The following is a 132885-nucleotide window of genomic DNA, read 5'->3' on the forward strand; positions in this document are numbered from 1 at the left end:
TAGAATAGAATAGAATAGAATAGAATAGAATAGAATAAGGAATAAGAATAGAATAAGGAATCAGGATAGAACAGAACAGAACAGAACAGAACAGAACAGAATAGAATAGAATAGAATAGAATAGAATAGAATAGAATAGAATAAGGAATAAGAATGGAATGGAATGGAATGGAATGGAATGGAATGGAATAGAATAGAATAGAATAGAATAGAATAGAATAGAATAGAATAGAATAGAATAGAATAAGGAATAAGAATAGAATAAGGAATAAGGAATAAGGATAGAACAGAACACAACAGAACAGAATAGAATAGAATAGAATAGAATAGAATAGAATAAGGAATAAGAATGGAATGGAATGGAATGGAATGGAATGGAATAGACTAGAATAGAATAAGGAATAAGAATAGAATAAGGAATAAGGATAGAACAGAACAGAACAGAACGGAACGGAACAGAACAGAACAGAACAGAACAGAACAGAATAGAATAGAATAGAATAGAATAGAATAGAATAGAATAGAATAGAATAACAGGGTTGGAAGGGACCTTGGAGGTCTTCTAGTCCAACCCTCTGCTTAGGGAGGAAACCCTACACCACTTCAGACAAATGGTTACCCAATCTCTTCTTAAAAACCTCCGGTATTGGAGCATTTGCAACTGGATCCCTTGATAGCCAGTTGTTGTGTTTTGTAGTTATGTGACACACTTTTCAATGGCTTTTGTCAGCAAAAGTGCTCATAGGAATGCATTGGCTCTCTTAATGACCACATCATTTGCTTAACAACCCCCCACAAAATTGGGTCTGTCACATGGGTGGCCTTGACTTAACAATCATCATGACTTACAACAGAAATTCAGGACTCTGTTATGATCATAAGTTGAGGATTGCTTGTAAGATAATTTGAACCTGGTCATTTGAACCCAGCTAAAAAACGTACTAAGTACAGATAGTCCTCGACTTACGGCTACAATTGAGCCCAAAATTTCTGTTGCTAAGCGAGGCGTTTGTGAACTGAGCTTTCACCCATTTGAAGACCTTTTGTTGTGGCTCCCGCCCCTGAACCTGGCCCCATGCCCAAAAGTGCCTTGGAGCCGAGCCTGCTGCCAGAAAGTGACTTGGAAAGTGAGGGGGAAGGGCTGTCAGGACTTACCTCGGGAACACCGGCTTCCCTGGCTCAGCTCCAGGAGCCAGAGGCAGGCCAGATGGAAGAGATAATGAGGCCTCCGTCCCCTGACTCTTTCCCCCCCAGGCCACGCCTCCAGACCCAGCTGATGGCAATCAGGTCTGGCTGGACCCTAGGTTTCGTAGGCAGGAGAGGCGGGAACAACAGAAGCAGGGGAGGGGCAGGCCTAGGAAGTGCTGAGTCATGGAGCCACACCCCACAGGATATAAAAGGCAGCAAGGGCTGGTGTGTCTCTTTGTATCAGGCAAATCCACTGATTGACTAGAGCTGAAGGTTGTGACTCACCAGCGTCTTGGCAGCAACTGAGGGCTCTTGGCAGACGCTGGCTCTTTTGCTGCCAGAGCTGATAAGAGCCAGCTAATTAAGCCATCGTTCGGACAGAGGCGAAGAGGACAGAACACCTCTCTTGCCTCAGTTGTTAAGTGAATCACTGCAGTTGATAAGTTAGCAAAGTGGCTGCTCAGCGAATCTGGCCTCCCTCTTGACTTGGCTTGGTCACAAAAGGAGATCACGTGACCTTGGCACCCTGCAACGGTCGTAAATATGAACCGGTTGCCAAGCATCTTAATTTTGATCACGGGGATGCTACAAAGACCGTAAGTGCGCAACTTGACGGTAAGTCATTTTTTTTCCAGTGCTGTCGTAACTCCGAGCGGTCACTAAATGAACGGTTGTAAGCCGAGGACTACCTGTATTGCTCCATCCTATCGCACACTGGCCTCTAAGGGAGGAAACCCCGCGGGACAGGTTTTCTTTCCTACTCTTCACCTTGACCTACCTTAAGACGGCAGAGCTACTGAGGGCTCTGCTCCAGTAAAGCTGTCCTTTCCTTTAATTGCAAATTTCACGCTTTCGTGAGTTTAACCCAGAGAGCTGGGAACCTGTGCTAAATGCCCAAGAAACGGAAAGCTGGATTGCAATAGAGTTAATCTCTTTAAGCCCCTCGATGACTCTGCGAGAGATACCGTTTTTTCAATCTGTCCTGACTCAGTGGTTGCAAATAAATTAGCGGGGTGGGAGCGGAGAGAAGAGGGGGCATTTGCTCCTAGAGAAAAGATGAAAATACAGATTTTTATTTATATATATATATATATTTTTAAAAAAAGAATTAGATTTGGGCATTGGAGATGGTAGAGCTAATAGGGAAAGAAGGGCTGCTTACGACTGGGTCGAGTCGGTAGCTCCTTCTGGTCTGACCCATCTGTCACTAAGGAAGGTCACTAAGGAAGGAATGGTTAAAGCTGTCTCCCTAGGGATGCACTGCAGTCCTCTGGAAAAGGGGTTTCGCCTATTATTGTGGGGTCTTTAATGCTCTCTGAGCTTGGTTGTTTCCTTGCAGGTGTTTCATGACCCAACTGGGTAACATCATCAATGCTAGAAGGGAGGGAGGAGGACCGTGGGGTCCTTTGTAATCTCTGAGCTTGGTTGTTTTCTTGCAGACGTTTCATGACCCAACTAGGTAACATCATCAGTGTTGGAAGGGAGGGAGGAGGAGGAGGACTATGGAGTCCTTGGTGCTCTCTGAGCTTGGTTGTTTTCTTGCAGAAGTTTCATGACCCAACTAGGTAACATCATCAGTGCTGGAAGGGAGTGACATTTGCTTTCTGTTTTTATAGTAGTGACTTGCCCTGTTTGTGTTGGCGGGAGTGCAGGTTTTTATTTTTATTTATTTTATTTTCATCAAGCATGTATTTGATGACAGATACAAGTGTAAACATAATTATAAATACATGAAAAGGATACGGATAAAAGAAAACATTAGGACAGGGACGGTATGCACGCTGGTGCGCTTATGCAGGCCCCTTACAGACCCTCTTAGGAATGGGGTGAGGTCAACAGTAGATAGTCTAAGGTTAAAGTTTTGGGGGTTTGGGGAAGAAACCACAGAGTCGGGTAGTGCATTCCAGGCACTGACCACTCTGTTGCTGAAGTCGTATTTTCTGCAGTCTAGTTTGGATCAGTTTACCATGAGTTTGTATCTGTTGTGTGCCCTTGTATTGTTGTGGTTGAAGCTGAAATATTCATTGGCTGTGTTCTGTTCCCCCCCCCCCCACCTCAGTCCAGGAGACATATGAACTGACTCAATTATGTATTTATTTATTTATTTTTATACTTTTATACTGCACCATCTCCCGTAGGACTCAGGGCGGTTCACAGGCATATTAAAAATACAACAATAATAAATAAGCAATTTAAAACCCAATTAAAACAAAATATTATAATCGCCAAATCACTAAAACGATAAAAAACCGGTTAAAACCCATTAAAATTGACTAAAATATTTTATTCTTAGGCTAGTTGTTGAAATAATAAAGTCGTATTAGCCAGCAATTTAGTCCACGGCAGCTATCAGATCTGGCAGCAAACCAGCGATCGTCTGCCAAGGTTTTCTTTATCTTCCCTGATGCCGGCGTCACAGAAGCTCATTACTGGAGCAACCAGGAAGTCAGGAACAAACAGCAATCCAGGCCAAATGCTCAGTCAAGTCAGCTCAAGTTTTCTCCAGTCAGTTTGTTTTGTCTGTCACGAAGTAGTAGAGCAGCCCCTCCTGCTTTTATACCCTGTGGGGTGTGGCTCCGTGACTCAGCACTCTCTAGGCCTGCCCACCCCTTCTTTTGTGGTTCCCGCCTCTCTTGTTTACGAAACCTGGGATCTAGCCAGGATTGATTGCCCACAGCTGGGTCTGGAAGCGTTGCCTGGGCGGGGGGAGATACAGGAGACAGAGGCCTCGTCACCTCCTCCACTTGGCCTGCCTCTGGCTCCTGGAGCTGAGCCAGAGAGGCCGGCCCTGCAGAGGGGAGCCCTGACAGCCCTTCCCCCTCACTCTCTGTATTACTTTCTGGCAGGGGGCCAGGCCTGGGGGGGGAGGGCTGGAGCCACAACAGGCTGCTAGGACATTGTAGCAAATGATTTTATGTACTAAGTTTAGATCAGACCGAAGATGGCGAAGTTCTAAATCGTCTAAACTCGATTAGGTTGTGGTCTACTGTTAGCTTGTTTGTCTGAGTTGATTTTTTTAAATTTGTATTTATATCCCACCCTTCTCCGAAGACTCAGGGCGGCTTACAATGTGTTAAGCAATAGTCTTCATCCATTTGTATATTATATACAAAGTCAACTTATTGCCCCCAATAATCTGGGTCCTCATTTTACCTACCTTATAAAGGATGGAAGGCTGAGTCAACCTTGGGCCTGGTGGGACTTGAACCTGCAGTAATTGCAAGCAGCTGTGTTAATAACAGACTGTCTTAGCAGTCTGAGCCACCAGAGGCTCTAACACTAAGCCAACAATCAACATGTAAACAATACCCCAGTACAAGAACTACCAACTCAATAGTGTTGAGAACTACCTGTATAAAGCAAGTGAAGGCCCCAAATGAACGTTGCATGATTCCAGAAAGTTAAACAGACAGGCCCAGGTTAATAGGGCCTCTGTGGCTCAGACTGCTGAGACAGTCTGTTATTAACACAGCTGCCTGCAATTACTGCAGGTTCTAGTCCCACCAGGCCCAAGGTTGACTCAGCCTTCCATCCTTTATAAGGTAGGTAAAATGAGGACCCAGATTGTTGGGGGCAATAAGTTGACTTTGTATATAAATATACAAATGGATGAAGACTATTGCTTGACACAGTGTAAGCCGCCCTGAGTCTTCGGAAAAGGGCGGGATATAAATGCAAATTAAAAAAAATAGTCAGACAGGAAAAAGCACAGGACATCCCTAGCCTGAAGGCTAGATTGGGAAGAGGTTGTAGAAAAAATGCTTTTAAAAGTAAAAAAAAAAAAAAGTTGGCTATGCCACTTAGACACATTATCAAGCCACGCCCACAGAACCGATAGTAACAAATTTTACATTTCGCCACTGGCAGACATATACGTGGATTGAAGAAAAATAAGAGCAGTGACCTTCAAAATAAATCAACACAGTTGTATTGCATGCATAGAATATGTTTATTTACATTTGATTTCTAATTTTCGATTGACCTCATATGAGCTGGACAGGGGGTTGTGGCCAGTGGTGGGATTCAGCCAGTTCGCACCTATTCGGGAGAACCGGTTATTAACTTTCTAAGCAGTTCGGAGAACCGGTTTGTTGGAAGAAATCTTATTTTGTTTTTTTCCACTTTACAGGGCTAATCCTGTAAGGAAGGCAGGAAGGAAGCATTCTGGTGTTTCTAGCCTTATCTTTATTGCCCTGCTTACAGAAACTGCCTCTCTGCTTAACCCTTGTTACATTGTAACTGCTAAGGCAAAGCGCCCATCGACCTGAGTGCCGTTGAGTTGGCCACACCCACACGGTCATATGACCACCAAGCCACGCCTACCCAGCTGGTCATTAGGGCAGAGAACCGGTTGTTAAATTATTTGAATCCCGCCACTGGTTGTGGCCACGGGGATTGTAAAATGCCCAGGTCTGGTGTAGCGTAACCTTTGAGGGACATCAGCTGTATTATGGAACATGCTTAACTGAGAGATCATTAGGAGAAGTATCTTTTTCACCTTACTCCTAAAATAGATGCAGTTTAATGTATTGTCAAATTATGAGAATTTGTCCGAAATGGTGTAGGGTTTCCTGCCTCGGCAGGGGGTTGGACTAGAAGACCTCCAAGGTCCCTTCCAACTCTGTTATTATTTATTTATTTATTTATTTTGTCACAACATCATACAAAAAGATTATATAGTATATACACATATAAACATATATAGGAAGAAGAAAAGAAAAACAATAGGACAGGAACGGTAGGCACGTTTGTGCGCTTATGCACGCCCCTTATGGTCCTCTTAGGAATGGGGTGAGGTCAATAGTAGAAAGTTTTTGGTTAAAGCTATTAGGATTATGGGAAGAGACCACAGAGTCAGGTAAAGTATTCCAAGCACTGATGATTCTGTTGCAGAAGTCATATTTTCTGCAATCTAGATTAAAGCGGTTTACATTAAGTTTAAATCTATTGGTTGCCCTTGTATTATTGCAATTAAAGCTGAAGTAGTCTTTGACAGGAAGGACATTACAATAGATGATTCTGTGAGTTAAACTTAGGTCTTGTCGAAGGCGACGGAGTTCCAAGTTTTCTAAGCCTAGGATTTCAAGTCTGGTGGGATAAGGTATTTTGTTGTTTTCAGAGGAATGGAGAACTCTTCTTGTAAAATATTTCTGGACACGTTCAATTGTATTGATGTCAGAGATGTGGTGAGGGTTCCAAACAGGTGAGCTGTATTCTAGAATTGGTCTAGCAAATGTTTTATATGCTCTGGTTAGTAGTGTGGTGTTTTTGGAAAAGAAGCTACGCAAAATTAGGTTTACAACTCTTAGAGCTTTTTTTGCTATGTAGTTGCAGTGGGCTTTGGACTTAGATCATTTGACATGAAAACTCCAAGGTCTTTAACGGGATGGGGGTCGTCTGTAAGGTAATGTCCATCTAGTATGTACTTAGTTTTAGAGTTCTTTTTTCCTATATGTAAGACTGAGCATTTGCCGGTTGAAATTTGGAGCTGCCAATTTTTAGACCAAGCGGTTAGATGGTCAAGGTCGTTTTGAATGATAGAAGTGTTGTCTGTGGTGTTAAATAGTTTGACATCGTCAGCAAAGAGAACACAATTACTTGAGATATGGTCACAAAGATCATTAATGTATAGAATAAAGAGTGTTGGTCCAAGGACGCTGCCTTGAGGAACTCCACTCTTGACAGGAACAGGATTTGATAAAGCATTGCCAATTTTGACCACTTGTTGTCTGTTAGACAGAAAAGCAGATATCCATTTGTGGAGGGGTCCTGAGATGCCATAGGATGTTAGTTTAAGGAGAAGTTTATCGTACTACTGAGTCAAAAGCTTTGCAGAAGTCTATGTAGATTGCATCTATTGATTTGCCTTGATCTAGATTTGAAGTCCATATGTTTTTGCAGTGGAGAAGTTGTAAGTTACATGATAACTTTTCCTGAAACCAAATTGTTTGTTGGAGAGTAGGTTGTTAGTTTCTAAGTGTGAGGTAATGGATTGATTGATGATAGATTCCATGACTTTGCAGGTGACGAGCAAAGGGAGATCGGTCTGTAGTTTTCGACTAAGCTGGGGTCTCCTTTTTGAAGATGGGGATGACTGTGGCTAGTGACCAAAGTTTGGGAAGAGAACTGGTAGTGAAAGCTTTATCAAAGATAATACTTAGGGGTTCAGCTATATTAATGGAAAGTTTTTTTAAGAAATATGCACATAGACCATCAGGTCCAATAGAAAGCGATGGTTTTAAGTTGTGAAGAGCTTTACCAACGTTGTCTTCTGTGAAATCTATATGAGTTAAATCATCATAGTCATTGCTGGTTCGTTTGTGGAATGTTGGATATGTGTTATCGGAGTTAACAAAAACTGAGCCAAAGAAAATGTTGAAGAGGTTTGCTTTGACTGTTTCGTCATTGCATTCTTTGTTGTTAGAATCTTTTAGTGGTGGGATGGATCTTGAATCTTTAAGTTTATTGTTGACAAAATTATAAAAGGCACGATTGGAATTTGTGCGTAGAAGGTTTTCTTCTTGCTTGGTGTGGTAATTTGTGCATTCAGTTTTTATTTGGTTGCATATGTTTCTGTAGCGGTTTCTGAAGTTTGTAACATAGCCTTTTTTGTTTCTTTTCCAGAGGATTTTTTGGATTGAAGCTTTTTTATTGATATGGGTAGTTTGTTTTTCTTGGACATGGTAGTCATTCGTGGTACATATAATTTAATGACTCTATTGATTTCAAGTAGGAAGACTCTATAGAGGTCATCAGCGGTTATGCAGGTTGCAAACAGATTTTGCCAGTTCAGAAATGAAAGATCGTTGTTTATAAGGTCGTAATTGGCTTTCTTGAAGTTGTAGTTGGGAGTTCTGGTGTTATGACGATTTAAGTATGGACGTATATTGAGACGAAAATCAATCATGCAGTGGTCACTGTTTGAAAAAGGTTCTTTAATTTGTAGTCCGTAAATTGAGTTTGGATTGTTGCAGAAGATGAGGTCAAGGCAGTTGTTGAGTCTTGTATTGTTAGTTACAAGTTGTTCAAGACCTAGGTTTGTAACAGCGTTGTATAGTGTAGTATGGATTGGGTCAGTTGAACATTCATTAGTTGTCCAGTTAATGAGAGGTAGATTTAAGTCACCCAGGAAGATAAGAGGGTATGGGCAAGAGGTAGTCCATGTTAGCATTGAGGTTAGCATATTTGCGTGGGTAATGTCATAGTCGGGGGCTCTGTAGCATAGTAAGAATCGAAGAGTAGTGTCAAGGGATAGGTCGCATACTATAGTTTCAGGAAGAGAGAGTTTATGTGCTACTTGGATATTTTTTAGATTCAGTGTCTTTTTGTAAAAGATAGCCACTCCACCACCTCTTCGGTTTTCCCGATCTGATCGATAGACTTATTTATTTTATTTATTTATTATTTAAATTTGTATACCGCCCTTCTCCCGAAGGACTCAGGGCGGTTCACAGCCAAGTAAAAAATGCACAATACATTATAGATACAATTAAAATACTAGTAAAAAACTTATTTAAATTGGCCACAATTAAAATTTGGAGATAAAACCCATTAAAAACCCATAACTTAAAAAACTAACCCAGTCCAGCGCAGATAAATAAGTAAGTTTTGAGCTTGATATTCTTTGTTTGAGATAATGGAGTCAGGAAGGGATGAATTCAGCCATGTTTCACAAACAAAAATGATATCAAATGTTATGTTATGAGCTCAACCTTTTTTTCCAGAAAGCAAAGGAAAAAAGCTGATGCGTTTTCCCATCTTACAATCAGTGACCGATCTGCTATAACCTAAAAGAATCAATCTATAGCCGGCAGCTGATTAACCAGTTCCTCCAGGTAAAAACCCAACAAGATAATGAAATACATAGTGCAAGCCGCCCTGAGTCTTCGGAGAAGGGCGGGATATAAATGCAAATAAAATAAATAAATAAATAAAAAATATATAAGTTTCTTCCTTCAAGCTGACCAGCAATTGTTTACAGGCAAGGCAAAGAAAGGCTGATAATTTTTCTGTTGATCTCCCTATAGGTACAGGGCAGTTGTGGGATTCAAATAATTTAACAACTGGTTCTTTGCCTTATGACCGGGTAGGTGGGTGTGGCCATGATGGGCGTGGCCAGGGGTGTGTGACAGGCAGCACTCGGCCTCCTGCACCCCCCCCGGGAGCAAAAATGGGCCGCGGGGGAGGGGACCACGCATGAGTGGTGGGTTTAAAAAATTTTTACTACCGGTTCTGTGGGTGTGGCTTGGTGGGTGTGGCATAGCTTGGTGGGCATGGCTTGGTGGGTGTGGCAGAGGAAGGATATAGTAAAATCTCCATTCCCACCCCACTTGGGGGGGAAGGATCCTGCAAAATCCCCATTTCCTCCCCACTCCAGGGGAAGGATCCTGCAAAATCCCCATTTCCTCCCAATCAGCTGGGACTCGGGAGGCAGAGACTAGATGAGACCGGGCCAGTCAGAATTTTTACTACCAGTTCTCCGAACTACTCAAAGTTTCCACTACCGGTTCTCCAGAAGCTGCTGAAACCCATCTCTGGGATGCACATACACCCGCACCCCATTTTCGGCCTAGTAGGCCTCCCTGCAATTACCTGGAAGCCAAAATGGGGTGTGTGGGGACTCCTGGAAGGGGCGGGGTGGGAAGGGGCTAGGCAGTAATTTAACTTAAAACCTATTTATTTTGTATGGCTGGACTGGACTGATTTTAAATTTTAAATTTTAATTGGATTTTGATGGGTTTTAAATTTCTGTACTTTTATGGGGTGTAATGTTATTTTAAATTTTCTGGCAAATTTGAATCAGTTTTTTAAGGGTTGTTTTAATTATTGTGTATGTTTTTGTTTGTATTTTATTTGCCTGTTCACCGCTCTGAGTCCTTCGGGAGAAGGGCGGTATATAAATTAAAATATTATTATTATTATTATTATTATTATTATTATTATTATTATTATTATTATTATTATTATTATTATTATTATTATTATTATTATTATTATTATTATTATTATTATCTGCCGGTTCGCCTGAACCGGCTGAATCCCACTACTGGTTCACGGTTGATCAAAAGATACGTATTAATCCTAGAACATCAAACAGGTCACCCTTCCTTTCCGCTAACAGGAACTTGATGAATAAAAAAAGCAAACAAAATTAAGCAAAGGGTGTAATGTTTCCATTTATAACCCTGATAATATGTATTTCATTCATTCCTAAAACATAAACAAGCTGAAGGCTGGGAAATTATTCTCTGAAGAATACCCTCTCCGGCTACTTAAGATTTTCTTTGGCTGAAGGATGGGGAGGAGGTCCATGGCCAGCTAAATTTTATATTTCCGAAAGAAACGCGTGGGTAGAATTAGACCGTGCTTGTTATTTCTTCATTCAAACACCCGTTGGGAGAGTTTTGTCTGTAACTCAGAACCAGCTCAAGCGTTGCGAGACGGCCTAAGTTAGATGTACGTAATTCTGCCAAAAAGGCAGTTAAGTGATTTCTGATTCTCCGGCCTTCGCACTTTGTTTACCATCTTTGCCTCACGGGGGAGTTGGTGAACTCAGACTCTCGCCAACTCTCTCTGACCTTGACAAGTAGGCTTCGTGGAAAAAAATATGGCGTGTTGCCTTGAGATACAATTTTGGAATTGTGTTTGACATCCCCGGGCCGCAAGGATCTATTTTCTTGTCATGTCACAATATGCAGTCTGCTTTTGAAAGAGCCGTATTGCCTTTCTATTTTACACTATTGCTGGGGCATTAAATTTCTCAGTAATTTAAGGACTACTTACTCTTTCAAAGTTTCCTTTGAATCTCCACGCTGCTCAGGTGAGGAGAGTTCAAAGAGAACCGACTGTGCTTAAAGGATTTGGAAAAGCAAGATAAAAGCTTCGGGGTGTGTAAAAAGTGTGGAAATGCTAAATCATCAAGCCTGACCTTTGATTTCCTTCACAGGCAAGCACCTATTATGCTGTTTCACTCTTTCCACCCAATCTGTTTTGTTGCTATCTTAAAACACCTTTCTCCCCCGCCCCACCCCACCCCACCCCACCCCCGGCTGCCTTTTGAAATTCTTCCCAGCACAGTGAGCTGTAGAATTTAAAATAAGAGTCAGGTATGAAGCTAAAAAAAGACAACGCAATCCTAAACTGCATTAATAGAGGGATACAGTCAAGATCAAGGAAGGTACTAATGCCGCTCTATAAAGCCTTAGTAAGACCACACCTAGAGTACCGCATCCAGTTTTGGTCACCACACTATAAAAAAGATGTTTAAGATGCTAGAAAGAGTGCAGAGAAAATCAGCAAAAATGATTAGGGGACTGGAGGCTAAAACATACTGTTCTGTCCCCCTCGCCTCCCTCCGAGCGATGGCTTAATTAGCCGGCACTATCAGCTCTGGCAGCAAACTAGCAAGCATCTGCCAAGTGTCTCTGTTATCTCCCTCGACACCGATGAGTCACCCAGGAACAAACAGTACTTCAGCTCTTAGTTAATCAGTTGATTTGCCTGCTACGAAGAGGCACAGCAGCTCTTGCTGCTTTTATATCCTGTGGGGTGTGGCTCCGTGACTCAACACTTCCTAGGCCTGCCCCACCCCTGCTTCTGTTGTTCCCACCTCTCCTGCCTACGAAACCGAGGGTCCAGCCAGGCCTGATTGCCATCAGCTGGGTCTGGAGGCGTGGCCTGGGGGGGAAAGAGTCAGGGGACGAAGGCCTCGTTATCTCTTCCACCTGGCCTGCCTCTGGCTCCTGGAGTTGAGCCAGGAAAGCCGGTGCTCCCGAGATAAGTCCTGATTGCCCTTCCTCCTCACTTTCCGAGTCACTTTCTGGCAGGGGGCCTGGCTCGGGGGGGCGCAGACGCAACACATACGAAGAATGGTTGCTGGAATTGAATATGTCTTGTCTTATGAAAAGAAGGACTAGGGGTGACATGATAGCAAGGTTCCAATATTTGAGTAGCTGCCACAGAGAGGATGGGGGGGGGGTCAAGCTATTTTCCAAAACACCCAAAGGCCAGACAAGGAATAATGGAGGGAAATTGAACAAGGAGAGATTCAATTTAGAAATGAGGAGGAACTTTCTGACAGTGAGAACAGTCAACCAATGGAGCAGAAGTTGCCTTCGGAAGTTGTGGGAGCTTCATCACTGGAGACTTCCAAGAAGAGACTGGACTGCCATCTGTCAGAAATGGTGGAGGGTTTCCTGCTTGAGCGGGGGGTGGGGTGGACTAGATGACCTACAAGGTCCCTTCCAACTCTGTTAATCCAATCTAATCTAATGAGTGAAAATTCTGGGAGGAGGGTTCATCCTGGCCAAGGCAAATGGCTTACATTTCCGCTTTTCTTTGGTAATAACTTCTACCTCTTCCAAGAACTGTCCTATAATTTCCTTCATCCCAGTCATCTGTAGTAACTTAACTCACTGTCTTCTCTCAGTCTTGCCAAACTTAATAACGTTTTCTCACCTATTACGAGCTCAATGTGAGCTTCTGGCTGCTGATCATCACCTCATGGTGATGATTTTTTTCTGGAGACATTTTCTGACAGTGAAAGCCATCAAGCAATGGAACAAAAGTTGCCTTCGGAAGTTGTGGGAGCTTCATCACCGGACGGAGGCTTTCAAGAACAGACTGGACGGCCATCTGTGAGAAATGGGGTAGGGTCTCCTGCTTGAGCATGGGGTTGGGCTAGATGACCTACATGGTCCCTTACAACTCTGTTATTCTTTGCAGGAACCTCTATGCATCTTCACTTCCAAGGTGGTCTTGTAGTGTTGGTGAAAGAGAACTCTCCAACCATCAAAACGATGGCACGCTTATTTATTTATTTATTTATTTATTTATTCCAATTTTTATACCGCCCTTCTCCCAAAGGACTCAGGGCGGTTTACAGCCAGATAAAACAACAAGTATAAAAATTAAAAACGAATTTAATACAAAATTGGCTGAAAACTATAAAACCAGTAAAACCCCCATTAAAACTATTAGGCCAGTCCTGCGCAATGGAATAAAAATGTCTTCAGCTCGTGCCGAAAGGTCCGGAGGTCAGAGAGTTGGTGTATTATTATTATTTATTATTATTATTTATTGAATTTCTAGACCGCCCTTCTCCCGAAGGACTCAGGGCGGTGTACAGCCAGGCTAAAAATATACACAATATACAATATTAAAAACTAAATTAAGAAACTTATTACACAATTTGGCCGAGAAATTAAAATAATTAAAATCTAAAAACCCCAATTTAAAATATAAATAGAATTTAAAATTTAAAAACTAAACAGTTTAAAAAGTTTAAGCTAGCTCCGCGCGAATAGACAAATATGTTTTCAATTCGCGGCGAAAGGTCCGAAGGTCAGGTATTTGGCGTAAACCAGGGGGAAGTTCATTCCAAAGAGTAGGAGCCCCCACAGAGAAGGATCTTCCCCTGGGGGCCGCCAGCCGACATTGTTTGGCGGATGGCACCCTGAGAAGTCCCTCTCTGTGAGAGTGTACAGGACGGTGGGAGGCATGAGGTAACAGCAGGCGGTCCCCTAAGTACCCAGGTCCCAAGCCATGGAGCACTTTAAAGGTGGTAACCAAAACCTTGAAATGCACCTGAAAGGCAGCAGGTAGCCAGTGCAGTCTGCGCAGGAGAGGTGTTACATGGGAGTTACGTGGAACTCCCTCTATCACCCTGGAGGCAGCTCGTTCCATAGGGCTGGAGCCTCCACAGAGAAGGCCCTCCCCCTGGGGGTCGCCAGTCGACATTGTCTGGCCGACGGCACCCTGAGGAGGCCCTCCCTATGGGAGCACACTGGTCGATGGGAGGCCACCGGTAGCAGCAGGCGGTCCCGTAAATAACCCGGTCCTATGCCATGGAGCGCTTTAAAGGTGATAACTAACACCTTGAATTGCACCCGGAAGACCACCAGAAGCCAGTGCAGCCTGCGCATGAGGGGTGTTATATGGGAGCCTCGAGTCGTTCCCTCTATCACCCCCGCGGCCGCATTCTGAACCAGTTGGAGCCTCCGGGTGCTCTTCAAGGGGAGCCCCATGTAGAGAGCATTGCAGTAGTCCAGGCAGGAAGTGACGAGGGCGTGAGTGACTGTGCAGAGGGAATCCCGATCCAAGAAGGGATGCAACTGGCGTATCAGGCGGACCTGATAAAAAGCTCCTCTGGCGACAGCCGTCATATGCTCTTCTAACGACAGCCGTGCATCCAGAAGGACGCCTAGATTGCGGACCTTCTCCGTGGGGGCCAATAACTCGCCACCCATTTCACGCTGAGAAAATGTGAAGCAAAATAGATAAGGAAGTGGCCTTGACTTCAGAAGGTTTCTGCTAGGCCTTCCAGAGTAGAAAAGAGCATAGAGACCTGTGAACTCCAGGGGCCGTGGTGGCTCAGGCTGTAAGAAGCCTGTTATTAAAACACAGCTGCCTGCAATAACTGCAGGTTCTAGTCCAGGGGTGTCCAAACTTGGTCCCTTTAAGAATTGTGGACTTCAACTCCCAGAGTCCCTCAGCCAGCAAAGCTTTGTAAATATACAAATAGAATGAGACTATTGCCTTACACACTGTAAAGCCGCCCTGAGTCTTCGGAGAAGGGCGGGATATAAATGTAAACAAAACAAAAAAAAAACCTTCAACTCTCAGAATTCCCCAGCCAGAACTCTTAAAGCTGCCAAGGTTTGGCAACCCTGGTATAAACCAAAAATTTTAAGTGATGGAGAGGAAATCGGTGGGAAGATATTACTAGCAAGGAAGAAGCAGATTGGCATGGTCTCTTCAGCACTACGGAGAGCTCCTGAGGAGGCATGCATTATTCTGACATTTCTCCATCAAGTCATCCTCCAAATGCGGAGACATAGATTCTCACAATTCCTAATCAGCATAAGCTTTGGAAAGAATTCTGGGCTGCTGAATTCACACAAGTGGGAAGCTGCATTATCTTGACAAGAATCAGAGCAATAAGATAATCTGTTGCTTTCCAGTCTTGGATCTACGATTTTCACGAATCTCAGCCAAGAAAGCCAATTCCCCCTGCAGGTCCGATACTAGAATAGAATACTTTAATTTGACCAATATGGTTAGACACGGTTCAGAAACTTTTCAGCCTACTTGAAAAACAACAGAGAAAAGAATAATGCTAAAAGTGTGAGATAATAAAAGAATAAATAATACTATAGCCGCATTCTATGGCTTAATAGCAACACCACTTAGACTTATACACCACAAAGAGTTCCTTACAGCCCTCTCTAAGCGGTTTGCAGAGTCAGCATCAAGGGTGAAATGCTCCCAGTTCAAACTGGATCGCCTGATCCGGTAGTGATGGCGGTGGGTGGTTCGGAGAACCGGTAACAAAAATCCCTCCCCCCCCCCCGCACCATGTCCAGCTGAGCTACGCGATCATCAGAGGCATTTTTTTTTTACTTTTAAAAGCATTTTTTCTTTGGCCGAAAAAATGCTTTTAACAGTTAAAAAAACCCCACCTCTGATGATTGTGTGGCTCAGCTGGGATTGTCAGAGGTTTTAAAAGCTGGGATTGTCAGGGGTTTTAAAAGCATTTTTTCAGCCGAAGAGGTTGTAAAAAAAATGCTTTTAAAAGGCTCCTCTGACAATCCCAGCTGAGTTGCCTGATCTTCAGAGGCTTTTCTTTTCTTTTAAAAGCAAAAAAAAATGCTCTTAAAAGAAAAGAAAAGCCTCTGACGATCAGGCAACTCAGCTGGGATTGTGAGAGCCTTTTAAAAGACCTTTTAAAAGTAAAAAAAAAAGTTGACGCTGCCCACCCAGTCACATTACTCCACCAAACACCAAGCCATGCCACAGAACCAGTAGTAGCAGATTTTACATTTCATCACTGGTCAGCATATAGCCCCCAACGTGGCTCCTCATTTTACCGACCTGTGAAGGAGGCTGAAGGGCTGAGTCAACCTTGAGCCAGTCAGGATTGAACTGCTGGCATAGGGCAGAATTAGCCTGCAATACTTCATTCTAATCACTGTGCTATTACTAAGTTCTGTCTAATATACATACATATTAGACAGAACTTAGTAGTCACCATGTTTTGTCAACTGCGAGTATCAGGTATTCAGCAGAGTCACGGCATGAAGGGGGGGAAAACTGTCCCTGTGTCTAGTTGTCTTGGCATACAATACTCTCTAGCCACAGGGGTCTCCAACCTTGGCAACTTTAAGACTTGTGGACTTCAACTGCCAGAGTTCCTCAGCCAGCTTTGCTTCATTAGAGTAGATGTCAGGGTAATCGGCTGTCGTTTGAAGATCATTTGACGGCCGTCTCGAGGGGGGCCTTCCACCAGGTTCGCCTGGTTCGGCAGTTGCGCCCCTTCCTTGATCGGGATGCCTTATGCACAGTCACTCATGCGCTCGTTACCTCTCGCTTGGATTACTGTAATGCTCTCTACATGGGGCTCCCCTTGAAGTGCGCTCGGAGGCTTCAGTTAGTCCAGAATGCAGCTGCGCGGGTTATAGAGGGAGCTACGCGTAGCTCCCATGTAACACCGCTCCTGCGCAGACTGCACTGGCTGCCTGTGGCCTTCCGGGTGCACTTTAAGGTGTTGGTTATGACCTTTAAATCGCTCCATGGCTTAGGTCCTGGGTACTTACGGGACCGCCTGCTGTTACCACACGCCTCCCACCGACCCGTACGCTCCCATAGAGAGGGACTTCTCAGGGTGCCGTCCGCCAAACAATGTCGGCTGGCGGCCCCCAGGGGAAGGGCCTTCTCTGTGGGGGCTCCCACACTCTGGAACGAGCTTCCCCCGGGTTTACGCCAAATACCTGACCTTCGGACATTTCGTCGCGAACTCAAGACTCATCTTTTTATCCGCGCGGGACTGGCTTAAATTGGGATTTTAATGTTAAATTTATTCATTTTAAACGGGGTTTTTTAGTATGGTAAATTTTAATCACTGGGCTAATTTAAATAAGTTTTTTAAATCGTATTTTAAACTTGTATATTGTATTGTCGGTTTTATTATGCCTGTACACCGCCCTGAGTCCTTCGGGAGAAGGGCGGTATAAAAATCAAATCAAATAAATAAAATAAATAAATAAATAATGACGATTTAAAGCTGACCAGCCCCTTTAAGACTGAGGATGAGTCAGCAGGGTTATTGCCCTTTAAGAAGCTACCTATATAAGGGAGGCCATTAGAGGGCGTCTCTCTTTCCTTGAGTATCTGCATTGTAGTTCTCCGTGTAGAGTTTTGAAGTAGCTGGATTGCTTGCCTGGTGCCTGTCTGTATATAGAAGTCTTGTATATAAACCACTGTTTGTGTTGTGACCCAGGCCCAAGTAGGTAGTAGGAAACTCAGTCAGTGTAAAAACAAACAAACTTTATTCAGTCAGCTGAGAATTACTTCATTCTCAGCGTAGTTCGACTAAATGAAAGCAAATTCCTCAGTCCTATCACCAACCTTGGTCCAATTAGGCAAATTGCCAAAGGCCTTTCTTGGCAAAAGTTCAGAAGATATGATACAAAATAAATGCAACAAGACAAAGCTATCAATGTTGTTTTCCGGCAAAGCTGAAACACCGTTGCTGGTCTTTTAAGCCTTATGGGAGGGGCCAATCATCTCTTGGCCCTACTCCCGAGTCGTCCTCTTTGCTTGAGCTGCTCTTGCCTTCTGGCAGCTCTTCTCATGCGTGCATTAGGAACAGGCTCCTTCAGTTCCTCTGCCTCACTACTGTCAGTTTCTGCAGGCTCTGGAGTCCTCACATTACTCCCTGATGGCCCTGGCCCCACCTCAGCCTCCGACGCAGAGCCCTCATCTGGGCCTTCCCCAGCCTCCAGGACTGGCCCATGTTCTTCTTCAGCCTCATCGCTGTCTGACTCAGTTGCCAGCTCCGCAGGCTGCTGGCAGACCACAACAGTTTGTAAGACAAACCTCTGTGTCCTGTATTTTGCTCCTGGGTTGTCTCAAAATAGTAGTCACGCTGTAAACACTCTGACATAGACATACCCAATTCCTGCAAACCATTCTTCCTATATTTTAACCTCCAATCCCCTAATCCTCTTTGTTGCTCTTCTCTGCATTCTTTCTAGAGCCTCAACATCTTCTTTATATCATGGTCACTACAACTGGATGCCATATTCCAAGTATGGCCTTATAAAGCTATACTAACCCTTTAGGTTACCCTGATACTGTCCTTTTGTTGGTGCAGCCTAGCGCTGCATGACAGATGGCATATCAATTTAATAAATAAGTAAGATTCTCTCGTTACAGAGGTGAAAAAGACTGAATCTAGAGGGTGTGGGGAGGGGAGGAATGGCAAACCCCCGAAATACAAAAGTCAGATAATGTTTAGGGGTTTAGATCAGGGGTCTCCAACCTTGACAACTTTAAGACTTGTGGACTTCAACTCCCAGAGTTCTTCAGCCACCTTGGCTGGCTGAGGAACTCTGGGAGTTGAAGTCCACAAGTCTTAAAGTTGTCAAGGTTGGAGACCTCTGGTTTAGATGATAATAATAATAATAATTATTATTATTATTTATTTATTTATTTATTTATTTAAATTTTTATACCGCCCTTCTCTCGAAGGACTCAGGGCGGTGTACAGCCAAAGATAAGAACAATAAAATATACAAAGTTAAAAATATCAATTTAAAATACATATTCAATAATGGCCGAATTAAAACCATCAATTGACCCAACCTAAAATAGCCCATATAAAATTTCAAAGAATTAAAATTTAAAATTTAAAAAATTTAAAAATCAGGCCAGTCCCGCTTGGATAAATAAGTAAGTTTTTAATAATAATAATAATAATAATAATAATAATAATAATAATAATAATAATAATAATAATAATAATAATAATAATAATAATAATATTTTAATTTGTATACCGCCCTTCTCCCGAAGGACTCAGGGCGGTTTACAGCCAAATAAAAACAACAGTCAATAAACACAATACAAATAAAACAATAACTAAAAAACTTATTCAAAATTTGGCCCAAATTTAAAATACAATTAAAACCCTAAAAAACCAATTAAAAATTAAAAACCCATAATAACATCTAAAAACTCTATGCCAGTCCTGCGCAGAAAAATAGATACGTCTTCAGCTCGCGGTGAAAGGTCCGAAGGTCAGGAAATTGTCGGAGTCCAGGGGGAAGTTCGTTCCATAGGGTTGGCGCCCCCGCAGAGAAGGCCCTTCCCCCTGGGGGCCGCCAGCCGACATTGCTTGGCTGATGGCACCCTAAGGAGTCCCTCTCTGTGAGAGTGCACGGGTCGGTGGGAGGCAAACGGTGGCAGTAGGCGGTCCTGTAAGTAACCCGGATGTTGAAAGACATGGGAATTTTGCTCTCAACATTTTCCACCCTGACTTATATTTCAGGGGGGGAAAAATACAGTGGCTGAACGAATTCTGTTGGTTCCCTTAATCCAGGGGTATCCAAACTGCGGCCCGCGGGTCATTTTTTATTGGCCCGCAGCAAATTCTGAAAGTATAATTTAATATGGGCCTTTTCGCGCTGCGAGGCTCGCGGCTCCTCCCCATGGGCGGGGAATAATGAAGGGAGGGGGCGGAGGAGGCGGTGAGCGGGAAAGAGGCTGCTGGCCGTGCCTGACCCCAGCAGTTCTAGCCTCGCCTTCCTCGGGCCACCTGGTGAGGCTCCTCGCGCCTCCACCCCTTGGGCAGGGAATAACGAAGGGAGTTTCAAGTTCATACCAAATACAAAACAAAAGCCAAGATCAGGGGTGTCCAAACTTGGTCTCTTTAAGACTTGTGGACTTCAATTCCTAGAGTTCCTCAGCCAGCTTTGACCACAAGTCTTAAGGGACCAAGTTTGGACACCCCTGGCCAAGATGAATGAATATGAAACATATTCATAAACTGTGCATAGGGACTACCCAGACGGCTGAAAAAAGTGATTTCTGACAGGTTCTCACACTTTTGACTGGTCCTCACACCTACAACTATCTTTACATTTTGCACCCTATCTTGTAACCGTGGTGAAGAGAAGCAGTTGTGAAATGAGTGATATGGTTGTTAAAAATGCTGCAATGGGCATAAATGTGAGGATGGTCATAAGTGTGAGGACTGGTCAAAAATTACTTTTTTTAGCCCTCTGAGTAGTTTCTATGCCCATAGCCACATCCACTCAGTCACATGAGCAGTTAGCCACACCCACCATTCACATGACCACCAAGCCACACCCCAAAATAAGCCACACCCAAAGAACTGGTACAAAAAAATCCCCCCCCCCCCCCGTGGCCCGGGCCTTTGCTTATTTTTCTGTATTTGGCCCTCACTCAAAAAACTTTGGACACCCCTGCTAATCAATTAAATATTATTGCAGCCTTATTTTCAAAGGCTGAGCAATGCGGTCTCTGAGGAAACATTCTTCGGCTAATTGAAAATTGAGAAGCTCCAGGCAAGCTGAAGCTGAGGCGAGAATGACAGGGGGAAGAGCGTAGAGAGGCCAATTCAATCTTCATATTAATAATACACCGAAACTTTAATGTAAAAGAAAAAGTAGTTGGTTTGGAAAAGAGACACATCCTTTCTCATTCCCGAATAAATTCACGTTAGGGGTTGAGCATTCAGATGATACCAGGCTCACTCTTTTCAGTTAGGAATGTGCAAATCTGAAAGTTCCAGGAATGGATTTTATTTTATATTTGAGAACATAAAACATAGGAAATAGGGCTGGGAGGGACCTTGGAGGTCTTCTAGTCCAACTCCTTGCTCAAGCAGGAGACCCTGTACCATTCTGGACGAATGGCTGTCCAGTCTCTTCTTTAAAATCTCCAGTTTTGGAGCACTCACAACTTGTTGTTCATCTGATTAATTGTTCTGTCAGAAAATTTCTCCTGATTTCTAGATTGGTTCTCTCCTTGATTAGTGTCCACCCATTGCTACCAGTTCGCTCACACGCGCGCACTTCCTTCACTCGCACATGCACCACATCTGCACATTCTATGCATATGCAGATCATATTTGACGACGTCCGGGTGGGTGGGCGGAGCCTCCCCCCACCGCTCCTGGTTCGCCCAAACCAGTATGAACCAGTAACAACCCACCACTGATACGATACGGTACTGTACTGTACTGTACTGTACTGTACTGTACTGTACTGTACTATACTATACTATACTATACTATACTACACTACATTACACTACACTATACTATACTACACTGTACTACACTATCCTACGATACTGTACCGTACTGTACTGTACCGTACCATACCATACCATACTATAAGGGATTATATATTATATAATTATATAGTATATGATTATTTTACATCTTTGGGAGGCTATTTTATACTACTAATATATTTTTTATTTATTTATTTTATTTATTATTTAAATTTTTATACCGCCCTTCTCCCGAAGGACTCAGGGCGGTTCACAGCCAGATAAAATAAACAATAATATTACAATATAAATACTATTAAAATACAATTAAAAGACTTATTCAATTGGCCAAGATTAAAATTTTAGAATAAATGATAAAAACCCATTAAAAAACCCACAAATTTAAAAACTAATCCAGTCCTGCGCAGATGAATAAGTGTGTTTTAAGCTCGCGACGGAAGGTTCGGAGGTCCGGAAGTTGGCGAAGTCCTGGGGGGAGTTCGTTCCAGAGGGCGGGAGCCCCCACAGAGAAGGCCCTTCCTCTGGGTGTCGCCAGACGACACTGTCTCGCTGACGGCACCCTGAGGAGTCCCTCTCTGTGAGAGCGCACGGGTCGGTGAGAGGTATTCGGTAGCAGTAGGCGGTCCCGTAAATAGCCCGGCCCTATGCCATGGAGCGCTTTGAAGACGTTCACCAAAACCTTGAAGCGCACCCGGAAGGCCACAGGTAGCCAGTGCAGTCTGCGCAGGATAGGTGTCACACGGGAGCCACGAGGGGCTCCCTCTATCACCCACGCAGCCGCATTCTGGACTAACTGAAGCCTCCGGATGCCCCTCAAGGGGAGCCCCATGTAGAGAGCATTGCAGTAATCCAGACGAGACGTCACGAGGGCGTGAGTGACTGTGCACAAGGCATCCCGGTCTATATATATATAAGGGATATAAGGGATTATATATTATATAATTATATAGTATATGATTATGTTACATCTTTGGGAGGCTATTTTATATTACTTTCTCCAAAGATTATTTTAATTACGGTAGGCGAGAGAGGATTTTGACACTCAAAACCCCGTAATTGCCCCAGACGTCCCTCCAGGAAAATCAATACCACCAAAGGAGATCAGATGTAAATGATCAGTTTAATAACTGTGGGTGCCTCCTCAAAAGGAGAGAGGCTTGATAGTAGTTTAGATCAGGGGTCTCCAACCTTGGCAACTTTTAAGACTTGTGGACTTCAACTCCCAGAGTTCCTCAGCCAGCAAAGCTGGGTTGAAGTCCACAAGTCTTAAAGTTGCCAAGGTTGGAGACCCCTGGTTTAGATTATATGCCAAGTTTTATACGCATACACACCTTCGAGGGTTCATGGGCCTTTCCTGGTTCGCTTACATAAGGAGGGATCAGTTTCTTAAGCGTGTAGCCCTTCAGCGGTCCCCACTATCTTTATAAAAGTTTTCTTCTCTTGCGTAAGAATTCTCTTTCTGGAACAAAACAGGCCTCCAGACATGTAGACATTCTTGAAATGGGCTTTGTGTAAAAATGTTAAACTAGATGGACTACAGTGTTTTTCCATCTTAGCGACATTAAGATGTCTGGACCTCAACTCCCAGAGTTCCCCAGCCAGCACTCTGCCTAGGGAATTCTGGGAGTTGAAGTCCACACATCTTTATGTTGCTAAGGTTAAGAAACATTGGACCAGAGAATGACCATATTATTTAGATAGATAGATAGATAGATAGATAGATAGATAGATAGATAGATAGATAGATAGATAGATAGATAGATAGATAGATAGATAGATAGATAGATAGATAGATAGATATGGAGATAGAGATATATATAGATATATTTTTTTATTTTTATTTATTTATTTTATTTTGTCACAACAATATATGTAGGTATCATACAAAAAGATTATATAGTAAATAAACACATATATGGGTAAATATAAGGAGGTATAAGCATATATATAGGAAGAAGAAAAGAAAAACAATAGGACAGGAACGGTAGGCACGTTTGTGCGCTTATGCACGCCCCTTATGGTCCTCTTAGGAATGGGGTGAGGTCAATAGTAGAAAGTTTTTGGATAAAACTTTTAGGATTATGGGAAGAGACCACAGAGTCAGGTAAAGTATTCCAAGCACTGATGATTCTGTTACAGAAGTCATATTTTCTGCAATCTAGATTAAAGCGGTTGACATTAAGTTTAAATCTATTAGTTACTCTAGTATTATTGCAATTAAAGTTGAAGTAGTCTTTAACAGGAAGGACATTACAATAGATGATTCTGTGAGTTAAGCTTAGGTCTTGTCGAAGGCGACGGAGTTCCAAGTTTTCTAAGCCTAGGATTTCAAGTCTGGTGGGATAGGGTATTCTATTGTTTTCAGAGGAATGGAGAACTCTTCTTGTAAAATATTTCTGGACACGTTGAATTGTATTGATGTCAGAGATGTGGTGAAGGCGAGCTGTATTCTAGAATTGGTCTAGCAAATATAGATAGATATAGATACATACATACACATCTTTAAGCCAGAAGTAGCAAACTCTTCAGCAGTTTGTGTCTAGGTGTGTGCTTGTGTACTTTTTTTTTCCTATTTTGTCACAACAGTATACGCAAACATTGATATAAAACAACAACACATCATAAAAACATATGTATAAGCAAAAGTATGCCACAACCATATTAATTTGATATAATGAAAAGGAGCAATAGGACAGGAACGGTAGGCACTTTTGTGCTCTTATGCACGCCCCTTATAGTCCTCTTAGGAATGGGGTGAGGTCAATAGTAGACAGTTTTTGGTTGAAGTTTTTGGGATTTTGAGAAGAGACTAGACAGTCAGGATGTGAGTTCCAAGCGTTAACAACTCTGTTATAGAAGTCATATTTTTAAAAGTCATACTTTTTAAAAATTACGCTACAGAAAGATAGTCCCAACAATAAGACTTGACAGGAAAGAGTGTTTTGCAGGTTTTTTTCCTTGTTTTTTTCAATTTTTCAAATGTTCTTCCTTGCTTTATTTTGTTTCGAAGCAAAGGGAGTGTGTGTGGTGAATTGGAGCCCATAGACTGAGGCCTTCTCCTCCTCCTCCTCCTCCTCCTGGCTGACAGCTCAGTTCATCATTCTGCTCTCCAGGTGGGTGTGTCCTGTACATTTCTTGGGATTTTCTGAATCTTAGATTACAGGACACTCATCACCATGTTTCATGCATGTTTCACCATGCAATCATGCAATCTTGATTGCAGAAAATATGACTTCTTTAACAGAGTGGTTAATGCCTGGAATGCACTACCTGAGTCTGTGGTCTCTTCTCAAAATCCCCAAAGCTTTAACCAAAAACTGTCTACCATTGACCTCACCCCATTCCTAAGAGGTCTGTAAAGGGCGTGCATAAGAGCACAAACGTGCCTACTGTTCCTGTCTTATTGTCTCCTTTCATTATATCCAATTAATATAGTTATTACATACTTATGCCCATATATATGCTTAAATATTATATAGTTATTTTCATGCTTATGCTTATATATACTGTTGTGACAAAAATAAATAAATAAAAAATAAAAAATAAAATAAAATGTGACTTACTGTATAATAGGCTTTTCCAAACGCTTGTAAACATCAATTCACCAATGAAAATAGAAGGGAGGGGAAGGGAAACAGGGCAGGGGAAGGGAGGAGCAGAGAAGTGGAAGGGGATAGAAGAGGGGAGAAAGAGGGGAAGGAAGGAAGGAAGGGAAGGGAGGGAGGGAGGGAAGAGATGAGAATAAGGAAGGGAGGGAGGAAAGACGGAAGAAAGGAAGAAGGGGTGGGAGGGAGGGAGAGGAGGAGAAGGGAAGTAAAGGGGAAGAATGGAAGGAAGGAAGGGAGGAGGAAAGAGAAGAGATGGGAGGAAGGAAGGAAGAAGAGATGAGAAGGAAGGGAGGGAGAGGAAGGAAGGAAGAAGAGAAGGAAAGAGGGAGGAGGAAGGAAGGAAGAAGAGATGAGAAGGAAAGAGGAGGGGGAGGAGGAAGGAAGAAAGGGAAGAGGAGGGAGAGGAGGGGGAAGGGAGGGAGGGAAGGAGGGAAGGAAGGAAGGAAGGGGAGGAAAGAGAAGAGATGGGAGGAAGGAAGGAAGAAGAGATGAGAAGGAAGGGAGGGAGAGGAAGGAAGGAAGAGAAGGAAAGAGGGAGGGGAGGAAGGAAGAAGAGATGAGAAGGAAAGAGGGAGGGGGAGGAGGAAGGAAGAAAGGGAAGAGGAGGGAGAGGAGGGGGAAGGGAGGGAGGGAAGGAGGGAAGGAAGGAAGGAAGGGGAGGAAAGAGAAGAGATGGGAGGAAGGAAGGAAGAAGAGATGAGAAGGCAGACAGGAAAAAGGGAAACATTAGGAGGCTCCTGCATAGTGTTGCCTACTTGCCTTCAATGCAGAGAAAGGAAAAGAGGGTCCTATTTCAAATGCTACATATAGGATATGTGGGTTAGTTTGGGGTGGAAAAAAAAATCCAGAGGTGGCAGAGGTCGAGGAAGAATAGCACGGAGCAAAGGAAGAATAAGCACGGGGGGAGCTTATGAGAGTGTGAAAGGCCAGGAGGAAGGTTTCTGCTGTGTTTACATAGATTGAGATGCTGAATCGGTGGATGTTTGTGAGTTAAAGATTTTCTTTGGCTGCAAGACAGCTGGAAGGAAAAAACCCGGAGACATTCCACTGTCGGTAACTGAGATAAGGAAAGGGAGAACAACCACAATAAATTACAAGCAGAAAGGGAGGGAAAGACACTTAAGACCTGGGGAAATTAACTAGGTTAAGACTCGATTTCGTATATATCTTATTCTGCACACACACAGAAAGAACATACTGGTTTTGTAAATAAGACTTTCACTTAGGCATAATGCTAGATCAGGGGTCTCCAACCTTGGCAACTTTAAGACTTGTGGACTTCAACTCCCAGAATTCTGAGAGTTAATATAATATAATATAACAACAGAGTTGGAAGGGACCTTGGAGGCCTTCTAGTCCAACCCTCTGTCCAGGCAGGAAACCCTACACCATCTCAGTCAGATGGTTATCCAGCATCTTCTTTAAAATTTCCAGTGTTGGAGCATTCACAACTTCTGCAGGCAAGTCATTCCACTTATTAATTGTTCTAACTGTCAGGAAATTTCTCCTTAGTTCTAAGTTGCTTCTTTCCTTGATTAGTTTCCACCCATTGCTTCTTGTTCTACCCTCAGGTGCTTTGGAGAACAGCCCGACTCCCTCTTCTTTGTGGCAACCCCTGAGATATTGGAAGACTGCTATCATGTCTCCCCTAGTCCTTCTTTTTGTTAAACTAGACATACCCAGTTCCTGCAACCGTTCTTCATATGTTTTAGCCTCCAGTCCCCTAATCATCTTTGTTGCTCTTCTCTGCACTCTTTCTAGAGTCTCAACATCTTTTTTACATCGTGGTGACCAAAACTGAATGCAGTATTCCAAGTGTAGCCCTACCAAGGCATTATAAAGTGGCATTAACACTTCACATGATCTTGATTCTCTCCCTCTGTTGATGTAGCCCAGAACTGTGTTGGCTTTTTTAGCAGCTGCTGCACACTGCTGGCTCATATCTAAATGGTTATCCACTAGGACTCCAAGATCCCTCTCACAGGTACTACTATTGAGCAAGGTACCACATATACGGTACCTGTGCAGTTGAAGTCCACGAGTTTTAAAGTTGCCAAGATTGGAGACCCCTGTGCTAGATCACTTTACTGTCGTGTCCCACTCCTCTGCTGACGGCCGGGTCAGGGAAATCCGAATCAGGCGTGCCTCTGCAGCTCTGCCAAAGTCCTAGCAAAGTCCTCAGGGCAGGCAGGAGACCAGAAAGTGACTTCAGCAAGATATGTTTAGACTTTGCCTGACTCAGAGAATGCCAGAAAGCAGGTCCTTTATATAGGCCATGGGGTGTGGCTCCATGACTCAGCACTTATCCAGGCCTGCCCCTCCCTTCCTTCTGTTGCCTCCGCCTATCAAGTCTTCTGACGCGAGGGTCACTCCAGTCTGCAGCTGTTGGCAATTGACCTCCCTCAGGCTCACATGCTGTGGAGGAGGGGGAGGGGTCTAGTTGCTCCGTTTGCCTGGGCATGGAGCCAGAGCTGGGGGCTGGAGGTATTTCTTCCTCTTCAGCCTGTCTGGGCATGGAGCCAGGGCTGGGGCCGGGAGGCATACTAGAACATTCCTCCGTGTTCAGAAGCAGATAAGAAGACCCCAGCTGAGGTGAGATTGGACGAGACACAACAGCAAGAAAGGTGATTAAATGGGGCAAAACATAACTGAGTGTCTCGCTTAGCGACAGAAAGCCTGCACTCAGTTGTGGTCGTAAGTCGAGACTATCTGTACAAGTGATTGGCAAATATTAACCTTTGAAAAAAGACAGTAGGGGTCTGACAGTGGCCGAGCCCCTTTCAACTTCCCTGCAGTTGTCGACATAGCTGCAGGGTGCCTACTGCCTGGAGTTCCAAAGCCCAAGGAGTGATTACTAAACACAATTCAGTCCTCAACAAACTTATTTTATTAAAACAGCTGAGAATTAATTCATTCTCAGCTTAGTCCAAAACAAAATTCTTCATAACCAGTCCCTCGGCCTTATCACCAACCTTTGATGTCTTTGGCAACCTGCCAAAGGCTTTTCTTGGCAAAAATCCCACAAAGTTCAAGAGACGCTGACAAGAAGCAAGGAAATCAACGTTGCTTTCCTACAAAGAACCCAAAGGCTCGTTGCTGCTCTTTTAAAGCCTTGTGGGAGGGGCCAATCATCTCCTGGCCTTACTCCTGAGTTGTCTTTTTTTCTTCTGCTGCTCTTGCCATCTGGCAGCTCTTTGCATGCGTGCACAGTATCAACACAGTATCAACACAGTATCAACACAGTATCAACAGTAGAAACCTTCAAATTTCTAGGTTCTATCATATCGCAAGATCTAAAATGGACAGCTAACATCAAAAACATCATTAAAAAAGGACAACGAAGAATGTTCTTTCTGCGCCAACTCAGTAAGCTCAAACTGCCCAAGGAGCTGCTGATCCAATTCTACAGAGGAATTATTGAGTCTGTCATTTGCACCTCTATAACTGTCTGGTTCAGTTCTGCAACCCAACAAGAAAAACACAGACTTCAGAGGATAATTAGAACTGCAGAAAAAATAATTGCTACCAACCTGCCTTCCATTGAGGACCTGTATACTGCACGAATCAAGAAGAGGGCCGTGAAAATATTTGCAGATCCCTCGCATCCTGGACATAAACTGTTTCAACTCCTACCCTCAAAACGACACTATAGAGCACTGCACACCAGAACAACTAGACACAAGAACAGTTTTTCCCCGAAGGCCATCACTCTGCTAAACAAATAATTCCATCAACATGTCAAACTATTTACTGAATCTGCAGTACTATTAATCTTCTCATCGTTCCCATCACCAGTCTCTTTCCACTTATGACTGTATGACTATAACTTGTTGCTGGCAATCCTTATGATTTATATTGATATATTGACCATCAATTGTGTTGTAAATGTTGTACCTTGATGAACGTATCTTTTCTTTTATGTACACTGAGAGCATATGCACCAAGACAAATTCCTTGTGTGTCCAATCACACTTGGCCAATAAAAAAAAAAAAATCTATTCTATTCACTAGGAACAGGCTCCTCCTGTTTCTCTGACTCTCCACTGTCTGCCTCTCGAGGCTCCGGAGTCCATCACTTCCAGATGGCCCTGGCCCCATCTCTGCCTCCGACACAGAGCTCTCATCCGGGCCTTCCCCTGACTCCCGGACTGGCTCATTGTCCTCCCCAGCCTCCTCACTGTGTCACTCCGTTGCCAGGTCCGTGGGCTGCTGGCGGACCGCAACACCCAACTTCAGGCCTGCTTAGCTTTTTTAAGCCTCAGTCTGTCACCAACAGGGGAGGGGAGGGCAAATTATATTAATTGTGTCCATACTGCAGATGGGAGAACTGAGGCCGGCAGCAGGCAGTTGGCCTCAGGCCACCTAGGACATTCATAGCAGAGATTTCAGGATTCCCCATTCTTATTCTTGATATCCTTTTCCTGAAACCTCTGTAGCCAGAAATGATACGCGTGGCCTAATAGCTATTGCTATTGGCCTTCCTTCCTGCCTGCCTGCCTGCCTGCCTCCCTCCCTCCCTTCCTGTTAGAATGCAGCATTGCAGGTTAACTCTGCCCACTGCCATGAGTTCGAACCCAATTGGCTCAAGGTTGACTCAGCCTTCCATCCTTCCGAGGTCAGTAAACTGAGGATCCAGATTGTTGGGGAGCAAGAGGCTGACTCTGTAAACCACTTAGAGAAGGCTGTAAAGCACTGTGAAGCAGTATATAAGTCCAAGGGCTATTGATATTGCCCTTCCTTCCTTCCTTCCTCCTTCCTTCCTTTGTTCCTTCCTCCCACCCTCCCTTCCTTCCTTCCTCCCCCCCTTCCTTCCTGTTAGAATGCAGCATTGCAGGCTTAATTCTGCCCACTGCCATGAGTTCGAACCTGACCGGCTCAAGGTTGACTCAGCCTTCTATCCTTTTGAAGTCGGTCGAATGAGGACCCAGTGTCATGTCCCCCTCCCCCTCCAATGACCGCGTCTGGGAAGTCTGTATCAAGCGTGGCCACGAAGCCTCTGCAGCTTTGCCAGATTCCTTTCAGATTTTTCAGGGCAGGCAGGAATCCAAGGTGTGACTTCAGCAAACCAGATGAGACTTTGCTTGACTCAAGGAATGCCAAAAAGCAGATCCTTTATATAGGCCATAGGGTGTGGCTCCATGACTCAGCACTTATCCAGGCCTGCCCCTCCCTTCCTTCTGCTGACGTCGCCTCTCAGATCTCCGGAAGCAGGGATCCGTCCACTGTGAATTCCCTTCCTCTGGATCTGCTGCCGGCAATTCTAGCACCTGGCTGGCTTCGTGCTCACACGCTGTGGGAGTGAGATTTGTTTATTCATTCCTGACATTCTGTCCGGGCATGGTGCCAGGGCTGGGGGCTGGAGGCATGCCAGGCCGTTCCTCTTCATTATCCGACTCTGAATCTGATAGCAGGCCCGGCAGGAGGAGGGAGGGGCCCGGCTGAGGAGAGGAGGGAGGACAAGGCACAACACCCAGATTGTTGTGGCAATAAGTTGACCCTGTAAACCGCTTAGAGAAGGCTGTAAAGTCCCGTGAAGCGGTATATAAATCTAAGTGCTATTGCCATCTACGTTTCTCCTAGTTTAGAAGCCTACAACATCGTCCCAGCAGCAAACGGGGAATCCTAGTGTGGAGTCCTTCCTTCCCATATTCTTGCAAAAGTCACTCTTATCCGCTGATTTCCAAACCGGGAAGGGGAAGGCAATCAAGCAAGTTTAATAAGTAATTTGATAGATGCATTTCCAGCTCCCGCCAAGCGGGAACTAAGCCATTCATTTGCTTCGGTTGCCTGAACCTTAATGAGCTGAGTGTTTAACTGCTGCAAAAGCCGGGCTGTGTCTTGCTTTATTTACGAGGGCTGAATGAGAATCCATGCCCCCCCACCTCCGTAATTTTAAATATCAATCTATTTTAATAAAAAGGAAGAAGAAAATAGTCCTCGAAATGAGCTCCTTGGTTACCTGTTCCAGGTAGTCCTCGACGTACGACCGCGGTGGAGCCCCAAGACCTCTGTTGCTAAGTGAGACAGTTGTCGAGTGAATTTTCCCACATTGGACGACCTTTCTTGCAACAGTTGTTCAGTGAATCGCTGCAGTTGCTAAGTTAGTAAAATGGCTGTTAAGTGAATCTGGTTTCCCCATTGACTTTGCTGATTAGAGGATTGCAAAAGGGGATCACATCAGGGGCGGGTTTCAAAACCCCTCATTACCGGTTTGCTCGCCTGCGCAGAAGCATCCGGGTGGGTGGGCGGAGCTTCCTGAAGGCACCGCTATCGGTTCACCCGATTCGGGGCGAACTGGTAGCAACCCACCACTAGATCACATGACCCCAGGGCACTGGAACCGTCATAAATACAAGCCAGTTACCAAACATCTGAATTTGGACTGCATGACCATGAAGATGCTGAGACAAAGAAGGAGAGAGGGAGGGAGGGAGAGAGAGAAGGAGAGAGATGAGAGAGAGAATGAGAGAGGGAGGGAGAGAGAGAGGGAGGGAGAGAGAGAGAAGGAGAGAGGGAGGGAGATGAGAGAATGAGAGAGGGAGGGAGAAGGAGGAAGGGAGAGAGAGAGGGAGAGAGAGAGAGAGAGAAGGAGAGAGATAGAGAATGAGAGAGGGAGGGAGAAGGAGGAAGGGAGGGAGAGAGAGAGAAGGAGAGAGGGAGGGAGATGAGAGAGGGAGAGAGAGAGAGAGAAGGAGAGAGGGAGGGGAGAGAGAAGGGGTGAGATGAGAGAGAGAATGAGAGAGGGAGGGAGAAGGAGGGAGGGAGAGAAAAAGAGAAGGGAGGAGGGAGGAGTAAGAGAGAAGGAGAGAGAGGGGGGAGAGAGAAAGAAGGAGAGAGGGAGTGAGGGAGAGAAGGAGAGAGGGAGGAAGAGAGAATTAGAGAGAGAAGGAGAGAAGGAGGGGGAAAGAGAAAAAGAGAGAAGGAGAGAGGGAGGGAGAAGGAGGGAGGGCGAGAGAGAGAGGGAGGGCGAGAGAGAGAAGGAGAAAGGGTGGGAGAGCGTGAGAGAATGAGAGAGAAAGAGAAGGAGGGAGGAAGGGAGAAGGAGAGAGAGTGGGAGGGAGGGAGGGAGAGGTACAATATGAGGCAGAAATATTGGAAGGTTTTTTTTTCCATGCAAACCATAGGGTACACTCTAAAGTCCTTGAAAGAGACAGTCTCATGCAACGGGGGAATTATTTTAATCATATAGTCAGTCTCTAGAATTCCATGAACATTTGATAAGGTTCTGGGAAAGGCTAACAGCAACATTAAAAATTTAAAAACAAGCCCCTTCACTCAAACTAAGTTAATTTCCATCTCTAGAGTTTTGCCCTTTGGTCAGGGCTTCTGGGAAGGGTCTTCTTTTAAACGGGGCACGTTTCATGGCCTTAAATAGTTTGAAAACCCCCGATACAACCCTTGCTGATTGCAAGCCAATCTTTGCATCTTGTTTATTTATTTTATTTTATTTTATTTGCATTTATATCCCGCCCTTCTCCGAAGACTCAGGGCGGCTTACACTATGTTAGCAATAGTCTTCATCCATTTGTATATTATATACAAAGTCAACTTATTGCCCCCAACAATCTGGGTCCTCATTTTACCTACCTTATAAAGCAGGGGTGTCCAAACTTGGTCCCTTTAAGACTTTTGGACTTCAACTCCCAGAGTTCCTCAGCCAGCTTTGCTGGCTGAGGGACTCTGGGAGTTGAAGTCCAAAAGTCTTAAAGGGACCAAGTTTGGACACCCCTGTTATAAAGGATGGAAGGCTGAGTCAACCTTGGGCCTGGTGGGACTTGAACTTGCAGTAATTGCAAGCACCTGCTGTTTAAAACAGACTGTCTTAGCAGTCTGAGCCACACAAAGCCCTTCTTATTCTTGGACATGCTGAAGCAATACTTTTTGTCCATCTCTGGCCAAATTCCCCCTCCCTTTTTTCTTTAAAAAAAAAGAAAAGAAAAGAAAACTGGCCAATCTTGTTGGAGCAACTTCCCAAATTAACGCTGGCAAAGAACGCTTTTGCTCAATTATAGTACCACGCTACCAGATTTCTCTGAAGGCAGGGTGGCCTAGTTAGCAAAATCAATCGTGTACTAGGGAAATATTTGTCCTAAAGTATTGATCTGCCCCAGAGAGCAATTTCAACAAAGAAAAGCTTCAAAAAAACAGAAGCACTTGTCATTCCGTTGCTGTCTATGGGGGAAGCAGAGAGTGAGCTTGCCTGTGTTGGAAGAAATATCCATCTGGGTTCAGTTCCAAGTGGGGACAAAGACACTGGAAACATGGAGGCTGCTTGGAAAGATGGTTTAATGGTGGCCAGGATCACATGGCTTGAGATCCTGAACAGAAAAGGGCGAGATCCTGTGTGCTCCCTGGCTTTATGCTTTTTCTGAGCTTTGAACTTTCTGGGGCACAGGAAGAGTACCCTGATTGGTTGTCAGACTCCCAGCGGGTGGGGGTCTTAGCTAGCCTTGCTGGCTGATGTAATCTTCCCAGGTGCCATGTGGTGAGTTTCTGTTCTAGATGGGTTCTATTATGTTGCAGATGATGATGGCCCATTGAGAAAGGTGGGGAGAATGAGTGAGCTTAGCTGAGGCTTTTAATGGCCCATTGACAAAGGTGGGGGGGGAGTCAGGAAGCTGCTTTGTCTTTAAAACATGTTTCTCCATGTCTCATCCAGGGAAATATATTCTGCCTTTTTAAATATTTTCTAAAATATTTCATTCTTCTAGGAGGGGGGTGGGTGCTAAATTCCTACACCTGCTTCCCATAGACAGCAATCAGATATGGAAACATCCCCCACCCTCTCCCCCCCTCTTCCACTACAGCAATTCGCATCATTAGTCCTTGATTTATTGACCACAATTGTGCCCATTGCTAAGCGAGACCGTTGTGAAGGGAGTTTTGCCCCATTTTATGACAGTTGTTAAATGACTCGCTGCAGTTGTTAAGTTAGCAAGAGGGTCGTTAGCGGCTTCCCATTGACTCCGATTGTCAGAAGGTCACAAAAGGTGATCACATGACCCCGGGACAAGGGGTGGGCTTCAACAATTTTAGCAAGGAGTTCTCTGCCCGGTTGCTGGGTGGGCGTGGCCATGGTGGGCGTGGCCTAGTCAGCCTCCTGCACCACGGTTGGGGGGGTTCGTTTTTGTCCTCCCCGGGCTCCGGAGGCTTTCCTCAAGCCTCCGGGAAGGCAAAAATAGCCTCCCCAGGCTCCGAGGGCCCTCTGGAGGCCAGATACAGGCCCGAACTTCCAGTAGGTCCGTTTTTCGTCCTCCCTGAGCCTCCTCGCACGCCCTGCACTTACCTGCATCCAAAACGGGCTGCATGGGGACTCCTGGGAGGGGAGGGGTGGGCAGGGCCAGCCAGGAGTGGGATTTGGGGGTTCTCCGAACTGCACAGAATCTTAGCTACAGGTTCTCCCAAGCCCCTGCGAACCCCCAGCAGCCCAGCCCTGCCCTGGACAGTGCAACTGTCGTAAATACAGGTGAAACTCAAAATATTAGAATATCATGCAAAAGTTCATTTATTTCAGTAATGCAACTTAAAAGGTGTAAACTAATAGACTCATTACATGCAAAGCGAGATAGTTCACGCTTTGATTTGTCATAATTTTGATGATTATGGCTGGCAGCTCATGAAAACCCCAAATTCAACAATCTCAGTTGTTGGAGCTAAGCAGCCACCACGAGAAAAAGTTGGCAAAGCAGCTCAGTTCAAATTGGATCTGACTGAGGAGGCTCAGTAGAAGCACCTCACTGAGGACTAGGAGCATAGGCTTTCCATGCAGAGGGAAGACCTGCGGGAGCGCAAGGCCAGGTACCAGCACCTGGAGGCTCAGTGGGCTGAGATGGTCAGCCAGTTCCAGGCCATGAGGCAGTCCCATTGGAACGAGGCCCTCTGGCTCCTTGCCACCAGCGGCGCTTCCCTCCAGCCTTCGCCCAAAGCCCCACACCAGGAGGCTGAAGCGGACCCCAAGTTGGAATTTCTGTCCCCCTCCAACCCACACAAAAAGACCCCAAAGGGGGAGACTCTCTGCAGCAACACAAACGTTCATTGCACGTTTCCAGCCCAGGGCCCATAGTTCGAGGACCCCTGATTTGGTGCAATATGAAAAATGCAAATAATTTTTCTGCGGACCACCAACATTTTCTCGCGGACCACCAGTTGGTGACTGCTGGACTAGAAGATAAGAAGATGTTGGATAACCATCTGTCTGAGATGGTGTAGGGTTTCCTGCCTGGGCAGGGGGTTGGACTAGAAGGCCTCCAAGGTCCCATCCAACTCTGTTGCTGTTGTTGTTGTTGTTGTTGTTGTTGTTATTATTATTAGACCTGCAAGGTCTCTTCCAACTCCGTTATTCTGCTGTTCTAAAAATAGTGAGAGAGAAAAAAAAGAGAGAAATGACATAAATCATCAAGGATCAATCTAGCCATTCTTTGCACAATTATCTGCTTTTGTTTTTAAACGATGGCAGTCTCCGACAGGCTATCATTTGGTCATCCAGTCCCTTTTTTCTTTTTACTGTTTCCTTCAGCTTCCACTTTTAGGAACCCGGAAATGCGCTGCTGTCAGCTAATTGCTGACTTGGAATAATCGATTGGCGGGGCAGCTCGGAGACAGCAAAAAAAAAAAAAAAAGGGCATCTATTTCCTGCCAGCTGCAAGTCTAATAATAACCCTCTTACGCCAACTTCTGCCATTCAGTCAAAATCTTGGATGTTTCCTTCCTCCTAAAGACATGCAGTTTCGGAGCGGAGAGGCGGGGAGGAGAGAATCTGAGATTTCACGCAACTCAGAAAGTTTCCAGCAGGGAACAAACTGTTTGGAAATAGAAACCATCAAAACAGGCTGAATTGTTTCCCTAAATATCTCTTTTTCTTATTGGCCTTCCCTGCAGAACCATGGCGTTGAGCCGGTGGGAGCGACAGGTTTAACCCCTAAGTAAAGTTGTCTGAAGCAAAGGCTTTTGTAATTTGGGTGCTTGTGAGGTGAGCAACGAAAAGCAGAACCGGTTTAATTTCCAACGTGGAAAATAACAGGTTTTGACAACCGACTTGAAAAGGAGCCAACTCTACCAACTCAACTGGTTAGGTGGAGAAGGTGGGAATTATTCATTTATTCATTTACGCTCCTTTGTTGCTGGCCCAGGCAACTTGCAATTATGAAAACCTTTTCTAGCAATCCCAATAATCAATGAACACCCATTAAAACCCTACCCCACTTGGCTAATTATGATATATTTTTTTTGCACCAAAAGCTTAATTCTTGCAGTCTTCTTAAAGGTTGGTAGCGTGGACATCATCCTGGCCTTCGGAAGTAAATTTTTCCAAAGTGAGCGGTTGTTACTAAGAACGCCATTCCAATCTCCTCTTTCCCCGATCCCTCAATGGACAGGTACCCACAGAATCCTTCCACAAGAAATCCCTCCCTTAAGAGTTCATAAAAGTGGATAGGCTGTATGAAAGTCCTGGGATCTCCGAGCTTGGCTTGTGGACTTCAACTTCCAGAATTCCCCAAACAGCAAGCTAGAAATCAGAAGACAGTGAGTTCTAACCCCAGCTGAGTGACTTTAGGCCAATCACCATGAGACAGTGAGTTCTAGTCCCGCCTTAGCCCTGAAAGCCAGCTGGGTGACTGTGGGCCAATCACCAGGAGACTGTGAGTTCTAGTCCTGCCTTAGGCATGAAAGCCCGCTGGGTGACTGTGGGCCAATCACCACGAGACTGTGAGTTCTAGTCCCGCTTTAGCTATGAAAGCCAGCTGGATGACTGTGTGCCAATCACCAGGAGACAGTGAGTTCTAGTCCCGCCTTAGCTATGAAAGCCAACCGGATGACTGTGTGCCAATCACCAGGAGATAGTGAGTTCTAGTTCCGCCTTAGCCATGAAAACCAGCTGGATGACTTTGGGCCAATCACCAGGAGACAGTGAGTTCTAGTCCCCCCTTGGGCATGAAAGCTCGTTCAGCCTAACCTACTTCACAGTGTTGTTGCTGTGGAGAAAATAAGGGAGGAAGGAGTATTAGGTATGCTCTCCGTCTTGAGTTATTTACCAAAAATAATAAAAGGCAAGAAAAAAAATAAAATAAACAGATAAATAAAAGAAGGCATGTTAATATTAATATATTAATAATATTATTAATAACACCTCTTTGCTTAATAATTAATAATTAAATATTATTATTATTATTATTATTATTAGTCCCCAGGTCACATGACACAATGAGATTTTGAAGGAGCTTCAGAAAGTCAAAAGTGATAGAACCAGCCTCGCTTCAGGGGAAGAATATTCCCTAGCAGGGGTCTCCCAACCTTGGCAACTTTAAGCCTGGTGGACTTCAACTCCCAGAATACCCCAGCCAGCTTTGCTGGCTGGGGAATTCTGGGAGTTGAAGTCCACCAGGCTTAAAGTTGCCAAGGTTGGAGACCCCTGTTCCAGAAGTGGGTTTCAGCAGGTTCTGACCAATTCTGGAGAACCGGTAGCAGAAATTTTGAGTAGTTCGGAAAACCGGTAGTAAAAATTCTGACTGGCCACGCCCCCATCTATTCTCTGCCTCCCGAGTGCCAGCTGATGGGGAGGAAATGGGGATTTTGCAGTATCCTTCCCCTGGAGTGTGGTGGGAATGGAGATTTTACAGTATTCTTCCCGGGGTGAAATCCAGCAGGTTCTGACAGGTTCTGAAGAACCAGTAGCGGAAATTTTGAGCAGTTCGGAGAACCGCCAAACACTACCTCTGGCTGGTTCCAGAGTGAGGAGGGAATGGGGATTTTGCAACATCCTTCCCTCAGGAATTGGGAGGGAATGGAGATTTTGCAGTATCCTTCCTCTGCCACTCCACGCCACGCCCACCAAGCCACACCCACAGGTAATAGAAAAAATTGGATTTCACCACTGATCCTTCCCCTGCCATGCCCACCAAGCCACGGCCACCTAGCAAGTAGCCCACCTAGTAGAGCTGTATTGCCCACCAAGCCACGCCTAGCCACGCCCACCAAGCCACACCCACAGAACCGGTAGTAAAAAATTTTGAAACTTACCACTGCCCTGTTGCATAGGGAGGGTGCCACAGAAAAATATTCTATAGGGCGGGTGCCCTAGCAGAAAACCCCCCAATGCCGAAGGCCCACCAAATGGAGTTGTCGTGTCCCATTTCCACTCCGACGAACGAGTCAAGGAAGTCCGTAACAAACTTGGCAACAAAGCCTCTGCAGCTTGCCAAGTTCCTTCGAGGTTTCTCAGGGCAGGCAGGAGTCCAAGTTGTGACTTCAGCGATAGAGTCCGATATCAGCAAACTAGATGAGACTTTGCTTGACTCAAGGTTGGAATGCCAAAAGCAGGTCCTTTATATAGGCTGTGGGGTGTGGCTCCATGACTCAGCATTTATCCAGGCCTGCCCCACCCTTCCTTCTGCTGGCGTCGCCTCTCAGATCTCCGGAAGCGAGGGTCTACCTACTTTGAATTGTCTTCAGCTGGATCTGCTGTCAGCGTCTGGGAAAGGGAGGGGTCAAAGGGAGTGGGCCTGGGTAATTCCACCACCTGGCTGGCTTCCTGCTCTGAAGGCTGCCAAAGGAACACACGCTGTATGAGTGAGGTTTATTGGACTTGTCCTTTCACTCCTTGAATCCTCTCCGGGCATGGGGACAGGGACAGGGGCTGGAGTCATGACAAGCCGTTCATCTTCATTATCAGACTCGGAGTCTGATAAAAGGCCCGGTTGGAGACGGGAGGGGCCCGGCTGAGGAGAGGAGGGAGGACAAGTCACAACAGGAGTTCTTTAGCTACCTAGACTCATGACATGCCCTCTCTGCTGGATCTGTCACACGTAATTGTGGAAAGCTGGTCCCTCAGATAGCCTGACCCTGTGCCATGTAGGGTTTTAAAAAATCAAACCCACCACCTCACATTGGACCCAGGGAAGAAAAAATGGCAACCAATACAGCTCTACTAGGAAGAGAGACATAACTGCCTGCATTTTGCACCGGTTGAAGCTTCCAGATACCCTTCAAGGGCAGTCCCAGGTAGAGCCCATTACAGTAGTCCAACCGAGAGGCGTCTATAAAGGCGTGAGTGACCACGAGGAAAGCCGCTCGATCCAGGCCAGGGGTACAAGCGGTGCACAGTAAGAAATTCAGCGTTTGTTGAGAATTTGGTGGGTGGGAGACAGCCAAAAACGCAGCGATGACATTCTGGTAATGTTTGCGAAGGAAGGTTTTTGCTGTCATATTTAGTTTGGAGAAAGCATATGCATCGGAGGAACGATATTCAATAATATTTATGAGCATATGGAATCTGGAGTGCTTTCTACCCAAATATGTTTCCTCCTCCCCCCCGCCTCCCCGGTTTTTTTTGTGTGTTTTTTTTTGGCCATATGTGTATTTAGTCAAGAAAAGAAATTGATAACCGAAATACAGAATAACACACTGTACTCATTTTTCTCCTTAAGTACTTCGTTTTTACAAGCCATTATGCCAATGGGGGGTACTTCATCTACGAAAAGAGATATTCAAGGAGGGGAAAAAATCAATTTATCTGTGTGAAGACAGACGGCAAGATTATTTGTTTCCACCAAATGTTTTTACGTTGCTTTGAAAGTTCTTCCCATCCTGCTTCTGTCTTTTGTCAAGGGAACAGAGTCCTCGACTTCCAACCATTATTTAGCAACCATTCAAAGTTTCAACGACACTGAAAACAGTTATAGAGAGTCCTTGATTTAACGTTTCATTTACTGACCGTTTGAAGTTAGAACGGCACTGCAAAAAGTGACTCAAGTTCATTTTTCGCACTTACGACCGTCTTCACAGTCCCATGATCTGTTGTGCCTCGTCCTCCCTCCGCTCCTCAGCCGGGCCCCTCCCGTATCCACCCGGGCCTTTTATCAGACTCCGAGTCTGATAATGAAGATGAACGGCCTGTCATGCCTCCAGCCCCCGGCCCTGGCCCCATGCCCGGAGAGGAGGTCAGGAGTGAACAGATAAGCCTGATAAACGTCACTCCTACAGCGTGTGAGCAGGAAGCCAGCCACGTGCTGGAATTACTGACAGCAGTTCCAGCTGAAGAGAATTCAAAGTGGGAGGATCCTCGCTTCCAGAGATCTGAGAGGCGACGCCAGCAGAAGGAAGGGAGGGGCAGGCCTGGATAAATGCTGAGTCATGGAGCCACACCCCACAGCCTGTATAAAGGACCTGCTTTTGGCATTCCAACCTTGAGTCAAGCAAAGTCTCATCTAGTTTGCTGATATCGGACTCTATCGCTGAAGTCACAACTTGGACTCCTGCCTGCCCTGATAAACCTCGAAGGAACTTGGCAAGCTGCAGAGGCTTTGTTGCCACGCTTGATACGGACTTCCTAGACCCGGTCGTCGGAGGGGGAGGGGGACACGACATGATCAAAATTCAGACACTCGGCTACTGACTTGTATTTATGTCGGTTGCAATGTCCCAGAGGTCATGGGATCACCTTTTCTAACGTGGTCAGCCTGTCGGCTCCACTTGGTTCTGTCCTGAGTTCAAATCCTGTGACTAAAAACACGGGAAGGTTTTAGACCAGAAATATCCCTAGAAAGGAGGTGAGGCTGTCCCACCCAGATTGGGCAACGAGCTAAAAGAACTGGAAGTGAACAGTTGTTTGGCAACCACCCCTGTGACTTTAAGGAGAGGAAAAGGGAATGAAACTGCCGGAGTGCAGAGAAACTGGCAAAAAGCCACCAGGCATCTCAATTTGGCCTCCCTCCTTATTTTTCTGGACTGCAGGGAGGAAAAACTGGGCTGGAGCATCTGAAAATGAAGATTATGAATAAAACCCCGCCGATACTCTTGCAAAGTTGATGTGGATCAGTGGTGAAATCCATCTTTTTTTTACTACCGGTTCTGTGGGTGTGGCTTGGTGGGCGTGGCGTGGCTTGGTGGGCGTGGCAGGGGAAGGATACTGCAAAATCCCCATTCCCTCCTCACTCCTGGAGGAAGGATATTGCAAATCCCCATTCCCTCCTCACTCCTGTGGGAAGGATATTGCAAAATCTCCATTCCCACCCCACTCTGGGCCTCTGGTGGCTCAGCAGACTAAGTCTATCTGTCTAGTTTAATGAAAAGAAGGACTAGGAGAGACAAGGTAGCAGTCTTCCAATATCTCAGGGGTTGCCACAAAGAAGAGGGAGTCAAACTATTCTCCAAAGCACCTGAGGGTAGAACAAGAAGCAATGGGTGGAAACTGATCAAGGAGAGAAGCAACTCAGAACTAAGGAGAAATTTCCTGACAGTTAGAACAATTAATCAGTGGAACGACTTGCCTGCAGAAGTTGTGAATGCTCCAACACTGGAAATTTTTAAGAAAATGTTGGATAACCATCTGACTGAGATGGTGTAGGGTTTCCTGCCTGGGCAGGGGGTTGGACTAGAAGGCCTCCAAGGTCCCTTCCAACTCTGTTGTTATATTATTATGTTATTACTGCAAGTTCAAGTCCCACCAGGCCCAAGGTTGACTCAGCCTTCCATCCTTTATAAGGTAGGTAAAACGAGGACCCAGATTGTTGGGGGCAATAAAATTGACTTTGTATATAATATACAAATGGATGAAGACTATTGCTTAACACAGTGTAAGCCGCCCTGAGTCTTCGGAGAAGGGCGGGATATAAATTCAAATTTTTTTAAAAAAAACCTCTGGTGACAGCCAGAGGTAGTATTTGCCGGTTCTCCGAATTACTCAAAATTTCGGTTACCAGTTCTTCAAACTGCTCAAAATTTCTACTACCAGTTCTCCAGAATCTGCTGATGTGGATATATTAGCACTGAGGCACTTCTTCTCCAGATGCAATTCTGGAGGGTTTTTTCCCTGCCCTGCTGGAAGTCAGAGGCCAGTAAGTGGCAGGTCCGAAAGGAATTCGGGAAACAAAGTCCTAACGCAAAGGGCAGGAAAAAGAGGACCCCTTCCTTTAACTCCACCAACACCTGGTTCCGTTGCTAAGCAAGATAGCTGTGAATTTTGCCTCATTTTACTTCCTTTCTGGCCAAAGGTAAATATCCCCATTTGTTAAAATTAGTAACATGGCTGTTAAGCAAGACAGTTGCTTTTTTTGTTTGTTTATTTGCATTTATATCCCGCCCTTCTCCGAAGACTCAGGGCGGCTTACACTATGTTAAGCTTTAAGTGAGTTTTGTTCCGTTTTATGACCTCTCTGGCCACAGTCGTTAAGCGAATCACTGCATTTGTTAAATTAGCAACACGGTTGTTAAGTGAATCCGGCTTCCCCTTTGACTTTGCTCGTCCAAAGGTTGCAAAAGGGGAATCACGTGACACACACATCCCCGGGGACACTGCAACCCTCATAAAGGTGAGTCAGTGGCCAAGCATCTGAATTTTGATCAGGTGACCACACGGGGATGTTGCAACGGGTCTTAAGTGTGAAAAACGGTCGTAAGTCGCATTTTTCAGTGCTGTTGTCATTTTGAATGGTCACTAAACGAATGGTTGTAAGTCGAGGACTACCTGTAATAAGGTTTTAGGTTATAGAGTAGAGCAGGGGTAGTCAACCTTTTTATACCTACCTCCCACTTTTGTATCTCTGTTAGTAGTAAAATTTTCTAACCGCCCACCGGTTCCACAGTAATGCACCGTATATCGTCATCTGCGCATGCCTCTCGCGCATCGTGGATTGGGTTGGGGGGTGGGCGCCGGCTACCAACTCTGCTTGTCTGTTACAGCTGGGGTGGTGTGGGGGGAGATGCGTGAGCTATTCTGGGACGAGGCTCTTTTGTTTGCGGTCGCACTATAGCGCCATTTAGTTTCACTTACGTAACGTGAACTAAACTTATGCGCGGGCGATACAAATAGTATATTTTCAGAAATTTAAATTGTCCCGGAGAATTTTATGAAAACCTAATGAAAATGTTTTTAAATAATGCTATGAATTTTTTTTAAAAAGGCAATTAAATTTAAAAAAAAAAGGAAAGTGCTTCAGTATCGGACAAAACCCCTACCGCCCACCATGAAAGCTGGAATGCCCACTAGTAAGCGGTAGGGACCAGGTTGACTATCCCTGGACTAGAGGATGCTCCGTGGTTTTGAACTCCCATGCTGGCTGGAGAATTCTGGGAGCTGCAGTCCACACATCTTAAAGTTGCCAAATTTGAGAACTATCGTGTTACAGGTAGTCCTCAACTTACGACCAGTCGGTTAGTGATTGTTCCACGTTGTGACCTACCTGCAAAAGGAAGTTACAGTCCAGTTCTGAAATCCTGACAGTCGTCTCTGCCCGCTCCCCGCGCACCACCACCCTGTGGTCACGTGACCACACTAAGAAAAATGGCTGCCTTTCTAGCCATTGGCCACATCCCGTGCTGAAAACCATGCAAAACGCAAGTGTGCAAAACACCAGGGTGCAGCCTTTCTTTTACAACCGCCACAAAAAAAGATGGTAAAAAAAAATCAGACCAGAGATATGATCCACCTGATTTACAACTGCCACAGCATACGACCGTCACGAGCAAGCTCCAGGACAGTCGTATGTCAAGGACTGCCTGTAAAATCGTATGTCGAGGACTGCCTGTAAAATCGTATGTCGAGGACTGCCTCTAAAATCATTAACTAGGCTGTACAAACACAGCCGCTCCCCTGATCAGGAATAACACTGAAAGCAAACCGTGCATTAAAAATTATGAAATGTGGGTGGGGAGGCAATAAATGGGATTAATTAAAATGTGGACAAATGTAGCACAGCGAAGTCATTTCTCCTCAGCCTGTCAGTCTGGTTCTTTGTATTTACCTCCCCTCTTCTTTCCTCACTTTTCGTCGGTGACCCAAATTGGTGAAAATTTACGAGGGAGAAAGTGCAGAATGGAAATAGGTGAGTGTAAAGAACTTGGTTGGTTTGTGGTTTATTTCCTTTCATTTTAACAGATTAACAAGAGTTGGAAGGGACCTTGTAGGTCATCTAGTCCAACCCCCTCTCCCCCCACTTGGACTAGATCAGGGGTCTCCAACCTTGGTCCCTTTAAGACTTGTGGACTTCAACTCCCAGAGTTCCTCAAGCTGGCTGAGGGACTCTGGGAGTTGAAGTCCACAAATCTTAAAAGGACTAAGGTTGGAGACCACTGGACTAGATTGATTGATTGATTGATTGATTGATTTTGTCATAACAATATATGTAAGTATCATACAAAAAGATTATATAATATATAAACACATATATGAGTAAATATAAGGAGGTATAAGCATATATGTATATAGGAAGAAGAAAAGAAAAATAATAGGACAGGAACGGTAGGCACGTTTATGCGCTTATGCACGCCCCTTATGGTCCTCTTAGGAATGGGGTGAGGTCAATAGTAGAAAGTTTTTGGATAAAGCTTTTAGGATTGTGGGAAGAGACCACAGAGTCAGGTAAAGTATTCCAAGCACTGATGATTCTGTTACAGAAGTCATATTTTCTGCAATCTAGATTAAAGCAGTTGACATTAAGTTTAAATCTATTGGTTGCTCTAGTATTATTGCAATTGAAGCTGAAATAGTCTTTAACAGGAAGGACATTACAATAAATGATTCTGTGAGTTAAACTATCTCTGGGATTTCTATCTTCCCACCTGGACCATGCAGGTAATCCTCAACTTACAACCCATTTGTTTAGTGACCGTTCAAAATTACAACAGCACTGAGAAAAGCCATTTACCACCTTTTTTTTACACTTACAATTGTTGCAGCATTCCCGCAGTCACATGATCAAAATTTGGATGCTTGGCAACTGGCATGTAAATATGACGGTTGCAGTGTCCTGGGGTCATGTGACAAGCAAAGTCGATGGGGCAGCCAGACTGAGCAGCTGTGTTACTAACTTTAACAACTGCAGTGAATCCCTTAACAACTATGGCGACAGAGGTCGTAAAACGGGGCAAAACTACACTTAACAACTATTTCTGCTTAGCAACAGAAACGCTGGACTCAATTATTATTTTTTTTATTTGCATTTATATCCCGCCCTTCTCCGAAGACTCAGGGTGGCTTACACTATGTTAGCAATAGTCTTCATCCTATTTGTATATTTATATACAAAGTCAACTTATTGCCCCCAACAATCTGGGTCCTCATTTTACCTACCTTATAAAGGATGGAAGGCTGAGTCAACCTTGGGCCTGGTGGGACTAGAACCTGCAGTAATTGCAGGCAGCTGTGTTAATAACAGACTGTCTTACCAGTCTGAGCCACAGAGACCCTGTGGTTGTAAGTCGAGAACGATGTGTATATGCGGTCCAAGGTACCTGAGGGTAGAACAAGAAGAAGCAACGGGCAGAAACTAATCAAGGAGATAAGCAACCTAGAACTAAGGAGGAATCTCCTGACAGAACAATTAATCAGTGGAACAGATGTTGCCCCCAGAGGTTGTGGATGCGTCAAACACTGGAAGTTTTTAAGAAGAGCTTGGACAACTATTTGTCTGAAATGGTATAAGGTCTCCACTGGTGGTCCACGAGAAAATTTGGTGGTCCACAGAAAAATTATTTGAATTTTTTTTATATTGCACTAAATACTATTTATCTTTTTTTTAAATTCATATTATTTATTTATTTATTTATTTTGTCACAACAATATATATGAGTATCATACAAAAGATTATATAGTATATAAACATAGAATATAGAGGGATAGAATCAAGATCACGTGAAGTGTTAGTGCCACTTTATAATGCCTTGGTAAGGTCACACTTGGAATATGGCATCCAGTTTTGGTCGCCACGATGTAAAAAAGATGTTGAGACTCTAGAAAGAGTGCAGAGAAGAGCAACAAAGAAGATTAGAGGATTGGAGGCTAAAACATATGAAGAACGGTTGGAGGAACTGGGTATGCCTAGTTTAATAAAAAGGACTAGGGGAGACATGATAGCAGTCTTCCAATATCTCAGGGGTTGCCACAAAGAAGAGGGAGTCAAACTATTCTCCAAAGCACCTGAGGGTAGAACAAGAAACAATCGGTGGAAACTAATCAAGGAGAGAAGCAACTTAGAACTAAGGAGAAATTTCCTGACAGTTAGAACAATTAATAAGTGGAACGACTTGCCTGCAGAAGTCGTGAATGCTCCAACACTGGAAATTTTTAAGAAAATGTTGGATAACCATCTGACTGAGATGGTGTAGGGTTTCCTGCCTGAGCAGAGGGTTGGACTAGAAGGCCTCCAAGGTCCCTTCCAACTCTGTTGTTTTATTATATTATATATGAGTAAATATTAGGAGGTATAAGCACATATATATAAGAAGAAGAAAAAGAAAAACAATAGGACAGGAACAGTAGGCCCTTATGGTCCTCTTAGGAATGGGGTGAGGTCAATAGTAGAAAGTTTTTAGTTAAAGCTTTTGGGATTATGGGAAGAGACCACAGAGTCAGGTAAAGTATTCCAAGCACTGATGATTCTGTTACAGAAGTCATATTTTCTGCAATCTAGATTAAAGCGGTTGACATTAAGTTTAAATCTATTGGTTGCTCTTGTATTATTGCAATTAAAGCTGAGGTAGTCTTTAACAGGAAGGACATTACAATAGATGATTCTGTGAGTTAAACTTAGGTCTTGTTGAAGGCGACGGAGTTCCAAGTTTTCTAAGCCTTGGATTTCAAGTCTGGTGGGATAAGGTATTTTGTTGTTTTCAGAGGAATGGAGAACTCTTCTTGTAAAATATTTCTGGACACGTTCAATTGTATTGATGTCAGAAATTGTATTGATGTCAGAAATGTGGTGCGGGTTCCAGACAGGCGAGCTGTATTCTAGAATTGGTCTATGGTTATTGGTCCATGGGATTTAAAATTATGAATATAATGGTCCCTGAAGTCCAAAAGGTTGGTGACCCCTGTTCTGGGCAATAACGTTGACCCTCTGGAGTGCTTTCCTATCTGCCACTATGCAACTGGCAAACCATACACAGGTGCAATAAGTTAAAATACTCTCTATGGTGCAGCGGTAGAAGGCCACCAGCCGTTTTTCATTCAGTTGTTGTTTCCTGAGAAGTCTTAGGTAGTATAATCTCTTTCTGGGCCCTTTTGACCAGTGTGTTCTGTCCTCTTCGCCTCTGTCCGAACGATGGCTTAATTAGCTGGCTCTTATCAGCTCTGGCAGCAAAAGAGCCAGTGTCTGCCAAGAGCCCTCAGTTGCTGCCAAGACGCTGGTGAGTCACAACCTTCAGCTCTAGTCAATCAGTGGATTTGCCTGATACAAAGAGACACACCAGCTCTCGCTGCTTTTATATCCTGTGGGGTGTGGCTCCATGACTCAGCACTTCCTAGGCCTGCCCCACCCTTGCTTCTTTTGTTCCCGCCTCTCCTGCCTACGAAACCTAGGGTCCAGCCCGGCCTGATTGCCATCAGCTGGGTCTGAAGGTGTGGCCTGGGGGGGGGATGAGTCAGGGGACGGAGGCCTCGTTATCTCCTCCATCTGGCCTGACTCTGGCTCCTGCAACTGAGCCAGGGACGCCGGTGCTCCCGAGGTAAGTCCTGATGGCCCTTCCCCCTCACTTTCCAAGTCACTTTCTGGCAGGAGGCCTGGCTCGGGGGGCGCAGACACAACACAGTGCTGCAATGTGAGTGTCCCAAATCAGGTCCTCTTTTATGATAACACCCAGAAACTTAAAACTGGCCACTTGCTCCACTCGATCTCCATTGATAAGCAAGGGCTGGATGTTGTTATATAGAATAGATGTTGTCTCATCTATTCCTTCTGTAGTCTACTATATGCTCCTTGGTCTTATTGGTGTTAAGGACCAAGTTATTGTCTCCACACCACGAAAGCAACTGTTCCATCTCATCTCGATAGGCAGACTCATCTCCCACCCCACGGAGACCAGTCCCACCATTTAGACTGCGGGTTTTACTTTGTGGCTGTTGTGGTCCATCAGCAGCCTACAGAGCTGGCAACAGAATCGGACAGCGATGAGGCTGAGGTGAGGCCAGGGCCATCGGGGAGTGAGGTACAGACTCCAGAGCCTCCAGAGACTGATAGTAGTGAGGCAGAGGAACAGGAGGAGCCTGTTCCTAATGCACGCATGAGATGAGCTGCCAGAAGGCAAGAGCAGCTCAAGCAGAGAGGACGACTCAGGAGTAGGGCCAAGAGATGATCGGCCCCTCCCATAAGGCTTAAAACAGACCAGCACCAGTGTTTCAGGTTTCCCAGAAAACAATGCTGTAGCTGTGTCCTCTGCTTCGTGTACGTCTTTGTTTTTGTGGCTTCTGGACATTTGCCAGGAAGGGCCTTTGCCTACTTGGACCAAGGTTTGTGAGATAACTGAGGAATTTGTGTTGGGAGGCATTTGTTTTACTTTGAGTTGAACGACGCTGGGAATGAAGTAATTCCCAGCTGTTCGAATAAAGTTTGTTTTTTCACGGACTAAGTTTATTACTACCTACTTGGGCCTGGGTCACAACAGTGGCAACCGTTTTAAACCTGTGAACATGTTGGACCGAAAACACCTTAACTGTCAGCCAACCTGGCTGGAAGGAGGGATGTCAGAACATCTGGCAGAGTTCAGCTGGAAAGTAGGAACAAGTATAGATATAGGTAAAGGTAAAGGTTCCCCTTGCACATATGTGCTAGTCATTGCCGACTCTAGGGGGCGGTGCTCATCTCCGTTTCAAAGCCGAAGAGCCAGCGCTGTCCGAAGACGTCTCTGTGGTCATGTGGCCGGCATGACTCAACGCCAAAGGCGCACAGAATGCTGTTCCCTTCCCACCAAAGGTGGTCCTTATTTTTTCTACTTGCATTTTTACGTGCTTTCGAAACTGCTAGGTTGGCAGAAGCTGGGACAAGTAACGGGAGCTCACCCCGTTACACGGCAGCAGTAGGGATTCGAACCGCTGAGCTGCCGACCTTTCGATCGACAAGCTCAACATCCTAGTCCCTGAGCCGCCGCGTCCCTTTTAGTATATATATAAATATAGAGGCTAGCAGAAGCTGCCTATTTCCAACAGCATAATCTTTGGGGCTGTCAGAGGTGCGAAAAAGGATGTGGGGTATTTTAGTTTTATATTTCTAAACCCCTTCCTGCAAATCACCTCTGCTCACAACAAAATACCTTATGCCACCAGACTCGAAATTTTGGGCTTAGGCAACTTAGAACTTCGCCGTCTTCGATCTGACCTAAGCATAGTACATAAAATCATTTGCCACAATGGCCTACCAGCCAATGAATATTTCACAACAATACAAGAGCATGCAATAGATACAAACTCATGGTAAACCGATCCAAACTAGACTTCAGAAAATACAACTTCAGCAACAGAGTGGTCAATGCCTGGAATGCACTACCTGACTCTGTGGTTTCTTCCCCAAACCCCCAAAACTTTAAGCTTAAACTGTCTACTGTTGACCTCACCCCATTCCTAAGAGGTCTGTAAGGGGCGTGCATAAGCGCACCAGCGTGCCTACCGTCCCTGTCCTAATGTTTTCTTTTATCCGTATCCTTTTCATGTATTTATAATTATGTTTACACTTGTATCTGTCATCAAATACATGCTTGACAAAAATAAATAAATAAATAAAACAAAAGAAAAATAAATAAAATAAATCAAGGTGCCTCCCCCAACCTAGCACAGAGGTAAACTTAAAATAAGTTTCAACCTTTCCTTTCTTCTCCCCATCCGGCTTTGTGGGTTACATATTTGTACGGATAATTTTTGTGTGCTCAGATTTGGTCTGGCTCAGGTTTGTGGCCTCCTGGAATTCTGTCCCATTTACAGGTAGACTTTGACTTAAAACCATTCGTTTAGTAACCGTTTGAAGTTACAGTGGGACAGAATAACATGGCTTAGAACTGATCCTCACATTCATGGCCATCACAGCATTCATGATTGAAATGTGGGTGCTTGGAAACCAACATGTATTTACCATTTGCGACATTCCCACCCGGCTTCTGAAAAACAGTCTATGGGGGAAGCCGGATTCACTTAACGGCCTCTTGATTCGCTGACCAACTGTGATGATTCACTTAACAATCACGGCAAAAATGATAAAATTGTGTGCTGTACTCACTTAACAACTGCCTGGCTTAGCAATAGAAGTTCTACTCCCCATTTCTAAGAATGCAAAAGACCAGTTGTCTGCAAGGAGTATAAATCCTTCCCTTCCCCACAATCCAGTCAGAGCTGAAGAAGCTTCTTGGAGATGAAGCAAAACGTCTTCGAAAGAAAAATGAGGAAGTCCAGTTGCCTCTTGAAAAAGCGGCAACTTTTGGGGACTCCCAATTGTGGTCGTTAAGTCAGGGACCATTTGTAATGATTTTTGGGTACTAATTCACACCTGCAAAGGCTTGGTTTGAAACAGGGAGAAGAGAGGGGAGGGGGGCTGCCAAAAAAGCCAACACAGTTCTAGGCTGCATAAACAGAGGGATAGAATCAAGATCACGTGAAGTGTTAATACCACTTTATAATACCTTGGTAAGGCCACACTTGGAATATTGCATTCAGTTTTGGTCGCCACGATGTAAAAAAGATGCTGAGACTCTAGAAAGAGTGCAGAGAAGAGCAACAAAGATGATTAGGGGACTGGAGGCTAAAACATATGAAGAACGGTTGCGGGAACTGGGTATGTCTAGTTTAATGAAAAGAAGGACTAGGGGAGACATGATAGCAGTTTTCCAATATCTCAGGGGCTGCCACAAAGAAGAGGGAGTCAAGCTATTCTCCAAAGCACCTGAGAGTAGAACAATATTATTTTATTTATTTACTATATTATTATATTATTTCATTATTTTCTTTTATTTATCTTCTTTATTTTTTTACCATAGATATGATGTTTTTATATTCCTGTAAGCCGCCTTGAGCCGCCCTGTGCAAATAGGCAGCCATGTAATTCTTTTATAAATAAATAAATAAAGGCGGGATACATCGGAAGCAATAAGTACGCAAATTAAAAAAGTAGGTAAATAAATAAATAAAGTGCAGCTGCTTTAAGCTATCCCGTGCTGGGGCTCGGGTTCGTGTCTCGACACGCTCCAAATCACCCTTCGGGGAAATAGAAGCCGAAGCCCTGGGCAGGCCTATTGTAAATATTCCCACTTGTCTCAAGCAAAATACCTCCTTTTTTTAGCTTTGTTGTTCTTTCTGTCTTAGGTAGTGATTTGGGGTTGGTGAAGTTTACCTTCCCTGTATTTTTTTTTTAAAAAAACCATACTAAGTTGTTGACTAGTTGACTCGGCTCCTCCCACCCGTCCTCTCCTGTACAAACATGTATTTTTCTACCATTGCTCTATGGCAAAGTTTCATAAGGTTGACAGCTCGAAGATGTGTGAACTTCAGATCGGCTCAGGTTGAGAAACTGCTTTCTGGTAGGTCAGGGGTCTGCAAACTTGGCTCTTTTAAGACTTGTGGACTTCAACTCCCAGAGTTCTAGACTGCATCAACAAAGGGATAACATCAAGATCACATTAAGTCAGGCAGGTCTGCTTTGCTGGCTGAGGGACTGGGAGTTGAAGTCCATAAGTCTAAAAAGAGCCAAGTTTGCAGACCCCTGTGGTAGGTTGATGACACATCGCAGGGGGAATCCTAGCAGCTGCTAAAAACCCAGACTCTTATGATTTGCGATTTCTTTCCCCCTTTCCAGTTTATTAGTAGAATTTCACGGTTCAGTAAGGAATTTGTAAAGCTTGGTAGGAAAATTCAGGAGGGTTGCAAATCACACGGTTGTACGTACAGGTAGCCCTCGATTTATGAACGCAATGGGGAGCAGAATTTACAGTGCTAAGCAAGGTGGTTTTTAAGTGAGTCACGCCCAATTTTACAAACCTTTTTTTTTTTTTTGCCATGGCTGTTAAGCAAATCCCTGCAGTTGTTAAGTGAATCAAAGGGCCTCTGGTGGCTCAGATTGGTAAGACAGTCTGTTATTAACAGCAGCTGCTTGCAATTACTGCAGGTTCAAGTCCCACCAGGCCCAAGGTTGACTCAGCCTTCCATCCTTTATAAGGTAGGTAAAATGAGGACCCAGATTGTTGGGGGCAATAAAGTTGACTTTGTATATAATATGCAAATGGATGAAGACTATTGCTTGACATAGTGTAAGCCGCCCTGAGTCTTCGGAGAAGGGCGGGATATAAATGCAAATTTAAAAAAAAATCAGATGGTCTTTAAGTGAATCCGGCTTTCCTCCTTGACTTTGCTTGTGAGAAAGCAGGTAGGAAGGCCACAAATGGCAATCGGCTGGCCCAAGGATTCGCTAACTGTGGTAAATACACACGGGTTGCCAGGGACCTGAATTTTGATCATGTGACGGCTGGGGTGATGCGACAGCCGTATGTTTGAGGACCAGTCATAAGTGACCTTTTTTCCAGTGCTTTTATAACATTGAGCAGCTGCTCAACGGATGGTTGTAAGTGCTAGCGTTTGAGAGGAGAGGGTCGATTTATTTTCCAAAGCACCTGAAGGCAGGACAAGAAACAACGGATGGAAACTGATCAAAGGGAGAAGCAACCTGGAATTTAAGGAGAAACTTCCTAACAGTGAGGATAATTAACCAGTGGAACAGCTTGCCACCAGACGTTGTGGGTGCTCCATCACTGGAGGTTTTTAAGAAGAGACTGGACAGCCACTTTTATGAAATGATATAGGATCTCCTGCTATACTATTTCATAAAATGGTATGTCCTAGGATGGATTAGAACAGGGGGATGGATTAGAACAGTGGTCACCAACTGCTGATCCGTGGATCACTGGTGGTCCGTGAGAAAATTTTGGTGGTCTGCAGAAAAATTATTTGCATTTTTTTATATTGCACTAAATCAGGGGTCCTCAAACTACGGCCCCTGGGCCGGATACGTGCAATGAACGTTTGTGTTGCTGCAGAGAGTCTCTCCCTTCGGGGTCTTCTTGTGTGGGTCGGAGGGGGTCAGAAATTCCGACTTGGGGTCTGCTTTGGCCTCCTGGTGCGGGGCTTTGAGCGAAGGCTGCAGGGAAGTGCCGCTTGTGATAAAGAGCCGGAGGGCCTCGTTCCAGTGGGACTGCCTCATGGCCTGGAACTGGCTGACCATCTCAGCCCGCTGAGCCTCCAGGCGCCAGTACCTGGCATTGCACTCCCCCAGGTCTTCCATCTGCTTGGAAAGCCTATGTTCCTAGTCCTCAGTGAGGTGCTTCTGCTGAGCCTCCTTCTCGGTCAGATCTAATTTGAACTGAGCTGTTTTGCAACCTCTTTCTGATGGTGGCCGCTTAGCTCCAACAACTGCCCTAAGGAGCCTGGGCGGGCAGGCACGGAGTGGCTGGGAGGGGAGGGGTCAGTAGAGGCCGTTGACACACCCCTTGACGTGAGTGATATCAAGTTGGCCACACTCACCCAATCACATGACCACCTAGCCATTCCCACCCAGTCAGTCATTAGGCAGATCATATTAGTGGTCCGCGGGATTTAAAATTGTTAAGTTAGTGATCCCTGAGGTCCAATGGACAGCTAACATCAAATGGACAGCTAACATCAAAAACATCATTAAAAAAGGACAACAAAGAATGTTCTTTCTGCGCCAACTCAGTAAGCTCAAACTGCCCAAGGAGCTGCTGATTCAGTTCTACAGAGGAATTATTGAGTCTGTCATTTGCACCTTCGTAACTGTCTGGTTCGGTTCTGCAACCCAACAAGAAAAACACAGACTTCAGAAGATAATTAGAACTGCAGAAAAAATAATTGCTACCAACCTGCTTTCCATTGAAGACCTGTATACTGCACGAATCAAGAAGAGGGCTGTGAAAATATTTACAGACCCCTCGCATCCTGGACATAAACTGTTTCAACTCCTACCCTCAAAACGACGCTATAGAGCACTGCACACCAGAACAACTAGACACAGGAACAGTTTTTCCCCGAAGGCCATCACTCTGCTAAACAAATAATTCCATCAACACTGTCAAACTATTTACTGAATCTGCACTACTATTAATCTTCTCATCGTTCCCATCGCCAATCTCTTTCCACTTATGACTGTATGACTATAACTTGTTGCTGGCAATCCTTATGATTTATATTGATATATTGACCATCAATTGTGTTGTAAATGTTGTACCTTGATGAACGTATCTTTTCTTTTATGTACGCTGAGAGCATATGCACCAAGACAAATTTCTTGTGTGTCCAATCACACTTGGCCAATAAAATTCTATTCTATTCTATTCTATTCTATTCTATTCTATTCTATTCTATTCAAAAGGTTGGTGACTCCTGGACTAGAAGACCTCCAAGGTCTCTTCCAACCCTGTTATTCTGTTATGTTGGTCTCCTCAAATTTATCCCTACCACAATCTCGTGAGGAGGTTGACTGAGACAGATAGAACAAACCCAACTGGGCAAAAGTCCAAGAATGGTTTTCTTTAGTGGAGGATTCGAATCTGGATCTTCCCGCTCCTAATTTAACGTCTTCTCCCCTATAGCACATGCTAGGCTCTAAAAGAGGCTGTTTAAATGCCCAAAACTGTCATCAACTTCATTTTGGGGGGGGAAACAACGTATCGAAAGGCTTCCTTTCCCACAGCACAGTTTCTTGGCATACTGAATACGTTTGTGGGTTTGCCTAGAAACCTTTTGCAATATCCTGACACACCAACGTTTGGATTGGCACCGAGTTCTCTGCCCTCCCTCTCATGGGCTGGCTGCACATGATGCATTACAGGCAGTTCTCGATATACGACCTCATTTGAGCCCAAAGTTTCTGTTGTCAAGTGAGACATTTGTTCAGTGAGGTTTACGACATTTCTCGCCACAATTGTTAAGTGAATCACTGCGGTTGTTAATTTAGTAACCCGGCTGTTAAGTGAATCTGGCTTCCCCATTGACTTCACTTGACTCAGAAGGTATCACAAAAAGTAATTAATTATATGACCTAATAATAATAATAATAACAACAACAACAGAGTTTTGGAAGGGACCTTGGAGGTCTTCTAGTCCAACCCCCAGCTTAGGCAGGAAACCCTACACCACTTCAGACAAAGAGTTATCCAACATCCTCTTAAAAACTTCCAGTGTTGGCGCAATCGGAACTTCTGCAGGCAAGTTGTTCCACTGATTAGAATAGAATAGAATAGAATTTTATTGGCCAAGTGTGATTGGACACACAAGGAATTTGTCTTGGTGCATATGCTCTCAGTGTACATAAAAGAAAAGATACGTTCATCAAGGTACAACATTTACAACACAATTGATGATCAATATATCAATATAAATCATAAGGATTGCCAGCAACAAGTTATAGTCATACAGTCATAAGTGGAAAGAGATTGGTGATGGGAACGATGAAACGATTAATAGTAGTGCAGATTCAGTAAATAGTCTGACAGTGTTGAGGGAATTATTTGTTTAGCAGAGTGATGGCCTTTGGGAAAAAACTGTTCTTGCGTCTAGTTGTTCTGGTGTGCAGTGCTCTATAGCGTCGTTTTGAGGGTAGGAGTTGAAACAGTTTATGTCCAGGATGTGAGGAATCTGTAAATATTTTCACGGCCCTCTTCTTGATTCGTGCAGTATACAGGTCCTCAATGGAAGGCAAGTTGGTAGCAATTATTTTTTCTGCAGTTCTAATTATCCTCTGAAGTCTGTGTTTTTCTTGTTGGGTTGCAGAACCGAACCAGACAGTTATAGAGGTGCAAATGACAGACTCAATAATTCCTCTGTAGAATTAATCGTTCTCACTGTCAGGAAATTCCTCCTTAGTTCTAGGTTGCTTCTCTCCTTGATTAGTTTCCACCCGTTGCTTCTTGTTCTACCCTCAGGTGCTTTGGGGAATAGCTTGACTCCCTCTTCTTTGGGGCAGCCCCTGAAATATTGGAAGACTGCTATGTGTTTAAACAAATTTCCCTTGAAGTTCTATTTTTGCATCACTTCCTTTGACTTACGGTAGAAAAACTGGAGACATTACTCTATTCCACTGTGGGGGTTTTGTTATATGTGTTTTCACACAAATGGATACTTTTTTTTTTTTGCATTGTTAAACTTTCTTGTTTAAAATTGTCTAAGGGGTATTTTGACATTGGCAACACCAGGAGAATATACATCATAAAAAGAGGTTCAATATAGAGGTAGTCCTCAACTTACTAAATCCTAATTTAGCCCAAAATTTCCATTCCTCAGCAAGACAGCTGTTAAGTGAATTTTGCCCCATTTTACGAACTTGCTAGCCACAGTTGTTAAGTGAATCACCGGAGTTGTTAAGTTAGTCACCGGGTTTTTATGTGAATCTGGCTTCTCTATTGACTTTGCTGGTCAGATGGTCACAAAAATGATTGCATCAGCCATCATAAATATGAGCCAGTAGCCAAGTATCTGCATGTTGGTCACATGACCTTGTGGCTGCTGCAACGGTGCGAGAAAGGGACATAAGTCACTTTTTTCAGTCTCTTTCTGTTGTGTCTTGTCCGCTCTCACAGCAGCCGGGGCCTTCTTATCTGCTCCCGAACACGGAGGAATGTATGCTTCCCGGCCCCAGTCCTGGCTCCATGCCCAGACAAGCTGAAGAGGAGGGGACACCTCCTGGTCCCAGCCCTGGCTCCATGCCCAGACAAGCTGCAGAGGAGGGAGCACCCCCCGGCCCCAGCCCTGGCTCCATGCCCAGGCAAACGGAGCAGCTAGACCCCTCCCCCTCCTCCACAGCATGTGAGCCTGAGGAAAGTTTACTTCCAACAGCTGCTGATTGGAGTGACCCTCACATCAGAAGACTGGATAGGCGGAGGCAACAGAAGGAAGGGAGGGGCAGGCCTGGATAAGTGCTGAGTCATGGAGCCACACCCCATGGCCTATATAAAGGATCTGCTTTCTGGCAGTCTCTGAGTCAGGCAAAGTCGAACCTATCTTGCTGAAGTCACTTACTGGTCTCCTGCCTGCTCTGAGGACTTTGCTAGGACTTTGGGCAGAGCTGCAGAGGCAAGCCTGATTCGGATTTCCCTGACCCGGCCGTCAGCGGAGGAGTGGGACACGACACTTTCTAACTTTGAAGGGTCACTAAAAAAATGGTTGTAAGTTGAGGACCAGCAGTAAAAATATTTTAATTTTCTAGAATTGCTCCAAAGGGAAATACGCCAGGCCAAGTTTATTTGTCTGTACTGATTACTTAATTTTATCAACCAAAAAATGCATGAACCTCCTTAGTGTCTAAACTTTAATATTTGCCTTCAGTTTACATTCTGGCTGGGGAATTCTGGGAATTAAAGTCCACACTTTTTACAATGCCCAAGGTTAAGAAACACTGCACTAACTGGGCCTGTTTTATTAACACTAGAGATTTCTGTATCTGAAGCTAGGTGGCAGCACCTAGTTCACCTTGGATATTCTTCTAACCCTGGTTAGTATTTGGACAAGAGGCCACCTGGAAATCTCGTCTGAAAAGTTAAAAAGAGGGGGGCGGGCACTGGATGGGCAAAGGAGAACAAAAATAAATAAATAAATAAAAAATGGGTGTAACCATAAAAAAAATTACAATGTCCTGCCCATCCTTTTTTTTGGAACACGCAATTTATGTATCTGTTCATATTAGGCTTTTCTCTTATTGCCCTTTAGACAGGGGTGAAATCCAGCAGCTTCTGACAGGTTCTGGAGAACTGGTAGCAAAAATTTTGAACAGTTCAGGGAACCAGCAAATACCACCTCTGGCTGGTCCCAGAGTGGGGTGGGAATGGAGATTTTGCAGTATCCTTCCCCTGGAATGGGGTGGGAATGGGGATTTTGCAATACACTTCCCCTGGAGTGGGATGGGAATGGAGATTTTGCGGTATCCTTCCCCTGGAGTGGGATGGGAATGGAGATTTTGCGGTATCCTTCCCCTGTAATGGGGTGGGAATGGGGATTTTGCAGTATCCAAATCCCCATTCCCACCCCACTCCAGGGGGAAGGATACTGCAAAATCCCCATTCCCACACCACTCCAGGGGGAAGGATACTGCAAAATCCCCATTCCCATCCCACTCGAGGGCGAAGGATACTGCAAAATCCCCATTCCCGCCCCACTCCAGGGCGAAGGATACTGCAAAATATCCATTCCCGCTCCACTCCAGGGGGAAGGATACTGCAAAATACCCTTTCCCGCCCCACTCCAGGGGGAAGGATACTGCAAAATCCCCATTCCCTCCCCACTCCTGGGGGAAGGATACTGCAAAATCCCCATTCCCTCCCCACTCCAGGGGGAAGGATACTGCAAAATCCCCATTCCCGCCCCACTCCAGGGGGAAGGATACTACAAAATCCCCATTCCCTCAATTGCTCAAAATTTCTGCTACGGGTTCTCCAGAACCTGTCAGAACCTGCTGGATTTCACCCCTGAAATAAACCCTAAGCTAAGAAGTTACCTTCACACTCCAGCTCCCCAGCTGGCCTAGCGCCTCGGCTGAAGCAGCTTGCCGACGCTGCTTAATCGCCGGACAGCGGGGCCGAGAAGAACCTACCCACGCACCCACCCGCCCAGGCTTAGCATAGAGCCACCCCAGTCTACTCAGCCCCGAGGACGCCCGCCGAGCGCGATCCTCTACCCAGCCCACCCCCGAAGGCGGCCGCAGAGCGCAGCGCGACCCGGGCTCGTTGCAAAGGGCGGAAGAGACGCAGCAGATCGTCGAAAGCAGCCGGGCGAGAAGAGGAGGCGGAGGCCGCGGGTGGGTCCCAGCGGAGTCAGTCGCAGAAGGAAAGGAAGGAAGGAAGGAAAGGAAGGAAAGAAGGGAAGGAAGGCAGGCAGGCAGGAAGGAAGGAAGGAGAGAAAGGAAGGAAGGAAGGGAAGGAAGGCAGGCAGGCAGGCAGGCAGGCAGGCAGGCAGGAAGGAAGGAGAGAAAGGAAGGAAGGAAGGAAAGGAAGGAAAGAAGGGAAGGAAGGCAGGCAGGCAGGAAGGAAGGAAGGAGAGAAAGGAAGGAAGGAAGGGAAGGCAGGCAGGCAGGCAGGCAGGCAGGAAGGAAGGAGAGAAAGGAAGGAAGGAAGGAAAGGAAGGAAGGAGGGAAGGAAAGGAAGGAAAGAAAGAAGGAAGGAAAGGAGGGAAGGAGGGAAGAAAGGAAGGAAAGAAAGGAAGGAAGGAAGGAAAGCAGGAAAGTCGCAGAGCAGGGCGGCGATCGGGATGGATCCCGCACCCCAGGCAAGGCGGGGATGCTTTTCCGGGCCGCCTCTCCCCTGAACGACCGCGGGGTGGATGGTTGTGCGCGGGGCGGGGGGGGGAGAGAAAAGCGCCGCCGCGGTCGCCAGACCCTTCCTCCTTTCCCCCAATTGCAGGCCCGCTGGGGATGATGGGCAGTGTGGGGGTGGGGGACGCCGCTCTCCACTCCCCTTGCCCGGCCGGGCCACCCGCTGGAGCAGAGCTGCAAAACCGGCGGGCTCCGGTCCTTTGTCCGTTCCGCGCTCGGTATTAGGGCGGGTAGGAGAAGCGGCGGCGGCGGCGGCGAATGAGCCTCGGCGGCCGCTAGGATGGCCGAAACAAAGCCGAGGCTGGGGGGGGCCTTGCGGGGATGCCGGCGGGGGGGGGGGAGGGGGGGTGGGGGGCTTAAGAGCTGGAAGCCGGGAGGAGGAGGAGGAGGCGGCGGAGGGCGACTGGCAGCCCCGGCGCGGCTGCCTCGGTTCCAAGTCCGCCCAACTCCGGCGAGGCGAGTGGCCGCCGCCCCCCACCCACCCCTCCGCCCTCTCCCGCCCCGCCTCCTACGGACGTCTGGGGCGCCCAGCGGTCGTCGGAAAGACACCGCCAGCCGCCCCTTCGCCGCGCGTCCTCCTCCTCCTCCTCCTCCGGCCGCTCGCTGGCTCGCTCCGCCGGATTCCGCTCCGCCAAGCAAGCCAGCCAGCCAGCCAGCCAGCCAGCCAGCCAGCCCAGGCGATGCGCGGGGGCTTAAAAGCATGAACTGCGGCGACGGCAAGGAGATGGAGGGTAAGGAGGAGGCGTGTGCCGCGAGGGGTCGTGGGGATCAGGCGTCCCGGTTCTGCTTTGCTGCTTTTCGGGGTTACCGACCGACGGGTAGGGGGAAGGAGGGGATCGCGCGTGGAACTGAGATTGGGGGGGGGGGATAGAGGTGGGTGAGAAACGACTTGAGGTCCCCGATGTTGGGTGGGGATGGGGGGGGGGTGGAAGCACCCCTTCCCTTGGCGAACCGTCTACCTTGCGAAGCGGCGATTTCGATCGTCTGCAAGTTGCGGCGCGCATCTTAGGCGGTTCCAGCGTTGAGCGAGACGGAGGGAGGTGGCGGAAAGAACACGACGAAAGGAAACGGAACAAAAGGCTGAGGGGTGGGGAGGGGGTGCCAGATGTATCTCTGTGTGTGTGTGTTTGTGTGTTTGTGTGTAAGCAGGAGGAGGATGAATGGAGACCACCGCAGGGTAAACTGCTCCAACCTAACCAGCGGGGAACCCTCTGGTACTCCCCTTCCCATGCTCCCCAACCTCCAGGCTGGGGATGGTGAAAAAAGACCTCTACGCCCAACAGATTTGGGGGAGGGGTGGGGGAGGAGGGGGCGTCCTTGGAGGGGAAAGAGATCCGCCGCTCAGGGTGGAAAAATGGGCTTGGGAGACGCGGTGTGCAATATTGGGTGACAGCAGGCTTTGTAAGCAGGTGTGGCGGTCGGTTTCCCCCCCCCCCTCCCCTTCGCGGTTCAGGTGGATGGGTGGAAAAGCCGAGATCTCGACGCCCCCTCCCCATATTGGATGAAAGACCCACACCCGGTGTCGTTTCCACCACCTTTCTACTCGGTCTTGACTTCTCTGGAGTTCGTGTGCTCGTGTCTTAAGCAGGGGAGAATTTGGGGGTGGGGGACCCCTTGAAAAAAGCCTTTCACCAAATGAATAAGAAAAGTCCCCCCCCCTCCACCCTTACTGCGATTATTTCAACGCCGTGCAAGGTGCATCGCGGCTCTAAACCGGCGCCTGATCCGGTTTCTCCGAAAACAGAGCAACATTTGCCCTTGTCTCATTCAGCGGAAGGATTAACAGGGAGAGGTTACCGGTTGAACAGCTGCTTTGCAGAACCGAAATCTCCTTTTCTTTTCTTTTCTTTTCTTTTTTTTTTACCAAAGAAGCAAACGAACGTGTGAAGGATTCCCGTTTAGGGGAGTCGCTGATTGCCGGGAAGGCGGCTGTCATTTTTAAGCAGCCGCTTCGCAAATTTTCCTTTAAGAGTTTTTCCTTCCTTTGATCAGGCATTGAAGCCAACTTACTCAAAGCGGGACTTGCCTTTGCCAGAACCCTTGGCGTGCAAATTGCAGCATGCTGGGAAATACTACTGCTTCCCCCCCCCACCTCCCAAAAAAGGGAGGGTATGAAACGTGCGAATTGAAATGAGAGCGATCTTTGCAAGAGAGAGAGAGAGAGAGAGAGAGAGAGAGAGAGAGAAGAATGTTATTTGGACGAGTAAGGCAGCCTTCCTCGTATAGTTAGTTCTTAAGTCTTTTGCTCCTAATTAGAGCAACGGGACAGCTCATCAGTTTCGCAGCCCTGCCCAACTAATTCCAGCTGATTTCAACAGGATTCCCTGCCAAGAACCAGCGCTGCAGCCTTAGCCCGAAACCGGCCCCTGTTAAGTATATTTGCAGGAACTTGGATCCTGCTACACCTGGAAAAGCTGCATTTTGAACAATCCCTAAACCTGCCCAAATCCGGTGCGCTGGGAATGAAGAGTTGTCTAGAAAGATTGCAGAGAAGAGCGACAAAGATGATTAGGGGACTGGAGGCGAAAACATATGAAGAAGGGTTGCAGGAACTCGGTATGCCTAGTGCAGGGGTCTGCAACCTTAAACACTCATAAAGAGCCATTTGGACCCGTTTCCCACAGAAAAGAAAACACACCCCGGAGCCACAAAACCCTTCCCATGCCTGACTATTTCTTGAGCGGCCACAAAACTAGTAGTTGAATTAAATGTTCTGTTTTCTTCTGAAACTTTTCAGAAGAATGATTGGCCTACCGGGGGTTGAAAAGCTCAATAAATCATGTGCCGGGGTGTGTGTGTGTGTCGCATATTGCGGGTTGTGACGCCTATTTTGAGTGACAGGGAGCCACAGCAGAGGGGTGAAAGAGCCACATGTGGCTCCAGCCCTGGTCTAGTTTGATGAAAAGAAGGACTAGGGGGAGACATGATAGCAGTGCCCCAATATCTCAGGGGCTCCCCCAAAGAAGATGGAATTAAGCTGTTCTCCAAAGCACCTGAGGGTAGAACAAGAACCAATGGATGGAAACTAATCAAGGGGAGAAACAACCTAGAACTAAGGAGAAATTTCCTGACAGTCAGAACAATTAACCAGTGGAACAACTTGCCTCCAGAAGTTGTGAATGCTCCAACACTGGAAGTTTTAAGAAGACATTGGACAACCATTTGTCTGAAACGGTATAGACTAGAGCAGTGGTAGCGAACCTTTTACTCACCGAGTGGCTCCTCCCCTGGGTGCTGTGCGCGCAACCACACTATCTGCACATGCGCATGCTTTCGCACGCCCCCTGTGCACTGTGGGCGAAACCGCACCATCTGTGCTCGTGTGCGACTTTTGCGCGGCTCCCCCCATGTGCTTCATGTGCAATTGCACCAACTGCGCATGCACATGGTTTTCGCATTTGCAGTGCATGCACACGAATGCCACCTGCACATGCACATGCTGTGCGCAGGTACTCACGCACACATGCACAAATGTGCACACATGCACAGGAGAGCGTGGGTCTCCGGAATTGCGCACATGCGCAACAGAGACCCGAACACCAGCTGGGGCACGCATGCATGCGCAGCTGCGGGTGAATTGGGCAACAGCTCGCATGTCCGGAAATATGGCTCCATGTGCCACCTCGGGCACGTGTGCCATAGGTTCGCCACCACGGGACAATAAGGTCTCTTGTCTGTGGAGGGGGTTGGACTAGAAGACCTCTAAGGTCCCTTCCAACTCCGTTATTCTGTATTCTGAATCTCCAACTGTTAATGCGGTAAAAACTAAGGTATTAATAAATTCCTGGGTTCAGTGCACTTGACTGAAACAACTTAAATAGGATTGGAATCTCATTTTCACTAAGGAAGGTGTGTTTTTTTGGACCTGACATAATCTTCAGGATATTCCACCTAGTGGTTAAAGGTAAAGGTAAAGGTTCCCCTTGCACATACGTGCTAGTCATTGCCGACTCTAGGGGGCGGTGCTGATCTCCGTTTCAAAGCTGAAGAGCCAGCGCTGTCTGAAGACGTCTCCGTGGTCGTGTGGCCGGCATGACTCAACACCAAAGGCGCACGGAACGCTGCTCCCTTCCCACCAAAGGTGGACCCTATTTTTCTACTTGCATTTTTACCTGCTTTCGAACTGCTAGGTTGGCAGAAATTGGGACAAGTAACGGGAGCTCACCCCGTTACACGGCAGCACTAGGGATTCGAACCGCTGAGCTGCCGACCTTTCGATCGACAAGCTTTACATTCACACATTTCTGTAGGTTTTGGAAGAAATTTCATTTCTGAATGTGCATAAGAATGTACCTCTTATTGTACAGGCTAAGCCACAGAAAAACCAACCATAGTTGACTGTATCAAATGGAAGGCAATATCTCCTTGGCTTTTGGCTTGCCTGGTGCAGGATGGCCACAATGCACGAATTCCAGAGATATGTGTGGATGTGTATATTTACACTGGTAGATACCCTGCATGAATATAGGTAGTCCTCAAATTAGAACCATTCGTTCAGCAAACATTTGATCTTACAACAACACTGAAAAAGGTGACTTATGACCGATCCTTACACTTACGACTGTTGCAACATCCCCATGGTCACGTGGACATTTGTCAACCGGCTTGTATTTATGATGGTTATCCTGGAGTCAGGCGATCACCATTTGCAAACTTTTCCAGCCATCTTACAACAAGCCAAGTCAATAAAATAATAAGGAAAATCAGATTCATTTAACAACTGCAGTGATTTGCTTCATGAAACGTGTCCTAAAATTGAGCGCGACTCACTTAACCAGCGCCTTACTTAGCAACGGGAATTCTGGTTCCAGTTGTGGTCGTAATTTGAGGATTTCAGGGTCGCGGTGTGGCTCAGGCTATAAGATAGCCTGTTATTGAACACAGCTGCCTGCAATTACTGCAGGCTCGAGTCCCACCAAGGCCCAAGGTTGACTCAGCCTTCCATCCTTTATAAGGTAGGTAAAATGAGGACCCAGATTGTTGGGGGGGCAATAAGTTGACTTTGTATATAAATATACAAATAGGATGAGACTATTGCCTTACACAATGTAAGCCGCCCTGAGTCTTCGGAGAAGGGCGGGATATAAACGTAAATAAATAAATAAATAAATAAATAAATAAATAAATAAATAAATAAATAAATAAATAAATAAATAAATAAATAAATAAATTTCCCATAGTTGGCTGATTGGTGCATTCTGATTCATGTGGATCGATGGACTGCATACTTGTCAGGCGATTGGTTGTGTTGCTGTACAGCCCTCTCACTGAGCCTTTAAAACAGGGATGTCCAAACTTGGCCCTTTGAAGAGTGGTGGACTTCAACTCCCAGAATTCTCCAACTAGCAACTTGCTTAAATTTATAGCTCATGCTGGCTGGGGAATTCTGGGAGTTGAAGTCCACCACTCTCCAAAGGGCCAAGTTTGGACACCCCTGCTTTAAAATCTTACACAATGGATTCACACACCCATGGCCAACCGAAAATGGGAACTTTCGGTTTGGGCTCAGCCTGCTGGATTTGTGAAACACAAAACGATGTGTGTGCTTGCTTGCTCGCTCACTTTGGATGATGCGTGACTCACTTCTACTATGCCTTGCTCAACAAACCCTGTTTAAAGACAGCTCAGTGCCGCTCGGATTCTTGATGACCGTAAAGAAAACCTAAAAAGGGGGAAATCGATAAGGGGGAATGGATTGCACAAAGCCAATCGACTGGGAAAGTCTTGGAGAAATGCTTTAAATCCCGCTCACATTAAATTCACAGCAGAGCAGAAAGAGACACTGTGCCAGATACGCTGCGAGTGGCATTGTGTCTGTGTGTTAGAAGAGAAAAACGGGCGCCGCACAAATTTCCTTTGCATTTGCAGTTTTCCAACCTGATGTCCTCCAGAAGTAACAGAATAATAGAGGCGAAAGGAACCTTGGAGGTCTTCTAGTCCAACCCCACTCCCCTTCAAACAGGAAACCCTATAGCATTCCTGACAAATGCTAGTCCACTTTCTTATCTGTGGAAATTCTCAGGTCATGGTTGTCCCAAAGGTGCTTTTTGTCAAGAGGCAACTGGACTTTCTTTGTTTTTCTTTGAAGACGTTTCACTTCTCACCTAAGAGGCTTCTTCAGAGTTGAAGAATGTCGTGTCCCATTCCTCCGCTGACGGCCGGGTCAGGGAAATCCGAATCAGGTGTGCCTTTGCAGCTCTGCCAAAGTCCTAGCAAAGTCCTCAAGGCAGGCAGGAGACCAGAAAGTGACTTCAGCAAGATATGTTAGACTTTGCCTGACTCAGAGAATGCCAGAAAGCAGATCCTTTATATAGGCCATGGGGTGTGGCTCCATGACTCAGCACTTATCCAGGCCTGCCCTCCTTCCTTCTGTTGCCTCCGCCTATCAAGTCTTCTGACGCGAGGTCACTCCAGTCGGCAGCTGTTGGCAATTGACCTCCTCAGGCTCACATGCTGTGGGGAGGGAGGGTCTAGTTGCTCCGTTTGCCTGGGCATGGAGCCAGAGCTGGGGGCTGGAGGTATTTCCTCCTCTTCAGCCTGTCTGGGTATGGAGCCAGGGCTGGGGCCGGGAGGCATACTAGGACATTCCTCCGTGTTCGGAAGCAGATAAGAAGGCCCCGGCTGTGGTGAGATCGGACGAGACACAACAAAGAAGCTTCTTGGAATAGAAGCGAAACGTCTTCAAAGAAAAACCAGAAAGTTCAGTTGCCTCTTGAAAAAGCACCTTTGAGACAGTCGACTCTCTTCTCCGGTGTTGGAGCATTCACAACGTCTGTAGGGAAGTCGTTCCACTGATTAATGGTTCTAATTGTCAGGAAATTTCTCCTTAGTTCTAGGTTGCTTCTCTTCTTGATTCATTTCCACCCCGTTGCTTCTTGTTCTGCCTTCAGGTGCTTTGGAGAATAGTTTGACTCCCTCTTCTTTCGGGCAGCCCAGTGGTGGGTTTCAAATTTTTTTACTACCGGTTCTGTGGGTGTGGCTTGGTGGGCGTGGCAGGGGAAGGATACTGTGAAATCTCCATTCCCACCCCACTCCAGGGGAAGGTTACTGCAAAAATCCCCATTTCCTTCTGATCAGCTGGGACTCGGGAGGCAGAGAATAGATGGGGGCGGGGCCAGTCAGAATTTTTATTTTATTTATTTATTTTGTCGAATACATATTAAATAATATATATAAGTATGAGCATGAATTAAATGCATGAAATGAATACAATTAAAGGGAACATTAGGACAGGGACGATAGGCACGCTGGTGCTCTTATGCACGCCCCTTACAGACCTCTTAGGAATGGGGTGAGGTCAACAGTAGACAGTCTTAGGTTTACTACCGGTTCTCCGAACTACTCAAAATTTCCGCTACCGGTTCTCCAGAACTGGTCAGAACCTGCTGAAACCCATCTCTGGGGCAGCCCCTCATATATTGGAAGACTGCTATCATGTCCCCCCCAGTCCTTCTTTCCATCAAACTGGACATACCCAGTTCCAGCAACGGTGCCTGTTCACCGCCCTGAGTCCTTCGGGAGAAGGGCGGTATACAAATTAAAACATCATCATCATTATTATTATTATTATTATTATTATTATTATTATTATTATTATTATTATTATTATTAATTATTCTTCGTATGTTTCAGCCTCCAGTCCCCTAATCCTCTTGGTTGCTCTTCTCTGCCCTCTTTCTAGAGTCTCCACATCTTTTTTACATCGTGGCGACCAAAACTGGATGCAGGATTCCAAGTGTTTATACATATAAATAGTCCTCACTTAAGAACCATTCATTTAGGGACCAAAGTTACAACAGCTGGATAAAGTGTCATGACCAATCCTCACACTTATGACCATTGCAGAGTCCGTCACTTGACCAGGATCCAGGCATTTGGCAATAGTCACCCATTTACGACAATTGCAGTACCCCGTGGTCACGTGATTGCCATTAAAGGAGACTCCTAGATCAGGGGTCTCCAAACTTGGCAACTTTAATACTTGTGGACTTCAACTCCCAGAATTCCTCAGCCACAAATCTTAAAGTTGCCAAGGTTGGAGACCCCTGTCCTAGATGGCTTCCTAGGTGATAAGCAAAATCAATGGGGAAGCTGGCAGGGAAGAAAAGATCACAAGTCCCAGTCCTATGATGTCTCACTTAATGACCACAGGGATTCACAGCCATGGCGAAAAAGGTTCTAAACACATCTATTCATCTGCACAGGACTGGACTAGATTTTAAATTTATATTGGTTTTAATGGGTTTTATTATATATACTGTTCTTTTTAATTATTTGGCTATGTGGAATAAGTTTTTTAATTGATATTTTATTCTGTATTTATATGTACCTTTTTATTTGCCTGTGAACCGCCCTGAGTCCCTAGGGAGATAGGGCGGTATACAAATGCGAAAAAATAAATAAAATAAAAAATAAAAATAAATTAAGATACGGTCGTGTGATGCCACACTTAATGACTGTGCCACTTAATGACAGATTTTTCTAGTTGAAAATTGGGGATTATCTGTATTGTTTCTTACTGTTCATAGAGGAGCTCAAGGCTCCCCCCAGCAATATAGGGAGTCCTCGACTTACAACCAAAATAGAGCCCAACATTTCTGCTGCTTAAACGAGACGGTTTTTATGACCTTTCTTGCCACAGTTATTAAGTGAATCACTGCAATTGATAAGTTAACAACCCCGGTTGTTAAGTGAATCCGGCTTCCCCATGGACTTTGCTTGTCAGAAGGTTGCAAAAGGGGATCGCGTGACCCTGGGACACTCCGACGGTCATAAATATGAAGCAATTGACAAGCATCTGAATTGTGATCACACGACCATGCGGATGCTGCCATGGGCGTAACTGGTGAAAAACCATCCTAATGTCATTTTTTTCCCAGTACTGTTGTAAATCAAGGACTACCGGTAGTATTTCACGATGATGTGACTGCCATGTGAAAGCACCAATTCGGGAGATATGGATTCACTTAAGGACCGTGATGACTCGCTTCATAACGAACCCATAAAACTGAGTCCATTCACGTGGTGCCTCGACTTACAACTGCAACGACTTTTGCTTGAAATTCCAGGCTCCATTATGGTCGTAAATGGAGGACTCCTTGCGCTGGGTGCAGCACTCAACCCCACGATCAAAAATTGTGATTTGGGACTGCAGAATTCCAGTTGCTTTCTCCAGGAGGAGCCTAATCTAACCATTGGCCAATCAGGCACCAGCAGAGTCTGTGGCTTTAGTCGTTGCAGCCAATCAGTGCTTGGGTGTGTTCCCTGTTGCCAGGCTGCAGCAGTGAGTCCCTGATGGGCAGACTCTCTGTTCTGCTCTTTCTCTTCATCTCTCTTTCTTGGAGGGCTGTGTAAGCAAAAAAACCAGTGAATGAGCTGAAATTAAATGTCTCCAAATAAATTTCGAGCAGGTGGAATCAGTTTAACCCTGTTAATTATCTGGGGCTAATTTAGGTAAAGGTAAAGGTTCCCCTCGCACATACATGCTAGTCGTTGCCGACTCTAGGGGGCGGTGCTCATCTCCCTTTCAAAGCCGAAGAGCCAGCGCTGTCCAAAGACGTCTCCGTGGTCATGTGGCCGGCATGACTCAATGCCAAAGGCGCACGGAACGCTGTTCCCTTCCCACCAAAGGTGGTCCCTATTTTTTCTACTTGCATTTTTACGTGCTTTCGAAACTGCTAGGTTGGCAGAAGCTGGGACAAGTAACGGGAGCTCGCCCCGTTACACGGCAGCACTAGGGATTCGAACTGCTGAGCTGCCGACCTTTCGATCGACAAGCTCAATGTCCTAGCCCCTGAGCCACCGTGTCCCTTGGGGCTAGTTTGCAATTGTGTTGTAAATGTTGTACCTTGATGAACATATCTTTTCTTTTATGTACACTGAGAGCATATGCACCAAGACAAATTTCTTGTGTGTCCAATCACACTTGGCCAATAAAAAATTCTAATTCTAATTCTAGTTTAGCCCTCTGCAAATAACCCTGCAAATAACTCTGCAAATAACCCTGATTCATTTCACAAACCACCTATAGCCGTGATGGCAAACCTATGGAACGTGTGCTGAAAGGGGCACATACAGCCATATCTCTGTGCACATGAGCTGCGGCTCATTTCTCTTTGGGGTTCCAAAGTACCAGCCAGTTGGTCTTCACACAAGCGGGAGCACCAGAAACTGGAAGAGCAGCCGCCCGGGGCGTATGCATGCACAGAAAATGATTTTATTTTATTTTATTTATTTATTTATTTTGCCACACAGTATATATAAGCATAAGCATGAAATAACTAAATAACATATAAGCATGAGTATATAATAACTATATTAATTGGATAAACGAAAGGAAATAGGACAGGAACGGTAGGCACGCTTGTGCTCTTATGCACGCCCCTTACGGACCTCTTAGAAATGGGGTGAGGTCAGTGGTGGGATTCAGCCAGTTCACACCACCTTGGGAGAACCGGTTGTTAACTTTCTGAGCAGTTTGGCGAACTGGTTGTTGGAAGAAATCATTAGGGTAGAGAACCGGTTGTTAAATTATTTGAATCCCACCACTGGGTGAGGTCAATAGTAGACAGTTTTTGGTTGAAGCTTTGGGGATTTTGGGAAGAGACCACAGAGTCAGATAGTGTGTTCCAAGCATTAACAACTCTGTTACTGAAGTCATATTTTCTGCAATCAAGATTGGAGCGGTTCACATTAAGTTTAAATCTATTGTGTGCTCGTGTATTGTTGCGATTGAAGCTGAAGTAGTCTTCGACAGGAAGGACATTGTAATAGATGATTCTATGAGTTGAACTCAGGTCCTGTCGAAGGTGGCGGAGTTCTAAATTTTTTAAACCCAGGATTTCAAGTCTGGTGGTATAAGGTATTTTGTTGTATTCAGAGGAGTGGAGAACTCTTCTTGTAAAATATTTCTGGACATGTTCAATTGTATTGATGTCAGAAATGTGGTATGGGTTCCAGACAGGCGAGCTGTATCTTCCGGTTTTCTGCGTACCGCCCAGCTGGTCTTTGCGCGTGCATGCACACCAGAAACCGGAATACCAGGTGGCCGGTGCGCACGCAGCCATCCTCATTTTATATCAAATTTCTTCAGACTAAAACTTCTCTGAATGCAATGCAGTGCAAACCACGGTTATGGCTTCGTTATCACAATCTCAGTTTGTTTATTTGCGTGTTTTCAGCAAACGTTTTCTCCACCAATGACATGCTGTCGCTTAATCTTTGGACTGATTCGGACCGGCTGTGGAATTAGTCATCGAAAAGGGAACGGCCTGTCCTTTCATTTCCAATTAAATAAATTAATCAAAGTAATGATGAAAAAGAAGAGTCTTCGTACGCATAAATGGGAGATCCGGTTATGGATAGATGCATTTCTCATTTAAAATTATGCTGCCTCGACTAAAATGCAACAATTGTTTTGGATTATTTAGTCACGATGGGGAAATGGACTTTTGACATGATTAGAAACTCTACTGTGCACATATTTCACAGTTGGGACTTTTAACACACCGCTGCTAAAAGTCTGGGGTTTCTCCCCATTTATGCAACTAAAAATTAAGGTACTAGACTAGAAACTAGGAAACGGTGAGTTCTAGTCCAGCTAGATATGAAAGTCAGCCAGGTGACTTTGGGCCAATCACCAGGAGATGGTGAGTTCTAGTCCTGCCTTAGGCATGAAAGTTGACTGGATGACTTTGAGACAATCACCAGGAGACGGGAAGTTCTAGTGCCACCTTAGGTATGAAGGCCAGTTGGGTGATTTGGGGCCAATTGCCAGGAAACTGTGAGTTGTAATCCCACTTTAGCCATGACAGCCAGCTGGGTGCCCCTCTCTCAGCCCAACCTACCTCCCAGGGACGTTGTCGTGGGAAAAAGAGGAGGAGAAAGTAGTAACTATGAGAGGGATCTTGGAGTCCTAGTGGACAACCATTTAAATATGAGCCAGCCATGTGAAGCAGCTGCCAAAAAAGCCAACACAGTTCTAGGCTGCATAAACAGGGATAGAATCAAGATCACGTGAAGTGTTAATAGTGCTTTATAAGGCCTTGGTAAGGCCACACTTGGAATCCTGCTTTCAGTTTTGGTTGCCACGATGTTAAAAAGAAGTTGAGACTCTAGAAAGAGGGAAGAGAAGAGCAACAAAGATGATGAGGGGACTGGAGGCTGAAACATATGAAGAATGGTTGCAGGAACTGGGTATGTCTAGTTTAATGAAAAGAAGGACTAGGGGAGACATGATAGCAATGTTCCAATATCTCAGGGGTTGCCACAAAGAAGAGGGAGTCAAACTATTCTCCAAAGCACCTGAGGGTAGAACAAGAAGCAATGGGTGGAAACTCATCAAGAAGAGAAGCAACTTAGAACTAAGGAGAAATTTCCTGACAGTTAGAACAATTAATCAGTGGAACAACTTGCCTCCAGAAGTTGCGAATGCTCCAACACTGGAAGTTTTAAAGAAGATGTTGGATAACCATTTGTGTGAAGTGGTGTAGGGTTTCCTGCCTAGGCAGGGGATTGGATGAGAAGACTTCCAAGGTCCCTTCCAACTCTGTTATTCTATTTCTATTTCAATAGGCAAATAATAAAAAGCACATTTAATGTAGCCATAATAATCTTTTTTATTTTTGCTTTTTTTTAAAAAAAAAAGTGGCCAAAATATTTACCTAAAAAGAGAGCAACATTGAGTTTCTGGAAGCACAATGTTGTGGCTGCAAAGTTGTCGGCTTTTTTCAGGGCTGGCCAAACCTGTCCAGCTGTTCGCTTTGCAAAAAAAATGGCTTAGATCCGGGCCAGCAATTCAAGCCAGACGCCCTTAAAACATTTGGTAGAAAATCTGCTGCAGGCTCTTTCGTTCAGTGACGCCACTGGAAGTTTATTTATTGATTTATTAACTCCTGTTTTTGTATAGCTGACTTGTAGATGCTCACGAAATGAATCTTTAATAACAGTCCCAAGTGGAGGATTTTGGAGCGGTTTCTTGGACTTGGGCCCGGCCAGCCAGTTGCAGCTGGTTGAGGCTTGGATAACAGGCCAGGATAACCCAGGAATGTAGGCCAGACTGGGGAAATAAAAGTGCTGGAAGAGGACAACGGCAAATCATTGTTACTCTCTCGCCATCAGAGACGTATAGACCAGGGGTCTCTAACCTTGGTCCCTTTAAGACTTGTGGACTTCAACTCCCAGAGTCCCTCAGCCAGCAAAGCTAGCTGAGGAACTCTGGGAGTTGAAGTCCACAAGTCTTAAAGGGACCAAGGTTGGAGACCCCTGGTATAGATGGAATCATGAAATCACCAGGAATTTTCACTCAGGTAGTCCTCAACTTACAACCGTTTGTTTAGTGACTGTTCACAGTTACAACCGCACCGAAAAATGTGACTTACACTCAGTGACTTACCACTTATGCCGCATCCCCACGGTCATGTGATCAGAAGGAGGTTGCTTGGCATCAGGTATGTATTTCCAATCATTGCAGCGTCCTGGGGGTCATGTGATCACCATTTACGACGTTCCCAGGCAGCTTCCCAGGCAAGCAAAGTCGATGGGAAAGACTGGATTCGCTCAAAGACTGTATAATTCACTGAACGACAGTAGCGATTCACTTAACAAACACGGTAAAAAAGGTCATAAAATTGAGCATGACCAACTTAACAAACGCCTTTAGGGCAGGGGTGAAATCCAGCAGGTTCTGACAACTTCTGGAGAACCAGTAGCGGAAATTTTGAGTAGTTCAGAGAACCGGCAAATACCACCTCTGGCTCGCCCCAGAGTGGGGTGGGAATGGAGATTTTGCGGGATCCTTCCCCTGCCACGCCCACCAAGCCACGCCCACAGAACTTGTAATTAAAAAAATGGATTTCTGTTAATCCATGGGTTAAGGACAGATCACCCTGGAGAAAGCCTATGAATAACAGAATAACAGAGTTGGAAGTTCTTCTAATCCAACCCCCTGCCCAGGCAGGAAACCCTACACCACTTCAGACAAATTGTTTATTTATTTATTTTATTTTATTTTATTAAATTTTTATACCGCCCTTCTCCTGAAGGACTCAGGGCGGTGTACAGCCAAAGATAAAACACGAAATATATACAATTAAAACATTTAAAACATAGCAAATTACAAAAAGGCTGATAATTAAAAATTTAGTTTTAAAATTTTAGAAATATTAATAAAACCCCGAGTTAAAATTTAACACTATTATGCCAGTCCCGCTTGAATAAATAGGTGTGTTTTTAGCTCACGACGGAAGGTCCGAAGATCAGGCACTTGACGTAAGCCAGGGGGAAGTTCCTTCCAGAGCGTCGATGCCCCCACAGAGAAGGCCCTACTCCTGGGTGCCGCCAGCCGACACTGTTTGGCGGATGGCACCCTGAGGAGACCCTCTCTGTGAGAGCGTACGGGTCGGTGGGAGGCATAGGGTAACAGCAGGCAGTCTCGTAAGTACCCGGGTCCTAAGCCATGGAGCGCTTTGAAGGTGGTAACCAAAATCTTGAAGCGCACCTGAAAAACCACAGGAAGCCAGTGCAGGCTAGGGAGTAGTGGTGTTACATGAGAGCCACGAGCGGCTCCCGTTACTTGTTGTCCAATCTCTTCTTAAAAACTTCCAGTGTTGGAGCATTCACAACTTCTGGAGGCAAGTTGTTCCACTGATTAATTGTTCTGACTGTCAGGAGATTCCACCTTAGTTCTAGGTTGCTTCTCTCCTTGATTAGTTTCCACCCATTGCTTCTTGTCCTGCCTTCAGGTGCTTTGGAGAATAGCTTGACTCCCTCTTCTTCGGGGCAGCCCCTGAGATATTGGAAGACTGCTATCATGTCACTAAGAGTCGATTTTGACTCGAAGGATTTGAAAGATGATGCGATGAGGTCTCCGCAACGTGTTGAACCACCTGGCCTCTGGGAAGCACGTACGCACAGATCGTGTTTATTTCCCCACCTCATTCCTTTACATCAGAAGCAATGCAAATCACAAATGCAAATCCATTGAGAAGGTCTTTGTTTATGAGACTGACCTGTTTTGCAGCTGCATCCATCCAACATTCAGGGGAACAAGCGTCCGATTCTTAGGGCACCTTAAACACTAACAAAAGTGGAATGGGCTTCTTAATCAGGACCCCAGCACCCCAAAAAGCTGGTGCCTGGAGCCTCCCCCTCTTTTTTTTTTTTCTTCCCAAAATTGAAACATTTTGTTTTGGTTCTCCGTCATCTAGATCATGGTTGTTCCAAAGGTGCTTTTTTCAAGTGGCAACTGAACTTTCTGGGTTTTCTTCGAAGACGTTTCGCTTCTCAGCCAAGAAGCTTCTTCAGTTCTGAAGAAGAAGAAGCTTCTTGGATGAAGAGCTGAAGAAGCTTCTTGGATGAGAAGCGAAACGTCTTCAAAGAAAAACCAGAGAAACCAAAGAAAAGTCCAGTTGCCCCTTGAAAAAAAGCCCCTTTGGGGTAGCCATAAATTGCTTTCTGGAAATTATTTCAATTTCCCAATCTAGCCTACAAGAGTACACCTTAACTACTCATAGTCCTCGACGTACGGCCATAACGAAGCCCCAAATTTCTGTTGCTAAGCAAGCCAGTTGTTAAAGGAGTTGTGCCCCCGTTTTATGACCTTTTTGCCTGAGTTGCTAAGTGAATCATGTGGTTATTAAGTGAATCTGATTTGATTTTGCTTGTTGGAAGCCCGTTGGGAAGGTTTCAAATGGAGATAACATGATTGGAGGGCAGGGCATCTGTTATCAATATAGGCAGGCCTTGACTTACAACCAGAATTGAGCCCAAAATGTATGTTGCTAAGTGAGAAATTTGTTAAGTGAGCTTTGCTTCATTTTGCGAACTTTCTTGCCTCCATTGTTAAGTGAATCACTGCAGTTGTTAAATTAGTAGCATGGTTGTTAAGGAATCTGGCTTCCCCGTGGCTGTTGTAAATTCTATCACCAGCACTAGGCCAGACAGGGGTCCTTATAGGTATTGACTTACAGCCAGCCAGTTAACAACCATTCAGAGTTATGATGGACTTTTAATAAGCTTCTTCCAGTCGGTCCTGGAACTTAGAACGGCTTCCCCCTCGCCCCAATCCAGGGTCATGCGATCCCATTTTGGGCACTTGCAACCGGCTCACATTTACAACCGGTTGAACAGGTGGTCCTCGACTTACGACCACAAGGGGCCTCTGGTGGCTCAGATTGGTAAGACAGTCTGTTATTAACACAGCTGCCTGCAATTACTGCAGGTTCAAGTCCCACCAGGCCCAAGGTTGACTCAGCCTTCCATCCTTTATAAGGTAGGTAAAATGAGGACCCAGATTGTTGGGGGCAATTAAGTTGACTTTGTGTATAATATACAAATGGATGAAGACTATTGCTAACATAGTGTAAGCCGCCCTGAGTCTTCAGAGAAGGGCGGGATATAAATTTACGTAAAGTGCCTGATCTTCGGACTTTTCGCCGTGAGCTGAAAACGCATCTATTTATTCAAGCGGGACTGGCCTAATTAAATTTTAATCCGGGGTTATTTATATTTTAGGGTTTTTAAACTATTTTAAATGTTTTAAATGTTTTTAAATTTTTGGCCATTTTGTAATATGTTTGTTTTAGTCTTGTTTTAATGTATATATTGCGCTTTTTTATCATGGCTGTACACCGCCCTGAGTCCTTCGGGAGAAGGGCGGTATAAAAATCGAATAAATAAATAAAATAAATAAATAAATGCAAATAATTAAAAAAACAAAACAATTGAGCCCAACATTTCTTATTTGTTAGGTGAGACATTTGTTAAGTGAGTTTTGCTCCATTTTACAACCTGTCTTGCCTCACGTGTTAAGTGAATCTCTGCAATTGATAAGTTAGTCACGCACGCACTCGTGACGTCTCGCCTGGATTACTGCAATGCTCTCTACATGGGGCTCCCCTTGAAGGGCATCCGGAGGCTGCAGTTAGTCCAGAATGCGGCTGCGCGGGTGATGGAGCCCCTCGTGGCTCCCGCATGACACCTATCCTGCGCAGACTGCATTGGCTACCTGTGGCCTTCCGGGTGCGCTTCAAGGTTTTGGTGACCACCTTTAAAGCGCTCCATGGCATTGGGCCGGGTTATTTACGGGACCGCCTACTGCGACCGAATACCTCTCACCGACCCGTGCGCTCTCACAGAGAGGGACTCCTCAGGGTGCCGTCAGCGAGGCAATGTCGTCTGGCGACGCCCAGGGGAAGGGCCTTCTCTGTGGGGGCTCCCACCCTCTGGAACGAACTGCCCCCAGGACTTCGTCAGCTTCCGGACCTTCGGACCTTCCGCCGCGAGCTTAAAACACACTTATTTATTTGCGCGGGACTGAGTTAGATTTTAAATTTATGGGTTTTAAATTGGGTTTTAGTTTTATATTTTTAATCATAATTTTAACTATCGGGCTTTTAGAATAAGTTTTTTAATTGTTTTTATGTTGTATTTATGTATTTATATGTTTTTTAAGTGCCTGTTAACCGCCCCGAGTCCTTCGGGAGATAGGGCGGTATATAAATATGATTAAATAAATAAATAAATAAATAAAATAATAGCCACCTAGTTGTTAAGTGAATCCAGCTCCCACACTGACTTTGCTTGTCGGAAGGTCGCAAAAGGGGATCCCCCAATGGTCATAAATACGAACCAGTTGCCAAACATCTGAATTATGATCACATAATCAATGGGGATTGCTTCAACGTATAACTGGCCTTGTAATTTCGAACAGTTGCTAAACGAACTGTTGTTAAGTGGAGGACTGCCTGTATATGCTAGTTGCCCAACATCCTAATTTGAATGAAGTGACCATAAGGATGCCCCAACGGTCGTAAGTGTGAACAAGAATCAAGTCACTTTTTTCAGCCCCGTTGTAACTTCAACGGTCACAAAATGAACGGTTGTAAGTCGAGGATTACCTGTATGACACGCTTGCCCGCGTGAGCCAGTTTGCCCAGTTCTTAGGACCGTGTAATGCGGGGGTGTCAAACTCAATTTCAATGAGGGCTGCATCTGGGCTGCGGTTGACCTCGGGGGGGTGGGGGCGGGGGGGGGCGACTGGGTGGGCGTGGCCAGATTGACACCACTCCCCAAACTGCTGGCATGTTTCCTCTTCACACTGGGTAGACTGGGCCAAAGCGACGTGGGCTGGCCCCTGACATTTTCCAGGAAAAGCACCGTGGACCGGATCCGACCACATCGTGGACCGCATCTGACTCACAGGCCTTGTATTTGACACCCCTGGTGTAATGAACAGAACAGAATAGAATAAGGAATAAGAATGGAATAGAATAGAATAGAATAGAATAGAACAGAACAGAACAGAACAGAACAGAACAGAACAGAATAGAATAATAGAATAGAATAAGGAATAAGAATGGAATGGAATGGAATGGAATGGAATGGAATGGAATGGAATGGAATGGAATAGAATAGAATAAGGAGTAAGAATAGAATAAGGAATAAGGATAGAATAGAATAGAATAGAATAGAATAGAATAGAATAGAATAGAATAGAATAGAATAAGGAATAAGAATAGAATAAGGAATAAGGATAGAACAGAACAGAACAGAACGGAATGGAATAGAACAGAACAGAACAGAACAGAACAGAACAGAACAGAACAGAATAGAATTAAGAATAAGAATAAGAATAAGAATAGAATAGAATAGAATAGAATAGAATAGAATAGAATAGAATAGAATAGAATAGAATAGAATAACAGAGTTGGAAGGGACCTTGGAGGTCTTCTAGTCCAACCCCCTGCTTGGACAGGAAACCTTACACCTTCAGACAAAGGGTTGTCCAACATCTTCTTAAAAACTTCCAGTAATGTATCCGAATCATCCACAAATTAAAGCAGCTGCTTTGCCCCAATGCATTAAGCCCCTTTCCAACCCAAAATTCAGACCAGCCATGCTTAAAACATGCCGTTCATGGAACCGCTGGGCTTTTTCCAGGCCCAGTGAAGCCAAGGGCTGGACGCTGCCCTAGAAGAGGAATAAGAGCGATAGGATCAGCTGGAGGGGAGAGGGGAGAAGTCAAGGAGCCGGGCGGTTTGGCTGATGGAGCGGCTGTCTGTTGCTTGCTGATAAGGAAAACCAGGTTTTTTTTTCGGAGGGAAAATAGATAGATATCCTTCGGCTGCCGGATTGAGTCATTTCAAAAGGAATCCAGAAGGAGATTAATATTTCTTTTTCTTTCTTTGTTTGTTTTTTTCTATGAAAGATTCTCGTGATGGTTTCTGCCTGCCTGGGAATAATTCCTCTGGTCCCCGTTATTTCAGACAATCAATTCCCCGTTTGCAACCCCAAAACAGGGAAGTGTGCCAAATGACCTTTCTTCCAGAAGGGCTTAAAAGATGCTTTCTGCTTGTAAAAGATGCAAAAGCAGACGCCGTTTGTGTGTGTGTTTGTGTGTGCGAGAGAGAGAGAGAGAGTCGGGGTAGAATTAGATTTCAAGAAAAGTTTGGACTGCCATTTGTCAGAAATGGTGTAGGATTTATTTATTTATTTTGTTTATTTTATTTGTCACAACAATATATATAAGCATCACACAAAAAGATTATATAATATATAAACATATATATGAGGAAATATTAGGAGGTATAAGCATATATATATATATATTTAAAACATATATATATATATATATATATATATATATATATATATATATATATATATATATATATATATATTTGTTTTCTGAGGTTTTCACGGGTGTTTGTATGTAGGTCTTTCGGGTTTTCTCCCGCGTAAAATTGGAAGTGTCTTGGCAACGTTTCGACGCAGTCTCATTCATCATCTTCAGGCTTCAGCTTCGTGCTTCTGGGAGCAATGTGTAATTGCAGCTGTTTCTTCCTTTTTAACTGCTAGTGGGGATTTGAACTGATTGGGTGGGAGCTTGGCTGTGCTCTGATTGGATGGGGGTGTTTTTTTGTGCTCTGATTGGCTGGGGGTGTGTCCTGTTTGGGTGGGGGCTTGGTTGTGCTCAGATTAGTCAAGGAGTATATGAAATCCCATGCACCGCCTGCCCCACCACATACATTGGACAAACGAACAGAAGAATAAGTGCACGCATTGAAGAACACAAGAACTCAGTCAAAAAAGAGGAACCAACTTCTTCCCTGGTCCAACACCTTAAAGCCACAGGACACGATATTGACTTTAAAAAGACCAGAACTATCGCCAAAACTGAACACTTTAACAACAGAATAATCAGAGAAGCCATCGAGATAGAAAAACGCCCACACAGCATGAACAAACAAGATGATACCTCCGCCTACCAGCCATTTGGAAACCCGCCCTTATTGACAAACGAGTCCCTAACACGAGGAATGACACCAGACCCACACTCACGAGGTCCACACAGGATGTCACCACCACACATCCACCCAGAAAGCAGACCCAAACCCACACTGATCATGAAGCACGACCAAGGACCAGAAGCCAGACTGCAGCTGCAACATTAGCCATTTCAAACCCCTCCAATCCATACATGCAGCAGACTGACACCCACTATGAAGATGTAGCACGACCACGACCACGACCACGAAGCCAAACAACAGCAATGCAGCTCACCAGCTCAAATCCCCCTGCAACTCAGACTAATCTGAGCACAACCAAGCCCCCACCCAAACAGGACACACCCCCAGCCAATCAGAGCACACACAAAAACCCATCCAATCAGAGCACAGCTAAGCTCCCACCCAATCAGTTCAAACCCCCACTAGCAGTTAAAAAGGAAGAAACAGCTGCAATCACACATTGCTCCCAGAAGCACGAAGCTGAAACCTGAAGATGACGAATGAGACTTCGTCGAAACGTCGCCAAGACACTTCCAATTTTACACGGGAGAAAACCCGAATAACCAAAGTCCTATATATATTTATGAAGAAAAAAGAAAAACAATAGGACAGGAACGGTAGGCACTTTTGTGCGCTTATGCACGCCCCTTATGGTCCTCTTAGGAACGGGGTGAGGTCAATAGTAGAAAGTTTTTGGTTAAAGCTTTTAGGATTATGGGAAGAGACCACAGAGTCAGGTAAAGTATTCCAAGCACTGATGATTCTGTTACAGAAGTCGTATTTTCTGCAATCTAGATTAAAGCGGTTAACATTAAGTTTAAATCTATTGGTTGCTCTTGTCTTATTGCAGTTAAAGCTGAAGTAGTCTTTAATAGGAAGGACATTACAATAGATGATTCTATGAGTTAAGCTTAGGTCTTGTCGAAGGCGACGGAGTTCTAAGTTTTCTAAGGATCTCCTGCTTGAGTGGGGGGGTTGAACCAGACGACCTATAAGGTCCCTTCCAACTCTGTTAATCTGTTGGATGACCAATAATTTATTTCTGGGCATTGGAATTACTACAGGTAAACCCTTGATTTGCGACCATGTTTAGCTTTCAGTGTTGTTCTTTAAAATATACTAATAAATAAATATGCATGGATTATAGAGTAACAGAGTTGGAAGGGACCTTGAGGTCTTCTAGTCCAGCCCCTGCATAGTCAGGAAACCCTACACCACTTCAGATAAATGGTTATTCAACATCTTCTTAAAACTTCCAGTAATGTATCCGAATCATCCACAAATTAAAGCAGCTGCTTTGCCCCAATGCATTAAGCCCCTTTCCAACCCAAAATTCAGACCAGCCATGCTTAAAACATGCCGTTCATGGAACCGCTGGGCTTTTTCCAGGCCCAGTGAAGCCAAGGGCTGGACGCTGCCCTAGAAGAGGAATAAGAGCGATAGGATCAGCTGGAGGGGAGAGGGGAGAAGTCAAGGAGCCGGGCGGTTTGGCTGATGGAGCGGCTGTCTGTTGCTTGCTGATAAGGAAAACCAGGTTTTTTTTTCGGAGGGAAAATAGATAGATATCCTTCGGCTGCCGGATTGAGTCATTTCAAAAGGAATCCAGAAGGAGATTAATATTTCTTTTTCTTTCTTTGTTTGTTTTTTTCTATGAAAGATTCTCGTGATGGTTTCTGCCTGCCTGGGAATAATTCCTCTGGTCCCCGTTATTTCAGACAATCAATTCCCCGTTTGCAACCCCAAAACAGGGAAGTGTGCCAAATGACCTTTCTTCCAGAAGGGCTTAAAAGATGCTTTCTGCTTGTAAAAGATGCAAAAGCAGACGCCGTTTGTGTGTGTGTGTGTGTGTGCGAGAGAGAGAGAGAGAGTCGGGGTAGGATTAGATTTCAAGAAAAGATTGGACTGCCATTTGTCAGAAATGGTGTAGGATTTATTTATTTATTTTGTTTATTTTATTTGTCACAACAATATATATAAGCATCACACAAAAAGATTATATAATATATAAACATATATATGAGGAAATATTAGGAGGTATAAGCATATATATATATATATATTTAAACATATATGTATGTATGTATATATATATATATATATATATATATATATATATATATATATATATATTTGTTTTCTGAGGTTTTCACGGGTGTTTGTGTAAAATTGGAAGTGTCTTGGCAACGTTTCGACGAAGTCTCATTCGTCATCTTCAGGCTTCAGCTTCATGCTTCTGGGAGCAATGTGTAATTGCAGCTGTTTCTTCCTTTTTAACTGCTAGTGGGGATTTGAACTGATTGGGTGGGAGCTTGGCTGTGCTCTGATTGGATGGGGGTGTTTTTTGTGCTCTGATTGGCTGGGGGTGTGTCCTGTTTGGGTGGGGGCTTGGTTGTGCTCAGATTAGTCAAGGAGTATATGAAATCCCATGCACCGCCTGCCCCACCACATACATTGGACAAACGAACAGAAGAATAAGTGCACGCATTGAAGAACACAAGAACTCAGTCAAAAAAGAGGAACCAACTTCTTCCCTGGTCCAACACCTTAAAGCCACAGGACACGATATTGACTTTAAAAAGACCAGAACTATCGCCAAAACTGAACACTTTAACAACAGAATAATCAGAGAAGCCATCGAGATAGAAAAACGCCCACACAGCATGAACAAACAAGATGATACCTCCGCCTACCAGCCATTTGGAAACCCGCCCTTACTGACAAACGAGTCCCTAACACGAGGAATGACACCAGACCCACACTCACGAGGTCCACACAGGATGTCACCACCACACATCCACCCAGAAAGCAGACCCAAACCCACACTGATCATGAAGCACGACCAAGGACCGGAAGCCAGACCGCAGCTGCAACATTAGCCATTTCAAACCCCTCCAATCCATACATGCAGCAGACTGACACCACTATGAAGATGTGCACGACCACGACCACGACCACGAAGCCAAACAACAGCAATGCAGCTCACCAGCTCAAATCCCCTGCAACTCAGACTAATCTGAGCACAACCAAGCCCCCACCCAAACAGGACACACCCCCAGCCAATCAGAGCACACACAAAAACCCATCCAATCAGAGCACAGCTAAGCTCCCACCCAATCAGTTCAAACCCCCACTAGCAGTTAAAAAGGAAGAAACAGCTGCAATCACACATTGCTCCCAGACACAAGCTGAAACCTGAAGATGACGAATGAGACTTCGTCGAAACGTCGCCAAGACACTTCCAATTTTACACGGGAGAAAACCCGAATAACCAAAGTCCTATATATATTTATGAAGAAAAAAGAAAAACAATAGGACAGGAACGGTAGGCACTTTTGTGCGCTTATGCACGCCCCTTATGGTCCTCTTAGGAACGGGGTGAGGTCAATAGTAGAAAGTTTTTGGTTAAAGCTTTTAGGATTATGGGAAGAGACCACAGAGTCAGGTAAAGTATTCCAAGCACTGATGATTCTGTTACAGAAGTCGTATTTTCTGCAATCTAGATTAAAGCGGTTAACATTAAGTTTAAATCTATTGGTTGCTCTTGTCTTATTGCAGTTAAAGCTGAAGTAGTCTTTAATAGGAAGGACATTACAATAGATGATTCTATGAGTTAAGCTTAGGTCTTGTCGAAGGCGACGGAGTTCTAAGTTTTCTAAGGATCTCCTGCTTGAGTGGGGGGGTTGAACCAGACGACCTATAAGGTCCCTTCCAACTCTGTTAATCTGTTGGATGACCAATAATTTATTTCTGGGCATTGGAATTACTACAGGTAAACCCTTGATTTGCGACCATGCGTTTAGCTTTCAGTGTTGTTCTTTAAAATATACTAATAAATAAATATGCATGGATTATAGAGTAACAGAGTTGGGAAGGGACCTTGGAGGTCTTCTAGTCCAGCCCCCTGCATAGTCAGGAAACCCTACACCACTTCAGATAAATGGTTATTCAACATCTTCTTAAAAACTTCCAGTGTTGGAGCATTCATAATTTCTGGAGGCAAGTTGTTCCACTGATTAATTGTTCTAATGGTCAGGAAATTTCTCCTTAGTTCTAAGTTGCTTCTCTCCTTGGTTACTTTCCATCTGTTGTTTCTTGTCCTGCCTTCAGATGCTTTGGAGAATAGTTTGACTCCCTCTTCTTTGGGGCAGTCCCTGAGATATTGGAAGACTGCTATCGTGTCTCCCCTAGTCCTTCTTTTCATTAAACTAGACATACCCAGTTCCTGCAACCGTTCTTCACATGTTTTAGCCTCCAGTCCTCTAATCATCTTTGTTGCTCTTCTCTGCACTCTTTCTAGAGTCTCAGCATCTTTTTTATAGTGTGGTGCCCAAAACTTGGACTTGGTTGGACTTGGATCGTTTGTGGGAACGTAATGGCTCCAGGCTTATTGCTCTCTTAACTCCATCCCCAAACTCTGCAAGTCCTTCTCTGACCGATCTAGCTAGGATAGTGCCTGCACTTTATCTCAAGGGCCTGCGTTTGCTCACGATGCTTACTTCTCTTCCTAAATTAACCTGGTTTTCCGGGTTCCATGCAACAGATTTAGGGCCCTAAATCAATTGCAAAGGTGCCCCCCAAAAAGTTAACCAAGATTAATACGCCCTCGAGAGCTTCCAAACAGAGCTGTCTGATCTTCAGCAACCCCTGCGAAGCGTTCTGGGCCAACGCAACTCACAAAAAGCCTTCAGGTGCCCCTGGCAGCTTCTTTGCAAAGCTGCTTCGCCTGGTGCATTTCTAGGCCCTCTTTTTTTTCTTTTTTTTTAGCAGCAGGGATCTTCTTCCTGGATTGGGTCTGATGGATCCGACATTGAAACCCCTTCCCGCTCCTCCCTTTGCACTGCTTAATTCTTTATTGCCGCTGTCAAGAAGAAAAATGAGACAGACGATGCAGCTTTTACTTTGGTGAGGCTTCAGTAGCTTTCAGGTCAATCCTTCTCAGCATCTTTCAGAAAGCTGCCACCTTTAGTAACCTTTATATATCGTCATCATCAGGTTTCAGCTTCGTGCTTCTGGGAGCTTCTGGGAGCTTCGTGCTTCGTGCTTCTTCATGCTTCTGGGAGCTTCGTGCTTCTGGGAGCAATTGCGTCCCTAACACGAAGAATGACACCAGACCCACACTCATGAGGTCCACACAGGATGTATCATGAAGCAAGACCAAGGACCAGAAGCCAGACTGCAGCTGCAACATTAGCCATTTCAAACCCTCAATTCATACATGCAGCAGACAGACACCACTATGAAGATGTATACGACCACGAGCCAAACAACAGCAATGCAGCTCACCAGCTCAAATCCCCTGCAACTCAGACTAATCTGAGCACAACCAAGCCCCCACCCAAACAGGCAAACCCCACTAGCAGTTAAAAGGAAGAAACAGCTGCAATCACATTGCTCCCAGAAGCACAAAGCTGAAGCCTGAAGATGACGATGAGACTTCAGCGTCGCCAAGACACCGAATAACCAAAGACATATATATATATATATATATATTTGTTTTCTGAGGTTTTTGGTGTTTGTATGTAGGTCTTTGGTTATTCGGGTTTTCTCGCGTAAATTGGAAGTGTCTTGGCGACGTTTCGGCGAAGTCTCATTCGTCATCTTCAGGCTTCAGCTTAGCTTCGTGCTTCTGGGAGCAATGTGTGATTGCAGCTGTTTCTTCCTTTTAACTGCTAGTGGGGTTTGAACTGATTGGGTGGGAGCTTGGCTGTGCTCTGATTGGATGTGGGTTTTTTGCTCTGATTGGCTGGGGTGTGTCCTGTTTGGGTGGGGGCTTGGTTGTGCTCAAAAGCGTGTGAGTTGGAGGGAGGTCTGAGCTGGTGAGCTGCACTGCTGCTGTTTGGCTTCGTGTTCGTGGTCGTGCTACATCTTCGTAGTGGGTGTCAGTCTGCTGCATGTATGGATTGGAGGGGTTTGAAATGGCTAATGTTGCAGCTGCGGTCTGGCTTCTGGTCCTTGGTCGTGCTTCCTGATCAGTGTGGGTTTGGGTGTGCTTTCTGGGTGGATGTGTGGTGGTGACATCCTGTGTGGACCTCGTGAGTGTGGGTCTGGTGTCATTCCTCGTGTTAGGGACACGTTTGTCAATAAGGGCAGGTTTCCAAATGGCTGGTAGGCGGGAGGTATCATCTCGTTTGTTCATGCTGTGTGGGCGTTTTTCTACGCCCACACAGCATGAACCAAGACACTTCCAATTTTACGCGGGAGAAAACCCGAATAACCAAAGACCTACATACAAACACCCGCGAAAACCTCAGAAAACAAATATATATATATATGTAAATGTTCCCCTCGCACATATGTGCTAGTCGTTCCCGACTCTAGGGGGCGATGCTCATCTCCGTTTCAAAGCCGAAGAGCCAGTGCTGTCCGAAGATATCTCTGTGGTCATGTGGCTGGCATGACTAAATGCCAAAGGTGCACGGAACGCTGTTACCTTCCCACCAAAGGTGGTCCCTATTTTTCTACTTGCATTTTTTAATGCGTTTTCGAACTGCTAGGTTGGCAAAAGCTGGGACAAGTAACGGGAGCTCACCCCGTTACGTGGCAGCAGTAGGGATTTGAACCGCTGAGCTGCCAACCTTTCGATCGACAAGATCAGTGTCTTAGCCACTGAGCCACTCCATCCATCCATCCATCCATCCATCCATCTATCTATCTATCTATCTTATCTATCTATCTATCTTATCTATCTATCTTCACTTGAAAATGGCCTTGCCCTTGCCGAAGGAAGCGGTGGGGGAGAGTTCTCCTTCTCCCTCCCTCTCCTCTTGTGGTCTTTGACCTCTTCATCCCCGGCCGTGTGGTGCAAACGGGCGTATCTGATTCCATCGCGGTATGGCCAGGCAGGGGAAGCAGGGCGGCTTCGAACGTTTCCGCCTCCTGCGTTACAGGGGAGTCGCTGCGCTTCGTTGCCTGTTGCAGCGGTGGAAGGTTTTATCTGGCACTTTTTCGCCTGCTGGTTGGCCACGTGAATTTTTTAAAAATGCATTTGAAAAGCAAAAAACCAATTCCAACCACACTCTTGCAGACAAAGAGGCCCTGGGTTGGGGGAAGCTTTGCGAGCCAAGGTTAAATGTTGGTTTTCTGGATTTCTTCCTTCCTTCTTTCCCCCTCCCTCCCTCCCTCCCTTCTTTCCTTCCTCCCATTCTCTTCCCTTACCCCCTTCCCTCCCTCCCTTCCTTCCCTCCTTCCTTTCCCATCCCCCTTTCCTTCTTACCTGCCTCTCTCCTCCCTCCCTTCCTTTCTCCCTCCTTCCCTTCTTTCCTTTCCTTTCCCCTTTCCTTCTAACTTCCCCTCCCGCCCTCCCTTTCTTCCTTCCCTTCTTTTTCTTCTCTTTCTCTTTCCTTCTGATTCCTTCCTTCTCCTTCCTTCCTTCTTCCTTCCTTCCCTCTTCCCTTCTTTCTTTCATTTCCTTCTCCTTCTCCTTCCTGCCTTCCTTCCTTCCCTCCCTCCCTTCCCTTCTTTCTTTCCTTCTTCCTTTCCTTCTCCTTCTCCTTCCTGCCTTCCTTCCCTCCCTTCCTTTCCTTCTTTCTTTCTTTCTTTCCTTCTTCCTTTCCTTCTCCTTCTCCTCCTTCTCCTTCCTGCCTTCCTGCCTTCCTTCCCTCCCTCCTTCCCTCCCTCCCTGTCCTTTCTTTCTTCCTTTCCTTTCCTTCTCCTTCCTGCCTTCCCCCCTCCCTCCCTCCCCACCTCTTAGCCCATAAAGGACCTTCTGTATTTGCTCACTTTCTCACCTAGAAGCAATGAAAATAAGTGGATGTTTCTGAACCATTTTTTTTATATTATTATTATTTTATTTTGGCCCTTTCAGGTCTGCAAACCTTTTTGATCCGGAGCCCGTCGCTCAAAAGAGAATGAGAATTGAAGGGAGGGGCCCATGTGTTTTGCTGGCCCTCTTTCTATGGGGGGAGGCGAACATGCTGGAGGACCTTTGCTCTGGCCAAAGAGGAGCTGGAGACACTCTTGGCCTCTTGCTTTGTGGACTATCTCAAGTGGTGAAAGGGCTCCGTTTTCCTGCCCCTTTTATTTATTTATTTATTTATTTATTTATTTATTTATTTTGTCACACAGTATGTATAAGCATAAGCATGAAAGTAACTATACAATATATAAGCATATACGTAAGTATGAGTATGTAATAACTATATTAATTGGATATAATGAAAGGAAACAATAGGACAGGAACAGTAGGCACGCTTGTGCTCTTATGCACGCCCCTTACAGACCTCTTAGGAATGGGGTGAGGTCAATAGTAGACAGTTTTTGGTTGAAGCTTTGGGGATTTTGGGAAGAGACCACAGAGTCGGGTAGTGCGTTCCAAGCATTAACAACTCTGTTACTTAAGTCATATTTTTTTTATTTTGTCACAACATCATATAAAAAGATTATATAGTATATAAACATATATGGGTAAATATAAGGAGGTATAAGCATATATATAGAAAGAAGAAAAGAAAAACAATAGGACAGGAACGGTAGGCACGTTTGTGCGCTTATGCACGCCCCTTATGCTCCTCTTAGGAATGGAGGTGAGGTCAACAGTAGAAAGTTTTTGGTTAAAGCTTTTTTTTTTTGTCCTGCAATCAAGATTGGAGCGGTTCACATTAAGCTTAAATCTATTGTGTGCTCGTGTATTGTTGCGATTGAAGCTGAAGTAGTCTTCGACAGGAAGGACGTTGCAATAGATGATTCTATGAATTAAACTCAGGTCCCGTCGAAGGCGGCGGCGTTCTAAATTTTCTAAACCCAGGATTTCAAGTCTGGTGGCATAAGGTATTTTGTTGTGATCAGAGTTTGTCGCTGGCGTTAGGAAACGGGGTTTGGTCGACGTGGAAGTGGAGTGGAAAATGCTGAGGTTTGCGAAAGACGGGAGGAAAAGGGCTACGGCTGTCAGGGCAGGAGCCAAAATTAGCGGCTGAGCCAAAAAAAAAAATCAGAGCTTCTTAACGTAGAAGGAGTTTTTTGCTTATTTTTAAAGATTTCAGTCCTCCCATCTCCTCCCATCTCCCACACCGAAGAGGTTCAGTCCGCTATTATATCATCCTTCTGGCCTTTTTGGATGTCCCGATCTATGGCAGGGCTGGGCAAGCCACAGACTCCTGGGGTTTTTAAGAAAACCTCACCACCAGCGCTCCGTAGCAATCCTTTGGCAGCAGGAAGGGTACAATTTAAAACCAGACCGAAAATAGTCCCCTGGTTTACGACAAGTGTCTGATCTTCGGACTTTTCGCCGTGAGCTGAAAACGCACCTATTTATTCAAGCGGGACTGGCTTAAAAGTTCTATGAAATTTTTATTGGGGTTATTTATATTTTAAGGTTTTTAAACTGTTTTAAATTTTCGGCCACCTTATAATATGTTCTGTTTTAATTTCTTTTAATGTGTATATAGTGAATTTTTACTTGGCTGTACACCGCCCTGAGTCCTTCGGGAGAAGGGCGGTATAAAAATCGAATAAAATAAATAAAAATAAAAAATCACGTGCCAGGAGCGGGAGGGAGCGCCGCATGCGCAGGGGTGGGACGCATAGAATTATGGGTGTGGGCACACGTGTGCACAACCCCCACTCCCCCCCCCCCCGCTCCTGGCATGGGATAGCAAAAACGTTAGCCATCACTGGTATATCATATTGGCACAACTCTGAAGGTTCCTGTGGTTTTCACCTAATTCCCCAAACCATCAGACCCATGTTCCAATCAAGGTGCCCTCCAGTTGCCTGGTAACGTCACGCCTCTTCTCTCGGACCAGGTGTGAGTGTGTCCTTGGTTCCCAGGACAAAGTCTTTCGTTTTGGCTACAAAACCCCTGCTATCTCTATTCCTCCGCTCCAGTATGGCAACACTGAAGCTTCAAAGTGGCTTTGGTCAAGTCAGCTTCAGGGTTGAAGGGGTATCAATCCTTCCATTCCTCCCCATCCAGTCAGAGCGGAAGAAGCTTCTTGGATGAAAGATCTTCAAAAGAAAAACGAGAAATTCTAGTTGCCTCTTGAAAAAAGCACCCAGAGGCCACCTTTGAAGACGTTTTGCTTCTCATCCAAAGAAGCTTCTTCAGCTCTGACTGGATTGGTGGGTAATGGTTTGGTTCCGCAACCCAACAAGAAAGACACAGACTTCAGAGGATCATTAGAACTGCAGAAAAAAACAATGGCTACCAACCTGCCTTCCATTGACCTTTATACTGCACAAGTCAAAAAGAGGGCCGTGAAAATATTTACAGATCCCTCACATCCTGGATATAAACTGTTTCAACTCCTACCCTCAAAACGACGCTATAGAGCCCTGCACACCAGAACAACTAGACACAAGAACAGTTTCTTCCCGAACGCCATCACCCTGCTAAACAAATAATTCCCTCAACACTGTCAAACTATTTACTAAACCTGCACTACTATTAATCTTCTCATCATTCCTATCACCCATCTCCTCCCACTTATGACTGTATGACTAACTTCGTTGCTGGCAATCCTTATGATTTATATTGATTGTTTCCTAATACGATTTGATTGCTTATTTGTTCCCTATGACTATCATTAAGTGTTGTACCTTACGATTCTTGACGAACGTATCTTTTCTTTTATGTACACGGAGAGCATATGCACCAAAGACAAATTCCTTGTGTGTCCAATCACAGTTAGCTAATAAAGAATTCTATTCTATTCTATTCTTTTCTATTCTATTCTATTCTTTTTCATTTTTGCCCTATTCTATTCTATTCTATTCTATTCTATTCTATTCTATTCTATTCTATTCTATTCTTTTTCATTCTATTCTATTCTATTCTATTCTATTCTATTCTATTCTATCCTATTCTATTCTTTTCTATTCTTTTTCATTCTTGCCCTATTCTATTCTATTCTATTCTATTCTATTCTATTCTATTCTATTCTATTCTATTCTATTCTTTTTCATTCTTGCCCTATTCTATTCTATTCTATTCTATTCTATTCTATTCTGTTCTATTCTTTTTCATTCTTGCCCTATTCTATTCTATTCTATTCTATTCTATTCTATTCTATTCTATTCTATTCTTTTCATTCTTGCCCTCTTCTCTTCTCTTCTCTTCTCTTCTCTTCTCTTCTCTTCTCTTCTCTTCTCTTCTCTTCTCTTCTATTCTATTCTATTCTATTCTATTCTATTCTAATGGAAGGATGTATATTTCTTGCAGACAGCTGGTCATTTGCATCCCTTTGGGGAGTTGTTGAGGCCACTTGGAGGGTATGGAGCTTTGTTTTGGGACAACCATGACCTGGATGACTGAGAATCTCCATAGGCATTTACCAAGTTGATAGAGAATCTGGAAACCAAGCCGCAAGAGGAACCGCTAGGAAAAAGCCGGGCGTATTTATTTTACAAAAGAGAAGATTAAAAGAATCGCCGCATTAAACCCGACTATGCGGGCTCGCATCTTATCCCACATTAGGTTTAAAGCGTGCTTCCCTGGCTCATCAATCAGCGTCCCGTGGAAAATTAATCTTTGGAGAGATCCAGGGTGAATTGGCCATGTGCAGACTGTAAAATGGATTTTGTACAGCACCTCTGAGGGTAGCGGCAAAGCTTGAAGATAATCGCACGATGAATAGCGATAAAGAGAAAAATCTGCCTGCAAGGGGTTTTTTTTCCCCCTTCCCCATATACATATTTACATTAAATCAGTTGGTTAACCAACCGCTGGAAAGAACGACAAATCCGTAAGCAATCTGCCTGCAGATAAACAATTAATCCATTTCCAGCTTTTTTTCTTAAAAAAAAAAAAGAATTGGTTTTCTGCCCGACGACAAAGCAGTCAGCAGGCTTTGATTCCAAGGTGTGTACCATTCAGTGGTGGCATTCAGACGGTTCGGGCCGGTTCAAGCGAACCGGTAGTGGCGACCATATACCTGCCCCGGCACTATGCCGTCCTATTTAGCCATGTTGTCTAAGCTGCGCGCATGCGTGCAAGCCGCGCGAGAGAGCAAAGCGCATGCGCTGAAGGGCGGGCGTGGGCATGGAGAGTGCACTTACAAAGCGAGCATGAGTGCGCGGGACGAACCGGTGGTAAAAATATATGAAACCCACCTCTGCTTCCATTCCTTCTCTTGTGTGCCTTGATCTGTGAAAATGAAGATGGGACATATTCTACGAGTTAAACACAGGACCTGTGCTTAACTCATAGAATCATCTATTGCAATGTCCTTCCTGTTGAAGACTACTACAGCTTCAATCATAACAATACAAGAGCAAACAATAGATTCAAACTTAATGTTAACCGCTTCATTCTTGATTGCAGAAAATATGACTTCTGTAACAGAGTTATTAATACTTGGAACACACTACCTGACTCTGTGGTCTCTTCTCAAAATCCCCAAAGCTTTAACCAAAAACTGTCTACCATTGATCTCACCCCATTCCTAAGAGGTCTGTAAGGGGCCTGCATAAGAGCACAAACGTGCCTACCGTTCCTGTCCTATTGTTTCCTTTCATTATATCCAATTAATATAGTTATTGCATGCTTATGCTTATATATATATATGCTTATATATTATATAGTTACTTTCATGCTTATGTTTGTATATGCTGTTGTGACAAAATAAATAAATAAATAAAATAAATAAATATCTAGAATGGTGTTTCTCAACTGTAGCAGGTTTAAGATAGGTGGACTTCAATTCAACCAGCGTTGCTGGCTGGGGAATTCTGGGAATTGAAGTCCACACCTCTTAAACTCTCCATGTTTCAATAATACTACAAGTAGCCCTCAACTTACGACCACAATTGGGCCCAACTTTTCAGGTGCTAAGGGAGTTTTGCCCCATTTTGCAATCTTGTTTGCCACCGTTGTTCAGTGAATCACTGCAGTTGTTCAATTAGTCACCCGGTTGTTAAGTGAATCTGGCTTCCAAATTGACGTTGCCTGTGAGAAGGTCGCAAAAGGGGATCACTTGACCTCAGGACACTGCAAGTCAGGGGTGAAATGCTCCCGGTTCATGCCTCAGGTGGGACTAGAACTCACCGTCTCCTGGCGATTGGCCCAAAGTCACCCAAGCAACTTTCATACCTCAGATGGGACTAGAATTCTCAGTCTCCTGGTGATTGGCCCAAAGTCACCCTGGCAGCTTTCATAACTCAGGTAGGACTAGAACTCACTGTCTCCTGGTGATTGGCCCAAAGTCACCCAGGCAGCTTTCATGTCTCAGGTGGGACTAGAACTCACCGTCTCCTGGCGATTGGCCCAAAGTCACCCAGGCAACTTTCATACCGCAGGTGGGACTAGAACTCACCGTCTCCCGTTAATTGGCACCAAGTCACCCATCTGGCTTTGATGCCTAAGGCAGGACTAGAACTCATCCCCTTCCAGTTTCTAGCCTGTTGCCTTTAACCACTAGACAACCTGGCTATCAACACCTTTTTTTATCAGCCTTTTCACTACAGATTCGGGGAACTTGCGTAGGATGGTGCGGAGCAGGTTGGAAAGCCTGAGTGTTCTGTCCCCTCTCGCCTCCCTCCGAGCGATGGCTTAATTAGCCGGCACTATCAGCTCTGGCAGCAAACTAGCGAGCGTCTGCCAAGTGTCTCTGTTATCTCCCTCGACGCCAATGAGTCACCCAGGAACAAACAGTACTTCAGCTCTTAGTTAAGCAGTTGATTTGCCTGCTACGAAGAGGCACAGCAGCTCTTGCTGCCTTTATACCGTGAGGTGTGGCTCCATGACTCAGCACTTCCTAGGCCTGCCCCACCCCTGCTTCTGTTGTTCCCGCCTCTCTTGCCTACAAAACCTAGGGTTCAGCCAGGCCTGATTGCCATCAGCTGGATCTGGAGGCGTGGCCTGGGGGGGGAAAGAATCAGGGGACGGAGGCCTCGTTATCTCTTCCACCTGGCCTGCCTCTGGCTCCTGGAGCTGAGCCAGGGAAGCCGGTGCTCCTGAGGTAAGTCCTGATGGCCCTTCCCCCTCACTTTCCAAGTCACTTTCTGGCAGGAGGCCCGGCTGGGGGGTGGGGTGTGTGGCACAGACACAACACTGAGGCTGCGGGCTCGCTATTGGAGTGGCTGCGCGTGTCTCTGGAAATCTCCACTTGACACGGGGTTAATAGGTCCTGAGAGGGGGACGCAGTGGGCCGCTTTCAATGTCTGGCTCTCTGGAGAACGAAGCTTGTTTTCGAGGAATTTTTCATTTGCCCGTTTGCTTCCTTTCCCTGGGAGGTTAATCAAAGCACGGTTGGGCGAGAAAGGATTATCGCAGCAGAACACAAAGGGAAAGAAAGCAGAGCGGATGGGGAGGGCTTCTATAGCCAGCGGGTGGTGGGGGCAGGGGGGAGAGAGAGAGAGGCTTAATCCTTCTTTTAATCATAGGCTGGAATGATTTCCTAGAAGGGGAGGGCAGGGGAGAGGGGCAAAACGGAGAGCCTGCAGAAAACTGGGTGAGCAAAACACGCAAAGTAGGGAAGAGAAAGACGTGCAAAGCTGCAAACGGTGCAATGCACACCAATGTTGGCACTGTGGCTGCTCATGCCCGCCCCACCCACCCCCACCCCTTCCCGGTTTCTCCTTTCTCCGTGGGTGGGTGGAGTCTCCTGCAGCCGCCGCTACCAGGTTTTTTTATTATTATTATTGTCACAACATTATATACAAGCACATGTTATTGAAAGGAAACAATAGGGCAGGAACGGGAGGCACGTTTTGTGCTCTTATGCATGCCCCTTACAGACCTCTTGGGAATGGGGTGAGGTCAATAGTAGACAGTTTTTGGTTGAAGCTTTTGGGATTTTGAGTAGAGATTATGGAGTCAGGTAATGAGTTCCAAGCATTAACAACTCTGTTACAGAAGTCATATTTTCTGCAATCTAGATTAAAGCGGTTGACATTAAGTTTAAATCTATTGTTTGCTCTTGTATTATTGCGATTGAAGCTGAAGTAGTCTTTAACAGGAAGGATATTGCAATAGATGATTCTGTGTGTTAAACACAGGTCATGTCGGAGTCGGTGGAGTTTTAAGTTTTCTAATCCCAGGATTTCAGGTCTGGAGGTATAAGGTATTTTGTTGTTTACAGAGGAGCGGAGAACTCTTCTTGTAAAATATTTCTGGACTCGTTCAATTGTATTAATGTCAGAGGTGTGGTATGGGTTCCGGACAGGTGAGCTGTATTCAAGAATGGGTCTTGCAAATATTTTGTATGCCCTGGTTAGTAGTGTAGAGTTTTTGGAAAAGAAGCTACGCAAAATTAGGTTTACAACTCTTAAGGCCTTTTGTGCTATGTAGTTGCAGTGGGCTTTGGCACTTAGATCATTTGATATGAAAACTCCAAGGTCTTTTACAGGGTGGGAGTCATCAGTAAGGTAATGCCCAAACAGAATAGAACTGGCTGAATACCACCACTGCCCATCGGTCTGTATTTCAGTGAACCAACCAACCGATCAGAGTGACGCTTGTTCTCGATCGCTAAGCTGAGCTCGATTCGTTTGAAGCTTGTTGGAGCTGGATCTGGTCCACAGGGTACTTAGATCTGGCCCGCGGGGCTGCCGTGGAAACTGTGAAGGACCAGCCCACGGTGCCTCTGCTGGTGAAAATGGAGCTCGCTAGGGCTGCGGGCGGCCCTCCCGAGCTCCGTTTCCACTGGCAGAGTGTTGCAGGAAGCCATTGCAGCCGAAAATGGAGCTCTGGAGCCCCTTTTCCCTGACAGAGCATTCGGGCCACCACAGGCGCCCCCGACACGAGTGACGTTAAGTTGGCCCTGCCCACGCCCCCCTCCCCAGGGTCAAACACAGCCCTGAAGTGGCCCTCAATGAAATCGAGTTTGACACCCCTGCTCTAGAGCAGCGGTTCTCAACCTGTGGGTCACGACCCCGTTGGGGGTCGATTGACGATTTGCCAGGGGTCGCTAAGACCATCAGAAATATGGGAAGTATACTTGCGAGTCAAAGAATCGTGCTCCAATAGTTGACTCCACAAGCCAGCTGCAGGCTCTTCTTGTAAAATATTTCTGGACTCATTCAATTGTATTGATGTCAGAGATATGGTGAGGGTTCCAAACAGGTGAATTAAGGAGAAATCTTTGCTCTGATGTCTCCCTCTCAAGCCAGCTGCAATCACTCCCAATCACTAGCCTAATCTGGCTTCAGGCGCCATAAACTTAATAGGGGAGGAGTCTCCGCTTTAATGCCTCCGTCCTCAAGGCAATCGCAAGCAGTTCAGATCGCTAGCCATTACGGCTTCAGGCGCGATAAATTCAAAATGAAAATAATTTTATGGTTGGGGTCGCCGCATCGTGGGGAATTGTATTAAAGGGGTCGCAGCACTATAAAGGTTGAGAACCACTGCTCTAGAGGAATTGAGGAAAATGTAGGCTTGGGCGATGTTTTGGCTTTTTTGGTTTTGGAAGCACGGGCTGGGAACCCTTGGGAATTCAAGCACTGCACCCGTTTGCAATTTATGAAAGCTGCCTGGTCTTTCTTCAGGATAACAGAGCTGCAGCAAAGAAGTGCAGTGAGATCTTGGAAACAGACACAGCTGCTTTCACAAGTCACATATACTGTGTCTGGTGTATTTGCACTACTGTGTGCAGCTCTTCCATATCCAATCTAAAGGTCTGTGTGGCCCTAGGAACCAGGGGAAACCGGTTGTGTGAATTCATTCGTTCATTCATTTTGTTCATTCATTGGCTCTCCTGCCTTGATTATTTGTACAAATAACTCGTATATCCAACACACCTTCCTCCTCCTAGTTTCCCCACAACAACAATCCTGTGAGGTGGGTTGCTGGGCTGAGAGAGAGTGACTGGTCCAAGGTTATCCAGTCGGCGTAAAGGTGGGACTAGAACTCACAATCACCTGGTGACTGGTCCAAAGTCACCCAGCTGGCCAGACTAGAACTCACAGTCTCTTGGTCCAAAATCATTTAACTTTCTTCCCCAAGGCAGAACTACAACCCGGTTTATCGTATAATGCAGGGGCGGTACCGGTTTGCAACTGTGAGTGCATGCGCCACCTCTGCACATGCGCAGGGCCTTTCGTGCATGTACAAAGCATCAAAATGGGGACGTGATGACAGCCAACGGTTTGTCTGAACCGGATAGGACCGGCTGAATACCACCACTGGTCTAATGCCTTAACCACTAGACCAAACTGCCTGCCTTTTGAATGCAACTGAAATTATTATTATTAGTAGTAGTAGTAGCAGTAGTAGTAATTTGAGGTTTTTAAGAAGAGATTGGACAACCACTTGTCTGAAATGGTACAGGGTTTCCTGCCTGAGCAGGGGATTGGACTAGAAGACCTCCAGGGTCCCTTCCAACTCTGGTATTCTGTTATTCCGGTTCATTGCCACAGTCAGCCAGACATTCAGAGCAGATTTGGCATTTTTGTCTACGTATAGAGTGCTTTCCAAGAACCTGGGATGTGGTTGTTCGATGATGTTAAAGGTATCGCAGGTTGTCAGCTGTTCCAAGCAAGGCTGCCTTCTTACAATTGACTGATGGTGACTGTGTCAATGCCAATGGTGTTCATAGCTGCCAGATTTTCTAACTAGCGTCCCAGATGTTTTGCCAGGGTATCCAGTATGCTGATAGTGGGGCCACTGTATCCCATTTATGGCACCACTTTTCAACTTTGAGTTAGCCATTCCAGCCAGGGATCAGTCCTTAAAACCGCCACAAAACGGGAAGCGGTCTAACCCATACAACACAGGTAATCCTCAACTTAAGACCACAGTTGGAACCAGAAATTCTGTTACTAAGCAAGGCAGTTGTTAAGTGAATCACCCACCCCCCAATTTTGCTACAGTCGTTACACGAATCACTGCAGCTGTTAAGTGAATCATGTGGTCATTAAGAGAAACTGGCTTCCTCCATCGATTTTGCTTGTCGGAATCCAGCTGGGAAGATCGCAAATGCTGATCAAGTGATCCTGGGACAGTGCAGAGGTCATAAATGAATGTCCGTTGCCAAGCGTCCGAATTTTGAACAGGTGGCCATGGGGATGTTGAAACAGTTGTAAGTGCGAGAACCAGTCATAAGGTCACTATTTTTCAGTGATGTAACTTTGAATGGTTGCTAAACGAATGTCTATAAGCCTAGGAGCACCTCTACTGAAATATCCAGAATTGGTATGTGAGAAATTCTGAACCAGCCAACTTCCTATCAGGAATATAGAGAAAGGGAAAGCCCCAGCTTCTTCTCTAAGTGAAATATTTAAAACCTATTAAAATGTTGAATTAAAGACTTTTTTTTTCTCACTCTTGCCACGGTCGCAGAACTACAGAGAGCGCACAAGAGCTCCTGCGATCTCAAGACGGATCGGCTTATTACTGCGAACGCAGAGATTTAAAAAATGTATTTTTCATTGGGTTTTGATAGGTCATATCTAGCCATCTATTTATATTTTTCTCGCCCGCTTTAATAAAGGCTGCCTTTGCACAATAGATCTCACAATGGCTCCTGCAAAGGGATTGAATGGCCTGCGAAGACTCACAAAAAATGAATTGTGTTTCCGAATGAATTGATTCCAGAGCGGGGAAAACAAATTTAAGTGAGGGCCCTGAACTACCCGTTCATTGCAATGACTCATCTTCGTTGGTCAGGATCAATGACCAGATACGGTACTTTTCCTTCAAGGAAGCAAACATTGGAAGCTCTTGTGAATCTTGACATTCTGAAAGTCGTATTAGTGGAACTGGTTGACTTAAGGATGGGTAACCCCCCTAAGGACGCAGTGGCTCAGTGGCTAAGACCCCGAGCTTGTCGATCGAAAGGTCGGCAGTTCAGCGGTTCGAATCGCGAGTGCCGCGTAACGGGGTGAGCTCCTGTTACTTGTCCCAGCTTCTGTCAACCTAGCAGTTCGAAAGCACGTAAAAAATGCAAGTAGAAAAATAGGGACCACCTTTGGTGGGAAGGGCTCGGTGCGTCTTAGGCATTTAGTCATGCCGGCCACATGACCAAGGAGACGTCTTCGGACAGCGCTGGCTCTTTGGCTTTGAAACGGAGATGAGCACCGCCCCCTAGAGTCGGCAATGACTAGCACATATGTGCAAGGAGAACCTTTACCTTTATCTTTTAACCCCCTAGGAATCCTTTAAAAAAAAAAAAATTGGTATATTTCTGATAGAGCTTTGAAGATCTACAAGATGTTGAATTCTGGCCCTCAAAGGATCCCTGATCCGGAGCGTAAGATTGGCGTGACTTCCAAACTTGCATTTGAATTCACTGTCTCCTGGTGACTGGCCCAAAGTCACCTAGCCGGTTTTCATGCCTAAGGCAGGACTAGAACTCACCATCTCCTGTTGTTGTTTTTTGGCCATTAAGTAAGTTGCTTGTGCATTGCAAGTTAAGCGAACGAATGCCATCTCTGATCTATTGACCTGGGTTTAGAATCCAGAGTGTTGTGTGAACGTAGACAAGAGGGAACGATCCTTGGGTGCAGCAGATAAAATGAACAGATGTTACTTTTTGTGGGCTCCAGTTCTCCAGCTGTGTATTCAGCTGCCCTGGGCAAGACAGGCTTCTGCATCATTCAAGCCCTATGAACAGCGATGCAGATTTATTTGAAAGGAGAGGCCCAGCGCTGCCAAAATACGGCATAAATCTAACACATCGGGGTAAATAATTTGTCAGCATCTGGCACAGACGGCCGGCTGTTCAGCCTATCTCGAAATTGCCAGAAGGGCTGAGCGCCTGGCCATCTCTGGCCCTTGGATTTAATTGCTCTGAAGTGAGCAAATCTTCTCCATGACGCTGCCCGCTTTGTTGCGTTCTCTGCCGAAACAAAAGAAGGAAGTGTGTGTTAGTGTGTGTGTGTGTGTGTGTGTGTGTGTGTGTGTGTGTTTGGGTATCTCTGGGTCCTTGAAAAAGAAGAGGACGCCGAAACCTGACGTCGGGTTACTTTAAGTCTGCAGCAAAAAAATATAAATTAAAAAAATTGCCTGTGTTGGGTTATTGATCGCACAGAGAGGAAGTTTCTGTCTTGGACATTCTTCCCATCGGCGTCTAAAATATTTTAAATATTTTTTAAAAAAATTTAAATATTTAATTTAATTTAATTTAAAAATTTAAATTAAAATTTAAAAATATAAAATATTTTAAATATGTAAAAAATATTTTACAGGAAGAGTTCTCCACTCCTCTGTAAACAACAAAATACCTTATTCCACCAGACTTGAAATCCTGGGATTAGAAAACTTAGAACTACGCCGACTCCGACAAGACCTGTGTTTAATACACAAAATCATCTATTGCAATGTCCTTCCTGTCGAAGACTACTTCAGCTTCAACCGCAATAATACAAGAGCAAACAATAGGTTCAAACTTAATGTCAACCGCTTCAATCTTGATTGCAGAAAATATGACTTCAGTAACAGAGTTGTTAATGCTTGGAATACACTACCTGACTCTGTGGTCTCTTCTCGAAATCCCCAAAGCTTCAACCAAAAACTGTCTACCATTGACCTCATCCAGTGATGGGATTCAAGTAATTTAACAACCGGTTCTCTGCCCTAATGATTTCTTCCAACAACCAGTTTGCCAAACTGCTCAGAAAGTTAACAACTGGTTCTCCCGAAGTGGTAAGAACTGGCTGAATCCCACCACTGACCTCACCCCATTCCTAAGAGGACTATAAGGGGCGTGCATAAGAGCACAAAAGTGCCTACCCTTCCTGTCCTATTGTTTCCTTTCAATGTATGTGCTTGTATATAATGTTGTGACAAAATAAATAAATAAAACCGGCAGGCATCCTTGCCGAGCTTCTGCCATTCATCTGTGATCTTTCAGGGCCTCCAAAGTGAGTGGTGGAAGCAAACAGGGTTCAGACCTCAAAAGGGGAGAGAGAGTCCCATTGGCCCTCTGAGTGGACAACACTTAACCAGGTGTATTATTACCCTTTACATATTTATTAGAGGTTTTATCTCACCTTTTATTATGAACTCAAGGTGGTAAACTTTTGTAATAGTCCTTCCTTTTCCTCTTTTCCTCCAAACAACAACCCTGTGAGGTGGGCTGGGCTGAGAGGGAGGGATTGGGCCAAAATCATCCAGCCAGCTTTCATGCCTAAGGCAGAACTAGAATTCACTGTCTCCTGGTGATTGGCTCAAAATCATCGAGCCAGCTTTCACGTCTAAAATGACATTAGAATTCACTGTCTTCTGGTGATTGGCTCAGAGGCACCAAGCCACATGCCTAAGGCAGAACTAGAATTCACTGTCTCCTGGTGGTTGGCTCAAAGTCACTGAACCAGCTTTCATGCCTAACGAGGAACTAGAACTCACTGTCTCCTGGTGGTTGTCCCAAAGTCACCAAGCCAGCTTTCATGCCTAAGGCGGAACTAGAACTCACTGTCTCCTGGTGGTTGTCCCAAAGTCACCGAGCCAGCTTTCATGCCTAAGATGAGACTAGAATTCACCATCTCCTGGGTTTTACTCCAGCACCTTAAACCCGACACCAAACTAAATATTGGTTGGTTTTTTCCTGCGCAATGTGGGGAGTGACCGGTAACCAGAAGCTGAGCGTTTAAGTTTGCATTTTCTCTGCTCCACAGTGGCTGCGACTCACTTTGGCTTCTGCCCGAACCTTTTGGAGCACACCGTATCGGCCGAGAATCTCAGTTACCGCCTGCAGAGGAATTCAGGCGGCAACCTCACCTGGCATGATGGGCGAAGCCAGAGGACAGCCGGAGGGAGACCCGTCAAGCTCCTTCAGCAACCGGGGACCGAGAACTCCCAGGTAGGATGGCACCGGGCATGTCTCGATAAATAAACGAATAAATAAATAAAGGAGGGCAGTGACTTCCTAAGTGTTCTGTCCTCCCTCACCTCCGTTCGAGTGATGGCTTAATTAGCCGGCACTATCAGCTCTGGCAGCAGAATAGCCAGCGTCTGCCAAGAGCCTCTGTTATCTTCCACGACGCTGGTGAGTCACCCAGAAACAAACTTCAGCTCTTAATCAGTGGATTTGCCTGTTACAAAGAGACACAGCAGCTCTCTGCCTTTTATATCCTGTGGGGTGTGGCTCCATGACTCAGCACTTCCTAGGCCTGCCCCACCCTTGCTTCTGTTGTTCCCTCCTCTCCTGCCTACAAAACCTAGGGTTCAACCAAGCCTGATTGCCATCAGCCGAGTCTGCAGGCGTGGCCTGGGGGGAGGGAAGAGTCAGGGGATGGAGGCCTTGTTATCTCTTCCACCTGGCCTGTTTCTGGCTCCTGGAGCTGAGCCAGGGAAGCCGGTGCTCCCGAGGTAAGTCCTGACGGCCCTTCCCCCTCACTTTCCAAGTCACTTTCTGGCAGCAGGCCAGGCTCCAAGTCACTTTCTGGCAGCAGGGCCGGCTCGGGGGGCGCAGACACAACACTAAGGCCTGGAAATGTCAGAAGCACCTAGCAGTGTGAATTTTATCAGGATCAAATTTTGTGCAAGTCTACTGACTAGGCCAAATGGTGGCATAGAAGTGCAAGCCTGCTATAGGGAATGATCTCCATGTGAACCATAGATGTAAGTAAGTAAGTATTCACTTACTTTCCCGACTGGTTCACAAAAGTGAGCACGTATGCGCCCCGTCCACGCATGCGCCCTGTCCACGCACGCGCCCAGTCTTCTGCACATGTGCTTTGCTGGTGTGCGGGCCTTCCACGCATGCCCCCGGCCTCAAAAACGTGCCTACATAGGATAGCATAGGGGCGGGCAGGTGTGCAGGGGCGGGCCCACCTGTGATTTCCGCTACCGGTTCGGGCGAACCTATCTGAACCGGCTGAAAGCCACCTCTGATGTGAACCAACCAGGACTTCCTGCCCAGATCTGAGTCAGTCTGTGCAATACGTGTCCCGAAGGTGCTTTTTTTCAAAAGGCAGCTGGATTACCTTGGTTTTGTTTTCCTTGAAAACATTTCACTTCTCATCCAAGAAGCTTCGTCGGTTCATTTCCGAACCGAAAAAGCTTCTTGGATGAGAAGTGAAACGTCTTCAAGGAAAAAACAAAACAAAACCCAGTTGCCTTTTGGAAAATCACCTTGGGGGCGAACCTGACCTGGATGACTGAGTTTCTCCCTAGACATCTGTGCCATGCAGATAGTCCTTGACATACATTTATTTTTATTTTTATTTTTATTTATTTATTTGCATTTATATCCTGCCCTTCTCCGAAGACTCAGGGCGGCTTACAATGTGTTAAGCAATAGTCTTCATCCATTTGTATATTATATACAAAGTCAACTTATTGCCCCCAACAATCTGGGTCCTCATTTTACCTACCTTATAAAGGATGGAAGGCTGAGTCAACCTTGGGCCTGGTGGGACTTGAACCTGCAGTAATTGCAAGCAGCTGCTGTTAATAACAGACATTGAATCATTGAGAGCAGAATTACAGCCATAAGGGGCGTCACTCATACAGCAGGTCGCCGGACGTAAACACTGGTTTGCGGCCAAAAAAACCCCCCATTTTAAATCAGAGTCACATGACCGCAGCATGCTGTGGCTGTTGTAATTATATGCCAGTTGCCCAACACCTTTTCTTATTTATTTCATATGGTGTGAAAAGAATATAGCATTAACGGTAGTTTTTTTATTATTATTATTTTCAGTGCTCACGCTGCTTCTTGCTGGGAGGTCCTTATGAGGCCCAGCACCCAGAATGTGTAGATTATTTAGCCGTGACATGTTACCCGGGGTGTACCCAGGGGTGGGATTCAATAATTTTAGCAACGGGTTCTCTGCCTGATTGCTGGGTGGGCGTGGCCATGGTGGGTGTGGCCTACTCAGTCTCCTGCACCATGGGGGGGGCCTTTTCACCCTCCCCAGGCTCCAGAGGCTTTCCCGAGCCTCCAGGAGGACAAAAATGGCCTCCCCTGGGCACCGGAGGCCCTCCAGAGGCCAGATACGGGCCCATTTCCAGACTTCTGGGAGGCCCGTTTTTTGCCCTCCCAGTGCCTCCACGCGGGCCTTGCACCAGGCATCCAAAACAGGCCGCGTGGAGACTCCTGGGAGGGAGCGCACAGGTCGTTGGGAGGCAATCGGCGGCAGAAGGCGGTCTCGAAGGTATCCCGGTCCTAAGCCATGGAGCGCTTTAAAGGTGGTAACCAAAACCTTGAATTGCACCCGGAAGACTACCGGTAGCCAGTGTAGGCCGCGCAGGATAGGTGTTATATGGGAGCAGCGCGGTGCTCCCTCTATCACCAGCGGCGCATTCTGGACTAACTGGAGCCTCGGGTGCTCTTCAAGGAGCCCCATGTAGAGAGCATTGCAATAGTCCAGGCGGGAAGTGGCGGGCGTGAGTGACCGTGCGTAAGGCGTCCCGGTCAAGGAAGGCGCAACTGGCGGATCAGGTGGACCTGATAAAAGCTCCCCTGGCGGCGGCTGTCAAATGATCCTCTAAGGACAGCCGATCATCCAGGAGAATGCCTAAGTTGCGCACTCCCTCCCTGGGGGTCAGTACTTCCTCCCCCACAGTCAGCGATGTTGTAAGCTGACTGTACCGGGACGCCGGCACCCACAGCCACTCTGTCTTGGAAGGGTTGAGTCGGAGCCTGTTCCTCCCCATCCAGACCTGCACGGCCTCAAGACACCGGCCCATCACCTCAACGGCTTCATTGGGGTGGTTCGGGGTGGAAATGTACAGCTGAGTATCATCAGCGTACAGATGATAATCCACCCCGAAACCACGGATAACCTCATCCAGCGGCTTCATATAGATGTTGAACAGGAGAGGCACCCCACAAGTGAGGCGCCTTGGGGCCGACCTCTGCCCCCCTGCCAACACCGTCTGCGAACGGTCAGAGAGATAGGAGGAGAACCACCGATAAACGGTGCCTCCCAATCCCAATCCCCCCAACCGTCGCAGCAGGATACCATGGTCGATGGTATCAAAAGCCGCCGAGAGATCTAATAGAACCAGGACAGAGGAACAACCCCTGTCCCGGGCTCTCCAGAGGTCATCCACCAACACGACCAAAGCCGTCTCGGTGCTGTAACCGGGTCTGAAACCGGACTGGAACGGGTCCAGATAGACAGTTTCCTCCAGGTGTTGAGGAAACTGATTTGCCACCACACTCTCAACAACCTTCACCACAAAGCAAAGGTTGGAGACTGGACGATAGTTCGCTAAAACAGCCGGGTCCAGGGAGGGCTTCTTGAGGAGGGGCCTCACCACCGCCTCTTTCAAAGCGGCGGGGAAGATACCCTCCAACAAAGAAGCGTTGGTAACTTCCTGGAGCCAGCCTCGTGTAACCTCCCGAGTGGCCAGCACCATCCAGGAGGGACACGGGTCCAATAAATATGTGGTGGAGTTCAACCTACCCAACAACCTGTCCATGTCCTCAGGAGTCACAGGATCGAACTCAGCCCAGATAACATTCTCAAGACTTGTCTCCGCCATCCCACCTGAATCTATCCAATCAGTGTCCAAGCCGTCCCGAATCTGAGCGATTTTATCAGACAGATACTGAACAAAATCCTCAGCGCGTCCCTGTAAAAATTAGCATCTGGTTAGCCCGAACCAGTCTGAACCGGCTGAATCCCACCCATGGTCCCTGAGGAGCCTAATCTACATTAGCAGTAGCACTTAGATTTATATACTGCTTCACGGTACTTTATAGCCTTCTCTGAGCGGTTTACAAGGTTAGCATCTTGCCACAATAATCAGGGTCCTCATTTTACTGACCTGAGAAGGATGGAAAGCTGAGTCAACCTTCAGCCGGTCCGGATCAAACTCCTGGCAGTCGGCAGAGTTAGCCTGCAATTCTGCATTCCAGTCACTGCGTCACCATGATATTACCCTCAGCGAAACACCTAAATTTTGATCATATAACCGTAGGGATACTATAACAGTTTTAAATGCAAGGACTGGTTGGAAGACTTTTTTTAGTGTGGTTGTTACTTCAACGCTCAACAAATGGTTGTAAGTCAAGGCCTGTAATAGCCTAACTCAGAGTTCCCCAATGTAAATTTTGTCTTTGCAGATTGACAGGCTGGAGGGAGGGGATGGTTCCGTGTGAGTGGCGGGCTCCTTTCCCAATTTTGAACCAATCCATGGTTCCGTGTCCAGTTCTCACTGTTCCTTCTTGACCCGCATACGGGTTTCTCAAGAGACAAATAAGATGGTCTGGTACTCCCATCTCTTTAAGAACTTGCCACAGTTTGATCCACACAATCAAGGGCTTTAGAATAGTCAATGAAGCAGATCTTTTTCTGGAACTCTCTAGCTTTCTTCATGATCCAGCGTATGTTGGCAATTTGATCTCTAGTTCCTCTGCCTTTTCGAAATCTGCCTGTACTTTTGGTAGTTCTTGATCCACATACTGCTAGAGTCTTTCTTTCTTTCTTTCTTTCTTTCTTTCTTTCTTTCTTTCTTTCTTTCTTCCTTCCTTCCTTCCTTCCTTCCTTCCTTCCTTCCTTCCTTCCTTCCTTCCTTCCTTCCTTTCTGAATATGAATACGAACCATTCGTAGGTTCATATTAATGCCAACATAGGTTGGTTTGAAATAAATAGGGAGAGAAGAGAAACGGATTCAGACATTTTGCCAATTTGCAAAAAAAAAAACCAAACCAAAAATATATATGTCTCTAGGAAATTGCTAGTGAATTGCTGGCTACTTATAACTTGGTGACAAAGGAATTCTGGATAATGCCATTTTCTGCGGGCTCAGCACTTTTCAGGAAAAAATGCTGTCACTTTTGGGCACAGATTGTTTAGATCAGTTTCCAATTTGCCTTTGGAAACAAGTCAAGAACGCCGGTCCCTGCAAATTTCATTCTCCTCCAGTTTTACTTATCAGGATTAGTTAGATCCAGCCTGCCGTGAACGGCCAAGATTTAAAGGAAGAAGTTGTCAGCAGACAAAGGAGTAAAAAAAAAATAGAATGATTTAATAGTATAGGATGGAGAATAATGGATTACAGTTAGTCCTTGTTTAATAACCACAATTGGGACCAGCCACGTTAAGCAAAGCCATCCCTAACTGAGACCGCATCTCTGCTTCTGGTCTTACCTTCAGCTTTCCTTTGCTTTGCAAACCTGCAAAAACCATAAATGCAAGGATTGGTCATAAAATTACTTTTTCAGTACCATCGTAACTGAACAGCCACAAAAGGAGGCAGTCACGAAGTGAGGACTACCCATAAAGCTACCAAAAAAATCAGATTCCAATTAATAGTTAAGAATAAATCTCTTATTAACAACCTCAAAATGAGGTGAACAGCAACCGTAACGACGCATTTTTTTTTTTTAATCTGAATTTATATCCCGCCCTTCTCCGAAGACTCAGGGCGGCTTACATTGTTTAAGGCAATAGTCTCATCCATTTGTATATTATATACAAAATCAACTTGTATTGCCCCCCCCAACAATCTGGATCCTCATTTTACCTACCTTATAAAGGATGGAAGGCTGAGTCAACCTTGGGCCTGGTGGGACTCGAGCCTGCAGTAATTGTAATTGCAGGCAGCTGTGTGTTAATAACAGAGTGCATTAGCTTGTTGAGCCACTTCCCAGCCCTGTATACTGTACGCTCGCTTATAAAAATGTTGAATTAGTTAAACTTGTCTTTCTTTTAAGAGATGCAAACATAGTCATAAACACATAAAATGAGTACATAGAAATGGGGACAGTAGGGCAGGGATGGTAGGTGCGCTTATGCATGCCCCCTTAGGGCCCTCTTAAGAAACATGAAAGGTCCATGGTAGACAGTTTACAGTACAAGGTGTGGGGATTAGAGAGACTAACAGCAGGATCACGTAGAGTGTTCCAGACATTTCCTGCGCTATTGCTGAAGTCGTATTTTCTGCAATCAAGATTAGAGCGGATTAGATTTAGTTTGTCTCTATTGATAGCCCTCGTGTTATTGTGGTTGAAGTTAAAATAGTCATTAACAGGTAGGACGTTATGGTAGATAATTTTGTGTGTTAAGCTTAGGTCGTAATGTAGACGGCGTAGTTCAAGATTATCCAGGCCTAAAATTTCAATGTATAAGGAATTTTATTGCAAGCAGAGGAGTTGAGTACTCTTCTTGTAAAATATCTCTGGACCCTCTCTAATGTATTAATGTCCGAAATCCAGGTGTGGATTTCAGGCAGGTGAGCAGTATTCAAGGATAGCTCTGGCAAAAGTATAGCATTACCAAAGAGAAAACCTCGTAAAATAAGGTTGACAACTCTTAATGCCTTTTTAGCAATGTTATTACAGTGAACTCTGGGGCTTAGATCTTTTGAAATGAGAACTCCTAGGTCAGGGGTCTGCAAACTCGGCTCTTTTAAGACTTGTGGACTTCAACTCCCAGAGTTCCTCAGCCAGCAAAGTCACCTGGCTGGCTTTCATGGGACTTGAACTCACAGTCTCCCGCTTTCTAGCCTGCTGCCTTAACCACTAGACCAGGGTTCTCAACCTGTGGGTCGCGACCCCGTTGGGGGTCGAATGACGATTTGCCAGGGGCCGCCTAAGACCATCGGAAATATGGGAAGTATTTATTTATTTATTTTTCAAATTTTTATACCGCCCTTCTCCGAAGACTCAGGGCGGTGTACAGCAAAATAAAACACCAATAATCAAAAAATTTTAAAATACAATATCCAGTTAAAAATCTAATTCAATAGCTGTATGTTAAAAATATTAAATAAGAAAATTACAAAATTACAAAATAGATTAAGACCCCTATTAAAAGCCCACTAAAAACCCAGTGTTAAAATTAATCAATCAATTAGGCCAGCCCCGCTTGGTGAAAAAAGAAGGTCTTGAGCTCGCGCTTAAAGGTCCGAAGATCAGGGAGAAGACGGAGTCCCACTGGCAGATCGTTCCACAGGGCCAGAGCCCCCACAGAGAACGCTCTTCCCCTGGGGGCCGCCAGCCAACATTGGTTGGCTGACAGTACCCTGAGGAGGCCCTCCCTGTGAGAGCGGACTGGACGCACTAGACAATGGGAGGTACATGGTGGCAGCAGGCGGTCCCGTAGGTATCCCGGTCCCATGCCAAGTATACTTGGGAGTCGAAGAATCGCGCTCCAATGGTTGACTCCACAAGCCAGCTGCAGGCTCTTCAAATCGCTAGCCGAATTCGGCTTCAGGCGCGATGAATTAAAAAAGAGAGAAATCTTTGCTCTGACGTCTCCCTCTCAAGCCAGCTGCAATCGCTCCCCATCGCTAGCCTAATCTGGCTTCAGGCGCGATAAACTTAATAGGGGAGGAGTCTCCGCTTTAATGCCTCTGTCCTCAAGGCAATCGCAAGCAGTTCAGATCGCTAGCCAATACAGCTTCAGGCGCGATAAATTCAAAAAAACAGTTTGCCGCTTTTTTTCCCCTTCTGCGGTTGCTGAGGCGTGCTGAGATCGGTTGGGGTTGCCACATCGTGGGGAATTGTATTAAAGGGGTCGCAGCACTATAAAGGTTGAGAACCATTGCACTAGACCAAACTGGCTGCCTTGCTTGCTTTCAAATCATTTCGAATGTTTGCTTTCAACCATTTGGTCTCCCAACACAAAAACAAAACAAAAATCCTATTTTTCAAAACTGTTACATTTTATTTGCATAAAATATCATATTTATATAAGCCCTGAAAAAAATAGGTGTTTCTACGTAGCTGGGATAGCCTCATTATCTTGGGAATGTGTTCATGCTACCCACTTAACCTGATAGCTGAATCAACCCACTTTCTAGTTTTGTACAATTTGTCAAACCAGAAACTGATACAGATCAACAGAGTTGGAAGGGACCTTGTAGGTCATCTATCTAATCTCCCACCCAAGCAGGAGACTCTACAACATTTCTGACAAATGGCAGTCTAATCTCTTCTTGAAAGCTTCCAGTGATGAAACTCCCACAACTTCTGAAGGCAACTTCTGTTCCATGGGTGGATTGTTCTCAATGTCAGGAAATTCCTCCTTATTTCCAGGTTGAATCTCTCCCGGATCAGTTTCCATCCATTATTCCTTGTCTGGCGTTCAGGTGCTTTGGAAAATAGATTTCCAAAACAAATGAACACACTAAAAATTATCCAATCTTCACATCTAATGCAAATATGGCAAGTTCCTCTTGCATGAATTGTTACAGTTCCAAAGTAATAATAATAATATCAGAGTTGGAAGGGACCTTGGAGGTCTTCTAGTCCAGGCAGGAAACCCTACACCATTTCAGACAAATGGTTATCCAACATTTTCTTAAAAATCTCCAGTGTTGGAGCATTCACAACTTCTGCAGGCAAGTTGTTCCACTGATTAATTGTTCTAACTGTCAGGAAATTTCTCCTTAGTTCTAAGTTGCTTCTCTCCTTGATTAGTTTTTTATTTTTTTATTTTTTTTATTTTTATTTATTTTTGTCACAACATTATATACAAGCACATATATTGAAAGGAAACAAATAGGACAGGAACGGTAGGCACTTTTGTGCACTTATTTGTCCACCCATTGCTTCTTGTTCTACCCTCAGGTGCTTTGGAGAATATCTTGACTCCCTCTTCTTTGTGGCAACCCCTGAGATATTGGAAGACTGCTATCATGTCTCCCCTAGTCCTTCTTTTCATTAAACTAGGCATACCGAGTTCCTGCAATCGTTCTTCATATGTTTTAGCCTCCAGTCCCCTAATCATCTTTGTTGCTCGTAAAGTAAAGTAAAATAACCCATCCGAATAACAAAATAACAATAACAAGAGAGTTGGAAGGGACCTTGGAGGTCTTCTAGTCCAACCCCCTGGTCAAGTAGGAACCCGAAACCATTTCAAACAAGTGGTTGTCCAATCTCTTCTTCAAAACCTCCAGTGTTGGAGCACTCAAACCTGCTGACTTTTTAAAAAAAATGTTTGATCCCTCACATCCAGGACATAAACTGTTTTAACTCCTACCCTCAAAACGACGCTATAGAGCACTGCACACCAGAACAACTAGACACAAGGACAGTTTTTTCCCGAAGGCCATCACTCTGCTAAACAAATAATTCCCTCAAACTATTTACTAAATCTGCACTACTATTAATCTTCTCATCATTCCCATCACCAATCTCTTTCCACTTATTACTGTATGACTGTAACTTTGTTGCTGGCAATCCTTATGATTTATATTGATATATTGACCATCATTTGTGTTGTAAATGTTGTACCTTGATGAACGTATCTTTTCTTTTATGTACACTGAGAGCCTATGCACCAAGACAAATTCCTTGTGTGTCCAATCACACTTGGCCAATAAAATTCTATTCTTCTTCTTCTTATTATTATTATTCTTGATGCAAGAATAAACATTGGTGCGTAAATGTTCTATTTAGGAATAAACATTGGTGCCAAATTCTTCAAAACTCCAGTTTTGTAACACTGCAAATTCTATGCTCTGTAATGCCGTTCTTTGCTCTTTTCTTCCTTCTTTGATACTATTAGAGCCGGACTTATGAACACTATGGGATCTACCACACCAGCCCTACCTTAGGGAGCCTTACCAAGCCAGTGGTGCTATGGACCCAGCAGGATGTGTGCAAATGGCTGAAGAAGCATTGCCCGCACAATTATCTCATCTACGTGGAGGCCTTCTCACATCACGCTATCACAGGTAGGGCATTCGTCAGGGCACGCTGAAGAATGGCAATGTCGTGTCCTATCCCCCCTCCGACGACCGGGTCAAGGAAGTCCGTATCAAACGTGGCAACGAAGCCTCTGCAGTTTGCCAGATTCCTTCGAGGTTTCTCAGGGCAGGCAGGAGTCCAAGTTGTGACTTCAGCGATAGAGTCCGATATCAGCAAACTAGATGAGACTTTGCTTGCCTCAAGGTTGGAATGCCAAAAGCAGGCCCTTTATATAGGTTGTGTGGTGTGGCTCCATGACTCAGCATTTATCCAGGCCTGCCCCTCCCTTCCTTCTGCTGGCGTCGCCTCTCAGATCTCCGGAAGCGAGGATCCTCCCACTTTGAAATCTCTTCAGCTGGATCTGTTGTCAGTAATTCCAGCACGTGGCTGGCTTCCTGCTCACACGCTGTAGGAGTGAAGTTTATCGGGCTTCTCTCTTCACTCCTGACATCCTCTCCGGGCATGGGGCCAGGGCCAGGGCTGGAGGCTTGACAGGCCGTTCATCTTCATTAACAGACTCCGAGTCTGATAACAGGCCCGGGTGGAGAGGAGGGAGGATGAGGCACAACAGGCAAAGCCGTGGACAATCAACAGGTCCTATTATCCTTGGCCAGGATACAGATTAAGATATAGGTTAACAGAGTTGAAAGGGACCTTGTAGGTCATCGTCCAACCCCCCCTCCCACCCAAGCAGGAGACCCTACACCATTTCTGACAGATGGCAGTCCAGTCTCTTCTTGAAAGCCTCCAGTGATGAAGCTCCCACAACTTCCGAAGGCAACTTCTGTTCCATCGATTGATAGTTTCTCACTGTCAGAAAATTCCTCCTTATTTCCAGGTTGAATCTCTCCTTGTTCAGTTCCCATCCATGGTTCCTTCGTCTGGCCTTCAGGATGACTCTGTAGTTTAGCTTGGGGTTTGTTTGTTTTCCCTGACTTTCCTGTTTTATTTTCGATGGTTGGTTGGTTTTCATTCATTCAGTTGGGACGGCCTAGAATTAAATATAGGTTATCTTCTGTCCCCACTGGTGTGTTTCCAGAATGGCAGGAAAACAAATATAGCAGGAGATGAGGAATCAATACAGAATTGGGTGAGGCGTAATGCCTTTGTTACATGTCTATATGTGTGTGTGAGTGAGTGGTTCTTTGATTATTATTGCTTTAAAACTTTTCCCCTCCATTCACGAAGAATGAGCCCGTCATTGCCCCAGGGGCCATAATAATAAAACACTAATGGAACCACTCACTCAATTCCTTCTGCTGGAAATAAAGACAGCTTCTTGAATTGGAAGCAGAGGAAGTGGGAAAAACGGGAGATGTGATAAGGCCGCTGTGCCGAACGGCCCCTAGCGACGAAGAGCGAGGCATGATGGGAAACTCCCGATGCCTTCCTTGGGGGATGCGCGGCGGATTGCCTCCGTCCGCCAAGGGGGGGGTCCCGCAAAACGAGCTTGGATGGAAGATAAAAGCTTGGAGAATCCGGCCTGAGGAAATGAATTCCTTCAAGAAGTCATCGGTCTGGACCAGGGGTCTGCAAACTTGGCTCTTTTAAGACTTGTGGACTTCAACTCCCAGAGTCCCTCAGCCAGCAAAGCTGAAGTCCACAAATCTTAAAAGAGCCAAATTTGCAGACCCCTGGTCTGGACAGAGCTGCATTATTGACTGTGGTAGGGGAGGCCTTTCTCAAGAGCAAAGGGCTATCAAGAACACCTCCAAAGAGACCCCACGTTTGGTCTTCCAAACACAGATAAGCCTCGTCTTACCACAGTTCATTTCATGACCACAGTTCATTTCATGCTCTGGTTACGTCTCGGCTGGATTACTGCAATGCTCTCTACATGGGGCTGCCCTTGAGGTGCACCCGGAGGCTGCAGTTAGTCCAGAATGCAGCTGCGCGAGTAGTAATGGAAGCCGCTCGAGGCTCCCATGTAACACCACTGCTCCGTAGTCTGCACTGGCTTCCTGTGGTCTTTCGGGTGCGCTTCAAGATTCTGGTTACCACCTTTAAAGCGCTCCATGGCTTAGGACCCGGGTACTTACGAGACCGCCTGCTGTTACCGTATGCCTCCCACCGACCAGACGCCTCACAGAGAGGGTCTCTCAGGTGCCGTCCGCCAAACAATGTCGGCTGGCGGCCCCAGGAGTAGGGCCTTCTCTGTGGGAGCATCGGCTCTGGAATGAACTCCCCCCTGGCCTACGTCAAGTGCCTGATCTTCGGACCTTCCGTCGTGAGCTAAAAACATATTTATTTACTCAAGCGGGACTGGCATAATAGTTTGATTTTATATTGGGGTTTTATTAATATTTTAAATTTTAAATTCATTTTTAACTATCAGCCGTTTAGTAATTGCTATATTTTAATTCCTTTTAATTGTATATATCTTGTATTTTATTTCTGGCTGTACACCGCCCTGAGTCCTTCGGGAGAAGGGCGGTATAAAAATTTAATAAAATAAAAATAAATAAAATAAATGACCGTTTGAAGTTGCAACAGCACCAAAAAAAGGGACTTATGGACGTTTTTTTCAGACTTATGACCATTGCAGCGTCCCCATGGTTGCATGATCGAACACAGCGATCAAGCAAACTTACATATTGGAATGTTGCTTAGAAGTGTACATGTAAACCGATGAAAATAAACAAATCAAAGTGCCCAAAGTCACCCAGGTGGCTTTCATGGCTAAGGCGGGACTAGAACTCACAGTCTCCTGGGGATTGGCCCAAAGTCACCCAGCCGGTTTTCATGGCTAAGGCGGGACTAGAACTCACCGTCTCCTGGGGATTGGCCCAAAGTCACCCAGCCAGTTTTCATGGCTAAGGCGGGACTAGAACTCACCGTCTCCTGGGGATTGGCTCAAAGTCACCCAGCCGGCTTTCATGGCTAAGGCGGGACTAGAACTCACCGTCTCCTGGGGATTGGCTCAAAGTCATCCAGATGGCTTTCGTGCCTCAGGCAGGACTAGAACTTACTGTCTCCTGGGGATTGGCCCAAAGTCACCCAGCCTGCTTTCATGGCTAAGGCGGGACTAGAACTCACTGTCTCCTGGGGATTGGCCCAAAGTCACCCAGCTAGTTTTCATGGCTAAGGCGGGACTAGAACTCATCGTCTCCTTGGGATTGGCCCAAAGTCATCCAGATGGCTTTCGTGCCTCAGGCAGGACTAGAACTTACTGTCTCCTGGGGATTGGCCCAAAGTCACCCAGCCAGCTTTCATGGCTAAGGCGGGACTAGAACTCACAGCCTTATCGACTACACCAAACCACAAGAGCTTTCTTTGAGCCGGGTGGAAGAGCCATTCTTTTGCTTCCCTTTTGGCAGGTCGGGCCCTCTTGCGGTTGAACGGGGAGAAGCTGCAGCGCATGGGGATTATCCAGGAGTCTCAGCGACAGGAAGTGCTCCAACAGGTGCTGCAGCTTCAGGTGCGGGAGGAAGTCCGCAATTTACAGCTTCTCAGTCAAGGTAGGACAAGCCGTCTGTCTCTAGGCCCACCTTTAAACCCATCCGGGCTAAAAGCAGTTAATGGAATCGCTTCCTTACATTGCATCAGGCAGAAATTCAACAGATGGAGCTAACAAATCCCGCCATTCCCTGCCTTGATTAGTTGCAACCGCGGCTTCTCATTTTTCCCCAGATGTTGCAAACCGCATTCTTTCTCTCCCCTTTTGCCTGCCTGGTTTTATTTGAGATTTAGATTTTTTTGTAAATCTTCAGTGGCACAAATAATCCACTCAGACACAACCAATGTCCTGGGAATCCACACATCTTCAATTTACCAAGGTTGAGAAAGATCGACTTAGAAAACAAGGCTGCTGAACTAGACGAATCAGGCAGCCCAGGGGTGTTGTGTCTGCGCCCCCTCCCCTCCCCCCGAGCTGGGCTCCCTGCCAGAAAGTGACTTGGAAAGTGAGGGGGAAGGGCCGTCAAGATTTAACTCGAGAGCACCAGCTTCCCTGGCTCAGCTCCAGGAGCCAGAGGCAGGCCAGATGGAGGAGATAACGAGGCCTCCGTCCCCTGACTTTTTCCCCCACCCCAGGCCACGCCTCCAGACCCAGCTGATGGCAATCAGGCCTGGCTGAACCCTAGGTTTCGTAGGCAGGAGAGGCGGGAACAATAGAAGCAGGGGTGGGGCAGACCTAGGAAGTGCTGAGTCATGGAGCCACAGAATATAAAAGCAGCTAGGGCTGCTATGCCTCTTCGTAGCAGGCAAATCAACTGCTTGACTAGAGCTGAAGTACTGTTTGTTGACTCATCAGCATCAAGGGAGATAACAGAGGCACTTGGCATACGCTCGCTAGTTTGCTGCCAGAGCTGATAGTGCCGGCTAATTAAGCCATCGCTCGGACTGAGGCGAGGGGGACAGAACAAGGGGTGTCAAACTCAAGGCCCACGGGCCAGATCCAGCCCCACGGGGTGCTTAAATCTGCCCAGAGGAGATGGCCTGGAAACCGCAAAGGACGGGCCCGCGGTGTCTCTGCCAGCGAAAACAGAGCTCGGGAGCCCGTTTTCGCTGGCAAAGCACTCGGGCCCCCACAGGCACCCCCTGAAACGAGTGATGTCAAGCTGGCCATGCCCACCCTGGCTACGCCCCCTCAGACCCCCCCCCCCCAGGTCAAACACGTCCCTGATGCGGCCCGCAATGAAACTGAGTTTAGACACCCCTGAGGTAGCCGATCCAGCTGAGCATAGTTTATCTGTCTTCTGAATTCATGGGGAAGTTTGGGATGGGAGTTGCGTAACAGGTAGCAACTCGCTAAAGGGGTTACTAAAAGAGGGAAGGAGGAGAGAAGAAAGAAATGGTATTTTCGTAGGCGGGTCTTCCCCGACGCAGCACCCTCCAGATGTTGTGGGACTTCATGAAGTCTTTGAGTTGAGCTTGACTTGGGTTTCTAGAGTTTTCGTAATAGCACCACAGAAGCTTCCCGGATGGGTCTTGGACTTCCCAATCTAAACTGGGAATTTCCTCATGGTCTCCTGCCCAAGCTGATTGGGATTTCCTTGTGGTCCCCTGTCCAGAGGCAAACCACATCTAATTTGAAAGCGGGCCCTCCCTTCATCTCTCACGAACTATAACAGTGTTGACGAACCTTGTCGGCACCGAGGGCCCAAACTGGAGACCAGCTGCCCTGTGTGCATGCCTACTTTTTGGGCTGCTTTCAGGCCATTTTATGGGCCGTTTTCTTGCCATTTTGGAGGTCTTTTTGATGGAAAACGGCCCAAAAAAGGCTCAGAAAGAGCCTGGAAAACAGCCCCCAAAACAGCCCAAAAAAACAGCTTGGAAAATGGCCCAAGAAAGGCCTGAAAACGGCCCCCAAAATGGTCTGTTTTTTGGCCATTTTCCAGGCCATTTTTGGGCTGTTTTTCCGGCGCCCGCGAAATCCAGCTGGCTGGCGTGCATGTGCCGTAAACCAGAAGAGCAGCTGGCAATGGCACACGTGCCCACAGAGAGGGCTTTGCGTACCACCTCTGGCATGGGTGCCATAGGTTCACCATCATGGAACTATAACATTGTGGGGAAACCAGCCCCATTGAAAGGTTAGGGGCAGCTGCCCTACAGTTTTCTCTCTTTAACTCTTCTGCCTTCTCTGTTTCTCTGCTCCGTCTCCGTCTCTCTCTCTCTCTCTCTCTCCTTCGCTCCTTGTCTCCCCCCCACTTTCCCCGTTTTTCCTTCCTGTCCCCCACTCCTCGGCGTCTGCTCCCCACCTTTCTCGCTTCCATTTGGCTGGTCTCCCCCATCCCCCATTGCCTCAGCATCGATCTCCTTCTTCAAAGTTCTTTGGCCGCCCAGCTCGGAAAGCTCACCGGATGGAGCTGTGCGTCACCAGGAGAAATACGATAGTGGACTTCGTTTCCCAGAATTCCTCAGGCCGCAGGCCCTTGCAGGGAACCCTGGGAGTTGAAATCGATACTCGTCGGGCCAATCCTCCAGGTTGGGAAAGCTGCCCCAGGACCTCGGACAGCTCCTGTTAACTTCCTTGGCCAAGTACATTTAGTCCTCGACTTACAACACTTCGTTTAGTGACCAAGTTGCAACGGCCCTGAAAAAAAAGGGACTTAACGACTGTTGTTCACACTTACGACCGTTGCAGCATTCCCCGCGGTCACATGATTTACATCCGGCTACTTAGCAACCGACTCGTATTTACGACGGTTGCAATTTCCCGGGGTCACGTGATCCCCTTTTGCGACCTTCTGACAAGCTGGAAGCCAGATCCGCTTAACAACGTATTGTTACCTAATTTAACAATGTGCGGCGATTTACTGAACAGCCGTGGCAAGAAAAGCCGTACAACGGGGGCAAAAATGCTCGCTGAATAAAATTCCCCCGCTTAATGCAACGTACGTTCCTGGCTCCATTGTGGTTGTAAGTCGAGGACTACCTGTACCCCATTCCTGCAGGAATGGCCGGCCAGAGGAACATTTATCCCATGGCTGACCCGTCGTTTTGCTTCCAGCACATGATGCTCTGCCCCCTAATGTTGCAAGGAATATGGTGCCCACACCCCCTACCCTTCGTGTGTCTCTTTCGCATGCCTTGGTCTGTCGCTGCAGCTTCTTCTGTACTTATTCCTTCTGTTCTTCTTTTTTCCTCCTTAACCCCCCCACCCCCACCCCTGTCTCCCTTTTCCAGCCTCTTTTGGAAGTATCTCCTAACCCCTCCTGACGTATCCCTGAGGTTTTGCTGAGCTGTTCGTTGCGCCGGATGATATGGACTTTTGCGCATGGCCAGCTCAGTCGCATGCTGGGGTGTTTAGAACAGGACCGACTCCAGAACTGTTTCCTTTGGGGTGTCTCCCAATCTCCCCCACTCCCTCCTCTCTTTTAACCCCTCCTTGTCCATGTAGAGACCAGCTCTCCTCTGGTTGAGAAATCCCGACCCGCCAACGTTCCATCCTCAGGATTAATCAAGTACAACTTGACGACGTCCGATTGCCGCGTGACATTTTCCCCTTGAGCAAACGTGGGCTTGCCAGAAGAACCTTCTCACGATGCCCCGTTTGAAGGATACCAGACGTTGGCCAAGCAACCGAGTTTTGCAAATAGCCCCGGGACTCGCGTCGTATCTCCGATCTCTGAGCTGGGCAGAGTTTGGCTTTCCCAGACCGATTATGGAGCGGATCCCAACAGGCAGAGAGACTTGAGCCCCTGGCAAAGAGGCCCCGGGTTCAAAATCGGCTTTTATGACGGACGAGTGCCATCGGGTGAGCCAGTTCCAGCTTGGACCTCAAACTGGAGTAAATCGGATCTGAGCTCCGAAGTTGTTTTAAAAATGACCAGGTTGCAAAAACGTTTCCAAACGATGCTCACACTTCCTTATTACGGAGGATATAAGAGTGATGAGCACAGAATCATGCTTCATGTTGCTACTCTGTGAGAAACAGATGCATTTGGGGGTTGGGGGGTTGGGAGGGGGGGGGTGGAATGGGGGAAGGGGTGGCAATTCCACCATTGGATGGATCCTGGAACGGTGAACGCAAAGTGTCCCAATGTGATTTCCCTAGACGTATAAATATTCATTCATTTCACAGAGAGAAGCCGATTGGTAACAAATGGGAAGGGGGAAAGCCGGAAATAAGACGGGGGTCTCCTTTGCCAAACAAGGAGAATAATTAGACAGGGGAGGCAGGTGGGTGGGGGGTTTTCCGGGCTGCAAAAGATGTCTTGATGTTCCTCCTTCACACTATTTGGGGGAGAATATTTGGCATCAGTCATCAGTAACAGAGTTGGAAGGGAAGATTCTTCTCTGGTAATATTGTACTACTAACTAGAGCATACAAAACCTTTGCTAGACCAATCCTTGAATACAGCTCGTCTGTCTGGAACCCGCCCTGCATATCGGACATAAATACAATTGAGAGAGTCCAGAGATATTTCACAAGAAGAGTCCTCCACTCCTCTGCTCCCAATAAAATACCTTATGCCACCAGACTCCAAATTTTGGGCCTAGGCAATTTAGAACTATGCCGACTTCAGTCGGACCTAAGCGTAGTACATAAAATAATCTACCACAATTTCCTATCTGTCAATGACTAACTGTAACTGCGAGAAGGATCTTGGAGTCCTAGTGGACAACCATTTAGATATGAGCCAGCCGTGTGCAGCAGCTGCCAAAAAAGCCAACACAGTTCTGGGCTGCATAAACAGAGAGATAGAATCAAGATCACGTGAAGTGTTAATACCACTTTATAATGCCTTGGTAAGGCCACACTTGGACTATTGCATTCAGTTTTGGTCGCCACAATGTAAAAAAGATGTTGAGACTCTAGAAAGAGTGCAGAGAAGGGCAACAAAGATGATTAGGGGACTGGAGGCTAAAACATATGAAGAACGGTTGCAAGAACTCGGTATGCCTAGTTTAATAAAAAGAAGGACTAGGGGAGACATGATAGCTGTGTTCCAATATCTCAGGGGTTGCCACAAAGAAGAGGGAGTCGGGCTGTTCTCCAAAGCACCTGAGGGTAGAACAAGAAGCAATGGGTGGAAACTAATCAAGGAGAGAAGCAACTTAGAACTAAGGAGAAATTTCCTGACAGTTAGAACAATAAGTGGAACAACTTGCCTGCAGAAGTTGTAAATACTCCAACACTGGAAATTTTTAAGAAAATGTTGGATAACCATTTGTCTGAAATGGTGTAGGGTTTCCTGCCTGGGCAGGGGGTTGGACGAGAAGACCTCCAAGGTCCTTTCCAACTTGTTGTTGTTGTTGTTGTTGTTATTATTATTATTGATTACTTCAGCTTCAACCACAACAATATCAGAGCAAATAATAGATACAAACTCAAGGTAAACCGCTCCAAACTCGATTGCAGAAAATATGACTTCAGCAACAAAGTGGTCAATGCCTGGAATGCACTACCTGACTCTGTGGTTTCTTCCCCAAACCCCCAAAACTTTAAGCTTAAACTGTCTACTGTTGACCTCACCCCATTCCTAAGAGGTCTCTAAGAGGTCTATAAGTGCATAAGTGCACCCGCGTGCCGACTGTCCCTGTCCTAATATTCCTTTTTACTTACCCTTTTCATGTATCCAAATGATGTTTATGCTTTTCACTAAATGAACTATTGCAAGCGGAGGACCACTTATAGTAGAACTGTCGGTGGGCTTCTGCCTCGGTTCTCCAAAACAATCCTGTCACCTATCAGAAGAATGTGATCTTTTTCCTTCTGCACTCACACCAGCCCGAATGTATGCACAGCTGCTGGGATAAAACTTAAGATGGTGGTTAATTCCTTATGCAGATAGATACAGGTAGTCAGTCAATCAGAATAGAGCTGGAAGGGACCTTGGAGGCCTTCTAGTCCAACCCCCTGCTCAAGCAGGAGGCCCTATACCCGTGATGGCGAACCTATGGCATGTTGGTGGGCACGTGAGCTCAGCTCCATTTTTGGGCCTTCTGGGCCCACTAGAAGTAGGGGAACAGGCTGTTTCAGGCCTCCGGAGGGCCTCGGGGGGGTGGGGAAGGCTGTTTTCGCCCTCCCCAGGCTCCTAGAAAGACTCTGGAGCCTGGGGAGTACAAAAAATGGGCCCAGCACCCCATTGCGTGCCAAAAGCGGGGGAGGAGGGTTGCAGGGGGGCCATGCATGTATGAACGGGAGGGCAGGGCAGGGCGCATAGAATTATGGGTGTGGGCATGCGCAACCCCCCCGCGTTCCCCCCACTTTTGGCACGCAATGGCCAAAATGTTAGCCTATACCATTTCGGACAGTCTCTTCTTAAAAGCCTCCAGTGATGAAGCACTCACAACTTCTGGTGGCAAGCTGTTCCACCGGTTAAATGTTCTCCTTGTTAGGAAGTTTTAAGTTTCTCCTCAATTCCGGGTTGCTTCTCTCCTTGCTTCGTTTCCATCTATTGTTTCTAGTCCTCATGTTTATGATGGTTGCAGTATCCTGTGATTACATGATCACCTCTGATGACCTGCTGACAAGCCAGGTCGATGGGAAAGCCAGATTCGCGTAACAACCCGTGTTCACTACGTAACAACAGCAGCGTTTCGCTTAACCATCGGTGGCGAGAAAGGTTGTAAAACGGGGCAAAGCTCCCTTAAGAACTGTCTCGCTTAGCCACGGAAAAATTTGGGCTCAATTGTAGTCGTAAGTCGAGGGCTAGCTTGACGCCCACACCCCAGAAAGTGAGGGCTTGGGTGGACGACTCTGAAGAAACGTCAGGAAACGATTTGAGTGAACATCCCCTGGCAAGCCCCAAAATCGGATTTCTTGAACTTTCCCCTGTTGCTTTTGAGGTTTTTGAGTTACGAGGGGCTTCCTCTGTGCATATACAGACTGTTGTGACCCAGGCCCAAGTTGCTAGTAGTAAACTCAAGCCAGTTCAAAAACAAACAGATTTTATTAGAACAGCTGAGAATTAACTCATTGTCAGTGTCGTCCAAACGAAATCAAAGCAAATTCTTCATAATACAATTCTTCAGTCTTATCACCAACCTTGGTCTAATTAGGCAAACTGCCAAAGGCTTTTCTTGGCAAAAGTTCAAAAGCAGAAGACGCCAACAAGAAATAAATGCAGCAAGACAAGGAGCAAGGCTATCAACATTGTTTTCCGACAAAGAGCCCAAGAGCCGTTGCTGGTCTTTTAAGCCTTATGGGAAGGGCCAATCATCTCTTGGCCCTACTCCCGAGTGTTCCTCTTTGCTTGAGCTGCTCTTGCCTTCTGGCAGCTCTTCTCATACGTGCATTAGGAACAGGACCCTCCTGTTCCTCTGCCTCACTACTGTCAGCCTCTGGAGGCTCCAGAGTCCGCACATCACTCCCAGATGGCCCTGGCCCCACCTCTGCCTCCGACGCAGAGCCCTCATCCGGGCCTTCCCCAGCCTCCAGGACTGGCCCATGTTCTTCCTCAGCCTCATCAGTGTCAGACTCCGCTACCACCTCCGCAGGCTGCTGGCGGACCACAACACACCCCATGAAGGTAACCCTGGTTTAAATAAGAATTCCCTAATGCTAGGAAGTGCAGATTTTGCAGAGAAAGCGAGGAAGAACTCTTAACGTCTGCAAAGTACCTGTCGTGTCCCACTCCTCCGCTGACGGCCGGGTCAGGGAAATCCGAATCAGGCGTGCCTCTGCAGCTCTGCCAAAGTCCTAGCAAAGTCCTCAGGGCAGGCAGGAGACCAGAAAGTGACTTCAGCAAGATATGTTAGACTTTGCCTGACTCAGAGAATGCCAGAAAGCAGATCCTTTATATAGGCCATGGGGTGTGGCTCCATGACTCAGCACTTATCCAGGCCTGCCCCTCCCTTCCTTCTGTTGCCTCCACCTATCAAGTCTTCTGACGCGAGGGTCAGTCCAGTCTGCAGCTGTTGGTAATTGACCTCCCTCAGGCTCACATGCTGCGGGGAGGGGAGGTCTAGTTGTCTGCTTTGCCTGGGCATGGAGCCAGAGCTGGGGGCTGGAGATACTTCCTCCTCTTCAGCCTGTCTGGGCATGGAGCCAGGGCTGGGGCCGGGAGGCATACTAGGACATTCCTCCGTGTTCGGAAGCAGATAAGAAGGCCCCAGCTGTGGTGAGATCGGACGAGACACAACAGGACCACTTCCAGAATCTTTCAAAAGAGGCCACGACGATAAAATTGTAGTGAAGCGTAGGCACACAAGTGTATGTTGTCTTGTTTGTGTAAAAGTGAGTGTCATTTGGGGCGGGAGGGCACGCCGCTGCGGGAAGGAAGGGGAAAGGAGCTGGATTTTGTTCCTGGGATTGGGGGCTGGGAATCTTTAAGGAAAACAAAAACAAAAACCCGAAGCACTTTTTTCGTTCATTTGGTTGGTTTTTTTTGTACTTGACACCAATATAAATAATTAAAAGAAACCGTTCTTTAAAATGTTAAAGCAACCACTGTGTCCTCCCGGCTGTTCTTTGAAACATTTGTTGTATTAAGTCTTGACTACTACTGTGGGGAATCTATGCGGGACCATCCCTAGGAACTGTATTTCTAGGGTATTTCTGGGGAATGGCACAACCAGAAGCCATTGGATGTTCTTGAAACAGAGCAGCAGTGAAATGTAAAATTTGTTACTACCTGTTGTGTCTTGCCCGCCCTCAGAGCAGCCGGGGCCTTCTTATCTGCTCCCGAACACGGAGGTATGTATGCCTCCCGGCCCCAGTCCTGGCTCCATGCCCAGACAAACTGCAGAAGAAGGAGCACCTCTCGGCCCCAGCCCTGACTCCATGCCCAGGCAAATGGAGCAGCTAGACCCCTCCCCCTCCTCCACAGCATGTGAGCCTGAGGAGGGTTTATTACCAACAGCTGATTGGAGTGATCCTCGCATCAGAAGATTGGATAGGCGGAGGCAACAGAAGGAAGGGAGGGGCAGGCCTTAATGAGTGCTGAGTCATGGAGCCACACCCCATGGCCTATATAAAGGATCTGCTTTCTGGCAGTCTCTGAGTCAGGCAAAGTCGAACTTAACTTGCTGAAGTCACTTACTGGTCTCCTGCCTGCTCTGAGGACTTTGCTAGGACTTTGGGCAGAGCTGCAGAGGCAAGCCTGATTCGGATTTCCCTGACCCGGCCGTCAGCGGAGGAGTGGGACATGACACTACCGGTTCTGTGGGCGTGGCTTGGTGGGTGGGTAATGTGACTGGGTGGGTGTGGCCAACTTTTTTTTTTTTAAAGCATTTTTTTCTACAACCTCTTCGGCCGATGAGGTTGTAAAAAATGCTTTTAAAAGGCTCTGACAATCCCAGCTGAGTTGCGTGAGGCTTTTGTTTTCTTTTAAAAGCATGTTTTTTAGCCTTTAAAAGAAAAATAAAAGCCTCCGATGATCAGGCAATTCAGCTGGGATCGTCAGAAGAGCCTTTTAATATTTGGTGTTAATTGATGAAGATTGGATATTAAAAACTATGTATTTTATTGATGAACTGGAAATACTTATTTAATTGGAAGATTCTGAAGATTTTAGGAGTGGAATAGACTGATATATAATGGACTGGAAGAAGAATGTACTTTTTTGTTTCTGGAAGGGGAGTTAAGGTCTTAGAGAGAGGAGTGACTATGGATTATGACATGTTGTATTTTAATTTGTGATTGTTAATCTTATACCCTGTACTTTGTTCTGGGAAGTCTCGGGGGTGGGAGGGGAGGAGGGAAGGGGAGAGGGGAGATGAAGGATCAATGTAAAGGAATGATTGAAGATATGTAATTAAGAAATAGAAATAATTTGAAATGAAATCGGGCTGCTCAGCTGCCATTTCAGAAGGAATGGAAAGGAGAGGAGAGAGTGAAGGAAGAAAGTAGGTAGGAAAGAGAGAGGTAGAAAAGGGGGAAAGGAGAGGAAGAAGAAAGGGGAAAGAGAGAGGGTTAGAAAGGGTGGAAGAGAAGAGAAGGGAAGAGAGGATGTAGAAAAGCGAAGGAGAGGAAGGATGAAGAAAATAGAAGAAAGTAAAGAAGGGAGGAGGAAAGGTTTGTTAAGGAAGGAAGTGGTAGCTGGGCAGGTCCGAATAAGTAACAAATGAAAGTTAATGACTAATGTTGAATAAGAGACTGTATATTGAATAGGTTGTTGGAAAATGGAAATAAAACTTTTTTACTAAAAAAAAGAAAAAAAAAGAAGAGCCTTTTAAAAGCTTTTTTTTTAACACAACCTCTTCGGCCGAAGAGGTTGTAGAAAAAATGCTTTTAAAAAAGGCTCTGACGATCCCAGCTGAGCCACACAATCATCGGAGGCTTTTGTTTTTACTTTTAAAAGCATTTTTTGGGCTGAAGAAAACATGCTTTTAAAAATTTAAAAAAAAAACAACCTCTGATGGTCGCACGGCTCAGCTGGGCATGGGGGAGGGGCAGGGATTTTTATTACCGGTTCTCCAAACCACCCACCGCCATCGCTACCTGATTGGGCGATGCGGTCCAAACCGGGAGCATTTCACCCCTGAACCACGGTATAGATAGTCCTCAATTTACAACCATTCCTTTAGTGACAGTTCAAAGTTACAACAGTACTGGGAAAAGTGACTTATGACCATTTTTTTGCACTTACGACCGTGGCAGTATCCCCCCCTCCCCCAGTCACGTGGTCAATATTTGGGCGCTTGGCATGTATTTATGACTGTTGCAGAGGTCACGGGATCACCATTTGCACCAGTGGTGGAATTCAGCCGGTTCTGTCTGGATCGTGCGAACCGTTAGCGGCAACTGCGAGAGGCTCCGCCCACCTGCCCAAACGTAATGTGTGACTACTGCACACGTGCAGAGGTGGCGCGTGCGAGCAAAGCGAGCGAGTGCACACGCTCACATTTGCGAACCAGTAGGGAAGGTGACACCAGTAGGGAAGGTGACACAGGGACACGGTGGCTCAGGGGTTAGGACGTTGAGCTTGTCGATCGAAAGGTTGGCAGCTCGGCGGTTCGAATCCCTAGTGCTGCCGTGTAACGGGGTGAGCTTCCGTTACTTGTCCCATCTTCTGCCAACTTAGCAGTTTCGAAAGCACGTAAAAATGCAAGTAGAAAAAATAGGGACCACCTTTGGTGGGAAGGGAACAGCGTTCCATGCGCCTTTGGCGTTGAGTCATGCCGGCCACGTGACTACGGAGATGTCTTCGGACAGCGTTGGCTCTTCGGCTTTGAAACGGAGATGAGCACCGCCCCCTAGAGCCGGGAATGACTAGCACGTATGTGCGAGGGGAACCTTTACCTTTACCTTTTAGGGAAGGTAAGTGAATCCCACCTCTGATTTGCACCCTCCCCCGTCGACTTCCGATAAGCAAAGTCAAGGTGGGAAGCCAGATTCGCTTAACAACCGTATGATCCACTTAACAACTGGAGCGATTCGCTCAACACCTGTGTCAAAAAAAAAAAAAGAGAGAGGTTGTAAAATGGAGCAAAACTCACCTGCTTAGAATTCAAATTTTTGGGCTCAACTGTGCAGGCTCAACACCAGCAACACCTGTGCAGATGTTGAGGACTACCTGCACTGTTGTGGGTGGGCCCATTACTGCACTTTGTCCGGCCTACACACAATGGGTCAGTCTGAGACTGCCCCATGGATAATCTCTATCGGTGATTCATTAAAGCAGCCGCACCTCCTTCCAGGAAAATATCGTTTCCAGCTCAAGCCTGGAATTACACGGCTAATTTAATGAGACGCCAACCTGTCTGTGTTCACACTCCGGCACGCTCCCCATTTTCCCCCTCCTATCACAATGCTATAACTCGTCGTTTCAGGAGATTAAAAGAAAAATTAAAAGCAACTGGACAGGCACATCTCTGAAATGATACAGGGCAGTGTTGGCGAACCTTTTCGGCACTGAGTGCTAAAATGGGGGGGGGGGTTGCGAGTGCCAGAAAACGGAAGACCAGCTGCCCGGAGTGAATGCACATGCCAGGAATATAATCTTTCTGTTGTGCCTCGCCCGCCGTCCTCTCCTCAGCCGGGCCCCTCCCATCTCCTGCTATCTGAGCCAGAGACTGATAGTGAAGAAGAATGGCCTGGCATGCCTCCAGCCCCCAGCCCTGGCACCATGCCCAGACAGACTGAGCAAACAAACCTCCCTCCTACAGCGTGTGAGCATGAAACCAGCCACGAGCTAGAATTGCCGGCAGCTGAGCAGGAAGACGAAAAGTGGACAGATCCCCGCTTCCTTCCGGAGAATGGAGAGGCGACGTCAGCAAAAGGAAGGGAGGGGCAGGCCTGGATAAGTGCTGAATCATGGAGCCACACCCCATGGCCTATATAAAGGATCTGCTTTTTGGCATTCTCTGAGTCAGGCAAAGTCTCATCTGGTTGCTGAAGTCACACCTTGGATTCCTGCCTGCCCTGAGGACTCTGACAGGAATTTGGCAAAGCTGCAGAGGCTTCATGGCCACGCTTGATACAGACTTCCCAGACTCGGCCATCAGAGGAGGAGTGGGACACGACACTTTCAGTTTCCAGCGTGCACATGCACACCGGCCACCTGGTCTTCCGGTTTCTGGCACGCATGCACGCGCAAAGACCAGCTGGCTGATGCGCATGTGCACACCAGAAAACAGAAGATCATCTTCCTGGCACGTGCATGCACAGCGGACGACTGCTTTTCCACTTTCCAGCGTTCCTGTGTGCGTGAAGACCAGCTGTCCGGTGCGCTAGAACCCGGAAGAACAAGGGGCGATGCCTTGCATGCCTGGAGGGATGGCTCTGTGTGCCACTTCCAGCACATGTGCCATCGGTTCGCCATCATGGCTATATAGGGTCTCCTGCTTGAGCAAGGGGCTGGTATACCGTGTATGTGGTATCTTGCTCAATAGTAGTACCTGTGAGAGGGATCTTGGAGTCCTAGTGGACAACCATTTAGATATGAGCCAGCAGTGTGCAGCAGCTGCCAAAAAAGCCAACACAGTTCTGGGCTGCATCAACAGAGGGATAGAATCAAGATCACGTGAAGTGTTAATACCACTTTATAATGCCTTGGTAAGGCCACACTTGATATATTGCATTCAGTTTTGGTCGCCACGATGTAAAAAAGATGCTGAGACTCTAGAAAGAGTGCAGAGAAGAGCAACAAAGATGATTAGGGGACTGGAGGCTAAAACATATGAAGAACAGTTGCAGGAACTCGGTATGTCTAGTTTAATAAAAAGAAGGACTAGGGGAGACATGATAGCAGTGTTACAATATCTCAGGGGTTGCCACAAAGAAGAGGGAGTCGGGCTGTTCTCCAAAGCACTTGAGGGTAGAACAAGAAGCAATGGGTGGAAACTGATCAAAGAAAGAAGCAACTTAGAACTAAGGAGAAATTTCCTGACAGTTAGAACAATTAATAAGTGGAACGACTTGCCTGCAGAAGTTGTGAATGCTCCAACACTGGAAATTTTTAAGAAAATGTTGGATAACCATCTGACTGAGATGGTGTAGGGTTTCCTGCCTGGGCAGGGGGTTGGACTAGAAGACCTCCAAGGTCCCTTCCAACTCTGTTGTTATATTATATTAAATCTGCACCTCCAAGGCCCCTTCCAGCTCTATTCTGATTGAACCAAACCTCCTAATCCCTTTTGTCAAAAACCCAGTTCCTGCTTCCTTGCAAAGAGGAAAGGAGACGAGGCTGCTGAAATAGCCCATCCAACAAGGATTGCGAAATACGACGTTCGTTTTTTGTTCCCCTCCCCCTTAAAAACATCCCTTGACGTCTGTCTGTGGAGTCCCTAAACAGCTGGGCCGTGTTTGCTCTGTTCGCTCTCTGTAGAATTTTTTCTTTTATTTGGTTTTATGCCGAAAAGCAGCGAAAACATCTCCTCAGGAGCCCTTTTTGTAGAAAACAAAGATGGCCGTGTCGTTTACTAGCTGTCTATTGTGCAAGAAATTCCCTCCGGGGAGGAAATGCATTTCTTCCGCACCATCGATACGACTCTCATTCTTGGCTTTGCCCTACAACCATTAAACAACGGGGGGTACACGTTGCACAGAGATACAGCGCACAATGCAAAAGTGCAAACCAAGGAGGCCTGAGAAGGCAAGCACGCACAAAGACATTCCAAATTCATATTTCCACATCGCCTTAGGGGCTTTTCAGACTGGACAATGTCGGCTGTTCATAAATATATAAAAACAAAAAACTTGGAAATAACATGTGAGGAGGAGGGCTCTCGGTTTAATTTCCAGCTTAGCCTTAATTAAGGGCCATCAAGTCGGGTCCAACCCTTGGAGACGGTACGGACAGATGTCTGCCATTTCCACCTCTCCTTGTGGATAGTCATAGCAATTCCAAGAACTCTCCAGCAATTTCTGTCTGCTGACTCCTCCTTGTTTATATGTCTCTTGACCGCCCAGCCTTATTGTTCTTTTTCAAGCCCATCGTCCATTCCCAATAACTGGGCATCTGTTCTGATTTTTATTACGATCTGAAGAGAGCAGTTTGTCTTTATATCCTCGGCAATTTTAAGGTGTGTGGACAACATGTCTTTTAAATGCCTGTACACCGCCCTGAGTCCTTCGGGAGATAGGGCGGTATATAAATTTGAATAAATAAATAAATAAATAAATAAACAACTCTCAGAATCTCCCTGCCACATGTGTGGGCTTCAACCCCACATGTGTGGAATTCCCCACCCCAGCATGTATGGGAGACCATCCACCAGAACTCCCCAGCCACACGTGTGAATATCATCTCCCACTAGGACATATGGACTCAGCATGTAGCGGATTTCAACTCCCAGAATTCCCCTGTCAGCATGTAATGGACTTCAACTCCCAGAATTCCCCATTAGCATGTAGTGGATTTCAACTCCCAGAATTCTCCCATCAGCATGTAGTGGATTTCAACTCCCAGAATTCCACATCAGTATGTAGTGGACTTCAACTCCCAGAATTCCCCTGTCAGCATGTAGTGGACTTCAACTCCCAGAATTCCCCATTAGCATGTAGTGGATTTCAACTCCCAGAATTCTCCCATCAGCATGTAGTGGATTTCAACTCCCAGAATTCCCCCATTAACGTGTAGTGGATTTCAACTCCCAGAATTCTCCCATCAGCATGTAGTGGATTTCAACTCCCAGAATTCTCCCATCAGCATGTAGTGGATTTCAACTCCCAGAATTCCACATCAGTATGTAGTGGACTTCAACTCCCAGAATTCCCCTGTGAGCATGTAGTGGATTCCAACTCCCAGAATTCCCCATCAGCATGTAGTGGACTTCAACTCCCAGAATTCTCCCATCAGTATGTAGTGGACTTCAACTCCCAGAATTCCCCTGTCAGCATGTAGTGGATTTCAACTCCCAGAATTCTCCCATCAGTATGTAGTGGACTTCAATTCCCAGAATTCCCCATCAACATGTAGTGGACTTCAACTCCCAGAATTCCCCCATTAACATGTAGTGGATTTCAACTCCCAGAATTCTCCATTAGCATGTCGTGGACCAGGGGGTCTCCAACCTTGGCAACTTTAAGATTTGTGGACTTCAACTCCCAGAGTATTGAAGTCCACAAATCTTAAAGTTGCCAAGGTTGGAGACCCCTGTTGTGCATTTCCAAGTCCCAGAATTCCCCATCAGCATGTAGTGGACTTCAACTCCCAGAATTCTCTCTCCAGGATGTAGTGGACTTCAACTCCCAGAATTCCTCCCACCAGATGATGGTGGGGAATTCTGGGGGTTGAAATCCTCCCAAAAAGAGCCAAGGTTGAGAAACATGGCAAATAGCACAATTAATTCACGTGAAGTGTTAGTGCCACTTTATAAGGCCTTGGTAAGGCCACACTTGGAATATTGCATCCAGTTTTGGTCGCCACGATGTAAAAAAGATGTTGAGACTCTAGAAAGAGTGCAGAGAAGAGCAACAAAGATGATTAGAGGACTGGAGGCTAAAACATATGAAGAACAGTTGCAGGAACTGGGTATGTCTAGTTTAATAAAAAGAAGGACTAGGGGAGACATGATAGCTGTGTTCCAATATCTCAGGGGCTGCCACAAAGAAGAGGGAGTCAAGCTATTCTCCAAAGCACCTGCGGGTAGAACAAGAAGCAATGGGTGGAAACTGATCAAAGAAAGAAGCAACTTAGAACTAAGGAGAAATTTCCTGACAGTGAGAACAATTAATAAGTGGAACGACTTGCCTGCAGAAGTTGTGAAAGCTCCAACACTGGAAATTTTTAAGAAAATGTTGGATAACCATCTGACTGAGATGGTTTAGGGTTTCCTGCCTAGGCAGGGGGTTGGACTAGAAGGCCTCCAAGGTCCCTTCCAACTCTGTTGTTATGTTATGTTATGTTAATTAGTTCTTCTTGCTTGTTATAGCTGCCTCAGATCCATAATTCAAAGAGAGTTTTTCTTTTGCTTTTTGTACCTTTTCCAGCCTACATTATCAGTTCCTTTAATTATTCCGCACTTTGTTTTCCTTGAAGTCTCCTTCATGCCTGTTATTGTTGTCCTCTCTACCTGCAATCTCCAGCAGGCCTGTCTCTCTCTTCAGCTGTTCCTGGGCTCATTAAATTAAATTACCAGCCGGTCTCACTCTTTTGTGATTGGCGGTCAGCCCAGGGTGCTTGCTGGCTGACGTTATCTTTGTCCTCTTTTTTTATTCTTCTGCATTAACCCAGATTTTTCCCATTTTTTTCCATTTTGACTTATCTAATGAGCTCCTCAACGTTCCTTTTCTTTCAGTTTCCAAGGAGCAACATCTGCCCAGCATGATTAGTAAATAGTAAAAAAAAAAAGCCAACATAGTTCTGGGCTGCATCAACAGAGGGATAGAATCAAGAACACGTGAAGTGTTAATACCAAATAATAAATAATAATAAATTATTTAATAATAAATAATAACAAATAATAAACTGTTAATACCACTTTATAATGCCTTGGGAAGGCCACACTTGGAATATTGCATTCAGTTTTGGTCGCCACGATGTAAAAAAGATGTTGAGACTCTAGAAAGAGTGCAGAGAAGAGCAACAAAGATGATTAGGGGACTGGAGGCTAAAACATATGAAGAACGATTGCAGGAACTGGGTATGTCTAGTTTAATGAAAAGAAGGACTAGGGGAGACATGATAGCAGTGTTCCAATATCTCAGGGGCTGCCCCAAAGAAGAGGGAGTCAAGCTATTCTCCTGAAGGCAGGACAAGAAGCAATGGGTGGAAACTGATCAAAGAAAGAAGCAACTTACAACTAAGGAGAAATTTCCTGACAGAACAATTAATAAGTGGAACGACTTGCCTGCAGAAGTTGTGGATGCTCCAACACTGGAAATTTTTAAGAAAATGTTGGATAACCATCTGACTGAGATGGTGTAGGGTTTCCTGCCTGGGCAGGGGGTTGGACTAGAAGGCCTCCAAGGTCCCTTCCAACTCTGATGTTATGTTATGTTATGTTAATTAGTTCTTCTTGCTTGTTATAGCTGCCTCAGATCCATAATTCAAAGAGAGCTTTTCTTTTGCTTTTTGTACCTTTTCCAGCCTACATTATCAGTTCCTTTAATTATTCCGCACTTTATTTTCCTTGAAGTCTCCTTCATGCCTGTTATTGTTGTCCTCTCTACCTGCAATCTCCAGCAGGCCTGTCTCTCTCTTCAGCTGTTCCTGGGCTCATTAAATTAAATTACCAGCCGGTCTCACTCTTTTGTGATTGGCGGTCAGCCCAGGGTGCTTGCTGGCTGACGTTATCTTTGTCCTCTTTTTTTATTCTTCTGCATTAACCCAGATTTTTTCCATTTTTTTCCATTTTGACTTATCTAATGAGCTCCTCAACGTTCCTTTTCTTTCAGTTTCCAAGCATGATTAGTAAATAAAAAGCCAACATAGTTCTGGGCTGCATCAACAGAGGGATAGAATCAAGAACACGTGAAGTGTTAATACCAAATAATAAATAATAATAAATTATTTAATAATAAATAATAACAAATAATAAACTGTTAATACCACTTTATAATGTCTTGGTAAGGCCACACTTGGAATATTGCATTCAGTTTTGGTCGCCACGATGTAAAAAAGATGTTGAGACTCTAGAAAGAGTGCAGAGAAGAGCAACAAAGATGATTAGGGGACTGGAGGCTAAAACATATGAAGAACGATTGCAGGAACTGGGTATGTCTAGTTTAATGAAAAGAAGGACTAGGGGAGACATGATAGCAGTGTTCCAATATCTCAGGGGCTGCCCCAAAGAAGAGGGAGTCAAGCTATTCTCCTGAAGGCAGGACAAGAAGCAATGGGTGGAAACTAATCAAGGAGAGAAGCAACTTAGAACTAAAGAGAAATTTCCTGACAGTTAGAACAATCAATAAGTGGAACAACTTGCCTGCAGAAGTTGTGGATGCTCCAACACTGGAAATTTTAAAGAAAATGTTGGATAACCATCTGTTTGAGATGGTGTAGGGTTTCCTGCCTGGACTAGAAGACCTCCAAGGTCTCTTCCAACTCTGTTGTTGCTGTTGTTGTTGTTGTTAGCATTTAACTCTTCTCTTCCAATCCTGCCTTTCTTACATTTAGACAGGTAGTCCTCGACTTACAACAGTTCACTGAATGACTGTTCAAAGTTTACAAGGGCACTGAGAAAACAGACTGATGACTGTTTTTCACACTACATGGCCAATGCAACATCCTCAAGGTCATAGGGTCAAAATGCAAACTCTTGGCAACTGATTCATATTTATGACGGTTGCAGTGTCCCCAGATCATGTGATCCCCTTTTGCGATCTTCGGACAAGCGGCGTCAATGGGGAAGCCAGATTCACATAACAACCGTGGTTACTAACTTAACAGCTGCCCTGATTCACTTA

At 45.7% G+C, this 132885-nt stretch overlaps 1 protein-coding gene across 1 annotated transcript; it reads left to right on the forward strand.

Annotated features, from left to right (window-relative positions):
- Positions 1 to 58263: 58263 nt before the first annotated feature.
- On the forward strand, positions 58264 to 117321 carry SAMD10 (sterile alpha motif domain containing 10; the record flags this gene model as incomplete). The annotated part of the gene is made up of 5 exons (XM_058176716.1): positions 58264 to 58438; positions 100726 to 100910; positions 110521 to 110689; positions 114020 to 114160; positions 116450 to 117321. Coding segments are annotated over 5 exons (819 nt in total), but the record flags the coding sequence as incomplete, so codon positions are not given.
- Between the last annotated feature and the right edge of the window lie 15564 nt (positions 117322 to 132885).

Source organism: Ahaetulla prasina, chromosome 3 (assembly GCF_028640845.1).
Source record: "Ahaetulla prasina isolate Xishuangbanna chromosome 3, ASM2864084v1, whole genome shotgun sequence".
NCBI lineage: Eukaryota > Metazoa > Chordata > Lepidosauria > Squamata > Colubridae > Ahaetulla > Ahaetulla prasina.